Source organism: Aquarana catesbeiana, linkage group LG01, assembly GCF_042186555.1.
Source record: "Aquarana catesbeiana isolate 2022-GZ linkage group LG01, ASM4218655v1, whole genome shotgun sequence".
Taxonomy (NCBI): domain Eukaryota; kingdom Metazoa; phylum Chordata; class Amphibia; order Anura; family Ranidae; genus Aquarana; species Aquarana catesbeiana.
Genome location: NC_133324.1, coordinates 508,816,363 through 508,938,258, shown reverse-complemented (window position 1 = coordinate 508,938,258; position 121,896 = coordinate 508,816,363). Strand labels below are relative to the sequence as shown.

Here is a 121,896-nt window from a genome sequence, read left to right as displayed (position 1 = left end):
CCTTTTTTCCTTACCTTCTTTGATTATTGAAAATGAGAAAATAGTTTTGGGCGACAGCGGGTCTTGCTCCACAGCCCATTTTCCATCTTTAATAAAAACTGATAGGCCAGGAGGTAAGCAGCCTTTTGAGCAGTGTGCCGAAAAATGTTTTCAAAGAAATTGAGCCGATTTTATAACAAAAAAAGTCAACTTCACAATCTCAATCACGAAAGGGATTTTTTATAAAGTAAATGCTGTAAACTACTTTAGTAGTGGGAAATTAACATCCTGCACTCTCACGCCAGATCAACCCCAATTCATACACCTTCACACCTCAGATCACTGTATCACCTGCAAATCTGCCCCACCACTGTACCCCCCTGCTCAACTGCCCCACCACTGTACCCCCCTGCTCAACTGCCCCACCACTGTAACCCCCTGCACATCTGCCCCACCACCGTACCCCCATGCTCTTCTGTCTCACTGCTGAACAACCTTCTCATCTGTCCTAACACTGAACTTATCTGCTCATCTGCCCCACCACTGTAACCACCTTTCTAATCTGTCCCACCTCTCTAACCCCCTTTCTCATCTGCCCCACCACTGTAAACCCCTTTCTCATCTGCCCCACCACTGTACCTCCCGCACATCTGTCCCACCTCTGTTCCCCCTGCTCATCTTCCCCACCTCTGTAACCCCCTTTCTCATCTGCCCCACCACTGTAACCCCCTTTCTCATGTGCCCCACCTCTGTAACCCCCTTTCTCATCTGCCCCACCACTGTAACCCCCTTTCTCATCTGCCCCACCACTGTAACCCCCTTTCTCATCTGCCCCACCTCTGTAACCCCCTTTCTCATCTGCCCCACCACTGTAACCCCCTTTCTCTTCTGCCCCATCACTGTACCTTCTGCACATCTGTCTCACCTCTGTTCCCCCTGCTCTTCTTCCCCACCGCTGTAACCCCCTGCTCATCTGTACCACTAATGTATCTCCTTTCTCCTCTGCCCCACCACTGTACCCCCCTGTACATCTGCCCCACCTCTGTTCTCCCTGCTCTTCTGCCCAACCACTGTAACCCCCTGCTCATCTGTGCACCAATGCACCTCCTTTCACATCTGCTCTTCTGTCCCACTGCTAAACCCCCTTCTCATCTGCCCCAACACTGAACCCCTCCTGCTCATTTTCCCACCACTGTAACCCCCTTCTCATCTGGCCCAACACTAAACCCCTCCCCCGCTCATCTGCCCCATCACTGTACCCCCCTGCTTTTCTGTCCCACTGCTGAACCCCCTTCGCATCCCTCCCACCACTGCACCTTCTGCACATCTGCACCACCACTGTACCCCCTTGCTCTTCTGCCCCACCACTGTAACCCCCCTGCTCATCTACCCCATCAATGTACCATTTTTCTCATCTGCCCCACACTGTACCTCTCTGCACATTTGCTCCACCGCCATATTCCCACGCTCTTCTGTCTACTACTGAATCACCTTCTCATCTGCCCTACCACTGTAACCCGCTTTTTCATCTGCCTTACTAATGTACCTCCTGCACATCTGTTTCACCTCTGTACCCCTGCTCTTCTGCCCCACCTATGTTCCCCCTGTTCTCCTGCCCCACCACTGTAACTCATCCTGCTGATTCACCTCTCGCATCCAGCCCACGTGCTTGTATGTGATGTATGTGATGTATGGGATGTATGTGATGTCACATACGAGCATCTGGAATGGATGTGCAATGATGAGCTCAGGTCAGGGGCATTTTCTGAAAGCAGTGGGCTTGTGTGCAGGATCATAAGTTGGGCCCCCGCAGCTGAGGAAAAGTTTTTGCGCCGCAGCAAAAGTTGGGTGTGATTTTCATTACGCTGAATATAAGGAGGGGCCAGCCCGTCCATATGTACCACCTAATATCTCTATTTTGATGTGGAATATCTCTGAAATTATGTGAGATCTAACGTTAAATCCACTTGATCTTACCGGATCTAACCAATATCTATTAGCTTGAATGATTTTTGGCCCGAAAATTTGATAAGGGGGGGGCTAACCCGTCCATATGTACCACCTAATATCTCTATTTTGATGTGGAATATCTCTAAAATGATGTGAGATCTAACGTTAAAACCACTTGATTTTACCGGATCTAACGAATATCTATTAGCCTGAATGATTTTTGGGCCGAAAATTTGATAAGGGGGGCCAGCCCCCCTCATTAATCACTTAATAAGTCTCTAATTATGTGAGATCTAACGTTAAAACCACTTGATCTTACCGGATCTAACGAATATCTATTAGCCTGAATGATTTTTGGGCCAAAAATTTGATAAGGGGGGGCTAGCCCCCCCACATTAATCACTTAATCAGTCTCTAATTATGTGAGATCTAACGTTAAAAACACTTGATCATACCGGATCTAACAAATTGCTTCCAAAATAGCTAACTGTTTGGTCAATTTTTTGATAAGGGGGGGCTGATGACGGGTTAGCCCCCCAAGCAAATAACTGTTAATATTGCTTCTTCTGTGTGAGATCTAACGCAAACAACGGTTGATCTAACCTGATCTAACAAAGATCTAACAAACTGCATAAGATTTTTTCAAAAATTTTGATATGGGGGGGCTAACCCGGCAGAGGTGCCTTTTTCAGGGTACAATATGAAGTGCAGTGCCAGTACAGTGGGAGGAGCTTTACATTAAGGAAACCCAAGCTGAGTTTAGGTTCTGTATGTAAGCTTTAATAACAAGGTGTAAAGTCAATGTGGTTTGACAACATATAACGCACAATATCTCCGCAACCAAAGCTGCACAAACGTTTATTTTTGCGACACAAACCAGCACAAACCCGGCACAAACAAATGGCGCGTTTGTTTTTAAAATTCAGGAACATGGGGTGCAATGTGGGCGGGGTTGCAGCAACTATAACGCACAATATCTCCGCAACCAAAGCGGCACAAACGTTTATTTTTGCGGCACAAACCAGCACAAACGCGGCACAAACAAATGGCGCGTTTGTTTTTAAAATTCAGGAACATGGGATGCAATGTGGGCGGGGTTGCAGCAGCTATAACGCACAATATCTCCGCAACCAAAGCGGCACAAACGTTTATTTTTGCGGCACAAACCAGCACAAACCCGGCACAAACAAATGGTGCGTTTGTTTTTAAAATTCAGGAACATGGGGTGCAATGTGGGCGGGGTTGCAGCAACTATAACGCACTATATCTCCGCAACCAAAGCGGCACAAACATTTCTTTTTGCGGCACAAATCAGCACAAACGCAGCACAAACGAATGGCGCGTTTGTTTTTAAAATTCAGGAACATGGGGTGCAAAATGGGCGGGGTTACAGCAACTATAACGCACAATATATCCGCAACCAAAGCGGCACAAAGTTTTATTTTTGCGGCACAAACCAGCACAAACGTGGCACAAACGAATGGCACGTTTGTTTTTAAAATTCAGGAACATGGGGTGCAAAATGGGCGGGGTTACAGCAACTATAACGCACAATATCTCCGCAACCAAAGCGGCACAAACGTTTATTTTTGCGGCACAAACCAGCACAAACGCGGCACAAACGAATGGCACGTTTGTTTTTAAAATTCAGGGACATGGGGTGCAAAGTGGGTGGGGTTGCAGCAACTATAACGCACAATATCTCCGCAACCAAAGCGGCACAAACGTTTATTTTTGCGGCACAAACCAGCACAAACGCGGCACAAACAAATGGTGCGTTTGTTTTTAAAATTCAGGAACATGGGGTGCAATGTGGGCGGGGTTGCAGCAACTATAACGCACTATATCTCTGCAACCAAAGCGGCACAAACATTTCTTTTTGTGGCACAAACCAGCACAAACGCAGCACAAATGAATGGCGCGTTTGTTTTTAAAATTCAGGAACATGGGGTGCAAAATGGGCGGGGTTACAGCAACTATAACGCACAATATCTCCGCAACCAAAGCGGCACAAACGTTTATTTTTGCGGCACAAACCAGCACAAACGCGGCACAAACGAATGGCGCGTTTGTTTTTAAAATTCAGGAACATGGGGTGCAAAATGGGCGGGGTTACAGCAACTATAATGCACAATATCTCCGCAACCAAAGCGGCACAAACGTTTATTTTTGCGGCACAAACCAGCACAAACGCGGCACAAACGAATGGCACGTTTGTTTTTAAAATTCAGGGACATGGGGTGCAAAGTGGGCGGGGCTTGCATTAAATTGAATGTTTAATATCTCAGAAACCGAACCGGCACAAACGCTCATTTTTGCGGCACAAATCAGCACAAACGTGGCACAAACGAATGGTATATTTTTATTCAGGTTTTACAAACATGGGGTGCCAACTTCACACAGCTCGCATTCTCCACTGTGCCCACTTTACCATGGGTGTTGTTACTACCATGGTGCCAATGATTTTTAGGCATTGTGAGGCTCGGAGATGAGAGGCGGACATTGCAAGCCAAACTCTGCCCCGGATCCCTGGAATTTTTTCCAGGGGTAAGGAGATGGTGCTCTTGAGAGTATTGAATTGTGCCCCGAGGAATACTAGGGACTGCGTAGGATCTAGGTGGCTCTTTTCCAGGTTCAGTAGCCAACCGAACTCGAGTAGAGTGGAGATGACCTCGGATCTGTGGATTAGCAATTGCTCCCTGTCCTTAGATAACAACAGCAGGTCGTCCAGATAATGATACAGACTGATACCTCTAGTGCTGATTAGTGCCATGACAGCCAGCAAGAGTTTTGAAAACACACGAGGCGATGTTGTAAGCCCGAAGGGGAGACAGGTGAACTGCAGATGGACATGATCGACAGCAATGCAAACGAACCAATAATCTTTGATCGAGGCTGCCCAGACGTGTTGAAAGCTAAGTAAGCGAGCTCCAACTCGCTGTCTGGGCAGGCGCAATATCAAAAAGACTTAGGAGCTTCCCGTCCACTGGAAGATGCCCCTTTTGAAAACCTCTAGCCTGAAGGCTGTTTTTTCTTCCAGGTCTTCCTGAACTCACGGCCAGGCCTATAGCGTCAAGCATCCCTTGCTTGATCTGATCCTTGCCTGGGCTGTGTTCTCTTCTGGTTTAGTAGACGATGATCCTGGGTAAGGAATCCCGACATGCCCAATGTGGCACGGGTGATGGCACTGTCCAATTTGTTCCCAAAGAGGGACGAACCTTTAAAGGGAATCCTGCACTATGCCTGCTTGGAGGCAGGGTCAGCTACCCACGGGCGCAGCTACAAGGCACGCTGAGCCGTGAAAGATGACAGCGTGATCCGAGCCACCAGGCGAATTATGTCCAGAGAAGCCTCCCCCAGAAAGGCCACCACCAACCTTAGTTCATGAGTAGGTAAACTCCTGGCCATTTCTTTTGAGATGCTCCTCAGGGATGCATCTATGTCGTCTGTCCAGATCTCTATCGTTTTGGACAAAGCTGCGAGAGCCAGAGCTGGTTTGCAGGTCATACCTGCTGTAATGTAGATCTGCTTTAAGTCAGTATCAATTTTTCTCTCCAGGCCATCCCTAAAGGATAGTAAAAATAAAAAACTGCTCTATTAGTTAATTTAGAAGCTGCGGCTCAAGATGGTATGCAACATCAACAGAAATAAATAAAAAAATAAGGAGCTGCGCTAGTATAGTGATAATCAAGAATCTACATAATACATAGAGCATATACAGAATATATATTCAAAAATATTGTGATAAACTAGTGAAATAATGAATAAAAATTGATAATATTGAGAACGATCTAAGTGTAAGTTGTATAAAAACTATCACTTATGCTGCGTACACACGATCGGACTTTACGGCATACTTGGTCCGCGTACGGACAATTCGATCGTGTGTGGACTCCAGCGGACTTTGTTTTCTCAAAAGTTTGACGGACTTAGATTTGAAACATGTTTCAAATCTATCCGACGGACTCGAGTCCAGTCAAAAAGTCCACTCGTCTGTATGCTAGTCCGACGGACAAAAACTGATGCTAGGGCAGCTATTGGCTACTGGCTATGAACTTCCTAGTTTTAGTCCGGTCGTACGTCATGATGTACGAATCCGTCGGACTTTGGTTGATCGTGTGTAGGCAAGTCCATTCATTCAGAAAGTCCGTCGTAAAGTCCGTCGAAAAGTCCGACGGGCAAAGTATGCCGTAAAGTCCGCGACTGTACGCGACATTAGATGCATAAAGTGACAAAAATAAAAATCAAATTAACAGACTGTGTAAACAAATCATATGACTGAGTGAAAAAAGTCCATAAATAATACTGAAAGTATATGATTCAAAGACTGTGTCATAGAAATTAAACCAAGAAAGTCTGTGTAGAAAATGGTGATTCCTCAATGGTGATATACTGTAGGATTTCCCAAAGACAGTGACAAGTGAGAATACCTCCACCACAGAAAACACTGCCGCCTACCGGAACTAGGTGGTCCCTTATTACAGGGGACCACACCAAACGGATGGCTATAACACCAGCCCGGGATCTCTCTGACATATATTGGGCTCCTCAACCTCAATAGAATTGGTCCGCAGGTAGATCCGTTCAGGTTGGTGGTATGTCCCCATAAAACAATAAAGGCTCACATAGCATAAAACCTTTTAACATTTATTCATTAATACTTAAGACAAATGAACACTGGGGGGCCCGGTGACGACGTCCTATTGATGACGAAACACGTAGGGAGGAGGAGCGATGCACCACTGACGTAACCGCTACACGTCTAGTCCCGGAAGCTACAGGCTGTTTTTCGTTGCCGGCCAGCTCGATTTTTACGCTTATTACATCTAATACCTTGTAAGTGTTCATTTGTCTTAAGTATTAATGAATAAATGTTAAAATGTTTTATGCTATGTGAGCCTTTATTATTTTATGAGAACACACCACCAACCTGAACAGATCTACCTGCGGACCAATTCTATTGAGGTTGAGGAGCCCAATATATGTCAGAGAGATCCCAGGCTGGGGTTATAGCCATCCGTTTGGTGTGGTCCCCTGTAATAAGGGACCACCTGGTTCCGATAAGCGGCAGTGTTTTCTGTGGTGGAGGTATTCTCACTTGTCACTGTCTTTGGGAAATACTACAGTATATCACCATTGAGGAATCACCATTTTCTACATGGACGTTCTTGGTTTAATTTTTATGACACAGTCTTTAGATCTACTCATATGTTTTCAGTATTATTTATGGACTTTTTTCACTCAGTCATATGATTTGTTTACACAGTCTGTTAATTTGATTTTGATTTTTGTCACTTTATGCATTTAAGTGATAGTTTTTATACAAGTTAGACTTAGATCGTTCTCAATATTATCAATTTTTATTCATTATTTCACTAGTTTATCACAATATTTTTGAATATATATTCTGTATATGCTCTATGTATTATGTAGATTATTGATTATCACTATACTAGCGCAGCTCCTTTTTTTTATTCATCCCTAAAGGATACAGTATCCTCCAGTGGGAGTGTGACGTGCTTCACCAATCTCATTAGGGCTGCGTCAATGTGGGGAGCCGACTCCAGATGTTTCACATCCTCGCTTTTAAACGAGTACATCTTTGATACCTCTGTTAACAGGGAATTCTTCCTTTCGACACCACCCTATTCGTCAGTAATTATTTAGTCAAGTTCACCCAAAAAGGGGAAATTAGGTCGTTCTTTTTTGAGGTGTTTAAAATATTTCCTCTGTTTGGAGGGTGCCTCCACTGGCTCTTCCCATCTCAAAGCTTTTTTAACAGCTGTGACCAGCTGTGGTACTAAAGCAAATTCAAAACCTGCGCCAGGGTCATCTACCTCCACCTCACTGTCTGAGGCTTCAATTGAGGAATGGCTCGGCTGTGAAGTGCCTGGAGCCTCAAGATCATCCCCAATAGGGACGGACATGGTGTGGCCAGCAGGGTTGTGGGTACGATCAGAATCCACTTTACTCAAGGACTCACGGACCACCTTTCTGACCAGTGCTTCCACTTGTTGGTCTCCACCCTCCTTTTCTCTTGTGGCTTTAGAAAAGCATCGCTCACAGAGGGACTTGCCTTCAGTGACCTGGGCCCCACATCCCCAGCAGGCTTTTCTCTCAGAGCGGCTGGAGTGGCGGTGACAGCCATTTAAATCTGCCACCGTTGATGATGTTACCATGCCCACAGCACGCCTGTGCTGGAAACATCGCCACCCGTGCACATGCGCAACCGCCGCCATCTTGGCAAAACGATGCCTATGCGAACCAAGCCTGCGTTCCAGTCGCCATGGCCACAATCACCGAAGCTTGATAGCAATCCAGGAGACACACAATCACAGAGATACGGCTGCCATTTAAAATGAACATTTTGTACATTACCACCACCATGGGACAATCCGGACCAGACCTGGGACTGGGAGCTGCTGCTTGACCCACTGCACGACCAGAGCATTTAAAAGGCCTCCCGCTAATAGCTGGGACATTTGGACATATTGCCGCTTGCCTGCGAATGGCCAGGTTAGTAAGCTGCCATTTAAAATTAACATTTTGTACATTACCACCACCACAGCACGATCCGGACCAGACCTGGGACTGGGAGCTGCTGCTCGACCCAACGCACGACCAGAGTGTTTAAAAGGCCTCCCGTTAGTAGCTGGGACATTTGGCCATATTGCCGCTTGCCTGCCAATGGCCAGGTTAGTAAGCGCTTCATGGCATCACATAATATCGCCCATGTCCACCTGCTAATAGCTAGGATTGCTGGACTTCAGAGAGGATCACCGTTACCCACCACAGTATCGTCGTGCACACCACCAGACCTGGATTATGGAAAACTTCATAAAAGGTAAGACTTCATCTTGGTCCTAGGAGGAGGACAAAAATAGGAACACAGCCTCCGGCCCAGAGCAAAGATTTATGGGAGAATCGTCCTATGAGGTATGAGGGGGCGGGATTAACCCACATGTAGGCTGCCATGGAGTCTGTCAGGAAACCAACCTTTTCATTTACCTTTGCAGTCAACGACTCCAGGATTGAACCTAAAATGACCAAGTATTCCATTATAAACAAGGAATTCTGCACAATTACAATAAATAAATACGCCTATTATTGTTATTATTTGACAGAAAATCATTTTCTGTGCCCATATCTGATTAAGGTTCACTTTTTGGGGGTCCTGCCACTTGTCAACCTCCTGGCTACTGAGACATTCGTAATGCACAGTGGCAGGGCCAAGCCACCTAAGGGGCATGCAGTTGCTTTGACAACTTAGGATTGGCTTTGTGCAGTGACAGCTGCCTGGTGGGATAGCTCAGGTGGGTTTGGACTAGGATCTGAACATGTCTCAGTTTATACCTGCTTCTTAGTAGCACAAATCTTTCCTATGCACAGCTACTGCTCTGTCCAGCTGCTAGAAGCAAATGAAATGCCCACTATTCTGGGTAGGTAACCTACTCCCTTTTACCACATGAGACCGCACTGGTGTTTAGTGAATGTCTCAGTGCTGTCACATGGCCACAAAAGACAGCTCTCAGGATGACTGCATCATTGGATAGCAGATTGACTTCTAACAGAGGAGTTGACTGCTAGAAATTGGTTTTGCTACTGAAAAAGGCTTCCTTACCTCACTCCTGGAAGATGAATGGAGCCTGGAGTCAGTATTTTCTGCCTGTACAAAGCAGAAGTTCACTTTAGGCATTTAACAATATAAGCTGCTTAGGGTCAGGAGGTCTTTGACCCTGCTTTGTGAAACAGTACTGAAGATGATGTTCAATATGCCAGTGTAACTTTAACTATTACACTAACAGTCATGGCTGAAAAAGTAAAGCATATTTAATTAAAGAGCTGCTGCATGTTCAAACAATCTTTAGTGGCAAGTCGTTCTTTAACACCCAAGTAGTCGTGTGACATAGTTTTCGCTTGTCAACGTATTATCGTGGTAATTTATGTACTGTTGTCTTCTGTCCTATTTTGTTTTCTTAAAAAAAGAACTCATTTTGCACTGGTTTACTTTATTGGTGTAAAGCAGCCGTTCTACAGTAGCCTGCCTTAACTGGCAAATGATCAGCTTGTAAGTTTTAAACCTTCTGGGTGACTTCAGATAAATTATTACTGGAAAAGGATCTAAAATAAAGCTAGTGCCAGAAGAGGAATATGGGTGGAGGGGCTACATGACTAGTCAGAGGAACTCTCCTGGGAAAGCAGAGACTTAAAGCGGTTGTATATCCGCTGGGGTTTTTTTTTTTTCTTACACCTGCAAGGGAAAAGGCATAATGAGCTAGTATGCACCGCATACTAGCTCATTAGGATATACTTACCTTAGAACGAGGCGCCGACATCTCATCCTGTCCACGCCGAGGGAGCTGACATTTCCCCTCGGCGTGTCTTCCGGGTATCGCGGCTCCGGCGCTGTGAGTGGCCGGAGCCACGATGTTGTCACTCCCGCGCATGCGTGCGGGAGACTTCTGCCCGGCAAGCTCCGGAGTTTGCCGGGCTGTCAGCCGAGAAGCCCCTGTGCGCATGCGCCGCTGCAGTCAGCAGCTCATTGCGGGGGGAATATCTCCTAAACCGTACAGGTTTAGGAGATATTTTTTTTACCTACAGGTAAGCCTTATTATAGGCTTACCTGTAGGTAAAAGTAAATAAAAAAGGTATACAACCACTTTAAGGAGACCTTCATGTGAGGTTGTGGATCTTCCTAACTCACTGACGTCTCTCACTGTCTTGCTGAGTGTTAGACATGTGCATTTGTTTTCGTCCGAATGCATTTTCGTCCGAATTTCGAGGATTTTCATGTTTGTTTTAACAAACCATAACAAACACGCGGAATCCGAAATCCAAAAAGATTTAAAATAAAAAAATGCTTTATTTTCGTATCCATTATATTTTCGTATCGTTGCGACAACAGTTCGATATAGATAGATAGAAGATTCGACATGCCGGTGACAATAGCGATCTGTGTCTATCGAACCTACGGTTAAATGTGCCTAACCTAACTCTATTAGTCCAGGATTATTCGACATAGAGAGAAAAGATTCAACATTATAGGAACATGAAGATTCGACGAAGCAGCTAAAAACATACGATTGCCGCGAGTGGACATTTACGGTCAAATACTCCTCCCATAGGCGATAGAAGAATTCTAATGTTGTTTGACTAGTAATAATAATTAATTATAATTATTACGAGTGTCAAACAACATTAAAATGCTACTATAGCTTGTGGGCGGAGCATTCGACCGTAAATGTACGTTCGTGGTGTCGTACAGTTTAACTGCTTCGTCAAATCTTCTTAGAACATCCGACAGACACCATAAACCTTTAATTGTCAGATTCAACCTTAGCTAACTGGTTCCCGACCGGCTCACTTCTTTTTACGGGGGCAGAATGGCTCCCCTGCGCGAAACCCCTACCGGTACGGGGTTCCTTTAGGAGCCGCCGGGGGACCCAAAGTGACCCAAAGTCATTGCGTGCACGAGCGCCAGCATGGGGATTTTTGTGTGTATACACAAGCTTAGGTTAAAAATCTGTATTTTTTGCTAGAAAATTACTTATGACCCCCAAACATTATATATATGTTTTTAGCAGAGACCCTAGAGAATAAAATGGCGGTCATTGCAATATTTCATGTCACACTGTATTTGCGCAGCGGTCTTTCAAACACAATTTTTGGGGAAAAAATACACTTTTGAAAGATGATGCTGCACCACGAGAGAATCATGATGGTGAGAGAATCATGATCTTTATTCTAAGCAAGAAAATTGTGATTCTCATTTTTTACAGAATCCTGCAGCTCTATGATCGACCAATTTGAATTCTGTGTGAAAAATAGCTGGTTGTTAAGGAGCAGACCAGGAAGCCGCCACCATGTCCTTGACAACTGATAACTCATCAGCTGTCAGCGGGCTTCCCCGCTGAAAGATGAAATGTAAACAAAAGAATCCCAGCAATAGAAACATCACAAAAAAAACAGCATGGAGTCCCCTTCCCAATCCATGCCAGGCCCTTTGGATCTGGTATGAATTTTAAGGGGAACCCAATGTCAAAATGAAAAATAAAACGGCGTGGGGTCCCCCCAAAGTCCATATCAGACCCTTATCTGAGCATTAATCCCGGCAGGCCAGGAAAGGGGGGGGCGAGCAAACGCCCCCTCTCCTGAACCATACCAGGCCACATACTCTCAACATAGGAAGCTCTGCCCCCCCTACCCGAAAGCACTTTGTCCCCATGTTGATGGGGACAAGGGCTTCTTCCCCACAACCTTGGGCGGTGGTTGTGGGGGTCTGCATGCGGGGGCTTATCATAATCTGGAAGCCCCCTTTAATTACGGTCCCCCCCATGTGAATGAGTATGGTGTACCCCTACCAATTCTCAAAAAAATTGTAAAAAGTGAATAAAGACACTACACGATTTTTTGACAATTCCTTTATTAAAAAAAAAAAAAAAAAAAGTCCCATGATGTAGATCCATTGTCACTCACACCGCCCGCCACACCGCCGACCTGAAAAACAAAAACAAAAAAAACCTCCGGCCTAGTCGAAAGCTCTGCCTGCTCCGCTAAGTGGTGGAGTCACCCGATGACATTAGCGGGTGACTCCGCCCCCTTGTAACATCATCGACCCATGTAGTGTCTTTATTCACTTTTTTATTCCCCCTGCCCCAAAGCACCCCCCCCCCATGTTGAGGGCATGTGGCCTGGTATGGTTCAGGTGGGGAGGGGGGGGCGCTCGCTCATCCCCCCATTTCCTGACCTTCTGTGTTGCATGCTCCGATAAGGGTTTAGCATGGCTTTGAGGGGGGGGGCCCCATGCCCAAAATTATTTTAAAAAAGCCCCACGCTGGTTTTTTTCTGAATTTTCTATTGCCGGCATTCTTTTGTTCACATTTCAGTTCTCAGCGGGGAAGCCCGCTGACAGCTGATGAGTCATTGGTTGTTAAGGACACAGCGGCCAGCTTCCCAGCCCGCTCCTCAACAACCAGTTATTCTTCACACAGAATTGGAATCGGTTGATCATTTTTCGACTGATCCAAATTCAAATTGTTTCTAAAATTTGAAATTCCTTAAAAAAAGAGTAAATTAAATGAATTTCAACAAATGTCAATGAAATTCGTTAACATTTAATTTGGGCATTCAAATACATCTGAATTTCTGAATAACCAATCTGGGATCCCAATCTTGAAATTGAGTCTAAGAAATATGTTGATCATTGTGTTACTTGCATACAAAATAGAAAAGTACTGGATCTTGGGGTCTGCTGAGACCTCTTGAAATTCCTGACAGGCACTGGAAACTGTTATCAACTTGTTGTTGTTATTGTGTTGTTATATAAAATGCCAAATTTTTATGCACGAAAGGAACACTGTCTGCTATAGGTACAGCTCAGGTTTTTGTGAAAATAATTGTGAGACTCCACGGGATTCCTATTAATATTGTCTCCGACTCAATTTACCTTCAGGTTTTGCAAAGCTCTCTGCAAAACTTTAAATATTGAACTGTGGTTTTCCTCAAAATACCACTTGCAAACCAAAGGCCAGAAAGGCAAGTCAGACTTTAGAGCAATAAATCTGCTGTTTTTCCTCTTTGACACAAGATGATTGGGTTTCATTGTTGAAGTTAACCAAATTCACCTACAGTAATTCAAGCCATTCAACCACAAATCAATTTCAGTTTTTTTGCAATTTATGATTTCCATCCACCGTTCTTATCCAGTACAGCTCTTTGATCACTGTGGTCTGCAGTCTAGGACATGATAAATTTCTTATATTTGTATTGTAGCTTCAATATAAATAACACGTTGCATCATGGGGCAGTGATCAAGGTGCAAGAGGACCATAAAATAATTTTTTAGAAGAAAAAGAAGGGGGATTTATTCCAGGTGACTGTGTGTGGCTATCCATGACCAGCTTGTCCTGTGTCATACAAAGAAATTGGAATCTAATTATGTGCGGCCATTACTAATAAAAAGGAGAATCAATGATGTTTCTTATGAACTTTTATTGCCAGACTCTTATAGGATACATCCTGTTTTCCACATATCATTATTAAAGTCTTGGTGTCAGACCTATTTCCAGATCGAAATACAGGTCTATTTGAGCCAGTGATGGTGAATGGTTATAAGAAGTATGAGGTCGAAGCCATACTAGACTGTAGGATGTGGAAAGGTCATGTTCAGAATTTAAACAAATGGAAGAGATCCTGGCTTGCCTTGACCTGCTCCTGCTCATCTGCCTGTTACTGACCTTGGCCTGTTCCTTGACTCTTCTACCTCCTCCTTCTGTTCCTGATTTGCTTTTCTGACACTGACTCTGGCCTGAACTCCGACCATGTATTTGCTGCCATCTCTGCCCACCTGCTGCTTACCTGTTGCTATACTCGAATTTGCACTAGTCACTGGTTCTTGCACCATGACTACTTACCTACCTTGCTGCATCCGTATCCAGCAGGCCACTCCATGCCCTTGTGCCACTTCTGTTTAAGAGAGGCATGTCTCACCTCATCAGGCTCCTCCATCAGGTATATAACAGATGTATGTCAAGAGTGTGTCCTTTTGGAGGAGCCTGTCCTTGAGGATAGGATTAAATGTCATGGTGAACTTGGGAATTAGAGTCTGGTGAAAGGTTTTGTAGTATGACAAGGTCAAGCCGTCAGGCCTGTGAACTTTCCAAATTTACAGTGCCTTGCAAAAGTATTCACCCTCCTTGGCTATTTACCTATTTTGTTACATTACAGCCTTAAGTTCAATGGTTTTATAATCGGAATTATATGTGATGCATCAGAACACAATAGTGTAAGTTGGTGAAGCAAAATTAGAAAAATATATACATAAAACTATTTTTCAGTAATAAAAAACTGATAATTGGCATGTGCGTATGTATTCACCCCCTTTGTTATGAAGCCCATAAAAAGCTCTGGTGCAACCAATTACCTTCAGAAGTCACATAATTAGCGAAATGATGTCCACCTGTGTGCAATCTAAGTGTCACATGATCTGTCATTACATATACACACCTTTTTTGAAAGGCCCCAGAGGCTGCAACACCTAAGCATGAGGCACCACTATCCAAACACTGCCATGAAGACCAAGGAACTCTCCAAACAAGTAAGGGACAATGTTGTTGAGTAGTACAAGTCAGGGTTAGGTTATAAAAAAATATCCAAATCTTTGATGATCCCTAGGAGCACCATCAAATCTATCGTAACCAAATGGAAAGAACACGGCACAACAGCAAACCTGCCAAGAGACGGCCGCACACCAAAACTCATGGACAGGGCAAGGAGGGCATTAATCAGAGAGGCAGCGCAGAGACCTAAGGTAACCCTGGAGGAGCTGCAGAGTTCCACAGCAGAGACTGGAGTATCTGTACATAGGTTGACAATAAGCTGTACGCTCCATAGAGTTGGGCTTTATGGCAGAGTGGCCAGAAGAAAGCCATTACTTTCAACAAAAAACAAAATGGCACGTTTTGAGTTGGCGAAAAGGCATGTGGGAGACTCCCGAAATGTATGGAGGAAGGTGCTCTAGTCTGATGAGACTAAAATTTAACTTTTTGGCCATCAAAGAAAACGCTATGTCTGGGGCAAACCCAACACATCACATCACCCAAAGAACACCATGGTGGTGGCAGCATCATGCTGTGGGGATGTTTTTCAGCAGTTGGGACTGGGAAACTGGGCAAAACCTGTACCACTCTGTGTGTGATTTGAGGCTAGGACAGAGGTTCACCTTCCAGCAGGACAATGACCCCAAACACACTGCTAAAGCAACACTTGAGTGGTTTAAGGGGAAACATGTAAATTTGTTGGAATGGCCTAGTCAAAGCCCAGACCTCAATCCAATAGAAAATCTGTGGTCAGACTTAAAGATTGCTGTTCACAAGCGCAAACCATCCAACTTGAAGGAGCTGGGGCTGTTTTGCCAAGAGGAATGGGCAAAAATCCCAGTGGTAACATGTGGCAAGCTCATAGAGACTTATCCAAAGCAACTTGGAGCCGTGATAGCCGCAAAAGGCGGCTCTACAAAGCATTGAATTTAGCGGGGTGAATAGTTATGCACATTGACTTTTTATGTTATTTTGTCCTGTTTGTTGTTTGCTTCACAATTAAAAAAAACATCTCCAAAGTTGTGGGCATGTTCTGTAAATTAAATCATGCAAATCCTCAAACAATCCATGTTAATTCCACGTTGTGAGGCAACAAAACACGAAAAATGCCAAGGGGGGTGAATTCTTTTGCAATGCACTGTAATAGAACGCATGGCAGACGCTACTTCTTTCGCTGAGATGAGTAATTCAAGGTTGTTGCTCTCTATAAGTAACAGACAGGGCATAGTGCAGTTCTGAAGGTATGTGTAAATGTCTTCTCAGTATAAAGACATATTGTTAGAGGCAAGGTTTTTTCAGCTGGAGCATAGCAGACCAGTGTGCTTGCCTCTCAGTACTGTCATTTGTAAACACAGAAGCCAGGCTATATGTGACAGTGTTCCCTTTCCAGCTGCTGGCAAAGAGCCCTCCCTGCCCTGCATATCCCTATGAGAAGGAAACACAAAAAAAGCAGCTCAAAGCAGACCACAAGTATATTATTTTAAAACATTTAATAATAGAAAATGTGGCCTCCAGGTCCTAGTCATATAATTATAGACACTTTTTAATTTCTCTGAATTTTTAATACAAATAAAGTATACGTTTGCATAGATATTTTGCAGAGTTGTTTCCCAGGTTCCACATACATGGGTTTTGGTATAAGTTGCATTTACCATGAGAGGTTGAGCCTCAGTCAGGTTTTTGCATTGCATTTTTTCAACAATATTATTTTAAAACACCAATTTATTAGAGGCGTCAAAAGTAACTATAGGTATTGCACTATAGGCAGCAACAACACAGAGGGGAGGACCAGTCCTGTACACTCCAGCCCCAGCCAAGAAATTCACTAAGCTTATTTAACTGTCAGATTAAAAGCATGCATCAGTGAACATAGCAACTCATCTCAAGAAAGACGCAGGACTCAGTTTCAGTGAACATAGCCACCCCTCTCAGGAAAGAAGCAGGACCTTCCTGAGACAATCGGCTACGTTCACTGATGCAAGCTTTTATCTGCCAGTTGGAGTGGTTTGTTTCATTCCCAGCTGGGGCTGGAGTGCACAGGACCAGACCTCTCCTGACTGTGTTATTTCTGCCTTCCTGAGTTTCCCCCCTTTTATAAATGCAATACCTATAGTTACTTTTTACTTCTCTAATATATTGGTGTTTTAACATACTAGATTAGTGATCCACTTTGCACTGCTCTGTTTGTATTTCCTTTACATGTGTATGGAGCCCTATTCCCCAATCAACCTTGTAGCATGTGGATACACTCGTAGTGCTGTTTTTGTATAGGGTTGCATTTTATTTAGTGTTGTTTATATCTACTCCTGAGCTCTACGCTCTGTACTTAAAGGATATGTTTGCCAGTCAGTCTAACATCAATAGTTTGTAAACTAGCTGTCATCTAAATAAAAGAAGGCCTGTGAATGTGGTTTATTTGGATTTTGCAAAAGCACTCAATACAGTTTTTTTTCCAAAAACGCGTAATTTACAAATTAGGGTCTGTTGCCTTAGATCATAGGGTATGTACCTGGATAGAAAACTGGTTACAGGGGCACGACCAAAGGGTGGTGATAAATAGTGTGTACTCAGAATGGTCCGAAGTAGTAAGTGGGGTACCCCAAGGCTTTGTCCTGGGACCAATTTTGTTTAATTTATTCATAAATGAATTAGCAGATGGTATAAATAGCTTAATCTCGGTGTTTGCTGACAATGCAAAGCTAAGCAGGGCAATAACTTCACAGCAGGAAATCAAAGAACTCAATAAAATAATGGGATGGGCAACTACATGAGGTTTAATGTTGAGAAATGTAAAGTAATGCACTTGGGGCCCAAAAACATGAATGCAAGTTACTCATTAGGGGGAGAACCATTGGGGGATTCCGGGATTGAAAAAGTTGTGGGGGTCCTAGTAGTTCACAGGCTCAGCAATGGTATGCAATGCCAGCTGCAGCAAGCAAAGCTAGCAAAATATTAGCATGCGTTAAAAGCAATAAAAATATAATTCTACCATTTTACAAGACTCTGGTTCAGCCACATCTTGGTCACTAATCCTCATAAAGGATGTGCTAGAACTGGAGAGAGTCCAGAGAAGGGTGACTAATAAGGGGACTAGAGGACCTCAGTTATGAGAAACGACTACAAGCAATAAAAACGTATTCTCCCCAGAGAGAAGACACCTGAGAGTCACTATGATAGCGATACCTCAATGGTGATTCTAGCATAGGGACGAAATTATTCACTTTCAGGGAGCTTAAAGTGGTATTAAAGTCCAATTTTTAACTTGTACCTACAGGTAAGCCTATAATAAGGCTTACCTGTAGGTAAAGTGAATATCTCCTAAACTTTCACTGTTTAGGAGAAATACACACTGGATGCAGTTGGTGACATCACCGTCGCATGTGCTCTGAAGAGACGGCATACCATATTGCGACTTAGCCATTCCTACAGCCGGAGCCCACAAACACATAAGGAAGACCGGATGAGGATTGAAGCCCTGTCATCGGTGACAGCGTGCCATTTGAGGGCTTAATTTTAAGGTAAGTACGCCATAATGTTCTAGTATGCGGTGCATACTTGCACGTTATAACATTAACTTGCAGGTGGACTTTTTTTTTCTCTTTTCATCTACTATCGCTTTAAAAAGACACATGGCCATTCAATAAAATTGGAGGAGATGCGATTCAACCTTAAACTGCATAGGGTGTTCTTTACTGTTAGAGCGGTAAGGATGTGGAAATCCCTTCCACAATCAGTGGTGTCAGCTGGAAGTATTGATAATTTAAAAATACTCTTAAATGGGCATTTTAGTGAATGCAATAAACAGGGATATGGGAAATGGTATTGGCATAAACACACTCACACACACACATATACATACATCTACACAGGTTTTATTAGATGGACTGATGTCTTTATTCAATCTTACCAATTATGGAACTATCATTAAAAAAAGCTTGTTTCTGAACATATGATGCTATATAATGTAAACATATGATGCTGCTTAAATTTTTTATTAATCATGACTGCGATTATTTGACCAAACATTAATCATGACTCCTGTTACATTTCAGGACTAATGCTAACATATGAGTATGTTCATATAGATATTTAATTACCATAACAATCAGAAATGTGTTAAAGGAAAACAAATATGGCCACTTGAGCACAAACAGCATTGTTTATCATTTTTGGTCATCGTTTTCTGACATGGTCTGTTTGATCCAATCCAAGTACCTGCCAACTCTTGCATAGACACCAGGGGGGTGATTATAACCAAATGACACTATACCTTCCTGTACCCCTTTACAAACCAGAGGCCCTCCGGAGTCTCCCTACAAGGAAAGATTAGAGAAATGACATTAGGTGAATGAAATCAAGATAAATGTGACAGGTTTCATAAGTACTGGTATAACATCTAAGGGCCACAACAGGCTTATCAGATCGGAACTGGATTCATTTCTTCCTGGATGCTAAGTAGTCTGCACTTTCAGTTCTCTTCATCTCATTAATGATCCCATCCTTCTTTGTAGCCAATAAAGAATCATGATGTGGTGAGCTCATTTATTGTAGTATTGTAACGGTACTGTGGCACTCCAGAACAGACACCATGGAGACCGATGGACCAGCTAATACCTGGAGGATAGTGACAGGCATATATATAATCTGCTTCTGGTAAGTGCATATACAGTGCCTTGAAAAAGTATTCATACCCCTTTAAATTTTCCACATTTTGTCATATTACAGCCAAAAAGGAAAATGTATTTTATTGGGATTTTATGTGATAGACCAACACAAAGTGGCCCATAATTGTGAAGTGGAAGGAAATGATAAATGGTTTTCAAATTTTTTTTTACAAATAATTATCTGAAAAGTGTGATGTGCATTTGTATTCAGCCCCCTTTACTCTGATACCCCTAACTAAAATCGAGTGGAACCAATTGCCTTCAGAAGTCACCTGATTAGTAAATAGAGTCCACCAGTGTGTAATTTAATCTCAGTATAAATAAAGCTGTTCTGTGAAGCCCTCAGAGGTTTGTTAGGGAACAGCCGTTTCCTCTGAGGGAAATCCTGAAAACATGACCTGTTGGGGTGCCTTGAGGACTAGAGTTGAGAAACACTGTGTTAGAGGACCTTAGTGAACAAACAGCATCATGAAGGCCAAGGAACACAGCAGACAGGTCAGGGATGAAGTTGTGGAGAAGTTTAAAGCAGGGTTAGGTTATAAAAAAAAAAATCCCAATCTTTGAACAACTCATGGAGCACTGTTTAATCCATCATCCAAAAATGGAAAAAGTATGGCACAACTGCAAACCTATCAAGACATGGTCGTCCACCTAAACTGACAGGCCAGGCAAGGAGAGCATTAATCAGAGAAGCAGCCAAGAGGCCCATGGTAACTCTGGAGGAGCTGCAGAGATCTACAGCTCAGGTGGGAGAATCTGTCCACAGGACAACTATTAGTCATGCACTCAACAAATTTGGCCTTTATGGAAGAGAGGTAAGAAGTAAGCCATTGTTGAAAGAAAGCCATAAGAAGTTACATAGTTACATAGTTACATAGTAGGTGAGGTTGAAAAAAGACACAAGTCCATCAAGTCCAACCTATGTGTGTGATTATATGTCAGTATTACATTGTATATCCCTGTATGTTGCGGTCGTTCAGATGCTTATCTAATAGTTTCTTGAAACTATCAATGCCCCCCGCTGAGACCACCGCCTGTGGAAAGGAATTCTACATCCTTTCTGCTTTTACAGTAAAGAACCCTCTACGTAGTTTAAGGTTAAACCTCTTTTCTTCTAATTTTAATGAGTGGTCACGAGTCTTGTTAAACTCCCTTCCGCGAAAAAGTTTTATCCCTATTGTGGGGTCATCAGTATGGTATTTGTATATTGAAATCATATCCCTTCTCAAGCGTCTCTTCTCAAGAGAGAATAAGTTCAGTGCTTGCAACCTTTCCTCATAACTAATATCCTCCAGACACTTTATTAACTTTGTTGCCCTTCTTTGTACTCGCTCCATTTCCAGTACATCCTTCCTGAGGACTGGTGCCCAGAACTGGACAGCATACTCTAGGTGCGGTTGGACCAGAGTCTTGTGGAGCGGAGGAATTATCGTTTTATCTCTGGAATTAATCCCCTTTTTAATGCATGCCAATATTCTGTTTGCTTTGTTAGCTGCAGCTTGGCATTTCATGCCATTCCTGAGCCTTTCATCTACTAGGACCCCCAGGACCTTTTCCATCCTAGATTCCCCCAGAGGTTCTCCCCCCAGTGTATAGATTGCATTCATATTTTTGCTACCCAAATGCATTATTTTACATTTTTCTACATTGAACCTCATTTGCCATGTAGTTGCCCAGCCCATTAATTTGTTCAGATCTTTTTGCAAGGTTTCCACATCCTGCGGAGAAGTTATTGCCCTTCTTAGCTTAGTATTGTCCGCAAATACAGAGATTGAACTGTTTACCCCATCCTCCAGGTAGTTTATGAACAAATTAAACAGGATTGGTCCCAGCACAGAACCCTGTGGGACTCCACTACCCACCCCTGACCATTCGGAGTACTCCTCATTTATCACCACCTTCTGAACTCGCCCCTGTAGCCAGTTTTCAATCCATGTACTCACCCTACAGTCCATGCCAACGGACCTTATTTTGTACAGTAAACGTTTATGGGGAACTGTGTCAAATGCTTTTGCAAAATCCAGATACACCACGTCTATGGGCCTTCCTTAATCTAGATGGCAACTCACCTCCTCATAAAAAGTTAATAGATTGGTTTGGCAAGAACGATTCTTCATGAATCCATGCTGATTACTGCTAATGATACCGTTCTCATTATTAAAATCTTGTATATAGTCCTTTATCATCCCCTCCGAGAGTTTACATACTATTGATGTTAGGCTAACTGGTCTGTAATTCCCAGGGATGTATTTTGAGCCCTTTTTAAATATTGGTGCTACATTAGCTTGTCTCCAATCAGCTGGTACCATTCCAGTCAGTAGACTGTCAGTAAAAATTAGGAACAATGGTCTGGCAATTATTTAACTGAGTTCCCTAAGTATCCTCGGGTGCAAGCCATCTGGTCCCAGTGATTTATTAATGTTAAGTTTCCCAAGTCTAATTTGAATTCTGTCATGGAGGTGCTTCCTGTGATGTGTCATGAGGATAAACACTGCAGTTTTGGTTACTGAAGCCCCTCGATTCCCTCGTGAAGACTGAGGAGAAGAATACATTCAATACCTTCGCCATCTCCCCATCCTTTGTAACCAGATGTCCTTCCTCATTCTTTATGGGGCCAATATGATCTGTCCTCCCTTTTTTTACTGTTTATATACTTAAAGAATTTCTTGGGATTTTTTTTGCTCTCCTCCCCTATGTGTCTTTCATGTTCTATCTCAGCCGTCCTTATTGCACCCTTACATTTCTTGTTGCATTCTTAATAAAGTCTGAATGCTGATGATGATCCCTCAACCTTGTATTTTTTGAAAGCCTTCTCCTTTGCTTTTATATGCAATTTTACATTGGAGTTAAGCCATCCAGGACTTTTGTTCACTCTTTTAAATGTATTACCCAATGGGATGCATTGGCTAATGCCCTTATTTAATATGCTCTTAAAGTAAACCCATCTCTCCTCCGTGTTCTTTGTTCCTAAAATTTTATCCCAATTTATGCCTTCTAGCAAGGTTTGTAGTTTATGGAAGTTGGCTCTTTTGAAATTCAGTTTCTTTGTATTCCCCTTACGTTTCCTATTTGTGTGATTTATACTGAAGCCCATTGACCCGTGATCACTGTTACCTAAATTGCCCCGTATTTCCACATCCGTGATTAGGTCTGTATTGTTGGTAATCAGTAGATCCAGTAACGCTTTATTTGTAGTTGGTGCGTCTACCATCTGACCCATAAAATTGTCCATTTAGGAACTGGCGAGCCTTAGATGAATGCATGGTTCCCTCCGCCCAGTCTATGTCTGGATAATTAAAATCCCCCATTATGATAACACTTCCCATCCTTGCTGCTAATCCAAATTGTGATAGGAAGCTCTGTATGTGCGACTGGTTTATTCCATCATTCAAGTGTGGTTCACCTTTGGTGATTCAACAGGGAGGCTTCCTTATGGAATCAGGACGGAGATTTATAGATTGGAAGAATATATTTATTTATTTACCTGATTATAATGTTATTAAACATCAAATAACAATAATAATTATATTTACAATATAAATCTTTCAAATTAGAGTTTGGTTTACATTTTAGCAGATTAGAATTCATTGAGGATCATGCACCAACATTCATGCATGGGTGGTAGGTATATTGGTCGTCTCCCTCGTTGCATATGTTGGTGTTAGTGTATTTTACTATACATGGCATTATTTTATATATCTATGTTATGTTTTGTTTGTTGCACTTGGTGTCTCTTTTTCTAGAATTTTATCATCATATATTTTGTTTTTTTAGACTCTCCAGTAGGGAGGGATTCTCTTTATTCTGTTTAGTGGTGAAGTTGTAGATTATAGATGCTCACAGGTGTTTTCAACTTAACTATTAATGGCACACATGTTTTGGCCATTTGTCTAATTGTTTAAAGGTGTATATCTGCTTGTATATGTAGCATTTAGCTATGACTAAGCACCGTGTGCGGTGTAAAACGCATCAGCTGCTGTGCAGTTAGTCTGTACCCATTCACGATGCTTTAATATTCATTTTTTAAACAATAAAGGTGAATTCCCCCCCCTTTATTTGTCTTTCCCCCCTTTTTGTTTGTTACCACCAGTAGCTCTCTGGGGACCCTCAGTGTTGATCCATCCAGTTATCTCGGCTTGGTAATTGTTTTGTGACACCAGTTATATCATACCCGAGTTAGTCGTCTCCATCCATGTTTTATATGTGCCTAGACTACTGGCTTTTATATATTGTTTTGAGAAAAATTGTACACCCACTATTGTGATACCCTGTACTGACTTTTCTTTTCAATAAAATCTATTGAAAAAAAAAAAAAGGTGAATTTTTTGGCGTGCGGCTATCCAGCTATTTATTTTTCTATTACTCCTGTTGCAAACTGGAGACAGCTGATTCCGGGAGAGGTAATTACCTTTCAGCGGTGAACTCGCTCAAGTCCCATTTGCAGTTTGCAAGAAGTCATGTGGGGGACACAGCAAACATGTGGAAGAAGGTGCGACCAAAATTCAGATGAGACCAAAATTTTACTTTTTTGGCCTAAAAGCAAAACGTTATGTGTGGTGGAAAACTAACACTGCACATCACCCTGAACAGACCATCCCCACCGTGAAACATGGTGGTGGCAGCATCATGTTGTGGGGATGCTGTTCTTCAGCAGGGACAGAGAAGCTGGTCAGAGTTGATGGGAAGATGGATGGAACCAAATACAGGGCAATCTTAGAAGAAAACCTGTTATGCCGCATACACACGAGTGGACTTTCCGGCAGACTTGGTCCGGCAGACCGGACTCCGTCGGACAATTCGATCGTGTGTGGGCTCCAGCAGACTTTTTTTCCCTAAAAATCTGATGGACCTAGAAATAAAACATGTTTCAAATCTTTCCAACGGACTCGAGTCCGGTCGAAAAATCCGCTCGACTGTATGCTAGTCCGACGGACTAAAACTGACGCTAGGGCAGCTATTGGCTACTGGCTATCAACTTCCTTATTTTAGTCCGGTCGTACGTCATCACGTATGAATCCATTGGACTTTGGTGTGATCGTGTGTGTTCAAGTCCGTTCGTTGGAAAGTCCAGGGGAACCTACGCTGCAAAGTCCGTCAGAAAGGCTGTCGGACCCCAAAGCATCAAACAGAGTGCCATGCAGAGGGACTACTTGTAAAGTTGGAGCTGTAGTAGAGCGCAAGAGCATCATAAGCCGATGCCTGCTCTGTAGTGCTGGCTCTTGTCCCATGTGGTGTGATACCAATTGCACTCCACCGGATAGCAGTCCTCAGAGTGGTGCCAGCAGCAGGAAAGAAGAGATCTTCAGGTCAGTGTGAAGCAATACACTGGGCTTAATAGTATAGGGCTGCTTTCACACTGATGTGTTGCGGTTTACCCACACCGTGGGTACAGTACAGTGTATCTACAGCTTTCCTGCAGGTTTGCTATACTTAGCTTTATACTTCTATCCTTCTATATCCTGCGGGTTTGATGTACTTTCTGAATGCAGGCGTTTTGGTGTGCTTTCAGAAACTGCACCACACCTGCAAGAAGTCTATGGCAAAGCGCAGCTTACCCTGGAAGGTCACAGATACACTGCGCTGCACTCACGGTGCAGGTGAACAGCAGCACATTAGTGTGAAAGAAGCCTTATAGGGGGCTTAGAACAGTAAGGGTTCATTTATATTTGCAGTTTGGGGGTTGGTAAAACCCCATAGTTAAGATGTGTTTTTACCACCCCTCTCCCAACCACACCCCTTCTAGCTGCAGTGGCCAGGGGTATACACATTGCAGCTGCAGCAAGAGTTATACGCCCTGTCATGGTTGATCAGTTTAGCACCTGCCTAGCATGACCCATTCAAGTGAATGAGGCCACTCTGCAAATTCCCTGCAACCTTGTTCAGGGGGGTTGGAGCAGACCACGTTGTGTTGCTTCTCACAGTGGTAGGGCAATTAGAGGTTTAAATCAGGCGTGAGGAGGCAACACTGTGCCCAGTGATCTTTGACTTCTCCCATGTTGTTCAGGTAAATCTCCACCTCTTCAAGGTTGCCTACCTCTGGTTTAGATCAAAGCATATTCATGTCTTAGAATGGCCCAGTAAAAGTCCAGACCTAAATCCAATTGAGAATCTGTGGCAAGACTTGAAAATTGCTGTTCACAGACACTCTCCATCCAATCTGACAGAGCTTGAGCTATTTTGCAAAGAAGAATGGACAAAAATGTCCCTCTCTAGATGTGCAAAGCTGCTGGAGACATGAAAAGGTAACCCAGATGTATCCTGACTCTTTTTCTCCAAAATACTGTAACCCTACCCTATTGCCCCACTATAATTATCAAAAATATACTGACAAAAAGGTTGGGAGTAAACTGTCCATTTACGGCCCCTTTATTAAAATTAACAATCATGTAAACAATATTACAAACAAAAAACATAACCTTTTTGGTTAACGATCCTTGGAGGCACTAAATATCAAAATAATTCCTTGTATCTGCAAGAACTATTTCCAAGGTCCCTGCCGCACTGCACCGACTCGGGGACGAACCACACTCTGCAGATACACCATTGTAAGTCCCAGTTAATCCACCATAACTTGCATTCCACCGGGGACCCATACCATGGATGTGCTCAAATCATCTAATTACAGCAGGTTATTTAAAAATGCCTCCAAAGACCCAAACGCCACAGCGCAAAGTGTGACGCCTCACACCTTTGTGCCCCGCTAAAAACGTAACGCATGCTGTATCCCGTTTTACAAACCCAGTGACCACAAATTCGTGCCAACCGCATTCAGATACACCCAATCTCTGCTTAGATACCGCCATGTGTCCACCTCAAGCTCCCGATGTCTAACTACAAAACCCTTCCGTGTGAAAAACCTCCCAACCTCTTTACTGGCCTTCACTCGAGCCCTGTCCAGCTTAACCACTGACCTGGCAAGACGCCAGGTCGTGCGACCCACCATGTCAGACCACACCACCACCGTATGCGGAAATGCCAACTGCAGACGAACACATCAAACTTGACGTCACCTATGAGGTGTCTGCTGGAGCGAACCCCCAGGTCATTGCCTCCAGCGTGTATGACCAAAATATCAGGGGGCCTATCCCATCTCGCAACCCTATTTACCTCCGGAACCAACCTGCTCCATAACAACCCTGGAACTCCTATCCACCTAATGCTGTCCTCAGATCTAGGGAAACCCAGCTGACAACCATTAGGCCTCACATCAGCCCTCTTGGTCCCCCGATACACAAAGGAATGTCCCAATAGCCACACGAGGCAGGCATGATCTGAAACGAAAATATCACACATAACACACAACACCAAACTATAACACCGACTACACATGCAAATAGGAAAAACAAAAAACACAAGGCGCCCCGGGAACCCAGGAGTATTAAATCAAGTGCGGGCGAACATACATTTTTAACCTGTCCGACACCCACCTGCCGATACACTTTACAACTGCATTATCCAATCCCCACCAGGCCGCCTCAGTGGCCACCCCGATGCGAAAAGAATGAGAGGAAAAACTGCTGGCCTCAAGACCAGCAGCCGCGAGGCAGCACCGCAGAACCGACACAAACTGAAAAGTGGATAAAGCCAACCATCCAATTGGACAAGAAAGGAACCGGCCACTACTGGGCGAAGCCTTAAGTAGTCCCCAACTGCGGCCATCAGGCATATAGGTAAACCAGGAATCTGCAGCAACGTAACGCGCGCCTGATCTGTCTTGGATTGACGGATGAACAGCTCTAAAGAAACGCCATTGTAGCGGACATCCGCCGTCGACAAACCCCCCATGAGCAGCCTTGGACGGGCTAACTAATTCACCCACCCTGAGGGCTCCATAAAAAGCCAAAGCAAAAGCCGCCCAGAATAGCAAAATTTCAAAATTGGATGAACAAATTGTGATCATCTGCAAAAACAACGATTGCAGTATATAAAAAGTGATAGGCCTGCGGCCATCTGGCCGCCAAGCCCCCTTTCGATAACCTCTCAAGGCCTGTTTCACCAAAAAGTCTTTGGTAAAATTGGGCATGCCCCGTATTTTAAACCAGAAGGCCAGGCCGTCTAATTTCCGGTTCATGGCAGATATTGATACGCCAACCGAAAAACACAAACAAAATAAATCACCAGATGTCCGACTTCAGAACTGCCCCTGTCAACCCCTGCCCGTTGAAGCAGTTCATTCCCATTCCCTCCAGACCTTATTGTAGAAAGACCATGTCCACTCGCTCAAGGAGCTTCAAATCAAATCAGAGGCAATTCCAAAGCAATCCGCCGCAGCCGAAGAGGACAAGGTGTTCCGTGTTGCTCCGCACCAGGTGCCAACTCCCGGAGCCTGTCCAACTGGAAGCAGGAGAGAGCGTCAGCTACCGTGTTCTCCACTCCAGGAATATGCACAGCGTACAGAAAAACATTTTACTGAAGAAAACAAAAAAACAGATATTGCAACAGATGTATAACTGGCGGGGAGGACCCTGACGGAGAGTTGATAACCTGCACTACACCAAAGTTGTCGCAGTGAAGACGAACCTTTTTGTTGCTAAACAGTTCACCCCAGAGCAACATGGCCACCACCACTGGAAAAAGTTCCAGCAGCACCAAATTCTTTAGGAATCCCGGCTCCTTCCGTTCTGCGGGCCAGCGCTCCGCACTCCACCGGCCCCCTAAGAATGCACCATAACCGGTGGATCAGCTCAAGATCGTTGTTGCTGACCGGCCCCTCCATCCAGATGGACCGGCCATTGAAATTGCCCAAAAATTCATGCCAAATCCGCAGGTCAGCCTTGTGTTCCCTAGTTAGCCGAATTAAATACCTAGGTGAATTGACCCCACCAGTGGTAGCAGACAGCCGTAGACAAAAGACTCTGCCCATTGACATTATACGGCAAGCAAAATTAAGCTTACTGAGGAGCGACTGTAGCTCTCGGAGCTAAATCTTGTGTTTTTCAGAGGCCAGACGGACCTCCTCCTTCAGAGTATGTAATTTGTCGTCCGGCAGGCGACACTCCATTGCCCAAGAATCAATCTCTATGCCCAGGAACTTGATAGCCTTCAGTCTTGTCCACCACGAGAGGAATACGGAAACGCGCTGCCAGATGCTGGACCATCGCCAGCAACTCACTGCATAAATTAGAGGATGGAGGGCCAACACAGAAAGTCATCCAGGTAATGAATCACTGAATTGACACCTGCTACGTCCCACACCACCCATTCGAGAAAAGAACTAAAGGTCTTGAAAAAAGCACAAGAGATGGAGCAGCCCATAGGCAGACAGCGATCTACATAAAAGGACCCCAACCATCTGCAACCCAAAAGATGAAAGGTAGCAACCGAAAGGTCGATTCGATATTGGTTTTGCCATAAGGGCCCCCTTCCCATAGTGCCTTACCCAAAAGACGGCAGCATCAAATGAGGTATAAGACACTGTACATGCTTCGGGGTCAATATAATGATTGACTAAGCCGTCTTTTGGAAAAGAAAGATGGTGGATAAGGCGAAACTTATTTGGCTCCTTCTTCGGAACGACACCCAAAGGCGAGACCACCAAATCATGCAAGGGGGAACGTGGAATGGGCCGCACTTACGGCCCATCAAAACTTCCTTAGTGAGTTTCTCAGAAACCGATTCGGAGTGTAACATAGCCGACCACAAGTTGTCAGCCACAGGGGAAATCCAAGGAAGGGATCAAAAAACCCTCCGTGAAACCCGCCTGCAACAACTGAGCCGCAGGCCAATCTGTGTATCTATTTAGAAAAGGGGGACATCCTGTCCACCCTCACCGGAGTCCGGCCTTTTTCCCGCAGCATCGCTGGGACGAGCCATGCTGGATTTAAAGCAACGGGACAGGGGGTGAGCCCCCCCCCCCGCAGTGAGAGCATTCATGTTTGTAGCGGCAGTTGGAGCCGAACCTGCAAGAACCCTTGTTAAACTGCCAACACTGACCCCACCTTTTTGAGGCCGCTTGTCCAGGGGCGGTCGGACTCCCGGCCCCCAATGGAAAAAACAAAGTAGAAGCCCGAGGAGAGGACATAAGTTTCATCCACAAACTTATGTCCTTATGATCCCAGCGCAGTAAGGGATGTATCGCCTTGCATTGACTAAACTGTTAGCCCTACCACAGCCAAGCCACGCCCCCATAAACCCTCTGGGCCTCGCCAATTGAATCCAGATAGCAAAAAAGTGGGGAACAATTCTCGGGGGATTTTTCCCTGATGACGCTTGCAAAAATGCCTGGAGCCAATTGCAAACGTACGCAGAAGAACAACGCTTCTCCTCAAATTCCTTCTTGGACTCTTCTGGTTTTACCCTATCCAAGTTAAACTTTTCCAGGGGGAGCAACGTGAAGATCTCCATGTATTCCCCCCGCTAAATCTTTTCCCTAATCCCAGATTTGAGGTGAGCTCCCAAAGGACCCTCAAAACATACATACACTTCGCATTTGGCCGAATCGGCCAGGTGAACCGAGTCCGCACCCATACTAGCTACCTTCGCGGAGTCTGCAGGAGGAGAGACACTCACCCCCGGGGCCACTGTATCCCCTGGTGATACCACCGCCACCGACCCCTGACCAGGCCCCTGCACTGGATTCGCTGCAACCTGGGTCACTGCGCAATCCACCCCAGGGAGTCTGAAACCCACACCGACACCGGCATAGAGTTTGCAGATGCGTCAAAACGTTGAACCAAAGAACGCAGCCCAACCAAAAGGTCGTGTACAGCTGCAGCATCACCCATTGCGGCCGGCCCTGGGCCCGCCACCCTAGATGAGGGAAGGGAAGGAGGGGCCATAGCTGAAGTGACACAAGGACCCCCCCTGGGGGGCTGCCCACCATTAGAACCCAAAACAGGGGACACGAAATGCTGCAAGGAAGGTACAACATTAGACAAGAACTTACTGGGCTGACCGGAATCCACCGTCGACGACCTCCGTGGAGCAACATGCTCTTCTCCGCTGGACAGCTCACCCTCAGAGCGGGAGGAATCCTGGCAACCGCCAGGAGACTGGACTGGCGAAGATACGCCACCCGCAGAAGACCCCGGCTGCTCTCTGTCTTTTTTGCGCCTCTGCCCCCTAGGACTGGTGTGTCCGGCTGTGGCTGTGTGGCTCCTCTTCACCATCCTCCTGCTGGTGGGCGGGGCCCCGCTGCTCCGACCCATAGTGGAGGCCCTCAGATCCCCACTGGATCCGGGTGTGATGGGGTCTCCGGCTCCACCTGACTGGCCGTGACCCGCAACGCGACTCCTCCCCCACTGAGCCGCCATTAGGGCTGCGACCCCATCCCGCCGAGCTCCGCCCCGATGGGGATTCCTCCCAGCACCCATGCCCGCTCCAGCCAGGGGAGGCTAAGCCGGATGGGCTGGAGGGTCCGAGTCCGGGCTCCCTGCAAGGCGCTGATCACAAGGGGACTGTGAGGGGCTGAAGCGCTCTGGGAGGGCGTGCCCGCCGAGCACGTCTCACCTGTGTGCCGGCCGGAGCTGTGGCAGTCATCCCCTGCAGGGATGCGATCTTGCTCTGTAGCTAAACAGTCCCCATTGCATCTGCCATCGATCGGAGTTGCCCTGCCAGGCGCCGGGAATCAGCCATCAGGAGCGCAGAGGAAGGCACAGCACATTTGAACGTTTCTCCTCCTCGTGTGTGTTGGCCGGATGTCTGGTCACCCCTAACCTCCTTCACTCCTGCTTCTAGTAAATCCCCCTCCCATACTGTTTGACAATCCACTACAGCCTATAGTTTCCTGCCAAGAATTAACCCCCACTAGCCTGGCTCCCCTATTCATGCAGCCCTGCGCTATTTTTTAAATTATTTTATTGCTACGGGCTGTACTTACCCAAAAAGACTTGCAGCTGTAACTGCAGCGAAAGGTGGTTCTACATGGTATTGACTCAGGGGGGCTGAATACAAATGTATGCCACACTTTTCACATATTTATTTGTAAAACATTTTGAAAACCATTTATCATTTTCCTTCCACTTTACCATTATCTGTCACTTTGTGTTGGTCTATCACATAAAATCCCAATAAAATACATTTACATTTTTGGTTGTAACATAATAAAATGTGAAAAATTTCAAGGGGTATGAATACTTTTTCAAGGCACTATATGGTGGTGGAGTCACAAGATTGTTGATTCTCTTCACGTGGTGGACATCGACGTTTGTTTATATGCCATATGCGTTTATATCATGGATTGCTGATAAGCGCATGGGGACCGTGAATGTGTAGTTTTTTTCTGCAGATTCCTCATTGGACTAATGAATTTAACTCTTCACTGACACTTTTTGTTGGAATAGTGTATATATCACCACACTTACATCGTGATTTTTTTCATTTATTTATTTTTTATTTTATTTATATTCTAAACGCTGCACATTATTTTGTTTTATATTTCATCCTGCCTATTAGAAATTGAATAATACATCCTTAGAAATCACTGTAGTAACACCACTAAGTTCACACCTATGCAATTTTTAGGGCGTATTGCATTTTGCAGAAACACACTACAGTCCATTTAACATAGTTTCCTATGGTACACATTGGCATTTATGGATTTTGTCAGCCACTGTGTTTTTTTGGAGGTCAGGGACTTTTTTCCAGCAGCAGATTGCGTTTTGCGTGTAATAGACTTTAATGGACCTGCACCAAAAACGCAAATGTTGCTTTTCTGATGCGTTTTTGCGTGCATTTTTTAATCCTCAACAAATTGTGAATAGTCAATTTATTCCTTTAATTAAAAAAAACAAAAAACAAAATATCCCCTGGTGCAGCTCCAGTATCAATCACGATGAACGCCGCCGCTGACCCCTCCAAAAAAAAAAGCTCCACACTCGTTGCTGGCTAACATGGTCTGCCCGCTCCGCTGTCTGACAGTTCTTAAATAGCCAATGGGCAGGGCCACCCAGCGACATCACCAGGGGATGTTTTGTTGGGATGTCATTGCCTGGTGAATGAGGCAGCGTTCATCGTAATTGAGGCTGGATCTACACTGGGGGGGCGAGTCATTGTTTTTGTTTTTCATAAAGGGATTGTCAAAAACTGTGTCTGTGTTTTATTTCTTTTGGACACTTTTCTTGGTAAATGAGTAGGGGCGCAATGTACCCTATTCTCATTCACATAGGAGAGCAGGATCTGGGGGCCACCTTGTTAAAGGGGGCTTCCAGATTCTGATGAGCCTCCTGCCCGCAGACCCTCACAACCACCGGTCAGGGTTGTGGGGAAGAGGCCCTGCCCTAAAGCACTCCCCCTATATTGAGGGCATGTGGCCTGATATGGTTCAGGAGGGGAGCTCCCCCCTTCTCCCACACCCCCTCTTTTCTGGCTTGCCAGGCTGCATGCTTGGATAAGGGTCTGGCATTTCTTTTTTTTTTCATTGTGGTGTGGGGTTCCCCTCAAAACTCATACCAGACCCAAAGGGTAATTTTTTTTTTTTTCTTTGCTGGCAATTCTTTTTTCTTAATTAACTCATTGGTTGTTAGAGTTCCACCCAAAAGTACTCCTTCCCTCTACGGTGCCACATTTGGGACCTTTCGGGTCGGAGGGGGGACAGGATACCTGTCTTTCCCAGGTATCCTGTCCCCACTTCTGGGAGCCTCAGCTGCGGATATTTGCGTCACTGCTCGGGCTCCCTCCTCCTCCCTCCTCTTTCCCCGGCCGCCGGGCGAGTAGGAGAGAGGAGCGGAGCTGCGCGGTTTCCCGGCATGAAGCCGTAAGGCTACACTACCGGGTTCCCTTACTCGCAATGGAGGCAGCAGCACTCGACAGCTGATGGAAACATCAGCTGCGGTGCCATCGCTGGACTCCAGGACAGGTAAGTGTCCGATTATTAAAAGTCAGCAGCTGCTGGCTTTTAATTTTTGGTGGGCAGACCTCTGCTTTAAGGACACGGCCAAGGACTGAGCCAAAAATAGTTTGTTAAAGGAGCTCAAAACATAGATATATCTGGGAAATATCCTAACTGTTTCTTTGATGTTCTTACAGTGACAAATTTAAAGTAAATTTTTATTAATTAGATACCAACAATATAACTTACATGCATTTGTTTGTTTTTCTTGTTTTATTAACAAATTTCCTCCTCTGAGCTTTCTTTGAAACGGTCCTCTGGTCCTGCTGCCACACTCATCAGTGATAAGGCACCATACTTTGCGCTGACACCAACAGTGAGGTATAATTTTTTTCATTGACTCCAATTCCTCCCACTAATACCAATGATGGAGCACTGTTTCTTCCACTACCACCAATAATGGGGCACTATTCCTTCCACTGGCACCAATGATGGAGCACTATTCCTCCCACTGATATCAATAATGGTGCACTATTCCTTCCACTGACATCAGTGATGGAGCACAATTTCTCCCACTGACACCAATGATGGAATACTATTTCTCCCAGTGACACCAATGATTGAGAGCACTTCCTCCCACTGACACCAACGATGGGGCACAATTCCTCCTGTTGACACCAATGATGGAGCACTATTCCCCCCACTAATACCAATGATAGTGCACTATTCCTCCCATTGACACCAATGATGGGGCACTATTCCTTTCACTATCACCAATAATGGGGTACTATTCCTTCCACTGACACCAATGATGGTGCACTGTTCCTTTCACTGACACCAATGATGGTGCACTATTCCTTCCACTGACACCAATGATGGATTACTGAGATTACTGATCCTCCCACTAATATCAATGATGGGGACAATTCCTCATCCTAATGACCACCAAGCCTGAGCCATTGACATCAAGACATGTTTTTACTTCCAATGGCCACAGTCTGGCCCCCATAAACTTTGAAAGACAGTAAACTGGCCCTTTGTTCAGAAAGTTTGGAGACCCCTGCTGTAGGAAAATCCTCTACATGTGTTCCCTCCTGAACTACAACTGTACGTGCATTCGTTCAGAGCGTCACACCCACAGGCAGTGCGAGAAGGACACAGAGCAACTGCAACCTTTCCCTGCAAACAGCATCATACAGTAGTGATTTACCTGTTTGACATTGATCAAAAAACAAGCATATGCAAACTTTCTCTTGATAGCAAACCTGGTTAATTGCGCATTACCTTGCATAGTGTGTTAGGCAGTCCATTCATTTGAATACCTCACCAAAAAGCACCAAAAAAGGTGTATGTAACAATTTTGGCAATGCAAAGCAACACAACGTACGTTGTGCTGCAATACAGCTGCATCAGCAAAGTGCATAAGGATGCTATTCAGAATAATCGGGTTACTGCAGTGCAAATCTGCAGACCCTAGAATGTTTTTGTCCTGACTGGCATACTCCTTGAACTTAAAAAAATTTCATTACATTACCTGACTAGAGTCTGTGATTTTTGTATTGCTCCCTGCGCAGATCATCCCATCAGTCAAACCATGATAATAACGATGGCACAATCTTCGGCTTACAATAGTGACGTTGGTCTCAAATAATTTGTCAGTAGAATGGATCTTGTCAATCCGTCCCCACCCAGCAACACTGCAGGGAATGTCCTTTGGAAGGTCTCTGTTACTGACTGGAAGTTTAATCGTCTGCACATAGCGATTTATCTCGGCTGGGGATATGAGCTGGTGGGAATAGAAATGTAAAAAACTGGTAAAAAAACAGTATTTTACTAAGTCCCTTAGGACCAACTAGTAAACATCACAATTTAAATATGACCAGTTAGTAAACATCATAGGTGACATATGACCAATAGCCATGGGTAAATCTGCCCAAGTTTGATTCAACAAGGTTTCAGTGAGTCTTCTTCCAAAATGTGTCAAACTCAAACTTAGAGGCATATCTGTTCTTTGACCTCTCTTATTTTTAATCTACACTTCTTCCCTGGGTCAGCTGATTGCCTCACATGGCTTTCAATATCATTTCTATGCTGACCGCACTCAAATTTATCTCTCCACCCCTCAACTCAGTTTCCACACGGGTCACTAACTTACTAACAGACATATCTGTCTGGACGTCACACCACTTCCTCAACTTGTCCAAAACCGAGCCCATAATATTTCCTCCCCCACGTGCTTCTTTCCCTGACTTCTCTGTCAAGAGCAATGGCACACCATCCACACTATCCCACACACCAGGGTGTTAGGTGTTATCCTGGACTCTGAACTCTCCTTTCGGCCCCACATCCAATCCTCTTCCAAAGCTTGCCGCCTCAACCCACGCAACATCTCCAAAACACGTCCCTTCCTAACCAATGAAACCACAAAGCTCCTGATTCACTCCCTGGTTATCTCTCGCCTTGACTACTGCAACTCCTTCTTCATTGGCTTACCTTTAAATAGACAATCCCCTCTTCAGTCCATCATGAATACTGCTGCCAGACTCATCCAACTTACAAACCGCTCAGCATTGGCTACCCCTCTCTGCCAATCCCTCCATTGGCTGCCACTCACCCAACAAATTAAATTCAAAATACTAACAATAAGTTACAAAGCCATCCACAACTCTGCCCCAGCTACTTCATTAGCCTAGTCTCAAAATACCAACCTAATCATCCTCTTTGTTCCTCCTAAGACCTCCTGATCTCTAGATCCCTCATCACGTCCTCCCATATTCGCCTCCAGGACTCCCATCCTCTGGAATACCCTACCCCAATCTGTCAGACTATCTCCAAATCTATCCACTTTTAGGCAATCCCTGAAAACTTTTCTCTTTGGAGAAGCCTATCCTGCCTCCACCTAACAACTGTACTTTCATTTTCTTCATCAGCTCATCCCCCACAGTTATTACCCTTTCGTATCACTTGACCCTCCCTCTTAGATCGTAAGTTCTAATGAGCAGGGCTCTCTGATTCCACCTGTATTGAATTGTATTGTAATTGTACTGTCTGCCCTGCTGTTGTAAAGCGCTGCGCAAACTGTCGGCTTCATATAAATCCTGTATAATAATAATAATAATAATAATATCTCATTGAAGTCTATGAGAGCAAATCTTGTGATCAAATTCTGGCCAGAGTATACCTTGAAGCTGTATGTGGTTATAGAACAGTATGGTTTTCATGGACAGTCTCAGTAACAGAGTACATTGGGAGTGTATATTTGGCTGTGGAATTTTTTTATTAATCATGATCCACGACAACTTCGCTTTCACCAAGTCGAAGGGGATCAAGGGCATTCTCCAGGATCTAGCCACCGCCAACCTGGATGCCGTAAAGATAAAAGATATGAGTTTCTTCGTGTGCCCAGGCACTCCCTCCACTTGACTACCCAACAGCGCCTGTTGTGGTGATTTAGTTAGATTTACTTGGGTTAATGAGTAGATAAAATTATAGATGCGTATCCAAAATTGCCTGACTTTAGGGCATGTCCACCAAGTATGGTATATTGTGCCGTCTTTACCACATCCCCTGAAACATAGTGGGGAGGTGCCTGGGACATATGCAGCCACTCTCGCTGGCACCATGTACCATCTCAGTAGGACTTTATAATTCGCCTCCATTAGTGAGGTGTTGATATATGATTTTGAGGTGGATAGTGCAATATTAGCCCAAGTGTCCTTTTCCATCGTTACCTCTATATCCTGTTCCCACTTATTCATGTAGAATAATTTTTTCGACTTTGAGGACAAGATACTATATGTTTTCGAGATGTGGCCTGTATGCTTATAGAAAGACCTGCAAAGGTATTCCATTGAGGTGGAAGTTGTGATGTCATTTGTACGCTGTAAAGCCTTCAAATAATGCACTGAAGGTAATGGTAAAATTCCGTATAGGGAAGTTGATATTTTTCCATTAGGGTTTGTTTCGATAAGGGTTTACAACCACTTTAAGGCAACACAGACAACAATAAAAATCTGACGTGTGTTCTAATTTTTCACCACTCTATCCAAAACTACAAAAAGATTGTAGCTTCTTTTTCTGAGGCAAAAGGGTACTCTCCCCCCTGTGACATCATTATTAAAGTTGTCGAGGGATTTGTCAAAGAGACATTCCCTCTCAAAGGGTATTTCGTGACCAATATTTGAGCCAAAGGGTCCTCCATATGTGTACCAGGAGCCTGGAGGCCAATTTTGCTTGTATAATTGTTATATTTTGGAGGCCAATTTTGGATATCTGGTGTATTGTATAATATCCGCCAGTCCATTAACACAATAGAGTAGATCCACAAGCATGAGCTCCTGCTGCTGGAGGACAGAAGGGTTCATAAGGATAGATCCCGGATCCTGAGACATAACCTTAGACCAGACAGCTAAGGCTGGCAGATGGATATGGTCACAATGACAGGTTGCAGGGCAGGAGGATCTGCAAGGAAAATAAAAGGCTTTAGAAAGGCCTTCTAGCCTTTTCAAAGGAAGAGGTGTCCTTAACATGACCCTTACAGTCTCACTAAGACAGGAAATGGCTGGGTAAACAATGGGGACTGTCCATTTCTTTAGGAATCTCTCCTTCATAGGATATTGTTGGGCAAAACATGTAGGAGAAACAAAATCTTTTTTCCTGGATAGGCCCATCACTGTACAAGACCAGCTGCAAAAAGGAATGCACTGAAAAACTGTTAAAAGCCTGATGGCTTTTTAGAGGACCCAGGCTAGCAACTTTATGCATAGATAATGCAAGTAGCTGCAAATCTAGACATGTGTGGACTGTGTCCATAAGGAAAAAATGGTATCCTTAGGTTTTCTAGTTGTTCCTGCAGACTGAAACTCCTCTTTTACCAACTCCTAGAATAAGGATAAGGTGCAATCCTCCTCATCCTTGGTTGACCGTGCGGGTCAGACTGACTTTGGAGGAGTGGGCATGGAATTATGCTTGAAGTCCCCCTGTTCTCATTCTATCATGGCTGCAATTTTGTCCAAAAGCTCAGACACAGAAGCTGGGAATTCTTCCCTAGATGACATCTAGGAAAGAATAAACCTTGAAGTAGTTAAGGAAGACTCAGAGGAGTGCTGTGACCGGAGACAATGACCCACCTATCCATGTCAGGTCCTTTGAGGGGACACTACAAGACCCCAAAGCACTCTTTGTGGATCTCAAGTCGTCCTGGCCTCTGCAACCCCATAGGTACAGAGTGAAGGATTGATTACAAGGGTAATCATAAAATCACTGCTGAAGCCAGGTCACTATAAGGCAGTAGGGAGTCCAGGTAACTTCAGTAGGATTGTAGGACTGATGTAGGTGCAGAGTAGATGGTGGGAAGGCAACAAAGTCCATGTGCACCTGGAGAAAAGGTGCGCACATGTGGAGTATGACACCATAGAGGGAACTCACACAGGAGAAAAAGGACCAAGAGCCAGCAAAGCAGCAAAAACGGCAATTTGAAAACTGCTGCCGCTCCCATTCTTCCCACCAGCCATGTGATCATTAGTGTTGCTGAAAGAGCCTGACGGCTTAACCCCTTAGGTGAGTCCTGGCAGCCTTTGCTCCTCCGGCAGGCCACCTTAAATTGTCTTCAAAGAAAGGGTTCCACCAGATGGGTATACCACAGCCCTGGACCTGTATAGCACTCTGTGACTGACTCAACACGTGGCACATAATGACTCAGGCTAGTGTCTTCAGCAGGGTTCAGTGTTAAAAGACACATAATGGAACAGCCCAGCTTTTTGCTCAGTGGGTCACAGATACAGCTTCTGTGACATGCCGAGGATCAGAAAATCCAGAAAGCTGCAAAATGAACCATTCTGGTCTTCCAACTACTGAAAAAAATTATTAGACAGAATAAAACAAATAAGAAAAGGTTTCTCTTCTCTCAGAGAAGAAAAGACATACGTTTTTTCCTTGGACACTAGCAAAAAACTGAGACAGGCTTGAAGTGGGAGGAGTTACACTGTACTGTCCTTACAGCACTGTTTACCAGTGTGGAATCTCCTGAAGGCAACATCATAACCCAGTGTACCTGAATATTTCATCCTGTGTCCCTTAATTTACAATTAAGAAAGAAAGTTTTCTTCTCACCTTTAACAACATGATATCGTTATTTACAATTTCTGGATCATACTCTGGGTGAACGTAATAGTTCTCCACACCCAAGATCTGTTGACTACTTTCGGGTTCAGATACATCATGGGCCCCAAGGATAACTGTGATTTCCCTGTACAGACAAAGCCAACAGGGTCAATGAAATTCAATAAGGTTTCTTTCCTATTAAGATTGCATAAACAGTAACAAGCTTTCCAGGGGGCAGTGTTTTGCTCAGATATAAAATATATATATTTATTTTGTTTAACCACTTCAATACCGGGCATTTTCACCCCCTTCCTGCCCAGGCCATATTTCAGCTTTCAGCGCTGTAACATTTTGAATGACAATTGCGCGGTCGTGTGACGTTGTACCCAAATGAAATTTTGATAATTTTTCCCCCCACAAATAGAGTTTTCTTTTGGTGGTATTTGATCACCTCTGCGGTTTTTGTTTTTTGCACTTTAATCAAAAAAAGACCAACAATTTTGAAAAAAAACACAATATTTTTTACTTTTTGCTTTAATAAACATCCCAAGTTAAAAAAACAACAAAAAAAATGTTTTCCTCAGTTTAGGCCAATATCTATTCTTCTACATATTTTTGGTAAAAAAAATTGCAACAAGCATATATTGATTGGATTGCACAAAAGTTATAGCGCCTACAAAATAGGTTATTGATTTATGACATTTTTATTATTATTATTTTTTTTACTAGTAATGGCGGCGATCTGCAATTTTTATTCGGAGTGGGACATTTCGGTGGACACATCGGACACTTTTGACACTATTTTGGGACCACTGACAATTTTACAGCGATCAGTGCTATAAATATGCACTGATTACTGTGTAAATGATACTGGCAGGGAAGGGGTTAACACTAAGGGGCGATCAAGGGGTTAAATGTGTTACCTAGGGAGAGAGTCTAACTGTGGGGGGAGGGGACAGACTAGGGAAGGAGACTTATTGGTGTTCCTATATACTAGGAACACACGATCAGTCTCCTCTCCCCTGACAGGATGTGGATCTGTGTTTACACACACAGATCCACGTTGCTGCTCTGTGACGAGCAACCGTGGGTGCCCGGGCACACGCATCGGCTCCCGAGTGATGCGGCAAGTACGTGCGCGCCCCCTACAACGCTGGGAAGCCGAGAACATTATATGACGCCCACTCAGGATGCAGAGCCACTCTGCGGGTGTCATATTACAATGGCTGGGATAGGAAGTGGTTAATATGACTAAATGATTCAGCGATCCTGTTTTGTTTTTTTTTTTTATGTTCAATTAAAGGCACACATAAGTAACACAATAAGCAATGTTGACAATGTTACTGGAAAGTGGGGTGTTCTAAACACACTGGTGGTTATTTACTAAAACTGAAGAGTGCAAAATTTGGTGCAGCTCTGCACAAAAATCAATAAGCTTCCAGGTTTTATTGTCAAAGCTTAAATAAACAAGCTGGAGATAGAAGCTGATTGGCTACCATGCACAGCTGCACCAGATTCTGCACCAGTGTTAGTAAATCCACCTCACTATTTGAACACATTATTTAAATTAGTACGGCCTTTGTCCTAAGCTGCACCCCACTGGATTGAACATATTACCAGACTCAAATGCTCTAACTTTCCATCAGGGGACTTAGCTCCCGGGGAACCACCACGTGGAAGCACCATACCACCCGGTTGGCTCCTGATCTTTATTACAATATTACTACTCAGCTGATAAGACCTGAAAGACCTGTTATCTGCCCCTATTAGGTCATTTTAAAACCTTAAATGAAGAGTAGGTCGGAAAAGTATCCCACTGCACTTTCCAGAATTAAAGTGTTTGTAAACCCTTACATATACAGTGCCTTGAAAAAGTTTTCATACCCCTTGAAATTTTCCACATTTTGTCATGTTACAACCAAAAACATAAATGTATTTTATTGGGATTTTATGTGATAGACCAACACAAAGTGGCACATAATTGTGAAGTGGAAAAAAAATGATAAATGGTTTTCAAAATGTTTTACGAATAAATATGTAAAAAGCATTCGTGTTCAGCCCCCTGAGTCAATAATTTGTGGAATCATCTTTCTCTGCAATTACAGCTGCAAGTCTTTTTGGGGAGAGTGACATTTTTGCCCATTCTTCTTTGCAAAATAGCTCAAGATCTGTCAGATTGGATGGAGAGCATCTTTAAACAGCAATTTTTAAGTCTTGCCACAGATTCTCAATTGGATTTAGGTCTGGACTTTGACTGGCCCAGTCTAACACATGAATATGCTTTGATTTAAACCATTCCATTGGAGCTCTGGCTGTATGTTTAGTGTTGTTGTCCTGCTGGAAGGTGAACCTCCGCCCCAGTCTCAAGTCTTTTGCAGACTCTCACAGGTTTTCTTCTAAGAGTACCCTGTATTTGGCTCCATCCATCTTCCCATCAACTCTGACCTGCTTCCCCGTTCCTGGTTCCTGCTGAAGAAAAGCATCCCCAAAACATGATGCTGTCACCACCATGTTTCACAGTGGGGATGGTGTGTTCAGGGTGATGTGCAGTGTTTGTTTTCCACCACACATAGCATTTTGCTTTTAGGCCAAAAAGTTAAATTGCTCATCTGACCAGAGCACCTGCTTCTACATGTCTGCTGTGTCCCCCACATGGCTTCTTGCAAACTGCAAACGGGACTTCTTATGGCTTTCTTTCAACAATGGCTTTCTTCTTGCCACTCTTCCATACAAGCCAGATTTGTGGAGTGCACAAATAATAGTTGTCCTGTGAACAGATTCTCCCACCTGAGCTGTGGATCGCTTCAGCTCCTCCAGAGTTACCATGGGCTTCTTGGCTGCTTCTCTGATTAATACTCTCTGTGCCCAGCCTGTCAGTTTAGGTGGACAGCCATGTCTTGGTAGGTTTGAAGTTGTGCCATCCTCTTTCCATTTTCGGATGATGGATTGAAGAGTGCTCAGTGAGATGTTCAAAGTTTGGGATTTTTTTTATAACCTAACCCTGCTTTAAACTTCTCCAAAACTTTATCTCTGAACTGTCTGTTGTGTTCCCTGGCCTTAATGATGCTGTTTGTTCACTAAGGTTCCCTAACACAGTGTTTCTCAACTCCAGTCTTTAAGGCACCCCAACAGGTCATGTTTTCAGGATTTCCCTCAGAGGAAACTGCTGTGGTATTTACTCAGGCAGTGAAACTGATCAAATCACCTGTGCAAAATAATGGGGAGCCTGAAAACATGACCTATTGGGGCGCCTTGAGGACTGGAGTTGAGAAACACTGCTCTAACATACCACTGAGGGCTTCACAGAACAGCTGTATTTATACTGAGATTAAATTACACACAGGTGAACTCTATTTACTAATTAGGTGACTTCCGAAGGCAGTTGGTTCCACTAGATTTTAGTTAGGAGTATCGGAGTAAAGGGGGCTGAATACAAATGCATGCCACACTTTTCAGATATTTGCTTGTCAAAAAAATTGAAAACCATTTATCACTTTCCTTCCACTTCACAATTTTGTGCCACTTTGTGTTGGTCTATCACATAAAATTCCAATAAAATACATTTACGTTTTTGGTTGTAACATGAGATTGAAAAATTTCAAGGGGTATGAATACTTTTTCAAGGCACTGTACCCAGTGAAGTGACTATCCTCGACTATCTCAGGTGATACACAAAGATAAAACAAATCCTCCTACATAAGTTGTACCTTTTAATCTTTAGTCTTTTCGTCTCTATATTTGTTCAAAATACAGAATTTATACAGGTTGTCTGAGAGTTCATACAATTGAATTAAGAGCCTCTGTTAGGCACCTGTGAACAAAAATACATAATGCCCATGTGAAATAGTTCATGAAAACTGAAAAAGTGAATGTTCCGCCTTTAAGGAGAATGCATTCATGTGGATAGGTAATGGAATCTTCAAAAGCCATCCTCAGCCAAGACAGAATCACCATCAGGAGTGCAACCACCAGCAGCAGAAGTCTTAGGGTACTCTTACCGGATGTTGTGGGCTACCTGCCAACAGCAAGGAGCCAAACAAGCAGTACTGGAAAACTTTGAGCGTCACCGGAACCAGTATGTGGAGAGTAGACAAAACGTATCGGGATGTATCGTGCTGTCTCCATGATCCCATCGTTCATAGTGCCTATATTGCTAGTTTTGATGTAAGTGCGATATCTTATTCAATACATGTTTAGTCAAAGGATTTTATGCTATGTGGCGATTTCTTTCCCTGTGACTCCCCACTGTGGATCGGTTGAACTTATGAGCTCTTGGATGTTGGATCCTTACTGTTGTGTACCTTACATGCTGATTCTGGTGTTGCCCTGATGTTAGACCCATGCAGATACCCTCTCCAAATACTGGATCCGATGACCCTCAAAGTTTTCCAGTACTGCTTGTTTGGCTCCTTGCTGTTGGCAGGTAGCCCTCAACATCCGGTAAGAGTACCCTAAGACTTCTGCTGGTGGTGGTTGCACTCCTGATGGTGTTTCTGTCTTGTCTGAGGGTGGCTTTTGAAGATTCTGTTACCTATCCATATGAATGCATTCTCCTTAAAGGCGGAACATTCATTTTTTCAGTTTTCATGAACTATTTCACTTTTGGTTCATCCACTTATGTTTATATCTCGCATTACTCTTTTTATTGGAGTATGATGGGCATTATGTATTTTTGTTCACAGGTGTCTAACATAGGCTCTTAACCTCCCTGGCGGTATGATTATTTCAGATTTTAGGTGCTGAAAGCGGTACCATTATTTTGCACAGAAATTTGGCGTTTTATATTGTAGGCCTGTAATTCTTAGGAATAGTTCACTTAAATCTGTCCAAACAAGAGTCTAGTAGACATCCCGGGTATGATAAAGTTTGAAAAACTAAATAAAAAATTATAATATAATAAATAACTATAAATAATTATAACAAATAATAATATAATAATAATAAAAATTATATAATAATGTAATCAAATCAAAAACACTGAAATTTGCTCAGTTGCAGAATTGTAGCTTTTGTTACTTTTAGTGTTTGATGACGGATCTCCTCACAAATCACTATCGCTCAATTCTGCAAGTGATTATAATTTATTATCGCTTTTTTCTAGCTGGTCTAAAACCACTTTTGATGTAAAGAGACAGTTTTGGTTGCTATGGACAATCTCCAGTTTCCTGGCAGAAAGAACAGTTTTATATATATAAAACTGCATGCAGGACACTGGGCAGACCACTAGGGACAAAGGGGATGTGTCATTATTTGATACAGTAATATAATCTGTAAGATTACAGTATACTGTATCTGTACTGTGTGTTTCACTTTTGAATTTACCGCCGAACTCCGTCCCCGTGCGTCGCAACGCTCGCAGGGAACAGAGCTCGGCACTGTGAATCGAGCGAGACACAGCGACTCGCCGATCACAGCGGAGAGACATCGCAGGAACCAGGGGACAAGGTAAGTAAACTCTTCCTGGATCCTGCGATGCAAGCCCGAGTCTGGCTCGGGGATACCGCTTTTGGTATGAAAAATCCACCCCGAGCCAGACTCGGGAATACCGCCAGGGAGGTTAATTCAATTGTAGTAACGATTTATTTATTGTTTGTATTCTTTGCACATTTACACATTATTTAGCGCTGCACTTTACCTCACAACCTGTTGCACAATTTGTTTAATTGCAGTGTCAGCAGCTTATACAATTTATTGGGTGGCGCAGTAATTTTAAAAATTTTGTTGTCTGAGAGTTCAGAAAGCAGTGGGTGGAGAGTGGAAACTACACTCTGCAGAGCTCATTAAGGAGAGGTCTGAAAGCTGATTGGAGGGAAGATACACTCCACCCTTTCAAACAGTTCACAGGAACAATCCAGTCAAGCAGCTGGAGCTCTCTCCCCTTGCCTTTTTTTCTCTTGGTGTCAGGAAAACTTGTCAGAAGTGACTCATGCTGATAGAGAGGAACGGAGCAGCAGACAAAAATGACACTTGGAAGGTTATTTACGAAAGGCAAACCCACTTTGCACTACAAGTGCAAACTACAAATGCAAAGTGCACTTGAAATTGCACTGAAAGTGCACTTGGAAGTGCAGTCACTGTAAATCTGATGGGTAGATCTGAAATGAGGGGAAGCTCTGCTGATTTTATAATCCAATCAAGCCAAAATGCTGTTTTTTATTTTCCTTGCATGTCCCCCTCAGATTTACAGCGACTGCACTTCCAAGTGCACTTTCAGTGCAATTTCAAGTGCACTTTGCACTTGTAATTTGCACTTGAAGTGCAAAGTGGATTTGCCTTTAGTAAATAACCCCCTTAGTGCACACTATGAAGGGATGTGCTTTGTTCATATTTCATGTCTGAGGTTTACAACCACTTTAAGTCCCACAGTCCCCGCAGCATCAACCCCTGTGCCTCTTCCCTGCTCATCTAACCTTCACCTCCACACCCTAAACTCACAATTTACCTCTCTCTTGGACCTATTCCCCACTAATCATGCAGACCCTCCATTTGTTTGTTCTTCCCCAGACCTTGCTTTCTGTCCAGTTGTTATCTACAGAGTATTTCTGATAACAGTACTGATACTTGATACTTACACTTTCAGTGCAATTTCAAGTACACTTTGCACTTGTAGTTTGCACTTGTAGTGCAAAGTGGATTTGCCTTTCGTAAATAACCCCCTTAATGTTTAATACATAACAAGTCTTAATAGATAACAAGTTTTAAATGGAATATAGTGGTTTGCCTATAGTTTATTTATTTATTATGGCTAGTGCCAAAAATTTAAATATGAAATATTATTTACAGTAGACAGTGTTAGGTATATTCATTTTCAGACAGTAGGTGGAGCTTTAGGCTCCTTTACCTGTATATCCTTAAAGCGGGGTTCCACTCAAATTTTTAACTTAATCTTACCCCCTTCAGTTAATTGCATAGATGTTCAAATGCCGCACAAAATTTTTTTTTATCGCTGTAATTACCTTTATATTGTACTTTATTGTGGCACTTCCTGTCTCTCCTCCCATGGGAGTAGGCACGTTTATTGCCTTTCCCCGGCGCCACACTGTCTCCTGGGAGCTTATTGTCAGGCTTCCCAAGATTCAGTGTGGGAACAATGATCATGCTTGTGAACAAGCTGTGAATGAACAGCATTCACCGCACCCAGGAAACCAATGCTTGTGGGCTTCACATGTCCACAAGCAAGATGGAAACAGCCAGCATCACATTTTTAAGTTATTCTTCAGTACGAAAACAGACAGAGGCGGAAATATTACACCCAAACTGTGAGTATTATTTTGGGATTAGCGAAGTGTCTCAATGACCTAAAAAAAAAAAAAAAAAAAAAAAAGATTGGTCGCTGGACTCCCACTTTAAAGCAAAACTCCAGGTATGATATGTATCTGTATACTTATATTTCATGCCTGGGGGGCAACTGTGGAAGATGATAATCACTGTAGTAGTCAGCCCCACTGCAGTAATAGCCATGATTTTCCAGATCCTGTGTCACTTGCTTGGCAATGCTGTCATTCATAGAACGATTTGCATTTTTTCAATGAATACAGGGCATTTTTTGATTGGAAGAGATGGAGAGGAGGGATGGTGAGGTCACAATCTCCAGAGACAATCTCACCCAATCTCACCCAATCAGAGACAATCTCACCCAATCAGAGAACACCTTATAATCCGATCTGTGAAGCAGATTCCACCAGCTGAAATCAGAGGTATATGTGAACAGCTGCAGCCAGGAAGCATGTACAAAGCAATGATGATTGGCAGAGGCAGATTACATCAACTGCATCTGTCCCTAACTGCAGGTAACCCTTGGATGGAAACTGCTGACTGGCCCTAAACCCATGTGTGAATAGGCCTGAAGAGTCCATGCAAACTTGCTAACTTTGTGAGCCTTGAACATAAAAACTGTTTGCCTGGAACTTTTGTTTTTTGTTGGATGTATCCAGGCAGGACTTTTTAAGACTTGTGCTACATTTTGAAGAGATATCTGTGTTGGTTCGCTCTTCAGAGTATACTCTGGACTGAAGGAATGCACACAGATCCCACACATTAAAGTGTACTGTAACCTTTTCCTGATGAAGTGGTCACTAAAGAGCCACAGAATGCGTTGATGGTGTTTAAACCTGTTTTCATGATCAAAGAGGTACCAACCTTCCTGAAGAATCCACTTGTATGCACTTTATTATTGCATGGGCACCTCTGCTGACCATACACTGGTTCCATTTTGGGGCTTTATTCTATCTACCATTGTTCACCGGACCTGATCGCAACCTAGTATGATGCAAGAATTTCCAGAAAACCCAGATGAGCATCGAGAGTCATATTCTCCACATGTTCTAAAAGAGCTTGCTTGACCTTAGTATGGGTATCCAGTAACCTTATGAATGTGAGCATATGCTTACTACACTTTTTGACTTAATTTTCTTATACGTTCAACTGAATACTACCCTTAGAAGGATCTCTCTTGTGGCTTTTAATCTAACCTTTGTTTTGTCTTTCTCCTTGTCTCTGCTTATCTGGAGCACCACTGGTTTACCATTCAAATGAACAGGCTGGCGATGCACCAAAATGTCCAAAATGAAAACGCAATGCACCACAGAGGAAAAGTTTGAACCCAGTACAATACAAAGAAATATCATTCCATCAGATTTATGGAAAACAACATATTTAGCATGTCAGGTTGAATCTGGTGTTTGTGGGAACAAGAAACTGATGATTTGATACATTCAGATTGTAGTTCCATATAACCGGATCAGCTTCGCTGAAAGGTTTCAAAGAAACATTGTGAACTGAATGTATGTAAGCCCAATGTTGTTCATGATAGCAGCAATAGATATATTTATGATATCCACAAACATTTGCTTCAGGTGTATCTTCCTGGTGCATGTAGTGTAAGTGACACATTCACCTGCAGTGAATATTTAGTAAATGTCACATTCATTGCTTTATAATATATGCCCCATAAGTTGCTTTCCATATCTGAATCTTATGTACTTACACTTGATAAAAATGCTAGGATAGTATCTGGTCACTTACCCGAAACAGTGGGCTGCAGACAACACCCAGTTTGGAGCAATGAGTGAGCCTCCACAAGAGAACTGACCAATGTCTAAATATGCCATGTAAGGCCGTGAATGTGGTTTTGCCTCTTCACCTCCAATAATCCCATAGCGGGGCTTCCCTGCAAAATACATTGAAATTTGTCAACACGCATATTTTAGGAAATTTGTTTAGTTTTTTTTTAGTTGGGCTTTTCAGACACATGCAAATCAATGAGACTGGTTTACTATAAGGGTTAGGAGTCTTCCTTCATAAATTAAGAGAATATTCACTTCATTTTTCCAATCATGAAAAAAGAAAATTTCTGATAACTTTGTATACCCAATCCTGTGCAGATGAAAAAAGTAAACAGGAATTTACTAAGGAGTAAATTAAGAAAGGAATAAAAACTATTTCTACCAGCTATTTAAACTGGGCAATAGAAAGCCCCAGCATCCAAGGCACTCCATCATTAGGGAGATTTACACCCAATAGTGAAGTTCTCCATTCACTAAAGCTATAACCTGGTGGGTATGTGGGCGGGGCCTGCTTCCGGTACCTTGTGACTGAGCCATAGATCTCAGCAACATGGATTCGGATCCAGTTAGTATTGGATGCCGACTGTTCGGAAGGGAGCCAAACAACGATCCCCCCGCTACCAGAGGAGCTGCCACCTTACCAGGTACCACGCCTAACGACTGGTACCCTATAGTGCTTTATAGATGCAAAGGGGTGCATGTTGGTTTTGGTGTATCAAAAGACTGAGTTCTTTTGATACACCAAAACCAACATGCACCCCTTTGAATAAATTTAGACCAGTGCCAAACGGTTAGTGTAACTTTACTGAAGAAATGCAGCATAACAATTCAATATGAACAATGTCCTACCCATAATTCTAACTAGAATAGTGTAGTGGCCAAGGCGTACCTCCATGAGGTGAGAGTCCATTATGGCATTGTCCATGACTTCAAAATAGAAAATCTTCAATTAGCGCAACCCTTTTAAATAAAATATCTAAGGTGAAATTGCCGCTAACACCTTAAAGTGCATCCACCACACTCAGGGCCGGTGCTACCACTAGGCAAACTAGGGAGCCGCCTAGGGTGCTCTGCTGCCTAGAGGCGCCCGGCCGCTGGTTTCTCTCTGCATCTGCATGCTTTGCAGGCTGCAGCATGTAACTAACTCAGTCTGACCGGTAGTGTAATTAGAGGTGTAGCGCAGCACTGGAGCCAGCGCTAGAGGAAGCAGAACCGATGCTTCCTGTATAGTGGCGCCTTCTGTCACATGGGCAGGGCAAAGGGGGTGGAGTCAGGGGTGGAGCCAATGGGGCGGCAAAATGAGGTTTCGCCTAGGGTGTCAAAAATCCTTGCACCAGTCTTGACCACACTAAAGAAAACAATTTAAACCCTGTGATTGATGTCACACAATTTCCAAATCTTATCCTAAATCACAATGTATTTATAAATATCTGAACTACTGCATCTTTAAAAATAAAGTGTCTGTGCTTACAACATATTATACATAAGTCTCCTGTGTTTAAAATTATTAACAACCATATAAACAAATCCAAAATAAAGTGCATCAGTGCCCATGCTAAACAACAATATACATAAAGGGGGTTATTTACGAAAGGCAAATCCACTTTGCACTACAAGTGCAAACTACAAGTGCAAGGTGCACTTGAAATTGCACTGAAAGTGCACTTGGAAGTGCAGTCGCTGTAGATCCGAGGGGGACATGCAGGGAAAATAAAAAACAGCATTTTAGCTTGCACATGATTAGATGATAAAATCAGCAGAGCTTCCCCTCATTTCAGATCTACCCCTCAGATTTACAGAGACTGCACTTTCAGTGCAATTTCAAGTGCACTTTGCAATTGTAGTTTGCACTTGTAGTGCAAAGTGGATTTGCCTTTCGTAAATAACCCCCATAGTGTCCATGCTCCAAATGGTGGAATATTGATATCAGAGGAAAAGCTTCAAGATATAAATACGGAGCTGGTTGTGACCATTTGGAGCATGGACACTTTGGGGGTTATTTACTAAAGGAAAATCCACTTTGCACTGCAAGTGCACTTGGAAGTGCAGTCGCTGTAGATCTGAGGGGGGACATGCAAGGAAAATAAAAACATCATTTTAGCTTGCACGTGATTGGATAATAAAATCAGCAGAGCTTCCCCTCATTTCAGATCTACCCCTCAGATTTACAGAGACTGCACTTGTTTATATGGTTGTTAATAATTGTGAGCACAGGAGACTTATGTATAATATGTTGTAAGCACAGACACTGATGCACTTTTAAACATGAATTTAGTTCAGATATTTATAAATACATTGTGATTTATGGTAAGATTTGGAAATTGCGGGACATAAATCACAGGGTTTAAATTGTCCATGACTTGGATGTCTTCCGAAAACTGTGATTCCTTCTGCAGGGCCAAACAAGTGTGCTCACAGCTGATGCTGGGATTCACCAAACCCACCGGAACCTGCAACTTGGAACTCTGAACTTGGAACTCATGGACCTTAGCGGCCCCCCACCCCTTTTGTATAGCGTAGGTGGGCTGGCTAGGACCAAAAGCTTGGGAACTAAGCTAGAAATATTTAACCCCCTTCCCCAGCCTGAGCCAGCAGCTGGCTCACTAGACTATACACATTTCAAGCTGCCTACAGGTAATCCGGGAAACCACCTTTGTATTAACAGGACACCACCTAATGTGCTAACAGGAAGTCCTGAGCAAGGACAGACAAAATTAATGGGTTGTGGGGACAATATATTTGAATTTATTGACTAGGATAATGTTGTCCTGAGGGGTCAGAGGGTGGAGCTGACCCAATGGTATTCTGACATGAAAAGACCAGGAAATAATATTTTTTGAAGGCAAAGTTTGCAGCCACCATATTCCCTTACTTTATATGTATTTGAATCAACCTCGTCCTCAAATGGTCCTAGAGAAAGTGTGAATGCATGAATGATTGCTGTAGGGGTATTAGACTGCAAGCTTCACTGGAGAAGGGACTAAAATTAATTCATATACTCTAAAGTGACCAGAATGTTGCCCCTGTCTATATATAAAGAATGAATCCATCAACATTTAATACATTTAAATGTACTTAACACTATTTTCTTTTGAAAATGTGATCAGAAATCTTTTCCAGTGCATGTAAAATTGCTGCAAGAAGAAATCTTGGTTTATATTTTTACTAACAGGAATTGTATTTGCCCCATGCATGAGTCATACAAACATTCAAAATTCTGTAAGGTTTTATAGTGTGAACATGATGACAGAACTGAGTAAATACAGTAGAGGTAAAGCAAATACATAGAAAGCACATTGTTACATTGTGAGATTCTAACTGTACATAAAAATGTGATGTGTGTCTCTCTTTTGCAACTGTAAATAAGAAATGCAAAAAAAAAGTGTAGCCCAAAAAGATTTTTTTTTTTTTAATATTGATTGATTTCTCTGCTGGGCATCTTCCTTTATTGTGCTTTATAAGTTGACCATACACTGGTATTATAGCTTTTTGGACATTTGATAATGCCAAAAAAGACTTAACAAATGTGGTTTGAAAGTACTTTTTTCAATTTCGATTGATCTTAACATTGGATTTTGGAATGAACATCATTTACTGATTGAAAACCACATTCACTGTATTGCCCCGTACACACGGTCGGATTTTCCGACGGAAAATGTGTGATAGGACCTTGTTGACGGAAATTCCGACCGTGTGTAGGCTCCATCACACATTTTCCATCGGATTTTCCGACACACAAAGTTTGAGAGCAGGCTATAAAATTTTCCAACAACAAAATCCGTTGTCGGAAATTCTGATCGTGTGTACACAAATTCGACGGACAAAGTGCCACGCATGCTCAGAATAAATAAAGAGATGAAAACTATTGGCCACTACCCCGTTTATAGTACCGACGTACGTGTTTTACGTCACCGCGTTCAGAATGATCGGATTTTCCGACAACTTTGTGTGACCGTGTGTATGCAAGACAAGTTTGAGCCAACATCCGTCGGAAAAAATCCTAGGATTTTGTTGTCGGAATGTCCGAACAAAGTCCGACCGTGTGTACGGGGCATTAGAATTTCCATCCTGCTCCTTCGAATAGTCTTGTCACTACATTCATAAACATTTGTAAACTTGACCCCACTAACTATTGGAACATCAAACAAATGTTCTGAAAACACAAATTTTCTAATGAAATTCTACTGGTGTATGGCCAACCTTACTGCAATGAATATGCATAGGCCATCTGCACCCAATAGTTTCTGAATGAATCTGCGTCAGTGATTCATTAGATCTTAGCCACAATAGATTCACCCACTGTGAGTACCTGGCAGTGAAATGACTTTCTGTAACAGGCAGTGAACTATTTGAAGGAACAGCCTTTTGTGGACTGCACTCTGACCACCATAGTATTTAATTTTGTGAGTACATAGATAGCTGGATAACAAGGAAATCTTACTATTACATTGTACACCTTAAAGTATTTCTTTTAGGTTTCCCATTAGCATGACCAATTCTGACATTGACACATACCAGATGCCTGAATATGGTGCTTTTGTATATTTGGCTGATTGGTTTCAGCTGTCCGTTACAATAATATCTTGGTTAAATAGTGAAAAATGTCAAGCTTGCAGAATACAAGTAGGGCACTGATGCTGGTGGCTGACACTTTGTCTAATGGAGCAAAAAAGTCCTATACATGTCATTAAGCATTAGCCTGTAATTCAATGGTAGTTAACATGCTTACCTGCACATGAGGATGGCACATAAAGAAGAGAAATTAAGAAGATCACAAGGAGGACTAGGCGTTGCTCCATATCACAGTTTTTTTTTAAACTGTGGCTCCTGCAAACTGCCAGCATGTATCTCCTTTTATATTCTACTCAGCACAGATAGTCATCTTGTCCCATCCCACCCTGTCACTAAGCTATTACAGGCATATAATATGTGCTATAAACAGTATATTTTTAATAACATGCATTTTTCTATATAGACAAAGCTAAATATAATAACATTTACAGTATACATACAAGTAAGGGTATTAGAGCTGCACAATCCTGGATAAAATGAGAATCACAATTTTTTTGCTTAGATCACGATTCTGAAGAACTTTTTTATTCTAAAGATTTACAACCCCTGAACATTAGGCTATCAAACCAGATGGCAATAAAATAAGACATAATACTCTATGCTTCAATCAAATTTAAAAAAATGTAATGGAAAATAATTTAATGTGTAAAGAAAGAAAACAATTACCATTAAAGTAGAGTCCTGCCTGGGTAAAAAAAAATTTAAAGTCAGCAGCTACAAATACTGTAGTTGCTGACTTTTAATATAAGGACACTTACCTGTCCTGGGAGCCCGCAATTTTGGCACTTAAGCCGACCTGTCCCTCGACTCCGGGTGCAGGCATCATTACTAAGGGAAACAGGAAGTGCAGCCTTACAGCTTCACAGCCTGTTTCCTACTACGCATTGGGGGGGATGGGCCAGACATTATGTAGTTTGCCGCACAATGTGTGGAGATTTTTCCCCGGAAGTGGGAGCGGATACCTGGATTTGACAGGTATCTGCTCCCCCCTCCCCCTTGAAAGGTGTCAAATGTGGAACCGGAGGGGGGAGGAATCCGATCAGCGGAAGTTACATTTATGGGTGGAACTCCGCTTTAAGTTATATTAGGGTCTTTTTTTTAGTACTCGCCGATACCAATTACCAATACCTACCGCAACTTTTTTGTTTACACTTCAGTTCTCAGCAATGGTACAAAAGCATTAAAAAGTTATTTTACAAATTAAATACATTTTTTTAATCATTTTGCGCTTTTTTCAAGGTGAAACGTGTAAATATATGTTAAAGGTGTAAAAATATTAATGAACAAAGCAAACTTAAAAACTTAACTTAAAACAAGGAAATATCCCAGATAGCAAGGATAACTTGCCACACATTTGTGGCAGTATTGAATTGTAAGTCGTGTGAACTTGCTGCACATCTTCCCTGTCAAGTTGTACACTTGCAGAGCACTTAAAGCACAAGTTCAAGTTGACACTTTTCCAATTTGTAGCAAATTTGCGTGGCAAGTCTCTAGCAAGAGCAAAGTTGTAGTGGTAAGTCCTGCAAGTCTATAGCAAGAGCCCTGCAAGTCTCAGCAAGAGCCCTGCAAGTCTATAGCCAAAGAGCCAGAGTTACATAGTTACATAGTTAGTCAGGTTGAAAAAAGACACAAGTCCATCTAGTTCAACCATAAAAATAAATAAATAAATAAAAAATAATATCAAACAGTCCCATATACCCAATCCTATACCCACAGTTGATCCAGAGGAAGGCGAAAAACCCCAGCAAAGCATGATCCAATTTGCTACAGCAGGGGAAAAAAATTCCTTCCTGACCCCCAAGAAGCAATCAGATTTTCCCTGGATCAACTTTACCTATAAATGTTGGTACCCAGTTACAGTATATTGTGTGCATTTAGGAAAGAATCCAGGCCTTTCTTAAAGCAATCTACTGAGCTGGCCAGAACCACCTCTGGGGGGAGTCTATTCCACATTTTCACAGCTCTTACTGTGAAGAAACCTTTCCGTATTTGGAGATGAAATATCTTTTCCTCTAGGCTTAAAGAGTGCCCCTTGTCCTCTGTGTTGACTGTAAAGTGAATAACTCAACACCAAGTTCACTATATGGACCCCTTATATATTTGTACATGTTGATCATATCCCCCCTTAATCTCCTCTTCTCAAGAGAGAATAAATTCAGTTTGGTTGCCCTTCTCTGCACTTTCTCCGGTTCCCCGATATCCTTTTTGAGAACTGGTGCCCAAAACTGAACTGCGTATTCCAGATGAGGTCTTACTAATGATTTGTACAGGGGCAAAATAATATCTCTCTCTCTCTCTAGTCCATACCTCTCTTAATGCAAGAAAGGACTTTGCTCGCTTTGGAAACTGAAGCTTGGCATTGCATGTTATTTTTGAGCGTATGATCTACCAAAACCCCCAAATTCTTCGCTACGGATTCCCCCAGTTGTACTCGCCCTAGTATGTATGATGCATGCATATTCTTAGCCCCCAAGTGCATAACTTTACATTTATCAACATTAAACCTCATCTGCCACATATTCGCCCAATTAGACAGTGCATTGAGGTCGGCTTGTAAATTGGAGACATCCTGTAAGGACATTATTCCATTGCATAGTTTGGTGTCATCTGCAAAGACTGAAATGGTATTTTTAATCCCAGACCCTATATCATTTATAAAAGTATTAAAAAGTAAGGGTCCCAACGCTGAACTTTGGGGTACACCACTGATAACGTTAGACCATTCAGAGTAAGAATCATTAACCACTACTCTCTGAATTCTGTCTTTTAGCCAGTTTTCTATCCATTTACAAACTAATATTTCCAAGCCTGTAGACTTTACCTTACACATTAGCCATGTGTGGGGAACTGTGTCAAATGCTTTTGCAAAATACAAGTACCGTATATACTCGAGTATAGGTCGATCTGAGTATAAGTCGAGGCCCTAATTTACCACAAAAAAATGGGAAAAACTTATTGACCGGAGTATAAGACGAGGGTGAGAAATGCAGCAGCTACTGTAAGTGGAAAAAGAGGGTCAACAATGCCCATCTGCAGCTGTATACCTCCCTGTGTCCTGTGCATGTGTCCTGTGTATGTGTCATGTGTCATGTGTCCTGTGCATATGTGCATGTGTCATGTGTCCTGTGTATATGTGCATGTGTCATGTGTCCTGTGTATATGTGTCATGTGTCCTGTGTATATGTGCATGTGTCATGTACCTGTGTCCTGTGTATATGTGCATGTGTCATGTACCTGTGACATGTACCTGTGTATATGTGCATGTGTATATGTACCTGTGTCCTGTGTATGTGTCATGTGTATATGTACCTGTGTGTATGTGTGTGTGCATGTGTGTGTGTGCATCCTACCTGTGTCCTGTGCATCCTCCGCGTGCCGCTCTGGACCGATCAGCGTGTGCGGCGGCCATTCACTGTTCAAAAGCCGTGCCTCCTCCTTGTCCATGATAGGCAGAAAACTCCATTTCCCAGCAGTCAGCGTTCAGCTTATCATGGACGTTCTCTCATCCTCATACCACGGACGAGGATGAGAGAATGTTCATGATAGGCTGTACACTGACTGCCTATCACAGACGAGGAGGCACGGCTTTTGAACAGTGAGAGCCGCTGCTGAGTGCTATGTAGCACACGCTAGCCGCCGTCTGGCCGCCGTCTGGCCGCCGTCTGCCTGCATGACACGCTGATCATGTAGGCAGACGGCGGTCACTCAAGTATAAGTCTAAGGGGGCACTTTTTTGGGGCTGAAAAATTCGACTTATACTCGAGTATATACGGTATACCACGTCCACAGCCACCCCTCTGTCCAAGGTTTTACTTACCTCTTCATAAAAAGAAATCAGATTTGTTTGACAACTTCTGTCTTTCATGAACCCATGCTGTCTGCTGCTTAAAATATTTTTTTCCAGCAAGAACTCATCTATGTGGTCTTTTATTAAAATCTCCAGTATCTTCCCGACTATAGAAGTTAAACTAACAGGTCTATAGTTACTTGGTAAAGACTTTGTTCCCTTTTTAAATATAGGCACCACATTGGCCCTACACCAATCCAGTGGTACCATTCCGTCATTAATGAGTCCCTAAAAATTAGAAACAATGGCTTTGAAATGACAGAGCTCAATTCTTTTAGGATCCGTGGGTGGATGCCATCTGGTCCAGGTGCTTTATTGACCTTTAGTCTGTCTAAATATTTCTGGACCATATCACTTTTGAGCCATTGTGGATCATTTGGGGCTGTGTGAATACCATCCCCATTATGGACTTGAGCTCCCTGTGTTCCTTTGTATACACAGAACTGAAGAATGTATTTAATAAATTTGCCTTTTCTTTGTCCCTAGTCACCCACTCTAGATTATTTTGTAAAGGGCCTACATGCTCAGACCTGATCTTTTTACTATTAATATATTTGAAGAATTTTTGGGGGTTTGTCCTACTATCTTTGCAATCTGTCGTTCGTTTTGAATCTTTGCGTTCTTGATTTCCTTTTTACATATTCTGTTATATTCTTTGTAACATTTAAACGACAATAGTGTTCCTTCATTGTTATATTTTTTAAAAGCTCTTTTCTTATTGTTTATAGCTTTTTTAACTTTGGCCGTGAGCCACATAGGTTTTATTTTTAACCTTTTAAACTTATTGCCCATGGGAATATATTTTGCAGTCAGTTCACAAATAGTCTTTTTTGAAGAATTCCCATTTCTGTTCTGTGTTCATCGATGCCAATATTCCCTCCCAGTCTAAGTCCTGGAGAGCAGCCCTCATCTTTGGAAAATTTGCTCTCTTAAAGTTAAGTGTTTTTATATTTCCCTTATGTGTTTTTTGCTTACAGCTAACATCAAATGAAATAATGTTATGGCCACTGCTACCCTGATGTTCCTTTATATGAACATTAGTAATAAGCTCTGCATGGTTTGAAATTACCAGGTCCAACAGACCATCATTCCTAGTTAGGGCCTAAATAAACTGGACCATAAAATTGTCCTGTAATAGGTTCATACATTTTTGCACTTTAACTGATCCAGCAGTGCCACTACTCCAATCAATTTCCAGGTAGTTAAAATCCCCCATTATTATCACCATCCCAGCCCTTGCAGCCCTTTCCATCTGTGCAAAGAGCTGAGTCTCCACCTCCTCATTAACATTGGGTGGTCTATAACAAACTCCAATGATTAACTTTGAACTACGCACATCTATATACAGTTCCACCCATAATGCTTCAGACACACCACACTCTCCATCAATTGAGTCCTCATTCACACTCGCTTTGAGATCACTTCTCATATAGAGACAGACCCCGCCACCCTGTCTCTCCAAAAGTGTGCATAGCCAGGAATATTAATAGTCCAGTCATGTGAGGAATGAAGCCAAGTTTCAGCAATACCGATCACATCATAGCTCTCCTCGTGCACCAGAGCTTCCAACTCACGTAACTCACTTCTGGAGCTGAGGGACTCTCCTAGCTGCCAGGGGAAGAACTCCTCCAGTGAGAGTGGGGGGAAGCGAAGGGAAAGGAAAGACAGATTCTGGTGGTAGGGGACTCAATTCTTAGAAGGACAGAGAGGCCAATCTGTAACAAAGACCTGAAGCACCGAACTGTATGTTGTCTACCGGGCGCTTGGGTTGGACACATCATGAATCTGGTGGACAGATTACTGGGAGGGGCTGGGAAAGACCCAGCTGTCATGGTGCACGTTGGCACCAATGACAAAGTCAGAGGCAGATGAAGTGTCCTAAAGAACGATTTTAGGGACTTGGAAGCTAAATTGAGGAAAAGGACCTCCAAGGTAGTATTCTCAGGAATACTACCAGTACATCGAGCCACACCAGAAAGGCAGAGGAAGATTAGGGAAGTAAACAAGTGGCTGAAGAGCTGGTGTAGTAAGGAGGGATTTGGGTTCCTGGAGAACTGGGCCGACTTCTCAGTCGATAACCAGTACTATAGAAGGGATGGACTGCACCTAAATGAGGAGGGTGCAGATCAGCTGGGAATGAAGATGGTCAAAAAGTTAGAGGGGTTTTTAAACTAGGCGATGGGGGGGGAGGGTCCAGAGGTAGAGATAGTCAGCGCGGAACATATTCCAGAGGGTAGTATTGGGGACATTGGTGGTAGGTTGACCAAAGCACATAAACCCAAGGTAAGTATAGTAGCAAGTCCTAGTTGCAATCTCAGAACACTCAATAAGAGGATAATATGCGACCGGTCTAAACTACGTGGCATGTTCACCAATGCCAGGATCCTGGCAGACAAAATGGGTGAACTAGAGGTACTGTTATACGAGGAGGACTTTGATTTTGTGGGAATTTCTGAGACCTGGTTCAACAGCTCTCATGATTGGCTGGCAACCATTCAAGGGTATACCCTTTATCGCAAGGATAGAGAGGGTAAAAAAGGGGGAGGGGTATGCCTTTATATCAAGAATAATGTACTAGTAAATGTGAGAGATGACATCACTAAGGGAGCTAGGGAGGAGGTGGAATCCTTATGATTAGAGCTCCAAAGGGATGAAGCCAAGGAGAAAATAATACTGGGAGTATGCTATAGGCCCCCTAACCTGAGGGAGGAAGGGGAGACAGATCTCCTATCACAATTTGGATTAGCAGCAAGGATGGGAAGTGTTATCATAATGGGGGATTTTAATTATCCAGACATAGACTAGGCAGAGGGAACCACGCATTCATCTAAGGCTCACCAGTTTCTAAATGTCTTGCAGGACAATTTTATGGGTCAGATGGTAGACACACCAACTAGAAATAAAGCGTTACTGGATCTACTGATTACCAACAATACAGACCTGATCACGGATGTGGAAATACGGGGCAATTTAGGTAACAGCAATCACAGGTAAATTGGCTTCAGTATAAATCACACAAATAGGAAACATAAGGGGAATACAAAGACAGAGAATTTCAATAGAGCCAACTTCCCTAAACTACAAACCTTGCTAGAAGGCATAAATTGGTACAAAATCTTAGGAACAAAGAACACGGAGGAGAGATGAGTTTGCTTTAAGAGCATATTGAATGAGAGTATTAGCCAATGCATCCCACTGGGTAATAAATTTAAAAGAGCAAACAAAAGTCCTGGATAGCTTAACTCCAATGTAAAAATGCATATAAAAGCAAAGGAGAAGGCCTTCAAAAATACAAGGTTGAGGGATCATCATCAGCATTCAGACTTTATAAAGAATGCAACAAGAAATGTAAGGGTGCAATAAGGACGGCTGAGATAGAATATGAAAGACACATAGCGGAGGAAAGCAAAAAAAATCCTAAGAAATTCTTTAAGTATGTAAACACTAAAAAAGGGAGGACAGACCATATTGGCCCCATAAAGAATGAGGAAGGACATCTGGTTACAAAGGATGGGGGGATGGCGAAGGTATTGAATTTATTCTTCTCCTCAGTCTTCACGAGGGAATCGAGAGGCTTCAGTAACCAAAACTGCAGTGTTTATCCTCATGACACATCACAGGAAGCACCTCCATGACAGAATTCAAATTAGAAGCACCTCTATGGTTAACAGTGGACAGAATTAAAATTAGACTTGGGAACCTTAACATTAATAAATCACCGGGACCAGATGGCTTGCACCCGAGGGTACTTGGGGAACTCAGTCAAGTAATTGCCAGACCATTGACAGTCTGCTGACTGGAATGGTACCAGATTATTGGAGAAAAGTCAATGTAGCACCAATATTTAAAAAGGGCCCAAAATACATCCCTGGGAATTACAGACCAGTTAGCCTAACATCAATAGTATGTAAACTCTTGGAGGGGATGATAAGGGACTATATACAAGATTTTAGTAATGAGAACGGTATCATTAGCCGTAATCAGCATGGATTCGTGAAGAATCGTTCTTGCCAAACCAACCTAATAATCTTCTATGAGGAGGTGAGTTGCCATCTAGATAAAGGAAGGCCCGTAGACGTGGTGTATCTGGATTTTGCAAAAGCATTTGACACTGTTCCCCATAAACGATTACTGTACAAAATAAGGTCCGTTGGCATGGACCATAGGGTGAGTACATGGATTGAAAACTGGCTACAAGGATGAGTTCAGAGGGTGGTGATAAATGGGGAGTACTGCGAATGGTCAGGGGTGGGTAGTGGGGTCCCACAGGGTTCTGTGCTGGGACCAATCCTGTTTAATTTGTTCATAAATGACCTGGAGAACGGGGTAAACAGTTCAATCTCTGTATTTGCGGACGATACTAAGCCAAGCAGGGCAATAACTTCTCCGCAGGATTTGGAAACCTTGCAAAAACATCTGAACACATTCATGGGGTGGGCAACTACATGGCAATTGAGTTTCAATGTAGAAAAATGTAAAATAATGCATTTGGGTGGAAAAATATGAATGCAATCTATACACTGGGGGAGAACCTCTGGGGGAATCTAGGATGGAAAAGGACCTGGGGGTCCCAGTAGATGATAGGCTCAGCAATGGCATGCAATGCCAAACTGCTGCTAACAAAGCAAACCGAATATTGGCAAGCATTAAAAAGGGGATTAATTCCAGAGATAAAATGATAATTCTCCCGCTCTACAAGACTCTGGTTGGGCCGCACCTAGAGTATGCTGTCCAGTTCTGGGCACCAGTCCTCAGGAAGGAATTACTGGAAATGGAGCGAGTACAAAGAAGGGCAACAAAGCTAATACAGGGTCTGGAGGATATTAGTTATGAGGAAAGGTTGGGAGCACTGAACTTATTCTCTCTGGAGAAGAGAAGCTTGAGAGGGGATATGATTTCAATATACAAATACCATACTGGTGACCCCACAATAGGGATAAAACTTTTTTGTGGAAGGGAGTTTAACAAGACTTGTGGCCACTCATTAACATTAGAAGAAAAGAGGTTTAACCTTAAACTACGTAGAGGGTTCTTTACTGTAAGAGCGGCAAGGATGTGGAATTTTCTTCCACAGGCAGCGGTCTCAGCAGGGGGCATCGATAGTTTCAAGGGACTATTAGATGAGCACCTGAACGACCGCAACATACAGGGATATACAATGTAATACTGACATATAATCACACACATAGGTTGGACTTGATGGACTTGTGCCTTTTTTCGACCTCACCTACTATGTAACTATGTGACTATGTAACTATGTAACTATTTTGCTTGGCAGACTTCTGGCATTTGTGAATGTTAGAATATTATTCCAAATTTATAATTCGGCACTTATAGGTGTTATATTATATTCATGGCAAGCTTGCAAAACATATTTGGTTTTATGATTAATCATAATAAATAGAGTATGTGTGAATGACCTTGATCAATAGATTTGACATGATTCTTCTTCTAAAGCTGAGCATTGCTGGATTTTTCTGGTGTAGCCAATTTGAGTATGACATATAAGGTATCATGGTGTAGAATGTCATGAGAAGACAAAAATAGACACGTGTCCACGTAGCTAAAGGAATATACATTGTGGATTATATCCTGTTAAGTTAAGTTAGTTTGTAGTTCCAGTCATATTAATAAGTACTAGTATATAGTTACTTAATGTAAAGTTGATAATATGTGTTCATATTATATAGATGTTTGGTTATATGACATTACATGATCAGCATATTACTTCAAGTATGGAGTGTTACATGTGGGCTTGTCAATCGTATGCCATATATGACTATGAGTGCATACTGAAGCTAGCAGAAATGAATATGTGCCATACAAGGTTCTAAGTTGGTGTGAGGTTATGACGTTCACACGTTCACATGTAACATATAAAGCCAATGCTTCCATATTGAAGGACACAGAGACACAGACAGACACACACACACAGACACACACACACAGCTACTAGGATAGATACTGACATGTTCACATGACACTTTGATAAGTTGGGACAGCTGAATTCTGCCAGAAGACTGAGAACGTCATTTCCTGTTTCTTCTTGGACGAGTCACACAAGACAGACAGCAGCCATGAAGCACACATGCTTTCATAAGCTTACTACAGCTTTATAACTTTTTATTCTATTTCATATATTTTTACCCACACTGAACTGAACTATTATATTTTTTACATTGTATTTATGATGCCAATTGTGTAACAATAAACTCACACTTTGTTTTAAGTCAGTTTGGCTATCAATGCTATTCATCCTGAAGCGCCTCTGAGATACAAGAATATTTAGATATTAATAATATTCTTCATTTTGGCGAGCCAGCCAGGAGACCCTATTACGTGTCTTTACTGTCATAGATCTGGCCATATGAGAAAACATTGCTGTAAATTTAAGAGAGACTCACAAATAAAAACTAAAGATATGGAGAATGAAAAATCAGCTTTTGTACAACCTGTTTTTTCATGTCAAGATAAAATTTTGACTGAATTGCCTTATGCCACAGAAGTCAAACAGATCAGTAATTTGACTGTTAACAGCAGTTCAGACAACACTGTCACTGAAAGAGAGGGTTTATTGTCATTGCCAAAAATAGAATCACATCGGGATTCAATTTCTCTGCCATTACAATATGTAGCACCAATTATTTTGGATGAGAATGGTAGGCCATATATACAATGTTTGCTGAATGGTAAAAACATTAATTGTCTCATTGACAGTGGATCTGAGATTAGCCTTACCAAAGAAAATATACCTGTGAAACCAAATTCTCCTATGTGTAATATAGTGGGTTTTAATAATACAGGTAATTCCACTGCTAGACAGGTATCTAATGTAACATTTGAAGTACCTGGATTAGTAAAAACTAACATTAACATTTGGGTATGTCGCAAAGCAGAGAATATACTCGGCATTGATGTAATCAATGAACAAAAATGGGTGATCGATTTGGCTAATAAAAGTATTTGGAAAGATCCATCTAGGCCCAAATCAGTGCTTATTGATCCCTCTGTATACAGTAAAGTTGGTTCCATTACCAATATGTCTACAGAACAAAAGTGGCCTGATGTTGATGGTAATTGTGCTTTAAAGGAAGTGGTACAACGTTTTCCAAGTTTGTGGTCAAAGTTCAAAAATGACATTGGAACTTTGAAAAATACTGAATTGAATATTGAGGGAAAAGATCCAGAACCCCTTAATCAGTATGAGTTACCACTAGAATCAATTGGTCCACTTTCTGCCATTATTCAAGAGTTTGTACAACTTGGAATTGTAAAGAAAGCTAAATCAGTGGTAAATAACTGTATTTGGCCTATAAAAAATACTGATAATTCATATTCTTTATCAGTTGACTTAAGGACATTGAATAAACATATCACAAATAACCCAGTTCTTCCTGATAAATCTAACTTAAAGTTAAATTTGAATGCTGAGGACAAAGTGTTCTCTGTATTAAAAATTATGAATAGCCATTTTTCCCTTTCTTTAGCGAATAGCAGCCAGTACAAATTCGCATTCACATTCAGAAAAGAGACTTATACGTTCACTCGATTAATACCTGGCCTAGTATTGGTGATGGTATAGTTCATGAATCTATAGCAAAAATTCTTTCAAAATTTTCTAGGCCAGACTGCATTTGTCAGCATGTGGATACGATTCTGCTGAGTACTCAGAATATCGATGAACATATAGCTCTTTTGTCTGAGTTGTTTATGATGTTACAAGCTGAAGGTTTAAAATTAAACACGACAAAAGTCCAGCTGATGAAAAGTCAAGTGAAATAAGTTCACATGCAAATTAGTCAAGGAAAGAGACAACTGTTGCAAGAAACAGTTAGAGAGATCACTGCAATCCCACCTCCAACAACTCATAAGGCATTGCGTCAATTTTTGCATAAAATAAATCATTGCAAAGAGTTTGTACACTGTTTCACAGAAAAAGTTCATCCACTATATAATCTTTTGAGAAATAAAGGTAATATAGTTGACCAATGGGGTCCAAATGAGAAAAATCCTTTTGAAATGTTGAAAAAAGATTTGCAGAATGCTCCAGCATTAAGTACAATAGAGGTTTGTTCTAAAGCATCTTTTGTTTTGAAAACTCATGTATCTGAGAATGCCATCTCAGTAACGTTGTCTCAATTACAAGAAGGTAAGGAGAAAATAATTGCCTATTTCTCCAGAGTTTTATCATTTTTGGAAAAAACTTTTGAGTCAGGTGTAAAGCAACTGCTAAGTGTTTACTATGCAATTAAAGCTACAGAGAGCATAGTGAAATCAAACAAAATCATTGTACAGACACCTGACTGCTCACTAAAAGGTATTTTTGAGGAAGATAGTTTTAAAGAATGTCGTAAAACTTATCCTCTATGGTTCAGAGCTTTATCATCCAAACACATTCAGATAGATGTAAAAGGAAGACATCTTCAGGAATGTACACCAGCACATGTTTATACAGCTGTATCTGAGGAGTCTTCATCTCAGGTTTCCAGCATAAGAACAGAGAAGGACATAGAGCCAGTATTTGTTACTGCAGAACAGTCTAACACTAGAGTAAGAGCTTCAACACAGAATACAGTTACGCACATTTCTAATCTTTTAGAGATGAGAACAAAGGCATAGTCCATTGTCATCTCTGGGTGGTACAAAACTTTTCTTTTGTTTATGAAAACAGAGATTTGTATCATGACCAAAGGAGGTGTTGCGTCCTGTCATACCTAAACTTCACAGTACATATGATTTATAGTTTAGGCCATCTTAGACAGGATAAGGACAGTACATTGTCATACAGAAGTTCTCTTTGAAGGAAAAAATAAGATAGTGTTATTTTACATATAGTTTAACAAATTCACAAAGTTATTGTCTCATAATGTTTTAACATTTGTTGGAAAAAAGTTACAAGAATTTAATGAAAATATTTTATGCCTGATTAATGATACTGCATTTCTTTTACAGAAATGGCATCTAAAATCAAATAAATATGGAGGATATCAAGCTCATATGAAGAGCAAAGAGAATATCAGGAAAATTCAAAGTTAAAGAAGGAATCCTCTAGGAAAGAATGTTGGACAAAAGATTTATATTTCAGATTTATGACTGTTTTATCTTATTCAACAAGGTTTTTCTAATCTAACAGAACTTGAAGAAGAAACTTTAAAGACATTTCATGAAGAAAAAATAATCAGAAGAAACTTTATCTACTATAGATAAACAATTTGGGACTCAAACTTTTGTCCACATATACATTTTTGATAATCCAATTATTCTGATATTAATGTTCATATTAAGTTAGGATTATCATTATTATTTTTATTTTTCCTTATTCATATACTGAATATTTTTAGATAACAACTGCACACTCATTCTAGTTTATAGAACATCTTTTGTTCATAACTTAAGAAACATATCACACTTAATAGAAATATGGAAAGTTATGACATGTTTTAGAGTGTAAAGTATATTTCCAAAGAGCTAAATATTATTTGAGCACAAATATGGAAATATATTATTGCATAATTTATTTTAATAATAATAATAATAATAACTATTGTTATTATTATTAATATTAGTAATTATAGATATGAGTCATCATTATGTTATACATTTTTAAATTCTATATCATTATTTTAAGATTTTGAATAGATAGATCTAAGAGTAGTTAAAGTAAAAAGAAAAGTGATTAGAAGGAGAGTTATTTCTAGCTGCTTCAGTTCTGAGGAATATTGTGTTCCATCATTTGATACAAGGATGTGTAAATGTGACATGAATGATGTTTTGAATGTATTAGAATATTTTGATATGATTAATCATAATTCAGGGGGGATTGTTAGAATATTATTCCAAATTTAAAATTCGGCACTTATAGGTGTTATATTATATTCATGGCAAGCTTGCAAAACATATTTGGTTTTATGATTAATCATAATAAATAGAGTATGTGTGAATGACCTTGATCAATAGATTTGACATGATTCTTCTTCTAAAGCTGAGCATTGCTGGATTTTTCTGGTGTAGCCAATTTGAGTATGACATATAAGGTATCATGGTGTAGAATGTCATGAGAAGACAAAAATAGACACGTGTCCACGTAGCTAAAGGAATATACATTGTGGATTATATCCTGTTAAGTTAAGTTAGTTTGTAGTTCCAGTCATATTAATAAGTACTAGTATATAGTTACTTAATGTAAAGTTGATAATATGTGTTCATATTATATAGATGTTTGGTTATATGACATTACATGATCAGCATATTACTTCAAGTATGGAGTGTTACATGTGGGCTTGTCAATCGTATGCCATATATGACTATGAGTGCATACTGAAGCTAGCAGAAATGAATATGTGCCATACAAGGTTCTAAGTTGGTGTGAGGTTATGACGTTCACACGTTCACATGTAACATATAAAGCCAATGCTTCCATATTGAAGGACACAGAGACACAGACAAACACACACACACAGACACACACACACAGCTACTAGGATAGATACTGACATGTTCACATGACACTTTGATAAGTTGGGACAGCTGAATTCTGCCAGAAGACTGAGAACGTCATTTCCTGTTTCTTCTTGGACGAGTCACACAAGACAGACAGCAGCCATGAAGCACACATGCTTTCATAAGCTTACTACAGCTTTATAACTTTTTATTCTATTTCATATATTTTTACCCACACTGAACTGAACTATTATATTTTTTACATTGTATTTATGATGCCAATTGTGTGACAATAAACTCACACTTTGTTTTAAGTCAGTTTGGCTATCAATGCTATTCATCCTGAAGCGCCTCTGAGATACAAGAATATTTAGATATTAATAATATTCTTCAGTGAACAAACACTTTAATGCATTATTACATTTTGCTCTGGTGTTTTGCATATCTTTTTTAGTAGTACAAATGGCACTCTAATTTTCAATGGTGGTTTGCAACATGGGAACTTTCTTGTCACCTGCCATAACCCCCCCCCAATCTATCCCCATTCTACCCTCCATAAATGTCTGACCCCTAACTGACCTGTCTGCCTGATTGAATTCTAGTTCACCCCCCCCCCCCAATCCTAGTTTAAATACTCCTCCAACCTTCCCATAAACCTCTCCCCCAGCACAGCAGACACCCTTCCATTCAGGTGCAAACCATCTAGCATATAGGCTGCGTCCCAATGAAAAGTCAGCCCAGTGCTCTAGAAACCCAAACCCTTCCTTCTTACACCAGATCTTAAGCCATGCATTCAGCTCTCTAATCTCCCCCTGCCTTTCCTGTGTTGCGCATGGCACAGGCAATATTTCAGAGAATATTACCTTGGAGGTCCTTCCCTTCAACTTGCAGCTTAGTTCTTTAAATTGATTCTTAAGGAACCTCCACAGTCCATATATTCTGTCATTGGTTTCAACATGGACCAAGGCAGCCGGGTCAAGCCCAGCCCCTCCCAGTAATTTATCAACCCGGTCCACCACATGTTGAACCCTGGCACCAGGGAGACAGCAAACCATTCGGTTGAGGCGATCCTGGCGACAAATTATTCTATCAGTCCTTCTGATTATAGAATCCCCTATTACCACCAACTGTCTAGGCCTACCTGCACTCCCCTCACCACCCCTACTAGATGGGCTTCTCACCCGGCTGTTAGGGGTAGCAGTGACATCCAGGGCTGCCACCTCTGTGTTTGCCACCTCCACAACTTCACCCAACTTGGCAAATTTGTTTTGATGCACAAACACAGGACTGGCCTTCCTTTTCTGTGAGCCCCTTCCACTCCCTCTAACTACTATTAACCCATCTTCCTACCTGATAATCCTGACTTGCCCCTCCACTCTCCACATCAACCCTACTGACCACCTGCTCAGCAATCAGAGGACCCCTTTCAAGGTTGTCCTGTCTGCCCAGTGTTGCAACTTGCTCCTCCAGATCTCTGATATGAGCTTCCAGAAAGGCAACCTGCTCACATCTGTCACAGTGGTATTCATCCTGGAGCTGTTGCACCCATTTTGCATACATATGGCACACTGTGCACTGAGCAAAACCTTCAACCCTGCTAGCACTCATTTCCCAGTTACAATATAATTATAGGAAGTTTAAGATGTTACTTACAGGTTAGAAGACTCCTGTCTTAACCCCTGTTTTCAACTCCTGGTTATTAACTCTCCACTTTTAGTTCCAAATTCCACTTATGTTCACAAAATCCAGATGCAAGCCAGCATTAGCAGGGAGCCAGCTAATGTCAAGTCTTAATTTTTGGCAAGAAAAAAGAAGCAAGCAGCGCAAATCTATAATCCCACAATCTGGTGATAGTGAACCCACTGCTACTCCCTTACTGTACACGTGTGAAATGCATTCAATCCAACAATAATATATAATGATAAAACCTGTCATTGCATAAAATAATTCATCTATCATACAAAAATTATTTGTTTCTATGAAACAAACAATTAAAGTGCAAATGCTGTTAGAAACAAGTGCAAACAAAAAGTGCTGACACAGTGAACAAAAAGTGCTTAGTGCAAGAAAATATCATTCATTAGTAAAGTGCTTGCATCAAAAATTCATATGTTCAAAATATTTGCAGTCCATTTTCCAATCCCAGGAAAAATCCAAGATTAATATTATCACTTTCTTGGATTTTTCCTGGGATTGCAAAATGGACTTCAAATATTTTGAAAACATGAATTTTTGATGCATGCACTTTACTAATGGATAATATTTTCTTGCACTAAGCACTTTTTGTTCACTGTGTCAGCAGACAGTTTTTTCTTTTGCACTTTTCTTAACAGCATTTGCACTTGGTTTGTTTCATAGAAACAAATAATTTTATATGATAGGTCAATTATTTTATGCAATGATACATAGTTTATCATTATACATGATTGTTGGATTGAATGCATTTCACATGGGTACAGTTATGCCTTGTACACACGGTCGGATTTTCCAACGGAAAATGTGTGATAGGACCTTGTTGTCGGAAATTCCGACCGTGTGTGGGCTCCATCACACATTTTCCATTGGAATTTCTGACACACAAAGTTTGAGAGCTTGCTATAAAATTTTCCGACAACAAAATCCGGAAATTTCGATCGTCTGAACACAAATCCGACGCACAAAGTGCCACGCATGCTCAGAATAAATTAAGAGACGAAAGATATTGGCTACTGCCCCGTTTATAGTCCCGACGTACGTGTTTTACGTCACCGCGTTCAGAACGATCGGATTTTCTGACAACTTTGTGTGACTGTGTGTATGCAAGACAAGTTTGAGCCAACATCCGTCAGAAAAATCCATGGATTTTGTTGTCGTAATGTCCGATCAACGTCCAACCGTGTGTACAGGGCATAAGGGATTAGGTTAATAGCATTGGTTTCACTATCACCAGTTAGTGGGATTATAGATTTGTGCTGCTTGCTTCTTTTTTCTTGCCAAATAACTGGTGATCATAGGCATGCCCAGGGTGTGTGCCAGGTGTGCCTGGGCACACCCTAATCACCCCAAGTGCATTAGCACCATCGCTCTGTGTGCAGGCAGGGAGATGGGAAATGTCTCCCTCTGACCAGTTCTGCCATTCATGAAGTGCTACCGTAATTCTCTTTCACTGTACCGGCTCTACCATAAGAGTGTGTGTGTGTCTGTATGTGTATGTATAGGTAATATATATCACACACACATATACACACGTGCATGTGTGTTTGATCTTTGGGGTGCACACCCTAATGCAATAGGCTACACACACCTATGCTGGTGATCAGGGCTGTCTTTAACGCAGGGCAAATGGGGCACCTGCCCTGGGCCCAATCTTTGTTGGGGGGCCCAAAGCATTGAGCCCAAGCTACCCGTGAAATGGGGCCCCCGATGATGCTTTGCAGAGAGCACAGAAGACACGGGGGGCTGTATTCCCGAGCTAGCCAGCAGAGGGGGGTGGGGCCGGGAGCTCCACTGACGCTCTCACCCTGACCTATGCAGCCTGTATGCTTGGAACAGAGCAGAGCGGCTGTAGTGAGAGCAGTGATCAGAGTGGAAGCATCAGTGGAGCTTCAGGCCTCGCCCCCTCTATACTGGCTGGGGAATACAGAGGTCCGGGGGCGGGTGGGGCTGGGGGCTCCACTGATGCTCTAACCGTGCCCCTTGCCTGTATGCTCAGGGTAGAGCAGTTGTAGTGAGAGCAGAGAGTGGAAGCCCCACCCCCGGACCTCTGAATGTATGCAATGAGCTCAGCTGGCCAGGTATGTCCTTACACCCATAAAATGCCTGACTGCTGAAACCCTGAGCTGTGTTATTCAAATGTAAAGCTGTGCATTGCTGAAAGTTCTCTGACCATCTCCTGTATAATGTCTGCACTCTCTGATTGTCATCTGTAGCACGTCCACAGTCTCTTATTGTCTCCTGTAGCATGTCCGCAGTCTCTTATTGTCACCTGTAGCATGTCCGCAGTCTCTGATTGTCTCCTGTAGCATGTCTGCAGTCTCTGATTGTCACCTGTAGCATGTCCTCAGTCTCTGACTGTCACCTGTAGTATGTCCGCAGTCTCTGATTGTCACCTGTAGCATGTCCGCAGTCTCTGACTGTCACCTGAAGCATGTCCGCAGTCTCTGATTGTCACCTGTAGCATATCCGCAGTCTCTGACTGTCATCTGTAGCATATCCGCAGTCTCTGACTGTCACCTGTAACATGTCCGCAGTCTCTAATTATCACCTGTACCATGTCCGCAGTCTCTGATTGTCACCTGTAGCATGTCCGCAGTCTCTAATTGTCACCTGTAGCATGCCCACAGTCTCTGATCATCTCCTGTAGTATTTGTATTAATATGCCGCTTTACTTGCTCAATTATATGGGATTGCTCCACTTCTCAGTGAGTGGTAATAATGTGCATTAACCTGTAGCAACCAATCAGTGAACAGTAGTGATCTGCTGTAATCTCTAACAACCAATCAGTGCGTGGTAATGTGCTGTAACCCCTAGCATCCAATCAGTGAGTGCTAACAATGCGCAGCAACCTCTAGCAACCAATCTGCAAGCAGAAATTATGTGTTGTAACCTCTAGCAACCAGCCAGTGAGCAGTAAGGATAGGCTGTAACCTCTGGCAACCAATTGCAATCGCTGCGTGATCTGCTGCAGTAAACTTATTCTGAGTCCACCTGCTATTTTTGTATGTCTCAGAATGGGGGGGGGGCAAGAAAATGTTTCTCCAGTGCCCAATCAATATTAAAGATGGCCCTGCTGGTGATTCACCGGTACTTAGGTGGCAGCAGTCTTATTTAATCCCTCAATCTTCCATTAATATCTTTGGCACTAGTTTTTCTTGTTGTTTGTCCAAGTGTCCGTTTTTATCGGGTCTATTCACTAATAAGTGAGGAGAGGTGAATTGTCAGAAAAATTGCAAAAAACTAAGCCAAAGTGGCTGAAGTAGAAAAAAAAACAGCTCCCGTTGAAATATTTTTAGTTTAGCTTTTTTGGCTTATATTTGACCATTTCCCTAAAAAATGTACCTCAGTTCACTGAATAGTGCATTAAGACAAAACTGATCTTTATAAAAACATTTATTAAAATATTTGAATAAAATGAATACATAACACTGGATTACATCTTAGTTATTTTTTTATTAGGGTGAACATTTAACAAAACATAAAAAAGCACATTTATAATATGAAAAAGAACAATCTCAAAAACAATAAAAATGATACAAAAAAAAACACAGCACAAAACAAAATTTTCAGTAATATGATAGGTGAAACAGTGATAAAGTGCGCTAATTCAAGAAGCTAAACAGCAAAAAGACAAATATACATAAATGACTATCCCTAATTTAAAAAAACAAAAAATACAATAATATGCGACAATATGTGAAACAGTGATAAAAGTACTTGAATCAAAAGCAGGTATTCAACTGATTTTATGTAAAAAAAAGGAAAAAATTAGTCCCAAATAATAAAGTGCATGTGCATCAAAAAGTGATGAGATGTGAAGATCACGTGCTCAAAAAAGAGTTCTTGAAAGTTGTGAACACAATTGTTCCCACCATCCAGGCATCCACCTGGAGGGTGCCCTAGCAGCTTACCTTAACCACTTTAGCCCCGGAAGATTTGGCTGCTCAATGACCAGAGCACTTTTTGCGATTAGGCACTGCATTGCTTTAACTGACAATTGCGCGGTCGTGCAACTCTGTACTCAAACAAAATTGACACCCTTTTTTTCCCACAAATAGAGCTTTCTTTTGGTTGTATTTGATCATCTCTGCGGTTTTTCTTTTCTGCGCTATAAACAAAAAAAGAGCGACAATTTTGATACTTTGTACTTTTTGCTATAATAAATATCCCCAAATTTTTTTTAAAAAAGCATATGTTAATATTAGAAAGTGGTTGGGACTATATATCCCGTGGGACTTTAAATGAAACCATGACCTGATGTGGTCATGCGTTTCCATCCCTGTACTAGTCTAAGAGAAAAGGGTGGGACTTTAAATGAATTGCGTGAATGCTCAGAAACAAAATCGATGAACAACTAGGAAAATTTTATTCAATTCATAAAAATATAACATGCATAAAATATATTATATCAATCATAAATAGAAAGAAATATTGGCAATAATAGCAGCAATTATACATGATTATATGAATACAGAAATTCTCCATGGTACACCAATTGGAATATTATAACACAACCATATATTAAAGAGTATACACCCAAAGCCTCCAAAGGTTCCAAATAAAAATTAGAAATGCATGACGCTGGTAAAAAACGCGACAATGGTAGCTCTACGCGTTTCGTGGCTGTAGTGCCACTCGTCAGGAGCAAGCGCGTATCTTATCTAGGATAGAAAATATAAAAAATATAAAAAATTGGTCTGGTAAGTATATACATGAAACAAAGGTGGGGTGATAAAAAAGCCCCACACAAAGTACATGCTTACGCATTCTGGTTTGTAGGGTGGTGGCAGAGAGCCATACACCGCCCGACCATCGGAGACACCACCCCCCCGGGAGCTGAGGTGGATAGATCAACGGGGGCAGCCCACAGGACGCCATCCAGGGCAGGCATGGTCCCCCGAGGCAAAACCTGAAGTGAAAAGTGGAGGTTAAAGAAGAAATTGCAAAACTGCCAAGAAATAGAGAGCAGTGTGAAAGTGAGAATGCAAAAGTGATACAGCCCAAAAAAAAAAAAAAAGGAAATTGAGCCCGTGAGGGGGTTAAAAGGAAATCTAGATTGAAACACCTGAGAAAATGCTGAGATTGGAAAAGGGGAAAAGACCAAGTACCCTGAGGTGAAGATATAGAGAAAGGAAGAATGGACAAAGCATGAGAGGACATGACAGAAATGAGGATACCTGGCGTGCAGAGTGGAACAGTGTGAGGGGAAGAAGACAGTAACCCCCAAACGAACGTGACATCCAGTGAAGTGAAAGCCTCGAGAGCCAGCACCGCCGAGGCTACGCCCAAATAGGCACTACCACGGGGACCGCCCACCAATGTCACGCCGCAAAGCCAAGAATGGGGCGGGCGGCAACGTCGATCGGGTACTGAACGTCCGACCCGCCGACGTCACCGCCCCTTCCTCATGACATGCGGGAGGAACACCATCCAATCAGGCGTGTGAGCGTCCTGGAGGACGCGCACGTCTGATGGGGAGTGCGTGACGCTGACGTGCAGTGGCGGCAGATCCACCCCCCCAGAGGGGGAGGGGGGAGGAGCCGACAGGCACGTCACAGCTCCCGGAAGGGGGAAATCCATAACAGCCGGCGGTGCATTGGGCCAAAGGAGCCACCACCAAACAGACAAACCATAGACATATCTGGTATTTAAATTAAATTGCAAATAAATATATAATCCAAAATGAAAATGGCTAATCAAATAATAAGATCGAGCAATTGACTGGGAGGAGGCGGGAAAAATATATATGTACAACATCACAGATTTGCAAAACAAATGTGATGAGGTTAAATATCAGAACATTTGTTTCACGCATATTCCATCCCTATACATTAATATTAGAAAGTGGTTGGGACTATATATCCCATGGGACTTTACATGAAACCATGACCTGATGTGGTCATGCGTTTCCATCCCTGTACTAGTCTAAGAGAAAAGGGTGGGACTTTAAATGAATTGCGTGAATGCTCAGAAACAAAATCGATGAACAACTAGGAAAATTTTATTCAATTCATAAAAATATAACATGCATAAAATATATTATATCAATCATAAATAGAAAGAAATATTGGCAATAATAGCAGCAATTATACATGATTATATGAATACAGAAATTCTCCATGGTACACCAATTGGAATATTATAACACAACCATATATTAAAGAGTATACACCCAAAGCCTCCAAAGGTTCCAAATAAAAATTAGAAATGCATGACGCTGGTAAAAAACGCGACAATGGTAGCTCTACGCGTTTCGTGGCTGTAGTGCCACTCGTCAGGAGCAAGCGCGTATCTTATCTAGGATAGAAAATATAAAAAATATAAAAAATTGGTCTGGTAAGCATATACATGAAACAAAGGTGGGGTGATAAAAAAGCCCCACACAAAGTACATGCTTACGCATTCTGGTTTGTAGGGTGGTGGCAGAGAGCCATACACCGCCCGACCATCGGAGACACCACCCCCCGGGAGCTGAGGTGGATGGATCAACGGGGGCAGCCCACAGGACGCCATCCAGGGCAGGCATGGTCCCCCGAGGCAAAACCTGAAGTGAAAAGTGGAGGTTAAAGAAGAAATTGCAAAACTGCCAAGAAATAGAGAGCAGTGTGAAAGTGAGAATGCAAAAGTGATACAGCCCAAAAAAAAAAAAAAAAAAAGGAAGTTGAGCCCGTGAGGGGGTTAAAAGGAAATCTAGATTGAAACACCTGAGAAAATGCTGAGATTGGAAAAGGGGAAAAGACCAAGTACCCTGAGGTGAAGATATAGAGAAAGGAAGAATGGACAAAGCATGAGAGGACATGACAGAAATGAGGATACCTGGCGTGCAGAGTGGAACAGTGTGAGGGGAAGAAGACAGTAACCCCCAAACGACTGTGACATCCAGTGAAGTGAAAGCCTCGAGAGCCAGCACCGCCGAGGCTACGCCCAAATAGGCGCTACCACGGGGACCGCCCACCAACGTCACGCCGCAAAGCCAAGAATGGGGCGGGCGGCAACGTCGATCGGGTACTGAACGCCCGACCCGCCGAAGTCACCGCCCCTTCCCCATGACATGCGGGAGGAACACCATCCAATCAGGCGTGTGAGCGTCCTGGAGCGTCATGCATTTCTAATTTTTATTTGGAACCTTTGGAGGCTTTGGGTGTATACTCTTTAATATATGGTTTAATGGTTTTAATATATGGTTGTGTTATAATATTCCAATTGGTGTACCATGGAGAATTTCTGTATTTATATAATCATGTATAATTGCTGCTATTATTGCCAATATTTCTTTCTATTTATGATTGATATAATATATTTTATGCATGTTATATTTTTATGAATTGAATAAAATTTTCCTAGTTGTTCATCGATTTTGTTTCTGAGCATTCACGCAATTCATTTAAAGTCCCACCCTTTTCTCTTATCTTAAAAAAGCATATGTTTTTCTCAGTTTAGGCCGATATGTATTCTTCTACATATTTTTGCTAATAAAAATCGCAATAAGCATATATTGATTGGTTTGCGCAAAAGTTATAGCGTCTACAAAATAGGGGATAGATTTATGCCATTTTTATTATTATTTTTTTTTACTAGTAATGCAATCTGCAATCTGCGATCTGCAATTTTGATTGTGACTGCGACATTATGGTGGACACATAGGACACTTTTGACACATTTTTTGGACGATTGACAATTATACAGTGATCAGTGCTATAACAATGCACTGATTACTGTATAAATGTCACTGGCAGGGAAGGGGTTAACACTAGGTGGCACTCAAGGGGTTAACTATAGGAGATGACAGATCGTGGTTCCTAGCTATTAGGAACTCACGATCTGCATCTCCTCTCAGAATAGAACAGGGAATTGTGTGTTTACACACACACGTCCCTGTTCTGCCTCTCGTGCCCGCGATCGCTTATGGCAGGCAGTCATCGCGACCGCCGGTCATGAGCATCGGCACCCCCGCAGTGCAGCGGGCATGTGCACGCGCCTGCTATCCCGCTTAATCCCACTGGCGGTATTCCCGAGTCTGGCTCGGGATGGAATTTCAGAACCAAAAGCGGTAACCCTTAACCAGGGATCGCATCACAGGATCCAGGAAGAGCTTACTTACCTTGTCCCCTGGATCCTGCGATGTCTCCCTGCAGTGTGAGCGGCTCGTCCTCCGCTCGATTCATCACGGAGCCATTCCCTGGAAGCGTTGCGACGCACGGGGACGGAGAACGGTGCCAAATTCAAAAAGTGAAACACACACTATACATACAGTACTCTGTAATCTTACAGATTACATTACTGTATGAAATTATTTCACATTACTTTTGTCCCTAGTGGTTTCTCCAGTGCCCTGCATGCAGTTTTATATTATAAAAACTGTTCTTTCTGCCTGGAAACTGGAGATTGCCCATAGCAACCAAAACTGTCCCTTTACATCAAAAGGGGTTTTAGACCAGCTAGAAAACAGTGATAATAAATTAGAATCACTTGCAGAATTGAGAGTTAGTGATTTGTGGGGAAATTTGTCATCAAACACTGAAAGTAATGACAGGGACAATTCTGCAACTGAGCAAATTTCAGTGTTTTTGATTTGATTACATTATTAAATAATTTTTATCACTATTATATTATTATTTGGTATAATTATTTATAGTTATTTATTATATTATAATTTATTATTTTGTGTTTCAAAATTTATCATACCCGAGATATCTACTAGACTCTTGTTTGGACAGATTTAAGTGAGTTATTCCTAAGAATTACAGGCCTACAATATAAAACGCCAAATTTTCATGCAAAATAATGGTACCGCTTTCAGCATCAAAAATATGAAATAATCATACCGCCAGGGAGGTTAAAGGAGCTAGCGTATAGCTACAACGGCTCTTGGGATCGTGCCGACCTGCCGCCGTATAATGACGGCGACTTGTCGGCAAGTGGTTAAACAAAGACCACTACAGGTCTAGTGGCGCTTTGGTATACAAATCCTTAATGGCAGTTCACGTTCCACAGCTGGTCTGACAAGGCTTTAACATATGGATCGTTTATGGAAAATCACATTCCACTCCACTCTCCTCTCCTAAAAGTGCCACTAGACTTGTTGTGCTCTTTGTTTAAGGTGAACTGCTAGCATATAAACAAGGAAAAATAAAAAAAATTACAAACTGTGCTCCACCAATGGGATATTTGGGTTAGTCACTCCTTGATTTCTACCTCTCTAAACTCCATATCAGATCTCATGGATACCACTCACCTCTCTGCACACCACGCCCCAGCACCAATTAAAGAAAAACCTTACACACAGCAGGGAGCAATGATGAAAATTCAGCCACAGTGGCCCCTGTGGGATGACTATTGTAGGTCCCTGTAGGATGACTATTGCACAACATAACTGAACCAGAACTTGCAACAGACTTGCATAATGTTTGCAAAGAAAGTTGATCTGGAGTCATACAATGCAGACTTGCTGCAATTGTGCAATAAACTTGTGAAGCTTTCAAGTCTAGCAAGTGCTTAGCAAGTAATTTTCTATAGCAACGAATGACACATGTATAGGCAGGGCTTTTTTTCTCAGGGAATAGGTGCAGGAACTCCTCCCTTCTGAGTCACCCCTTATCTCCTCCCCTACCCACCTTCGAGCACTGTTCCTTGAATCCACCCCCTACCCACCTCTCCTTACCACCCCTTTTAGAGGATACAGAACCAAGTATTATCTTGTGGTGCCAAGTAATTTGTAGGGAATTTCTTAATGATAACAACAAGAAAAACAAGAAAATAGATCTAGCAACAATGGACCCCCCCACCACAGTGACAACAGACTCCAAGCAAACAGCATCTCCAGTAGCCAGCAACATTAGACCACTCCCTCAACAGTAGACCCCCTCCCCAGAAATGCAAGATTTACCCCCAAGAACAAGAGATCCCCCACCAGCATCAATAATCTTCACCAGCAACAATAGATCTCCCTGCCAAAATAGACCCCTCCCTCAACAGTACATCCTACCTATCAACGATTGACACCCCAACAACATAATACCCTTCCCCAGCAACAATAGACCCCCACAAGAAAACAGAAAACCTCCCCACCCTCTGAAAAAATACATCCCCTCCAGAAACAATAGATTTCCCATCAGCCATCATCAATAGACCCTCCAGCACATCCCAGCACCCCTTGCCATTACATATACTCAGTTCTGGAGGTGCTGGAACTGCGTTCCCCCCGCAGACCAAAACACCTGATTATTTCTTAGGAATTATTCAGGCACTGTAATATCAACAATTAGATGCACAGTGTCTATCTGTTCAGATTAAGAACATGCAAGTGCCAGGTCCAAGAGTCTGAGAAAACATGTCTGTGTGCTCACATCATGTGGATATCACAGTGCCTGAATAATTCCTTGTTTTATCCTCTATGGGGGGCATACCACCTGTGACCACTTGTAAGCCTCACGGGCCGGGGCTGTTCTCCCCTTGGGGCGGAGGTGAGCACAACTCCCAAGCAGGGTTCGGGATCATCATTGGGGTAATTCTTTATCTCCTTCTGTGCTTTTTAACAAAGAGAAGTCTCTGGATAAGCGAGCCGTCTTGGTGGAAGGGAAATGTAAGAACCCCATGAAGAAGACCATAACCTTTAAGGTCGAAATGGATTGGGGCATTTCATAAACATCAGATAGTATAATTACAATTCATCAACACTGTGAGAGAGTACCCTCTGATGTATATTATTTATCAGTTATATCACATGGTATTATCCACTGTTTGCTTCCCCTTCATAGTTCAAACTGTCTCGCATTGTGTACACCAGAGCTCATATTTTAACTTTTGTATCACAATGATGTCCAATTGTCTCTTGATGAATAAAATTAATAATTTTTATGAAAAACTATTTTGACTCCTATTTGCTGCTAAAAAGCCCCATGGGGAATTTTCCACTTTCGTTTAGGCAAGTCATTTTCAAACTTGCAGCACAATTACTTTCTATTTGGGCAGTGTGGGGAATGGGCACCGTTGTCAGTGCTACTCATGCTGCTATGCAGGGTCACTGTGTGTCCAGAGATGAGTGCCTGGCTTCTCCAACACTCCATAGGAGGCCAGGTATGTAGACCATCATTCCTTCTGTGTATCTCGGACCTCTGAGAGATCAATCCTGGGGGAAAAGGTAGTGGGAGCACTGTGTGGGGGTGTACATACGAATCACCTGGGGTACTGTGCGTGGTGGGAGAAGGGGAGCCATGTGGGTCCTGAGTGTGTTGTATTGGTGGAATGGAGGAATTGTGGACTTTTCTGTGTACCCACAACCCAACTAGGGAACTGCGCTTTACACACTCCTGAACTCTGCAATCTGTGCGTTACATATTCTGGACCCCTCCATTCTGCACCATACACACCCCTGACCAGTGGCGGCCCGTCCATTAGGGGCGCCCGGGCTCCGACCCTATCTCCACGCCACCCCCTATATGACTAATGAATAAATTCATTGATAGCATGAATCTATCCACGGCCGGCGCTGCCACCCCTTATTTTTGTATGATGTTTAAGCATTTTTAGCACCCTTAAAGGGGTTGTAAACCCTCGTGTTTTTTCACCTTAATGCATCCCGGCAGTGACCGGCCCCCTAGCCCCCTAGCCCCCCCCGTTTTACTTACCTGAGCCCCATATTTCCCTCAGTGGGGACGCGCTGTCCCTCTCTCCACGGGGTCCTGGCTCTTGATTGGATAGATTGATAGTAGCGCAGTCATTGGCTCCCGCTGCTGTCAATAAAATCCAATGACGTGGTTGCGGGGGGGGGGGGCCGAGTCCGGCATTCCTGCCTATGGATGCAAATGCTGGACTCAGGAGCACGCCCGCAAGGTAAACCCCCCGGGAGAGCGCTTCTCCTAGGGGGTTATCTGATGCGGGGAGGAGCCGCGAGAGACCCCAGAAATGGACAATCGGGGCCACTCTGTGCAAAACGAGCTGCAGAGTGGAGGTAAGTATGATATGTTTGTTATTTAAAAAAAAACAAAAACGAGCCTTTACAATCACTTTAATGACAGCGCAACATTTTTAAAAATATCTTATTTAACCATGTCCCTATAAGCCCCTCCCACTGTTAACAAAATTTGCCCATGTCCACTGTTCCCATGGCGCATTACTCCTTCCCCACCAATAAAGAAGGTATGGTACATTGTCATAATGAAGAGTTATAGGGCGTACACACGGTCGGACTTTGTTCGGACATTCCGACAACAAAATCCTAGGATTTCTTCTGACGGATGTTGGCTCAAACTTGTCTTGCATACACACGGTCACACAAAGTTGTCGGAAAATCCGATCGCTCTAAACGTGGTGACGTAAAACATGTACGTCGGGACTATAAACGGGGCAGTGGCCAATAGCTTTCATCTCTTTATTTATTCTGAGCATGCGTGGCACTTTGTCCGTCGGATTTGTGTACACACGATCGGAATTTCCGACAACGGATTTTGTTGTCGGAAAATTTTATCTCCTGCTGTCCAACTTTGTGTGTCGGAAAATCCGATGGAAAATGTCCGATGGAGCCCACACACGGTCGGAATTTCCGACAACACGCTCCGATCAGACATTTTCCATCGGAAAATCCGACCGTGTGTACGGGGCATTAAGGTATCTTTTGAGAAGCATGCAGATCTCCTACCATGCAATTTCTTCCAAATTACAGCTATTTTACTCAAAGGTGTTTTTCAATACTGTTGTTGTTCATCACTGCAGTTTTATTAGATTATATTGCATACACTGTGGGTAACTTAGCTAGATTGGATTGGCATACCCCCTAACTACTCCTGGCTTCTGTTGGAATGTCCAGAGTTTCCAAAATTCTGACATGCCACGAGTCCAGCACTCCCTGTCCTGCTATCAGGAACTGAAATGCTTGTTTCAGCACCTGGCAACAGATCTATGACGGCAGGGCTGTCTTAATGTAAAGTAAATAGATATGTGGCGCTAACTCAAAGTGCATAAATGTGATGAAATAAATATAATCAAATTCTTCAAGTAAAGTGCATATGCATAAAGAGCAAAATCACATAAATAAAGTAACTAAACATCCATTAAATTCATAAGAAGTGACATCGGATAAATAACAGTGAAAATTCATGAAATATGACATCAAATAAATAAATAAACAAATCCAAATGAAGGTGAATAAATCCAAAAATAGTCTAAAAGTGCAGCAAGAGGAAAAAAATCATAAATATAGAAAAAATTTTAAAAAGTTGCATGAGATAAAAAAAGTCGCATGCAATAACAAAATCGCATAAAGTGCAAAAAAGTGCAGAAACGCTATAAAAATATCCACAAGTCGATCCAATTAATGTAATACAGTTCCAACATGAACAGAGTGGGTCTTCAGGCCCGTCTTAATAGCATCATGGGCCCCCGGGGGAAAGTAATGCTCTGGGGCCCCTACAATGGATACAGCGTAGGTAAACAGACATCAAGTAGGTAGGAGGCAGACAAGTGGAGCTTCCCCTTTTGGGTGGAGCTCCACGTTAACTACATGAACAATCATTCTGTACAGCAAAGAAACAGTGGGAAAATACTACATACATAAAGTAACAAAGCTGTGCATATAATATATCTGCTAGAATGAAGCTCAGGACAGTTGTAACAAGTATAGACACGGCCGGCAATAAAAATCACGAGGCACCATCCAGCCTGACAGGGCCTCAGATGCCCCCAACATTGTAACCCCTCTATATCTTATATACATCCAGCACTCCTAACACCATCAGCACTCTGACCCCTCTACACGCCAGACATCCCCCCAGCACTCGACCCCTCTACACCCCAGATATCCCCCCAGCACTTTGACTCCCCTACACCCCAGATACCCCCCCAGCACTGTGACCCCTCTACACCCCAGATATCCCCCTAGCACTTTGACCCCTCTACACCCTAGACATCCCCCCAGCACTCTGACCCCTCTACACCCCAGATATCCCCCCAGCACTCTGACCCCTCTACACCCCAGATATCCCCCCCAGCACTCTGACCCCTCTACACCCCAGGTATCCCCCTCAGCACTCTGACCCCCTCTACACCCCAGGTATCCCCCCCAGCACTGTGACCCCCTCTACACCCCAGATATCCCCCCAGCACTCTGATCCCTCTCTGCACCCCAGATATTCCCCAGCACTCTGATCCCTCTCTGCACCCTAGATATTCCCCCAGCACTCTGACCCCTCTACACCCCAGATATCCCCCCAGCACTGTGACCCCTCTACACCCGAGATATCCCCCCAGCCCTGTGACCCCTCTACACCCCAGATATCCCCCAAGCACTCTGACCCCTCTACACCCCAGATATCCCCCGTCACTCTGACCCCTCTACACCCCAGATATCCCCCCAGCACTCTGATCCCTCTCTGCACCCCAGATATTCCCCAGCACTCTGATCCCTCTCTGCACCCTAGATTTTCCCCCAGCACTCTGATCCCTTTTTGCACCCCACATATCCCCCCAGCACTCTGACTCCTCTACACCCCAGATATCCCCCAGCACTGTTACCATATACCATAAGATACCCCTTGTATTGTGGCCCCACTACATCCCTGATGCCCCCTATACTGTGGCCTCTCTACATCCCTGATACCTCTAGCACTGTAGCCACCCAAGATACGCCAGGCATTGCTACCCCCTATACACCCCAGATCCCCCCTCAGCATTGTCTTCCCCCAAACACCCATGATATCCCCCAGCACCATTATTCCATACATGTAGTACCCCCTTTTCCAGTGGAGATACAGTGCATGTGAACTTTTGGCTATGTGCCCACCTCCAGCACTGGGACAGGGACTCACCTATACCAATCAAGTCATGCAGGCAGAAGGAGGGGCGGAGGAGGGAGCTTCCGGGCATTTCAAGCCCTTCGGTGCAAACAATGCTGGACAGCTGGGCTCACCATGACACCATCCACAATGCCACTTCTGCAGGCAGGCTCTTAGTGCTGCCGACTCAGCAGCTCCCACTCCAGCTCCTACCCTGCGGCCTCCGAGTGCTGAGCATTTAGATGCTGCATAGGGTGGGGTCAAAACATCACTGGCACTCCGGCCCCGCCCCTCCCTGCTGGCTGTGAAATAGGTATTGTTCTGCACAGCATGGCGCACCGCTGCCAGCCTGTTTCCCCTCTGTATCCATCACTCTCAGTGCCATCATGGGGCCCCCAATTTCCGGGCAGCGTGGGCTCAGGGAGCAGCTTCTTTGGGGAAAGTGCAGGGGCCCCCCATGCAGCTGGGGCCCCTGGGCAGTGCCCAGGTGTGCCCTATTATTAAGACGGCCCTGAATGACGGCACTGCCAACTGAAGTGATTTGCTGCCTGCTGTCTATAATTTTCCCACTCTTTGACCATCAACATCGAAATATATTTTCTTTCACTGGCCATTGACAACGGGGCATTATTTTTCTCCCAATGACCACCAATAGCAGGGCAACAGGGTTGCCATCCATTTGTATTATTACAGAGCGTTTGTAAGGAACACTCTGATTTCTCTCACTCATAAAAGTCAGTGGACATATTCCAATACAGCTTCCACCCACTGCCATTTCCTGCCAGTGTCATCAACTCTAGTGGTTGGTTGTCCTAACAACCAAGCACATGCTTGCCCCGGGTCCCAGCATTCAGAGGTGGAAGATAAAATGTTATCCTCTAGACCTGCCCCCAGTGCTCCACCCTGCTGCCTGCCTCACTGAGAGTAGGAACACAGATGTAAAAGGGGACTCTGGGGACACTGATGTAACACCCTCTAGCGTGTGCTTCTAGAATTGAGAGTAGGTAAAAGCATATTACTTGCCAGAAATAAACCTGAGTCACTGAATTGGGTCAGGATTACTAGAGACCAGGGCTGTATGACTCATCCTGGCAGCTCTCTGGTGCCTCCCCCTGGTATCTGGAAGTATCTCAGCCAATCCCCAGAAGTGGGCTGGCAGGGAACTGGAAGATGGAGAAACAGTGCTGAGGGGGACTGTCGGTGGCCCTTGAGGGACGCCCTACCGGGGGGGGGGGGGGGGGGGGATGTGGCTGCGGTTTACCTTGGGCTTGGAGCTCAGGAAAGCTGGCCTGGAAGGATCCTAACACAGGAGGCAGTGGAAGGATTCAAAGGGAAGGAGCAGGGAAAGACAATGAGTAGATCAGCACGGTGCAGGGACAAGACAAGGAGAAAGGTTGTCATCAGTAACAGGGCTTTCTTGAAGACTGCGTAAGTGGCAAGTCTTCAGCTAACCTTGCCGTGAGAGGTCTCCATGTGTGTGTGCCAGTTGGGCAGGACTGGGGAGGAAGTTAGTTAGAAGGACTGGGAGGAAGATCAGCCAGGCGTGGCTGGTGACAGTCAGGTGGGCTAATATTTCTGCAAGCAAGTGGAGCTGGGATCACTGGCCACAAGTAAGCAAAAGGAGAGATGTAATGCTGTTCACTAATTGTGCTTCTTTTGTCAAGGGGCTGAGTGTTCCTGCCTGTAATGGGCCTTTGCTGAACTAGCAATAAACTGCTAGTTCGAAACGGAGTGACAAGCAGGTGCTGTACAAGTTTATGCAGGTGGAAGTAAGAAGAGGACTTTTGGAAATAAGGAGGAAGTTGTCCCTGGTTCTGTGTTTTAACATTTTCAAGTTGGGCATCCCATAATTCTCTTCCCCATCCCCTTATAAATCATCCCCTAATTGTAGCAAAATCGCTAACCTCTTCCAGTCTAATGAGAAGCTTTGAGGCCACAGACCGCTGACATCCTTCAATATGTAGTGGGTTGGGAAGCATAGTGGGTTCAAAGATGGTGAAAGTCATTGGGCGCCAGACACTTCTTGGATGCAAAAGAGGTTTTATTTCTTTTAACGGTCCTTTTTGTATTTTGCTAGGGAAAGAGGGTTAGGGCCACGACACCCTTAAGTGGTTGCAATTTCAAAAGGCAGACTCTGAGACTTCAATGGGAAGACAGCCATACAGGGAAGGGCCCCAGCAAGGTGCCACTTCTGCACGTGCAGGTTTGCTGTCTCCTATGGCGACAGTATTTAACAGTTCCTAATGCAAAGTTTAACAGTTCTCTTAGATTCACTACAATATCCACTTGTAGCTTTTCAGCCCCTTGAGCTCCTAGTCTCTCACTGGACTCTCTGATTCACTGGCTCCGAATCTCGTGAGCTCCTCAAGGCTTTTGCGGTGGTATCTCCCTCAAGCGTCACCCATGCTTCCCTTCTGGGTCCCTAGCTTGGTACTTCATATACCTTTCAAGCTTCACCCCTGCTGACCGGCTCAGTCCCTGCCTTGACGCAGAAGGCTACTCTGCAAGCGTCACCTCCGCTGGTTGGGTCCCTGACTTGATCACCGCCTGAAGTTTCCTGATTCTCCACCGTGCCCATTCGGTGAGAATGTTACTCCGGTACTTGCTTCAGTTACTCACTGTGGTCCCTGGTAAAGGTGGTTGGCCCCTTAGTAGCGACAGCTTTCCTTCTACCTCTGACCACAACAGCTTCTTCAGCCGGCAGAACGGTCACTTTTGGTTGGACTGCAAGCCACAGTTCCAACCCTGCGCTGCCCTCTTACTTCTGGGTAGGCCCTCACACTTTTTTTTGCGGATCATCTTTTCCTCATAGGCCCTTACACAGCCTGGCAGCCAGATGCCCCCCAGGGTAGGCACAATCTCCGGCCTAGCAGCCCGGGGCAGACGACACACCTCCACCCAGACGGCAGTCCGGGTGGCACAGAACATAGATCACATGATTCCACCCAAATATATAGGTTCTCCCAGCGGGCTAAGAGATTCAAGAAAACCCCTGTCCATTGGCTATATCCCATATACCCATAACTTGACCTTGAAATGTCCTCCTCACATCTAATGCCACCAAGTGCCCGGCCACCTAGCAGCAGAAGAGAAAAGTACGACAAGGTCAAACTTAGGAAGAAATCAATGGATCTCTAACAACTATCTACAGTAGCTACTCCTGACAAGGAATTTGGCGAGGAGCTCCCTGACTAAATCCCAGGGACTACATAATAAAAGAACAAAAACAAGGCAAGGACTGTTTTCTGTGTTGGAGTGAATGGGGGAGAATGCTATGTGACTGGCTGTGCAGCAACTCCTACAGGGGGTAGTGCTACACTGATGTAGGGGAGACTCTGGGGACCCTGATGTAAGGGGAGACTCTGAGGACCCTGATTTAGGGAGGATTCGGATATAAGGGGAGACTCTGATGTATGGGTAGACTTTGGAGACCCTGATGTAAGTAAGCATAGGACTCTCTGGACCATGGTGTAGGAAGGGTGCTTGTACTGACTGGTAACACTGGGGCATTCTTCCAGTTACTTGCCACTGACACTAGGGCATTTTTTACTCTTACTTTATGACCAACACTGGGGCGTTTTATACTCCCCCTGACACCTGGACTTGATTTATTTCACAAACTATCAAAAAAAGGAGAACCTGGTGCTCAAGGCACGGTAATACCCCTCTGGATTTTATAGACAGACCAGGTAATGTAGTAGAAAAAATATATTTTATCATAAACATACAGTAAAATTGTAAAAGCAAAAGAATAGAATTACATGATAAAAATGTGTATATAACAAATAACAAGTATACTCAAATTAACATTGGTATGAAGCTCAGCTGCCTTGTAAACAATGTTGGGCTAGTAAGAACGCATACTGCAAATGACGCCTAGCATGTTTCGGACCTTGTAGTCCTTCTTCTGAGGCTTATGCCATTTTTTTGAAAGTCATGAGTATTCTATAATATAAATATGGTAATGCATTAGTAAAGTGATAAACTAGTATAACAATTAGACATGTGCAATTTGTTACGAATCGAAAATTTGGCCAAATTGTGCATCTTTCAGACATTCGGATGCACCTGAATAAAAAAATAACGAATTTCAACTAATACAAAAGAAATTATAGCGAATATAACGAATGAATGCTACATGATTTGGTAATTTGTTAAAGATCTAATGAAACAAAAGGTCAACTCAAAGTAAATCTTATGCCGCGTACACACGATCGGACATTCCGACAACAAAATCCATGGATTTTTTCCGATGGATGTTGGCTCAAACTTGTCTTGCATACACACAGTCACACAAATCTTGTCGGAAATTCCGAAAGTCAAGAACGCGGTGACGTACAACACGTACGACGAGCCGAGAAAAATTAAGTTCAATAGCCAGTGCGGCTCTTCTGCTTGATTCTGAGCATGCGTCTGTGCGTCGGAATTGTGTACACACGATCGGAATTTACGACAACGGATTTTGTTGTCGGAAAATTTGAGATCCAGAGCTCAAATTTTGCATGACGGAAATTCCGATGGAAAATGTTCCGATGGAGACTACACACAGTCAGAATTTCCGACAACAAGCTCCCATCGAACATTTTCCGTTGGAAAATCCAACTGTGTGTACGGGGCATTACAGTCCAATCAGCTGATTAATTTTGTGCTGGTTGGATTACTGGCAAAGTGCATTCCTGAGAACTGAGTGAAAAGGGTGTTGTATTGTATTTGAGCAGAGGAGAAGAGATATTGTCATTGCGTGTGTTAATAGATTCAATAAACAAACGACTTTCCAAACTACGAATTATATCACGAATCAATATACATACATAAATATCGAATTTCAACTGATATGAAAGAAGTTATAGCGGATATAACGAATGAATTCGACATGATTCGGTAGTTAGTTAAAGATCTAATGAAACAAAAGGTCAACTCAAAGTAAATCTTACAGTCCAATCAGCTGATTCATTTTGTGCTGGAGGTTGGATTACTGGCAAAGTGCATTCCTGAGAACTGAGTGAGACGGGTGTTGTATTTGAGCAGAGGAGAAAAGATATTGTCATTGTGTGTGTTAATAGATTCAATAAACAAACGACTTTCCAAACTACGAATCATTATCACGAATATATATACATACATAAATATCGAATTTCAACTAATACAAAAGAAATTATAGCTGATATAACGAATGAATTCGACATGATTCGAGATTCAGTATAACGAATATCGACACTCTACGAATAATAACGAATTATCCAAAAACGTATTAATGTACCATAACGAATATAACAGAACGAAATTATGTATTTTACAATGACAATGAACCGAAACTAAACAAAATTTTCCGTTGTGTACAAGTTTAATAACAAATTTGTCAATAGTAATTGAACAAAGAAAAGAATATTTTTTAGTCAAAACAAATATGCATCTCTAGACACGATTGATAACAACATAACAGCAAAAAAGACTATACTTACAAGGATGAGCAAATCACCAATAAAAGCAACCAGGGGGCCAAGGGCTGTATTCCCACAGATTGAGCGCAAAACGGAGGTAAGCCCCAGATGGCAACCGGGTAAGGAGAAGCAGGCATGCACAAAGGGACAAGAGAGCAAAGAGGCGGCACCTGTCTCAACTGCAAGGACTTCAGGCGTGTAGAGTCAAACTCCTGTCAAGATTCTGACCAAAAAGTGATGGAGTCTAAATGTATACTGCAGTAAAGTGCTGTGTATATTTCTCTGTATATGTATAGGAGAAAAGAAACAAAAGAAAAAAGTACTCATAGAACATTGTAAGGATGCAGATTGGTAAGTATGTAGATACGGTAGACATAGTTATCTAAGAACTTCACCCCTAGCATAAGTATGCTAAATAGGGTGGAACAGGTAAAAGAAGGTAGATTTAGGTTTCAAAGAGTGAAAAACACTGTGTACTACTTACATACCTCTGCCTTGAGTCCTGTAAATGTGTCGTCCCGTCACCACCACGGCATCACTGTAGATGTCTGGGGTGTGGGTTAATTTACCCCTGGTGAGGCTGACTGAAGTCAATTGCACTCAGTGCAATTGAAATCAGCTGGTGGTCAGTGTGACAGATCGCGGCGCTCAACCAATTGCAACCTTGATCTGTCACGAAGTCCCTCGATGCGATGACATGCTGCGCAAGTCCGTCCCATAAATGACAACATTTTCCACATTTTCCTTTTTGTCATTTATTACTAGGTTGGGACTTATGTAGCAAGGTATTGCTGGATGAGCTTCTCGCTGTCTGCCACCAGGGGGTGCGATTCCTGTGGATCGACATCTGCATCACTGACTATGTTGCTTATACATAGATACTGCCCGGGCTGCACTATTTTCATCCAGGGTTGGGCGTGTGAATTGGAGGCCGTGCCCTACTGCCCCTCAGCCTCACCAGGGGTATAATAACCTACACCCCAGACATCTACAGTGATGCCATGGTGGTGACGGGACAACACATTTACAGGACACAAGGCAGAGGTATGTAAGTAGCACACAGTGTTTTTCACTCTTTGAAACTTAAATCTACCTTCTTTTACCTGTTCCACCCTATTTAGCATACTTATGCTAGGGGTGAAGTTCTTAGATAACTATGTCTACCGTGTCTACATACTTACCAATCTGCATCCTTACAACATTCTATGAGTACCTATTTCCTTATACTTTTTTCTTTTGTTTCTTTTCTCCTATACATATACAGAGAAATATACACAGCACTTTACTGCAGTATACATTTAGACTCCATCACTTTTTTGGTCAGAATCTTGGCAGAAGTTTGACTCTACACGCCTGAAGTCCTGCAGTTGGGACAGGTGCCGCCTCTTTGCTCTCTCGCCCCTTTGTGCATGCCCGCTTCTCTTTACCCGGTTGCCATCTGGGGCTTACCTCGGTTTTGCCCTCAATCTGTGGGAGTACAGCCCTTGGCCCCCTGTTTGCTTACCCAATGGGATGCACTGGCTAATGCCCTTATTTAAACTCTTAAAGCGAATCTATCTATCCTCCGTGTTCTTTGTTCCTAAGATTTTATCCCAATTTATATCTTCTAGCAAGGTTCGTAGTTTAGGGAAGTTGGCTCTTTTTGAAATTCAGTGTCTTTGTATTTCCCTTATGTTTCCTATTTGTGTGATTTATACTGATGCCAATTGACCTGTGATTGCTGTTTCCTAAATTTCCCCGTATTTCCACATCTGTGATCAGGTCTGTATTGTTGGTAATCAGTAGATCTAGAAACGCTTTATTTCTAGTTGGTGCGTCTACCATCTGACCTATGAAATTGTCCTGCAAGACATTTAGGAACTGACGAGCATTAGACTAATGCGTGCTTCCCTCCGCCCAGTCTATGTCTGGATAATTAAAATCCCCCATTAAGATAACACTTCACATCCTTGCTGCTAATCTTAATTGTGCTAGAGGTCCGCATCCCCTTCTCCCTCAGTTTAGGGGGCCTTTAGCATACTCCCAGTATTATTTTCCCCTTAGCTTCATCCCTTTTGAGCTCTACCCATAAGGATTCCACCTCCACCTAGCTCCCTTAGTGATGTCATCTCTCACATTCACTTCACATTATTCTTGATATACAGGCATACCCCTCCGCCTTTTTTTACCCTCTCTATCCCTGCGATAAAGGGTATACCCTTGAATGGTTGCCAGCCAATCATGAGAGCTGTTAAGTCTCTGAAATTCCCACAAAATTCAAATCCTCCTTGTACAACAGTATCTCTATTTCACCCATCTTGTCCGCCGGCACAATGACCACTTCATTCTGTAAGCTGTGTTGTACAATAGATACTCCTGACTACTGTACTATTTAGGCTACACTGTGCATTACCTGCTCCTGACTGAACTATTTATTGCCTCAACAGTCACCGGTTGTTAAGTGCTTCTCTAAGGTCAGTTCATACAAAATACTAGCTCTATGTATATTCTATGTATATTATATGTGCAGAAAAGCATGCATATTCCTATTTTTTTAATTATTTGGCCTGCGGTATATGTGTGTCTATAAAGCTCTCACTTTATAGCAAAGTAAATAAGGAGTATTTTGTAGGTTTAAGGACTGTGGCATATACTGTATGTGCAGTGTATACTGCAGCCATTTTTGATGCATTGCACTGCATGCCAGATGTCATCCCTGCACCAAGGTGTCCCTCCTTCTGGTGTTAAAAAAATGGAAGGAATGAATGACTGTTGAAAAATGTCTCAAATAAATGTAAAAGTATAGTATTTTGTATGTTGGCAGGTGTAGTTAGCTTGCCCGACTCTAGATGTTGTCATAAAGGCATGGTAGGGGCAAAGTTATAAGAATGGTAAGGGGGAAAGTTATAAGCAAATGTTAACTCCTATTTTATATTAGTGCCCATATAAATGCCAGCTGTAGGTGGGTCCCAGTTAATCTAAGGCATGGAAACAGAGCTGCAAATATTGAATCCTGTACTGAGCTGATCTAAAGAGCCCTCTGTGGGGCTGAATTCCCAGGGGAGGTGGTACAGATCATGGGAGGAATAGCTGTAGTCGCCCTGTCTCCCCTGACCTTCTGCTGCAGGTCCTGCAGTGGGGTCCGCAAGGCCTTGGGGGGCCTGAAAAACTGAACAGATTCCTTGTCTGTTGTAATGAAACGTCGTACACTCCACAAACTAGGCAGTACTCGTTTGTCTGCTGAACATGAACTGTTTATTGAAACACATGTACACAGAGATACACTCAGGGGACAAGCCCCCCCTCCTTTGCATAATGAAACAGGGTGGGGTAGACTTTACCTCCACCAGTAGCATGACACAGGTGTAGTCAAACTTCTCATCAGTAGACTGCCTTTGGGAGGGGCTGCTCCCCTCTCCCAGCTAATCGACAGGGACATATACATCCCATAATAGGTTTCTCCCAAGGCAGACACAAACAATAGAACAATGGAATACAGCCACCCCCCAAACGACCCAACAGAGAGCACACCATAGTATGAGACAATATCTATAAATATATATATATATATATATATATATATATATATATACACACACATATATACAACATTCCATTGTGGTTGTACAGTGAGTCCGATTAGTACAGATCAGACTGTCAGACTGGGGTTCTCGTTCACCCTGTGCCCCTAATAGACACAGGGTAACTTAGACATAGGAGGTGCATGGGGAGCTGAAACAAGAATTTCCCAACCTCTCCAAGGGACTCTGGGTTCCATGGGCCCCTCGCCCAAAGTGACTCCCGTCACATCTGTGAATAATGGCAGAAGCCTGGGAATGAGTGGCATCTGGGAGCTTGCCTGGCTGGGCAAGGCTTTAGAAGGGATGCTAGGAAAAGACAGGTATACTAATAAAGGCACCTTGATCCCCATGACCCTCAGATGCAGCGGAAATGTTAAACTAGGTGGCGGGGGGATCAGGGAAAGCAAAAGCCAGCAGGGAGCAAAGGTCAAAGGGGGCTACAAGGCCTCTATTGGTAGTGTAACTAGAAAACCTAAACCCAAGGTGCGCAGGTTGACAGAATTCAATTGTAGCCTAAGAACGAACAAGGATAAAATAATATGCACCCATAGAAAACTAAAAGGCATGTGTACAGATGCTAGAAGTCTAGCTGTTGTAATAACATTGAAGAATATGAGCTGTTCATATACAAGGAGGATTTCTACTTTGTGGGAATATCAGAAACTTGGTTTGGCAGCTCATATGACTGACTTGCAACTGCCCAGCAGTATCAGAGGGACAGGTAGGGAAGAAGAGGGGGAGGGTGTGCCTGTATGTTAAGACAGATTTGCTTGTGAACACTAGGAACAACATTGCTTATACGGTAAGGGAGAAAGTGTAATCCTTGTGGTTGGAGCTTCAAAGGGAAGAAAGAAATGGGAAATTAAATGTGGACGTATACTACAGGCCCCCTAACCTAAACGAGGAGGAGGAGTTTGTTCTGCTGTGGAAGGACAATGTTATTATAATTGGGAACTTTAATTATCCGGATATTTACTGGGCAGACAGAACTGCTCACTCATTTAAGGCTCGTAATTTCTTAAATGTCTTGCAGGACAGCATGTCAAATGGTGGATGCCCTGACTAGAAATAATGCTCTGCTAAATCTACTAATTACTATGTAACTATGTGGGTCCTGTGACTTGGTGATGAAAGCTGAATTCTGTGGATGTATACGCAGAGAGATGGTCCCAATGCTATGGTTCTCCCAAGGAAGAAATAGAAGATAGCCTAACTTAAAGATGTGTATTTGTGAAATGACTGCTATAGAAATGTTTAACCTTGTACGCGGTGTTCTGCACCAAAAACTCTGATGATAGGTCAATTGTGATATGTCAAAGGAAGTTATGTATGCAAAGTTGCAGTAAAGTGCTAAAAAGGCATCTGTATGTGCACATTCCTTTATTCTGAATGTTAAGGCCTCTGGCCAGGGATGTCGTGAGCGGGCCTATGGCCGGGAGACATGTGTCTAAGATGATGCCTACTAAGACAGGGGCAGGGAAGTAGGTGCTCCATCCAAGAAGAAGAGGGGTGGGACCAATACAATTTGGCACCAACATCTGCCCAAACACAAGTCCCCCTTACATTAATATGTATTTATTCATTCTATTTATTTGAGCTAGTTAGACTTTTTCTCTTTTTTCAACCTGACTATATAACTATGTACTAAACATTTTTTTTTTCTAAAACCTCTTTGAAAACAGGAGCCTTGTAAGAAAAATCAAATACAGCCTTTTTCAACCAGGGTGCCTTCAGGTTTTTTTCAGGGGTGCCTTGGTAAAAAAAAATTGTGTACAAGCCAGTGGGTGTATCAAGCCTGCTTTTAGTTACACAAAGCCACGGATCTTTATTGTGCACAATTACAACTTTATAGCCACCAGTGTCCTAACAATCAATGACATCATTGTTGATCATGAGGATGTTGGGTGTAGTATCCTTGTTTGCTCCACCCCTGCCTCTCTCCATCAGCATTGGGGTCACAGCTTACAGTTAGATAGAGAAACTGAAGGAGAAGAGAAACATTGGAATACTAATCAGTATCAGTGTGCAAAGGTGTATTTGCTGTAAAAATAAATCACCTCTACGATGGATGTTCTATGTGTACATCTACGGATGTTGCTGCGTTATGTAAAACTATTAGTTCAGTTTTTACATTTTAGAATGGGGTGCCTCAAGATTGTGCTGAATTTTAAAGAGTGCTTTGACTTAAAAAAGGTTAAGAAACACTGATCTAAGATCTAAATGAGATAATAATTAAAAAATGGAATTAAATGGATAGATAGTAATAATAAGATAATAAAAAAAACTCGCTGAATCTATTTCTCCCCAGACTAGTATTCAGATTTAGGTCATCTCTAACCTAACTTGAACTCATATAAAAGTATACATTTTTCTCAGGCCAACTGACACTTGCAAAATAACTTTAACATGGCACAAGCACACATAATTTATATGCACAGTGAGAACAAGCCATGTTCATAAGGTTAAGAAACTAAAGTACATTTTTTTTACATATCGTGAATAGCCACATAGTAACATATTTTACATTCTCTGCACTTGCATATTTAAAATCAGTTATCAAGCAGAGCTATCCAGTACATGCAAATTCTCTGGAGCGTCTGCATGGCCTCTAGCGAGGTGTTACAAATAGGTTCTAAAGAAAGACAAGAACATGCTGTAAGGACAGTCAAAATTGCCCTCATAAGACATCTTTAAACACTGTTGATATTTAAAAAGGAAGGTATTTTACAGTACCCTACACAATACGTAGACTGCTGGTAAAGATAATCAGTGATTCGTTTCTGGTTCCCATGCATTATTTTATATTGATCATTAACCAACATGTATTCTGTCCTAAGAAAATCGGTATGATTTACTCAAAGCAAAGGAATCACCAGACTCACAGCTTTACCCTAAAAGTGATTTTTCTCCAATGCTTTTTTATGGTTTAATCCTACTCTTCCTCAATTTTTTAAAGGACCAGAGCCTATTGCATGGACCAAGTATTATATTAAATTACTTTCTCAAGTGATTACTGATCGGAAACTATCTACTTTTTCTACACCTACTTCGACTTTTAATGTCCCAAGCTCTCACTTATTTAGATATTTCCAGCTTCTGCATACCTTTCATGCACAGTTTCCACAGGATAGTTTGATGATTAGACAATCCACTTTAGAACTAGTGCTTAGGTCTGAGTGTCTGGATAAGCCCACCTCGAGATTGTATTCTCATCTTATATTAATTTCTCATCTTATATTAATTTCTATCCTGTCATTAGCGGCTCTTAGAGCTAGGTGGGTGCGAGATATACCAGATTTAGATTTGTAGGGGTGTGTGGGATTTCCCTCTGCGATCTTTGATATCCTTGAGAGATCGTCTGATCCAATATAAATTGGTACACAGAGCATCTATTACGCCACATAGACTTAAAAAGATAAATCCTGTGTGCTCTTCAGAGTGTTGGCGATGTGGCGTGAATCAGGGGGATTTTACACATATTTTCTGGACTTGTCTATATATAATTATCTTCTGGGTGGAAGTGGTGGATTTATTGATCTCTATCACTTCTGTTCCCTTACCGTTTCATTGCCTGTCTGTCTACTGGGCCTGGTAGAGACTATTCTTCCCACAGTGTCTGAGTGAGTGTTTGTTAATATAACATTATTTTACGCAAGAAAAACTATTGCGCTGTATTGGAAGAAACCTTGGTCTCCTACGCTCTCATATTGGAAACAATTGGTAAATAATAATCTTCCATTGTTTAGAGATACTTACATGAATAGGGGTTGTAAGTCCTAGTAAGTTTGATAAAGTGTGGGCAAAGTGGCTGGACAAACCGTATACAGCATCAAATGCCCATGGGGGCCATTGTTTATAATAGGTGTGCTCCCATATGAGAAATGTTTGGGGTTATTGGGGAAAGAAGGGACTAATGTTTATTTAAAAAATCTTTTGCTCTTCTTTGTTTTTTATTTCTTTCCTTTTGGATTAATAATTGATATACTGGATTTTGAAATTGTATTATTACATTTTTGGTTCAGTGTGTATGATGTCTTGTCTTGTCTTGTTTTGTTTGTCTGTTAAGAAATTTAATAAAAAGATTTAATAAAAAAAAAAATTGAAAACAAAAATAGTTTGGTATGCTTTGTAATAGAAGCCCATTTTTTATATGTCCTTATACACTGGAGAAATTATCAAAAAAATGTACACTTTTCACCAAAAGAACAAAGACTGGTCAAACTGAAAAAAAAAAAAAAGTTTCCATTTTACATCTTTTGTCTATAGGTTGCATAGAAAATAAAATATTTTTTTGTCTCTGTCCCCATTTATATTTGCACTTATGATGGAACCTTTAGCAGTGGCTCTTAGGTCATCTAGTGAAGTCAAAGCCATAAGAGTCGGTACGATTAAAGAATGTCTGGCATTATATGCCGACGACATGTTATTGTTTCTGGAGGACCCTGGGTCCTCGTTACAGGCGGCTCTAAAAATACTAAAAAATGTCACCACCTTCTCGGGGTTAAAAATCAATTGGAGTAAATCTTCCATTTTGCCGTTAGATGAGGGGGCCAAAGAAAAGGCTGACCATAGTCTGCCGCTAAAATGGGTATCTTACATCACATATTTAGGAGTGAAGATTACAGCTGATAGTTCTGACTACGTGACCCTTAATTTGGTGCCACTACTAACCTTTTTCAAACAAAAGGCTCAAGTGTGGCAGAGGCTCCCACTGTCACTCATAGGGGGGATACATTTATTAAAAATGAAAATTCTTCCAGTCATCTTATATTTCCTGAGACATGCTCCGGTGTGGGTCCCTAAGTCCTTTTTTAAACAATTGGACAGTATCACTAGCTTGTTCCTGTGGGCTCCCAAGCAACCACGCAAAGGACTCAAAGTACTTCAGGAGCCCTGGGGGAGTGGCGGGTTGGCCCTACCTGACTGGAGGAAGTATTATCTTGCCCGTCAGATGGTGTTTGCTCATAAATGGTTGATATCAGATGATGGGGATTCTGCTACTGTCGTGGAGGCGGCTCATTTGGGATCATATAAGACCCTTCGATTGGCCCTCCACAGAGGTATTAAATCAGATTTACCACCCACATTGCCTATGAAGGCTACTATTAAGGCATGGGAGGAGGTGAAACGATTAGCATGTCCGAGCTACTTGGGCTTCTCCCCACTGACCCCGTTGTGGGGGAACCCTAAGTTGTCTCATTTTTATACGTTCTCAGATCACATGGTGTGGGTGGTCAGGGGCATAAAAACCCTAAAAGATATTACAAGGGATGGGATTCTTATGACTTTCAATCAAATTAGGGCCAGATATGATCTCCCCAGCTCGTATTTTTTCAGATTCCTACAACTTCGCCAAGCCTTCCAGGCTAAGTTTGGGAATCGAGTGGTAGAATCCATCCCATCATCCATGGAATATATGCTTATGCGGGAAGACCTTCCTAAAACACTATCAGTCACTTATAGAGGAATGTTTAAGAACAGTCCAGCGGCATTGTCAAAGTGTAGGCAGCGTTGGGAGGTGGAGGTCGCTGACATAGATGGGGAGGATTGGGATGCTATGTGGGACCACCCCTTCAAACACTTGGTCTCGGTGAGGGATAAACTTATACACTTCAAATTTTTATACGGAATCTATTTCTCTCCTGCCAGACTGGCAGCAATATACCCTTCAATCTCCCCGGAGTGTTGGAGATGTGGTTTGTCACTGGCAGATGCTAAGCACATCTTCTGGGAATGTCCTCACATTAAGCCCTTCTGGGAGGGGGTGGTCTAATGCATCTCAGATCTACTGAAGATCCCTAACCCAATTTCAATTAAGGTTTGTCTATTAGGTCTGGTTGAGGAGGTGGTTTCCTCAACGGCTCTTAGAACGTTGCTAATCATACTATTTTTCTACGGGAGGAAGGCTATACTATTGAAATGAATTTCTTCTACGCCTCCAGGTATACCCTTTTGGAAGGGAATGGTGAATTCCATGCTCCCGTACTATAAAGCAACCTACCTTTCCAGGGGGTGTGAGAAAAAGTTTAATAAAGTGTGGCAAGCGTGGTTTAATTCAAATAATACTGCTGGATAAGTCTGTTTAATGTATCATCCCATGTAATTAAAAGTTAAGATAATAATTGTTTGAAACTATATACGGTCTTCCATTTCTGTTAAGGGGGTTGGCATTGTATTGGTAAATATATTCTTTGGGTTTAACAGTATTTGAGGGATGAATAGCTGTGCAGTACCTGGACAATATTTTAGCCATTTGGATATATCCACTGTATGTGCCATGAACTTTGCCTTTGAGAGGTAAGGTGAATGTCTGGTCCGAAGATGGGGGTGAACTGAGTTACAGGTTGTTGGGGGGAGGGGGTGGGGAGCTTGGGGGAGGGCTATGCACTTAGTCAGTTGCCAATGTTAGGTAGACTGATTTGTAGTTTAGGAATGACCAGGATGGTCATGGAGTGATCTCACTCTTTTGTTAACTTATATGTCTGTTTGTCAAAAAAGTAAAAATTTTAATAAAAATAATTTTTCAAAAAAAAAAATGTCCAAATACTTAACATGTGTTACCACAAAGCATTCCCACTGACTATAGATACCAGGATATTCTTCCTCCCACTGCCCATTGACACCAGGGAATTCATCCTCTCACTAACCACTCCAGCAATGTAAGGCCTCCTTCACACGGGCAGCCAGGGGTGGTAAAAACAGACAGCTGAGCTGTGGGTTTAACTGCCCCCTGGCCACCCACGTAAAGTGTAAGATACATTGCAAGGAAGCTGTTCACATGCCACAGCTGCAATGCTTTGCGTTGTGGCTGTGACAAATTTAATGTGGTATGCCAAGTTGACAAGCAGCACTGCCTGACAAACTCAGCAATTTAAATCAATGGGGTCGTACCACAATCACAAGTCAAGTGCTGGTCTTACTGTTGAGGTGAATTAGCCCCATTATAAATTGCCTTCGAAAAAAGAAAATAAAGCAAACAGGCAAGGGTACATCACACGTACACTTTCTGTCAACATAGAAGTGCTGGTCCAAGCTTGAATGTAGTTTACTGTTTACTTATAAGCTTATAAGGGGGTAGGTAGGATAGGAAAGGGTGGAATACCCCAAAACTCGATTGTTGGGCTCTGACAACTTCTCAGACTAAAAGTTACTGGGTAGGTTTTAGCCTCCAGAACTTCTGTTTTAGTGCTTCTTCATTCCAGTATGGAGCACAATGAGGCCCATAAGGCCTACGGGTGCACAGCCTTCTCTCAGAGAGGTAATTCCCTCTAGGTCCTGGGGCCGCAAACCTGGAGCATTGCTTTCTCAATAGCAGCTCTCCCCAGAAGGTTTAAGGAGGTACGTCAATGCGACATTTGAAGCAGAACACAAAGGAATCTCTCCAATGGAGCCTTCAACTGCAGTAAAACCTAATAGGAGTTTTAATCCTTCTCCACTCTTTCGCAATTAAAAAAAAAAAGAAAAAAGAATAACAAAAAGTTTGGGCTATAGACACTTTAATTATTGAAGTCTGAAAATAATTAATAAGTTGTAACACACAAAATACATAGTGAATGGTTAACTTAAAGGCATCCTTCGTACACATGGAAATAAATAATTTCTTGAGACATATCCTTTACAATAAATTTCTCCCTTTTATTGCTTTGAATGATGTACCAAACAGATAAAGAGAAATCTATTTTGGAAGAGGCATGCATGTAGAGATAAGCCTGTTAACTTTAAATTTCCGTTGCCAAAGATAAAATCTAAATAAAAATAACGATGTCTGTTAATAATGTCAAATTACCATTAACATATGATTTTTTTTTTTTTTTTTTTTGCTATAAAGTAGTCTTGGGGTTTTTACAGACCCAAGAACATGCCAACCTGACATTTCTGATCTGATATAGTTATTTTAGTCATATGCATGCTTTAAACAGTTAATTTAAAAATAGCTCACACCATACCACAGTGCTGAATGCACGGTGTGTTGGCAGATATGGTGTCAATGTACTGATCCTAGCGCAAAGCACTGTTTACCTTTTTCTTTTTTCCGAACTTAACTGAAATGTACAAGTGACATTTCACCATTTTGTAGTCACACAGCGGTATTGCAATGCGGTAGTTTGAAATTTTGCTAGTATAAATGAGCCCTAAAAGCCAAACCAATGCTAATGATATTAGAACCGTTCTAGTTTTACAAATCCTAATGCAATTGGGCTTCAAATATTTAAGTGAAATTGCAGATAGCAAAATAAAACCTTCTTATTGTACCTAGTGTGGGGGATCAGCTTCAAACAGTGGGCAAATAAAAAGCAATCTTTTCACCAAGTGGCTGATCAAAGTACTGACACCAACTTTCTTCTGGCTCCAATTGTTGTAATAGTGACTTATTCCTTTGCGAGACTTCTATGTCTGCTAACAGAGTCAATCACCAAAGACAATCTTAAATCAATTGATAAACTCACCAAATACTTTGCATGCCCAAATATCTTTTATGTCATGCGGAAGGTTCAGGTAAACAATATGATGCAGTAGATATTTGAAGTTGAAAAGAATATTTTTGCCTCCTCTTTCAGGAAAGAAAGCAGGAACTTACAATGAGGAAGGAGGAAATGACATCATACAAAGGGGGAGGGTACACAGAAAAATAAGTGTAGTTAGAAAGTGACCGCAGGCTGGCAGCATGACAATGAAAAATAAAAAAACATAGAACATAAACATTAATGAAATTACATTGCCCATATGACTGCTGGAGGCAGCACAGACTGTTTTTACTGAATAAGTTTCTTGGTGATATGTTTGGCACAAATTCTTATGGATAATATAGAAGTCCCATCAGACATGCATACACCCAGTCTATTATCACTTTTTAGGCCAGTCATACACAAAGCAAATTTCTTCAAATTTCTTTCCTGCAACCACGGGTTGCAGGAAAGAAATTTGCTAGGTTTCATTGTCATTATGGCCTAGCAATAGGACCAACCAGCCCCCAGTGCATATGCAACAGATAGCAGTGAGGCATCCTCAAATATATATATATATATATATATAAATATATATATAAGTAATGGGGGACGGGAGGCACCAACCAGACTAATATAAAGCTAGGTAGCAACACAGCAATAGATAAGGTTAAAAACAAAGCTTACCATGCGTAGAACAGACGGAAGATAGAAGATGTCAGGTAAAGCTAGCAAGCACGGTTTCCTGGGTCTCATCTAAAGACCACATAATATATAGCAATACGGTACTAGCAGGTAAGGAATACCAGTTGGCAGCCTAGTATAGGTGTAGTTTGGAGGTCAGCTTATACAGCATGAAGGTGAAACAAAAACCAGCACCTTGGGGAGGTAAACCCTATAATGTAAGCTAAGATAATGTTTCGTAAACAATCTAAACTGCAGCCAGAAGGGTGATATAGCTAGCAGTGCATAGATGGTAGGTGAAATTCAATAGTTACCTATACAGGGCCAGACCGTGGACGCCGTGTATTCAGCTTGATAGCTAATTCGCGTCTGCCGACAGCCTGAAACACTGTGTCTGTTGTACACACCCCCACCGGAAGTGCGCCAGGTCCAGGCGGAAGTGACACACAGCAGTCCGACCGAAGGCTACTGCGCATGCGCCGAGAGCGCCGCTGGCGCGGCGGTATATTGCCAATGTAATAGTAGCAGAGGCGGGGAGCCGAATGGCACCCCCTACCTCCGTCAATCACCGCACATCCTGTCCAGAGGAAGGGACAGGATGTGCAGCGCCGGACAGTCAAACTGCCCAACCAAATGCCCATATGCCAGCAAGTGAGCAAGCCCCCCCAAGGGGAAAAGGGGGGGAGGGAAAGGGGGGTAAAACATAGGTCAAGGTCAGCAGTGGAGCACAGACAAAAACATAATAATAACAGAAATTATAAAGGACAAACTAAAAATATTGTGAATAAGGCAATGAAAAACAGACATTAAATGTAGATATCATGGATGACAGAACATATAATTTTAATAATACCCATATAAATAGTTCTTACAAGTTTGTATAGTTAGAGCTATAAAGAAAGAGCAGGAGGATTGAGCAATATTTGAGTTATCTAAAAGTATGTTTTCTGGCAGTGGGAGTTGAAAAGTGCAGCCAATGGATTAAACTTAATATGCAGAGTGACCCGCAACAGAGTATCTGATTGGAGCGTGTATTATCTAAGGTTTGTATTGGTATGGCAGGGCCTGATAGGCATCAGTTTCTATTACAAAATCCATTGGACACACTATATAAGTAAAGAAGAAGGGTGAAGGGGAAGAGGTAGGAGCAGGAGGGACCTATAGGAATGGTTTGCAGGACTGGGCTTCATTTAGCCCCAGCGATCGGGTAGAGTTAAGTAGCTCTATCCATAGGGTCTCCTTCTGCAAAATAAACCTGTCCCATTCACCCCTTCTGGGGCTTTGTGGGACGACGGCCAGAACAACAAAAGAGACAGAGGAAATGTCAAAACGATGGCAAAAATCCAGATGTCGGCTGATGGGGGTGAGCATTTTCCCATTGCCCGAATAATATAAATGATCATTAATTTATTCTCTGTCTAAGTTGTCTGGCCGTCTTCCCAACAAAAAAAGCTCCACATTTACACATCATTAGGTAAACTAACCCTTGTGTACAGCACGTAGCAGAAAATATGGGGTAATAGGTCTCACCATTGGGGAGTAGGATGCTATGTCCAGGTAGTACCCAAGGGCAGAATGCACAGTTACCACAACGTGATGTCCCCAGAGGGAGTTTGGGTGTAAAAGGATTATGTGCTGTGTAGTGGCTGGTTACAAGTTCATCTCTTAAAGAGTTGGCACGTCTAAAGATAATTTCAGGACGCGCACCCACATATTTTTTGCGTACTGGGTCTTCTTGTAAAAGATGCCAGTGTGTGCCCATTATCTTTCTAATGTCCTCATGATGTGATGAAAATTTAGTGATCAGTTTGACTGTCGACTTTTTCAAGGGGGTTTTGGTGTTATAGAGCAAATCATTGCGTGATTGGCGTACGGCTTTGTTGTAGGCATGACGCAGTAGTAAGTGGCTGTAGTCTTATGCCAGTAAACGTGATTACAACAATTTGGCTTGATGCTAAAAATCTGACATCTGCAAACAATTACGATGAAGTCTGATGTATTGAGCGTACAGTATGCTTCGAATGAGTGCTGGAGGATGTGCACACGCTGCATGCAGCAGAGTGTTGCCAGCTGTGGTTTTCCAGAAAAGATTGGTAGCTAATGTGTTATCCTTGTCTTTGTAAATAACAATGTCAAGGAAATAAGTTATCTTGAAATCACAGGTGTAGGTAAATTTGAGGTTAAACTGGTTAGTGTTTAGAGATTGGATGAAGCCATCAAGGGACTGGCAAGTATCTGTCCATACGATGAAGACGTCATCAATATAACGTCTCCAACATAGAATCTGATCAGTGAATCTAGTCAGTGATTCACAGGAGAATAAATGTCGCTCCCACCCCCCCAGATACAGATTGGCATAGGCAGGGGCACAGCAGGTGCCCATGGCTACGCCCTGTATCTGGAGGTAGTGGGAGCCCATTAAGTAAAACCAGTTGCGAGTTAAGATAAATCTCAACATTTTCAAAATAAATTTGTTGTAGTTCCAGTGATGGTGATCCTCCACATAGAGGAAGGTGCGGATCGTCTCGACTCCCTGCTCGTGCGGGATGCTGGAGTAAAGAGCCTCCACATCCAGGGTCACGAGCAGGGAGTCAGGAGGAACGGCTATCCCCTCAATTTGTTTGAGCAATTCTAATGTATCTTTGGTATTAGAAGGTAAAGCTGTCACATGTGGCATTAGGACGGAGTCCACAAGCCTGCTGGCATTTTCAGCAAGGCAACCGATTCCTGAAACTATCGGTTTCCCAGGGGGCGAGAAGGGGTTCTTATGCATCTTGGGGAGTGCATAGAACGTCACCACCCCGGGAGACCGAACACTCAGGTAAACGTCCTTGTCAATGAGGCTTTGGGAATAGGCATCATTGATAATGGTTCATTATTATCATTTTTAAAGGACGAGGTTCGGAGTATAGGAAAACGCCGATACCAAAGAGGATTGGATAAGATATTAAGGCACATGGTTTCATAGAAATTCCTGGTCATGAGGACTATATGACTGCCCTTGTCTGCTACTTTCACAACTACATCAGGATGGTTTTGTATTTTTGAAATGGATTGTCGTTATATCAAGGTTAGGTTGCTTTTTTTGGAGCAATGTGCATTCGTTTAATATCTCTAACCACATTTTATAGGAAAGCCCAGGCTTGGGAGTTGGTTGATAGATCAGGGAAGTGTTTGGATTTGAGTTTAAATTTGTTCGTGGGGAGTGGCACTGTGGCATGAGTAGTGGTGTCAGTGACATTGGTGTCATCATTCTCGTCAAGCAGGAGCATCAAATCATGGAGGGCTCGAAAGTCCTCCATTTTAAAATGCTTAATGCTTTCTGAGAAATGACGTTCTTCCTTGGCTCTCAAACGATCCTTATCAAAGAGGAACTTGTGGATCATATTTTGTGTAAACAGGTAAACATCTTTGATTGTTTCGTATTTGTCCATTTGTTGTGATGGACAAAAACTAGGACCAAATTTAAGTACATTAAGTTCCTGCTCAGTAAAATGATAAGGGGTGAGATTGATGATATCTAATTCTACGTTTGGGGTAATTGAATCCCGAGTGTTGGAAATTTTAGAATTGGTGTGGTTGTTTGATTTATGCGGGAGTCCAAAGTGCTTTGTTTTTTGAAAGTCTGTAATTGTGTTAGTGGGGGTAAATTGAGTGTATTTTGTGAATTAGAAGGGTTTGAATGTGCTATGGTATCCATAGATACGTGAGTGGTATTTGCGTTACTGGATGTTCCTCCCACTGTTCCCACAAAGTGGGATGTGGAGGATGTGTTTTGGCTTTGGTTCTTGTAGTGATCGAATATATTAATATATATCCTGGGTGATATGATGTAGAGTGGGTATGATAATTAATATTTAGGTTATTATATAATGATGATGTAAGTACTCTTCCGCAGCAACCCAATTCTTCCAGAGAGATGCACTTTATTGACTTCCAACACAGAACAAAGTCCAAAGTCCACAGATGACAAAGAAATCCGACAGAGGAGATATAATTCAGAACCCCATGTCTTAGGTCCGAGTGTGCATACACAGACAAGCCTCACTCATACACAGACGAGCCTCACTCCCCCCAACCTATAGACTGAATGCCGTGTTATATTCACTAAATATTGAATGGCTGAGCAATTTGATTGGCCGTTCCAATTTAGGACTTTGATTATCTTTAGTCTTTCAAACAGACAACTCCCAGCCGTGAACAGCCGTGAACCACCCCAATTTGCACTCCCGCATATCAACATCAACAAGTCCCCTTTAGATATGTGTATACCACCTGAATACCCTTTGAGATGTTCAAATAGACTTGCATAAGATTAACACATCAAAGAGTCTTCAGCTGTTAAAATTCAGTTGGACAATGCAACTGAATTTCTGGTCAGCATGGCACTCCAATACAATATTATACATAAATTGGCCAATATATTACAACAGTTCTGAGAGTTAAGTATTTGTAGTGCTTTTTGGGCATTGGGTCCCATGTATTTAGCTTGTGAGTTATTCCCACCACCTCTATCAGAGTTGGCACCATGACGTGATGTATTATTGACTGATCTAGTGTCGTGGTTGTCAAGTTTTTTCTTGGGATAGGGTGTGAAGTGCCCCCCACCATGCTGTCTCTTACGTGCACCAGTGTCGCTGTTCGTCATGTTCATTCCTCTTCCTGCTGATGGCTGTGGAGGGAAATTGGACAAAGATGAATCAGATTCAATTTCAGTATCATCGTCAGTGGTGCCCATTTAATTTCTAACACGCTGATTTCTAGGATTGGTTTTTCTAGGTCCACGACCTTGAAAGGGGGTCTGCCAATGATAGGCAAACCCCTCAGTGAAGGCTGTCCTATCTTTGATTAGTTTATTTTGTTTTTTGAGGATAATATCTTTATTGATTTTGGTTATGTAATCCTTAACCTCCTGCCATTTTTTGGTAAAGTGTGCATGATTTTTAAGTGGATTGAAGGGAAATAATGTCCTGGTCCAGGTTTGTCAATTCAATTTGGTAGTGGGCAATGAGAAGTTTAATAAATTCTGTGCTACATTGAGTTAAAGTCTTTTCCCAGGATGTCTTCAGTTCCGAACAAGCATTCTGGAAGGAAGGGAATAATTGGATCTTTAAACCTATAGGGCTGATGTTTTCACGTGCATATTGCTCGAGAAAGTCAAAATGCCAATGTAGGTTGGACTTTTTCTTGAGCAACCTTTTCATCTTATTCATGGGGGGGGGGCACCTGCTAGGCACCTGGTGGCAGAAAGCAAAGTGAGGCAGTTGGGGTATATATTATAGCACAAAGGTGGAAACATAGTATATGACGGTGTATTGTCAATATGGCCTGGCAATAGGACCAACCAGCCCCCAGTGCATATGCAACAGATAGCAGTGAGGCATCCTCAAAAATATATAAAACGACCATATGACATCTAAAAAGTCGGCGGGTTGAACACAGAATAAAAATAAATATAGAATAGTGTTAAGCATATACAAGCCCAAGAATTATCTAGGATATAGAGTATTAAAAATTAGTATGAAATGTAATATGGGTAGGGTATATATATATGAGTAATGGGGGGGAGGCACCAACCAGACTAATATAAACCTAGGTAGCAACACAGCAATAGATAAGATTAAAAACAAAGCTTACCATGCGTAGAACAGACGCAAGAAAGAAGATGTCAGGAAAAGCTAGCAAGCACGGTTTCCTGGGTCTCATCTAGAAACCACAGAATATATAGCAATACGGTACTGGCAGGTAAGCAATACTAGTTGGTAACCTAGTATAGGTGTAGTTTGGTGGTCAGCTTATACAGCATGAAGGTGAATCAAAAACCAACACCTTGCCCTATAATGTAAGCAAAGATAATGTTTAGTAAACAAACTAAACTGCAGCCAGAAGGGTGATACAGCTAGCAGTGCATAGATGGTAGGCGAAATTCAATAGTTACCTATACAGGGCCGTGGACGCCGTGTATTCAGTTTGATAGCTAATTTGCGTCTGCCGACAGCCTGAGACGCCGTGTGTGTTATACACACCCCACCGGAAGTGCGTCAGGTCCGGGCGGAAGTGACACACAGCAGTCCCATCGAAGGCTACTGCTCATGCGCCGACAGCGCCACTGACACGGCAGGATACGGCCAATGCGATGGTAGCAGAGGCAGGGACGAGGAGGAGCCGAATGGCACCCCCTACCCCCGTCAATCGCTGCACATCCTGTCCAGAGGAAGGGACAGGATGTGTGGCGCTGGACGGTCAAATTGCCCAATCAAATGCCCATATGCCAGCAAGTGAACAAGCCCCCCCAAGGGGAAAAGGGGGGGTAAATCATAGGCCAAGGTCAGCAGTGGAGCACAGACAAAAACATAATAATAACAGAAATTATAAATGACAAATTTAAAATATAGTGAATAAGGCAATGAAAAACAGATATTAAATGTAGATATCATGGATGACAGAACATATAATTTTAATAATACCCATATAAATAGTTCTTACAAGTTTGTATAGTTAGAGCTATAAAGAAAGAGCAGGAGGATTTAGCAATATTTGAGTTATTTAAAAGTATGTTTTCTGGCAGTGGGAGTTGAAAAGTGCAGCCAATGGATTAAACTTAATATGCAGAGTGACCTGCAACAGAGTATCTGGAGCGTGTATAATCTAAGGTTTGTATTGGTATGGCAGGGTCTGATAGGCATTGGTTGCCATTACAAAATCCATCGGACACACTATATAAGTAAAGAAGGAGGGTGAAGGGGAAGAGGTAGGAGCAGGAGGGACCTATAGGAATGGTTTGTAAGACTGGGCTTCATTTAGCCCCGACGATCGGGTAGCATTAAGTCGCTCTATCCATAGGGTCACCTTCTGCAAAATAATATTTATATGTTCTTATATGCTCTTTTATACAGTGCTATATTGTATATACTCATACTTGTTTTTTCACATACATTTATTAGAATTTCATATGCTCCTGAGGAAGCGTGCTCCTACGCTCAGCATGTCGAGCAACTAAAAGTTCATGTATACCCGGACTCACGACCTGACCAACAAGTCTGCTTGCTCACACCTTCAAAAGAATTACCAGTACGGGAACTTTAATTTCCATACTGCTGGTCATATTACCAGTTCTACGTATTGTATGAAGTGGGGCTAAGGTTGTGTGCGGGATATATAACATTAATCCTATTGAATTTCATATGTCTTTACCTGTATCTATTGTTTGTATTATATGAATTTTGTACTCAATAAATCAACTTTATCATTTTTAGAAAATCTACCTGTGTGCCTATAAAGTCCACTTCATAGTTCTTTTAGTATCTATATGCCCTTTTAGGACGTTGGCACACTGCTACCTGTGTTCCCACAGTGTCACCCTGTGATAGTACACATCCATCTGGAAATATTGTTCAATTAATCCCAGGATGGAAGCCCCCTATTTTTCTTTTTGTTGGTGACCTTTTATTATAAAAAAATTCTTTCATTTGTTATACTTAATAAACTTTAATACCCTGTTTTTTCAATAGTTCAAAAAAATCTTTCTATCTATCATGGATTTTGTAGGGACTGCCTGGCTAGGCTATGTGAATGAGATTCAGACCAGTTGCCATACCAATACTGGACAGGAGATAGGGTTAAATCAATACATGAATAAGATGAAAAGGTTGCTCAATATAGTCCCAAAATAAGGACAAGAAAACATAAAACTTCACGGGAATACGAAATAATTTGTGTTGTAACCTTCCTATAAACGACTTGTCAATTGTTCCAATACTTCATACAAAAGAAAAGGTTGCTCAAGAAAAAGTCCAACCTACATTGGCATGTTTACTTTCTCGAGCAATATGTACGCGAAAACATCAGCCCTATAGGTTTAAGAATCCAATTATTCCCTTCCTTCCAGAATGTTGGTTCGGAACTGAAGGCATCCTGGGAAAAGACTTTAACTTAATGTAGCACAGAATTGATTAAACTTCTCATTGCCCACTACCAAATTGAATTGACAAACCTTGATCAGGAAATTATTTCCCTTCAATCCACTAGTGAAGCACTTAAAAATCATGCACACTTTACCAAAAAATGGCAGGATGTTAAGGATTACATAACCAAAATCAATAAAGATATTATCCTCAAAAAACAAAATAAACTATTTAAAGATAGGACATCCTTCACTTAGGGGTTTGCCTATCGTTGGCAGACCCCCTTTCAAAGTCGTGGACCTAGAAAAACCAATCCTAGAAATCAGCGTTGTAGAAACGAAATGGGCACCACTGACGATGATACTGAAATTGAATCTGATTCATCTTTGTCCAATTTCCCTCCACAGCCATCAGCAGGAAGAGGAATGAACACGACGAACAGCGACACTGGTGCATGTAAGAGACAGCATGGTGGGGGGCACTTCACACCCTCTGCCAAGAAAAAAACCTGACAACCACAACACTAAATCAGTCGATAATACATCACGTCATTGTGCCAACTCTGATAGAGATGGTGGGAATAACTCACAAGCTAAATACATGGGACCCAATGCCCAAAAAGCACTACAAATACTTAACTTTCAGAACCAAAGCCAAAACACATCCTCCACATCCCACTTTGTGGGAGCAGTGGGAGGAACATCCGGTAACGCACCACTCACGTATCTATGGATACCATAGCACATCCAAACCCTTCTAATTCACAAAATACACTCAATTTACCCCAACTAACACAATTACAGACTTTCAAAAAACAAAGCATTTGTACTCCCACATAAATCAAACAACCACACCAATTCTAAATTTTCCAACACTCGGGATTCATTTACCCCAAACGTAGAATTAGAGATCATCAATCTCACCCCTTATCATTTTACTGAGCAGGAACTTAATGTATTTAAATTTGGTCTTCGTTTTTGTCCATCACAACAAATGGACAAATACAAAACAATTAAAGAAGTTTACCTGTTTACACGAAATCTGATCCACAAGTTCCTCTTTGATAAGGATCGTTTGAGAGCCAAGGAAGAACGTGATTTCTCAGAAAGCATTAAGCATTTTAAAATGGAGGACTTTTGAACCCTCCGTGATTTGATGCTCCTGCTTGATGAGAATGATGACACCAATGTCACTGACACCACTACTCATGCCACAGTGCCACTCCCCACGAACTAACAAACTCAAATCCAAACACTTCCCTGATCTATCAACCAACTCCCAAGCTTGGGCTTTCCTACAAAATGTGGTTAGCGATATTAAACGAATGCACATTGCTCCCAAAAAAGCAACCTAACCTTGATACAACGACAATCCATTTGTTTTTTTTTTTTTTTTTCTTTTGCCACTCAGCTGATTATGTAGAGACCAAAATCAGCTTAGCCGTTCATATATGTCTCGTTCTCATTTTCACATCACTGTGGCTACTCTTCACGTCGGTACAGAAAAAAAAGGTCACAAGAAAACCCCATGATCACCTTATCAATCCCGACCTTTTTTTCTTCCCCCTTACAAAACTATAAAATTCTTCCTTTATTATGTTGTCTCTCTCTTTCACAACCCGTATTATATATATCTATAACCCCCCCCCCCCCTCCCCCCCCATCCCTTGTGCAATACCCCTTCCTTCAATAACTCGGCTAGATCCTAATTTTCTCTGCATAACTCCAAGATTTTTTAAACTCCCTTCAACACTTCCATTTATCCTTTTCCACCTCCCTCTTTTCTTCCTTGTTACTGTACGTCCGGTCCATGATATAAGTTTCCTCCATGGCATTTATCCACTCCCATATCTGTGGGCTTCCTTTTGCCAGCCAATTTTTAGGAATTAACTTTTTTGCTGCATTTAATAAATGTGGTACCAGGGAAGCCTTATATTGTTTCTCATTCCCTTCAATGCCGTGGAAGAGCACCATCCATGGATCTTCTTTTACCTCCGTTTCAGTAATTTCTTTAATAATTGCTAAAATCTTTTCCCAATACTTTTGAATAATCGGACATTTCCACCATAGATGTGCCATTGTGCCCACCTCCTTACACCCCCGCCAACAGTCTGCTGACTTCCCTTTTTGATATTTGCTAGTCCTGTCTGGTGTTGCGTACCACCTCGCTAAGCATTTATAGTTCATCTCAGCTGTTTTTATATCCACTGCTGAGCTGTGGGCAAGGTCCAAAATTTTTCTAATAGTGCTTAAATCTTTCTGTGTCCTCAATTCCCTTTCCCATTGTTTGATAAATGTAGGTAACTCTGTTCCTTCCTCTATCAGTAGCATTTTATATAATTTTGAGATAGTATTTTTTGTGTTTTCTGAGATGCACAGCTTTTCTAGAGCCGTCAATTCATCTCCTGATCTTATTGGCTGTGGTAATTTCTTCACAAAAAGTTCTAGTTGCGCGTAACTCCATGCATCAATCACCCATACTTCTGTGTTTTGTTTTAACTCTTGTAGTGCCATAATTTTTCCTTTATTTATAATCTCTCTAAGTTCAACCTTGTCTTTTTTTATCCATTTCCCTCCTATACTTGTTTTCCCTGGTGCGAAATACTCATTATCTTTTAATCTTAATAAAGGTGAGTTATATGTCTTATTTAATTGCTTATATGTTACATCCCACATCTTTAATACCACCCGTGTCAACAAATGTGTTTTTTTGTCTATCATTCTATGGTGAGGAGGGTTCCAAATAATGGCTCCTAACTGTGCCTTACTATAAAATTTTTCTATATTTACCCATCTTTTTTCTTGATTGTCCCTTGCCCATTCTATCGCTCTTGATAGGATTATTGCTTTGTAGTATTTTTGAATATCAAGGACCGCCAGACCCCCTCTTTCTTTATCTTGTTTTAACGCCTTTAAAGACACTCTCAGCTTTTTATTTTTCCATATGGTGTTTGTTAATATTGATTTTAGCTTTCTAATATAAAACTGTGGTAATCTGATTGGTAACATTTGGAACTTGTATGTAATCTTTGGAAGAAAAGTCATTTTATAGCATTTATACGCCCCATCCAGGATATTGGTCTAATCTGAAGCTTTTTTCCCTGATGCTCCTGCTTGATGAGAATGATGACACCAATGTCACTGACACCACTACTCATGCCACAGTGCCACTCCCCATGAACTAACAAACTCAAATCCAAACACTTCACTGATCTATCAACCAACTCCCAAAGCTTGGGCTATCCTACAAAATGTGGTTAGCGATATTAAACAAATGCACATTGCTCCCAAAAAAAGCAACCTAACCTTGATACAACGACAATCCATTTCAAAAATACAAAATCATCCTGATGTAGTTGTGAAAGCAGCGGACAAGGGCGGTAATATAATCCTCATGACCAGGAATTTCTATAAAACCATGTGCCTTAATATCTTATCCAATCCTCTTTGGTATCGGCGTATTCCTATACACCGCACCTCGTCCTTTAAAAATGAATTCCTTACCATTATCAATGACACCTATTCCCAAGGCCTCATTGACAAGGACGTTTACGATTACCTGAGTGTTCGGTCTCCCAGGGTGGCGACGTTCTATGCACTCCCCAAGGTGCATAAGAACCCCTTATCGCCCCCTGGGAGACCGAAAGTTTCAGGAATCGGTTGCCTCACTGAAAATGCCAGCAGGCTTGTGGACTCTGTCCTAATGTCACATGTGACAGCTTTACCCACTTATACCAAAGATACGTTAGAATTGCTCAAACAAATTGAGGGGGTAGCTGTTCCTCCTGACTCCCTGCTCGTGACCCTGGATGTGGAGGCTCTTTACTCCAGCATCCCGCACAAGCTGGGAGTCGAGATGATCCGCACCTTCCTCTATGAGGATCACCATCACTGGAACTACAACAAATTTATTTTGAAAATGTTGAGATTTATCTTAACTCACAACTGGTTTTACTTTATGGGCTCCCACTACCTCCAGATACAGGGCGTAGCCATGGGCACCTGCTGTGCCCCTGCCTACGCCAATCTGTATCTGGGGGGGTGGGAGCAACATTTATTCTCCTGTGAATCACTGACTAGATTCACTGATCAGATTCTATGTTGGAGACGTTATATCGATGACGTCTTCATCGTATGGACAGATACTCGCCAGTCCCTTGATGACATCCAATTTCTAAACACTAACCAGTTTAACCTCTAATTTACCTACACCTGTGATTTCAAGAAAACTTATTTCCTTGACCTTGTTATTTACAAAGAAAAGGATAACACTTTAGATACCAATCTTTTCCGGAAAACCACAGCTGGCAACACTCTGCTGCATGCAGCGAGTGCACATCCTCCAGCACTCATTCGAAGCATACCGTACGCTCAATATGTCAGACTCCGCCGTAATTGTACACGGATGTCAGATTTTCAGCATCAAGCCAAATTGTTGCAATCACATTTACGGGCACAAGACTACAGCCGCTCACTGCTGCGTCATGCCTACAACAAAGCCGTACGCCAATCACGCAATGATTTGCACTACAAAACCAAGACCCCCTTGAAAAAGTCGACAGTCAAACTGATCACTAAATTTTCATCACATCATGAGGACATTAGAAAGATAATGGGCACAAACTGGCATCTTTTACAAGAAGACCCAAAAAATATGTGGGTGCGTGTCCTGAAATTATCTTCAGACGTGCCAACTCTTTAAGAGATGAACTTGTAACCAGCCACTACACAGCACATAACCCTTGTACACCCAAACTCCCTCTGGGGACATCACGTTGTGGTAACTGTGCATTCTGCCCTTGGGTACTACCTGGACATAGCATCCTACTCCCCAATGGCGAGACCTACTACCCCAAATTTTCCTCTACGTGCTGTACACAAGGGTTAGTTTACCTAATGATGTGTAAATGTGGAGCTTTTTATGTTGGGAAGACGGCCAGACAACTTAGACAGAGAATTAATGATCATTTATATTATTCGGGCAATGGGAAAATGATCACCTCCATCAGCCAACATCTGGATTTTTACCATCGTTTTGACATTTCCTCTGTCTCTCTTGTTGTTCTGGCCATCATCCCACAAAGCCCCAGATGGGGTGAATGGGACAGGTTTATTTTGCAGAAGGAGACCCTATGGATAGAGAGACTTAAAGCTACCCGATTGCCGGGGCTAAATAAAGCCCAGTCCTACAAACCATTCCTATAGATCCCTCCTGCTCCTACCTCTTCCCCTTCACCCTCCTTCTTTACTTATATAGTGTGTCCAATGGATTTTGTAATGGCAACCGATGCCTATCAGGCCCTGCCATACCAATACAAACCTTAGATAATACACGCTCCAATCAGATACTCTGTTGCGGGTCACTCTGCATATTAAGTTTAATCCATTGGCTGCATTTTTCAACTCCCACTGCCAGAAAACTTTTAAATAACTCAAATATTGCTCAATCCTCCTGCTCTTTCTTTATAGCTCTAACTATACAAACTTGTAAGAACTATTTATATGGGTATTATTAAAATTATATGTTCTATCATCCATGATATCTACATTTAACGTCTGTTTTTCATTGCCTTATTCACTATATTTTTAATTTGTCCTTTATAATTTCTGTTATTATGTTTTTGTCTGTGCTCCACTGCTGACCTTGGCCTATATTTTACCCCCCTTTCCTTCCTTTCCCCCCCTTTTCCCCTTGGGGGGGCTTGCTCACTTGCTGGCATATGGGCATTTGGTTGGGCAGTTTGACCGTCCAGCGCTATTGACGTGGGTAGGGGGTGCCGTTCAGCTCCTCCTCGTCCCCGACTCTGCTACTATCGCATTGGCCGTATACTGCCGCGTCAGCGTCGCTCTCAGCGCATGCGCAGTAGCGCGGACTGCTGTGTGTCACTTCTGCCTGGACCTGACGCACTTCCGGTGGGGGTGTGTATAACACACACAGCATCTCAGGCTGTCGGCTAAGTTGAATACACGGAATCGAATCAGCTAAGTTGAATACACGGCGTCCACGGCCTGGCCCTGTATAGGTAACTATTGAATTTCGCCTACCATCTATGCACTGCTAGCTATATCACCCTTCTGGCTGCAGTTTAGTTTGTTTACTAAACATTATCTTTGCTTACATTATAGGGTTCACCTCCCCAAGGTACTGGTTTTTGTTTCACCTTCATGCTGTATAAGCTGACCACCAAACTACACCTATACTAGGCTACCAACTAGTATTCCTCACCTGCCAGTACCGTATTGCTATATATTCTGTGGTCTCTTGATGAGACCCAGGAAACCGTGCTTGCTAGATTTTCCTGGCATCTTCTATCTTGCGTCTGTTCTACGCATGGTAAGCTTTGTTTGTAATCTTATCTATTGCTGTTTTGCTACCTAGCTTTATATTAGTCTGGTTGGTGCCTCCCGTCCCCCATCTCTTATTTATATATACCCTACCCATATTACCTTTCATACTAATTTTTAATTCTCTATATCCTAGATAATTCTTGGGTTGTGTATCCTTAACACTATTCTGTATTTATTTTTATTCTGTGTTCAACACGTCGACTTTTTAGATGTCATATGGTCGTTTTATATATTTTTGAGGATGCCTCACTGCTATCTGTTGCATATGCACTTGGGGCTGGTTGGTCCTATTGCCAGGCCATATTGACAATACACTGTCATATACTATGTTTCCACCTTTGTGCTATAATATACGCCCCAACTGCCCCGCTTAGCTTTCTGCCACCCGGTGCCTAGCGGGCCTGCTACGTATTGTATGAAGTGGGGCTAAGGTTGTGTGCGGGATATATAACATTAATCCTATTGAATTTTATATGTCTTTACCTGTATCTATTGTTTGTATTATACAAATTTTGTACTCAATAAATCAACTTTATCATTTTTAGAAAATCTACCTGTCTGCCTATAAAGTCCACTTCATAGTTCTTTTAGTATCTATATACCTGCTGTTCTAGACTATACCCTGGATTTTATGAGGCCATGTACCACACTACATTAACACTAGCCCCTCCCCCCCTTCCCCTTCACAAAAAGTGGTAATGAGTTGTTCAAGTAAGTATTTATAGCCTTCATCCCAGTCAATGCCCTCTGAGAGGAAATGCATTGAATTGGAGCTAGCAAAGTGGTGTCAACTAACACGGACTGCACTGCAGGCGGCTGTGCAAGATTTTATCCCATATCGCTCAAATTCATTGTCCTTGATGTAAGTGCAATTTTTATTTAATAAACCAGCTTTATATGCATTAATGCACTATGAGCATCTTCCATTATCTTTTATAACCACATGATGTGATGTGTTTAACAAGATTAAGGAGCACCATAAGCCTGGATACATTCCCTGGAGCTGGCTGACCACTTGTCTTCAGAGGCACTTCCATTCACACGCATATGATCTCTTGGTGGGATCATTTGATTTGGTAAGCGGCCAATTTTCACATACAGAGCACAGCGTTGACACACTTTCCATTGTGGATTATTTCAGCTGCATCACAGGTTTGTTACAGTTGCATGTGGAAAAAGTTGGAGTATTATCTTTTGAATTGAATTGTGGAGCAATTTAGGACTATTGGACTATTTAGGACCTTTTTGCACCATTTATTATTTGTCATTTTTTGTGAACAGATCGTGGCTATTCACCCAAAAAAATATTTTTGATGCAATACACATACCTATCCAGTGCCATTTGAACATTCACTATTGTTTGATTTTGCTTGTTGCACAGTGTTTGCATCTGTCACATAATTATTTTTAGGATAATACCGCAGTCAAAAACAGCGCATCTTATTTATTTTACAACTTTTTTTTCTCCTCACTATTCAAGGAGTGTTTGAATGCAGCAGTTTTTTTATTTCACCTATTTGCAGCCGAGTGCAACTTTTTGTATTGTTTGGTGTTCTAGACTATAACTGGACTTTCTGAGGCTTTGTGCCACACTACAGTAACACTAGCCCCCCATCCCCTTCACAAAAAGTGGTAATGAGTTGTTCAAGTAAGTAGTTATAGTGAGTCAATCTAATTAGGAGCATATAGCCCAATATCACAAGCCCTCAGTGATTTTTCCTCCAGTCTTTCTTTGCCAGCATGTTACTACTTCCAACAGTAAGGGAGGCAATCCCCCACCACATAGCATTCAGTTTCTAACCTTGACTACTAGCCAGTCGAGATGAGCTGAGTCAAACTTCTGGTGAAAACAGGAAGTGAAACATTTAGCAGCAGTAATATTAATGCTGCTGAATATGACAGCTTCCCCTCTGCCGGTTTGTTGGGAAGCTAGCTGCTGCCAGCAGCCTAACAGCCATGATTCATCCCCACCCATCACATTCAGCCTACAGTGGAATGTAAACAAAGGGTGGGCATAGTTGCCAACATTTCAAATACATTTTTAGGGACACTTTTTTCCAGAAAGGCAGTGTAGGTGGAGTCATATGTTAATTTGAGGCAGGGCATGCATATTGTGGGCGTGGCTGGATGCTGAAAAGAAATGGCAGAGTAAAATGTGGGCATGGCATAAATTACACTAAGTATTGGGCGTAGTTTTAAAGGGGTGTGGTTAAATGGTAGTCTGGGATTTTCTTGGGCCCCCTGCCCCATGCAATTTTGCTCTCCAACCCAACATCCCAAAGAACAAATAAACACACACATAGACTTATCTCAAAAAACTTTAATAATGTAAACATAAAGAACTGGTCCACACTCACTGATTGGTTGCTAGAGGTTACAGCACATCATTACCACTCACTGATTGGTTGCTAGAGATTATTGCAGTTAGTACAAGAGATGATCAGAGACTGCAGACATAGTACTGACACTGCAGGCGTACTACAGGAGAGGGTCAGAGACTGCGGGCGTACTACAAGACTTGAACAAAAAAAGGAAAAATAATTGGTGGGACTTTATATGAAGCACATAACTAAGTCAGAGGAGCCAATCCATGTAAAACATAATAATTTATTGCAAAGGGTATACATACACATAAAGGATAATAAAAGATATACAATCATATAATATAATATTGAATCTCATTGGATAAATAGCATTCCTAGATAATTCATGATAAAACAAATGTCTCAACATAATGTGCATGGTAATATAGTATTAGGTCTCAATATAAAAAACCCGAACAATACATAATATAAGGCACTTGTCTCGACATCTTAATACATGATAGTAGACTTATGGTATGTAAACTGCAATTGTAATGGTAGCATGTAGGTATAGTAACAAAGAAGAATTGGTTCGTACTAATAGACTTCAAAATAGTAGAAATGGGGCCTAAAAACTGTGACGTAGCATCGTAAAAAAGCTCTACGCGCTTCACGGCCACATTACCACTCGTCAGGAGCAGATGCATGATTTTAGAGGTATCTATAATAAAAAATGCCAAAGGAAAAATATAAGCGATAATAATAAAAAATAAGGCAGAAAAGAAAGAAAGAGGGGGAACATAAATGTCCCAAACACTCTCACCTATCTATAACATATGGGTACGACTGGTGATGATATTAATGGTAGATGGCACTGCAGGAGATGCTCGCTGCGAGTCGACGCCACGCCCACATGTTCAGCGGGTGACGTCATTCGTGACGCCGCGCCGCTGACATGCGTCTCCATCTGCGTGCTCCACGAGGGAATTTGGGCGCCAAACGCCGGGCCGGTTCATAGGCTCGGGTGTTGGCGCTACCCCTCCCTCTTCACGCTGCGTGACGTTGCCGGTTCTCATTGGTCTGCGGCTGATATATAGTACCATACACGCCCTCTGTTACACTTTAGTCTGCACCATCAGGTAACACACTTTTGCACCTCTGGATTTTCTATGTTGGTTTCCCAAAATCTTCCAAGGTAAATAGGTATTCTCTTTTTCACTAACTATTCTACTTTATACACAACTTCATCCTCACGACATATTTTTGGTCACTTGAAACCATTTCTTTCTTCTCCATTTATTCTTTCTCTTTCTCACACCTATGGACTTTTCCCTTACATACACACACTAGGTTGCATTCTATCTAATACATTAGCTGTGGTCTCAGTTCACCTTACCCTAATAATTTATTTTTACAGATAAGCTCTGGCAAGCACTCACATTGTGAATCGGTCACACTATCAATCATCTATACCCCAATTGAAATCTGGTATCTTTTCTATTTTGGTGGTTAGTTTCAAAGCCGTGTTTCCAGTGGTACCATCTCAGCTCCCGGGAACAGCATCTCCTGCAGTGCCATCTACCATTAATATCATCACCAGTCGTACCCATATGTTATAGATAGGTGAGAGTGTTTGGGACATTTATGTTCCCCCTCTTTCTTTCTTTTCTGCCTTATTTTTTATTATTATCTCTTATATTTTTCCTTTGGCATTTTTTATTATAGATACCTCTAAAATCATGCATCTGCTCCTGACGAGTGGTAATGTGGCCGCGAAGCGCGTAGAGCTTTTTTACGATGCTACGTCACAGTTTTTAGGCCCCATTTCTACTATATTGAAGTCTGTTAGTACGAACCAATTCTTCTTTGTTACTATACCTACATGCTACCATTACAATTGCAGTTTACATACCATAAGTCTATTATCATGTATTAAGATGTCGAGACAAGTGCCTTATATTATGTATTGTACGGGTTTTTTATATTGAGACCTAATACTATATTACCATGCACATTATGTTGAGACATTTGTTTTATCATGAATTATCTAGGAATGCTATTTATCCAATGAGATTCAATATTATATTATATGATTGTATATCTTTTATTATCCTTTATGTGTATGTATACCCTTTGCAATAAATTATTATGTTTTACATGGATTGGCTCGTCTGACTTAGTTATGTGCTTCATATAAAGTCCCACCAATTATTTTTCCTTTTTTTGTTCAAACGCATTGGGGATGGAGGTAAATGTTAGTATTGCCTCATTTAAAGTCCCACTCAGGCCTTAGGTCTTGTTTTTCTTAAAAGTTCCGGGGATGGAAGCACATAACTAAACCATTAACCACCTTTCTTATTATTATCTGTGACTTGTACATGCCAAGACGTTTCCTTTTCTCTCATTGGGAACAGCTCTGCTAGATGGGGTTGGGCTTTGCATCGTTGTTCCCGGGAGCTGCGACTCGCACCGGGGCTCCCCCTCCACCCCCCATTAGGGGGCGGGGTGGTGCGCTCGCTGCGAGTCGACGCCACGCCCACATGTTCAGCGGGTGACGTCATTCGTGACGCCGCGCCGCTGACATGCGTCTCCATCTGCGTGCTCCACGAGGGAATTTGGGCGCCAAACGCCGGGCCGGTTCATAGGCTCGGGTGTTGGCGCTACCCCTCCCTCTTCACGCTGCGTGACGTTGCCATGTCTCATTGGTCTGCGGCTGATATATAGTACCATACACGCCCTCTGTTACACTTTAGTCTGCACCATCAGGTAACACACTTTTGCACCTCTGGATTTTCTATGTTGGTTTCCCAAAATCTTCCAAGGTAAATAGGTATTCTCTTTTTCACTAACTATTCTACTTTATACACAACTTCATCCTCACGACATATGTTTGGTCACTTGAAACCATTTCTTTTTTCTCCATTTATTCTTTCTCTTTCTCACACCTATGGACTTTTCCCTTACATACGCACACTAGGTTGCATTCTATCTAATACATTAGCTGTGGTCTCAGTTCACCTTACCCTAATAATTTATTTTTACAGATAAGCTCTGGCAAGCACTCACATTGTGAACCGGTCACACTATCAATCATCTATACCCCAATTGAAATCTGGTATCTTTTCTATTTTGGTGGTTAGTTTCAAAGCCGTGTTTCCAGTGGTACCGTCTCAGCTCCCGGGAACAGCATCTCCTGCAGTGCCATCTACCATTAATATCATCACCAGTCGTACCCATATGTTATAGATAGGTGAGAGTGTTTGGG

The 121,896-nt window shown here is 42.4% G+C and overlaps 1 protein-coding gene across 1 annotated transcript; it reads right to left on the bottom strand.

Annotated features, from left to right (window-relative positions):
* Window positions 1–18,882: 18,882 nt before the first annotated feature.
* On the bottom strand, window positions 18,883–53,491 carry LOC141103797 (mast cell protease 1A-like). The gene is made up of 5 exons (XM_073593788.1): window positions 53,355–53,491; window positions 48,585–48,729; window positions 39,570–39,705; window positions 34,993–35,244; window positions 18,883–19,339 (listed from the first exon to the last, which is right to left on the bottom strand). The coding sequence occupies exons 1-5, from the start codon at window positions 53,467–53,469 to the stop codon at window positions 19,190–19,192; spliced, it is 798 nt and encodes a 265-aa protein (XP_073449889.1). The 5' UTR covers window positions 53,470–53,491; the 3' UTR covers window positions 18,883–19,189.
* Between the last annotated feature and the right edge of the window lie 68,405 nt (window positions 53,492–121,896).

Bases quoted from the DNA above. Each gene is read 5' to 3' on its own strand.
- LOC141103797 (XM_073593788.1), bottom strand. From the start codon at position 53,469: ATGCTGGCAGTTTGCAGGAGCCACAGTTTAAAAAAAAACTGTGATATG. The intron at 35,245-39,569 runs GTGAGAAGAAAA...TATTCCCACCAG, and splicing joins ACGATATCATGTTGTTAAAG to CTCATATCCCCAGCCGAGAT. The intron at 19,340-34,992 runs GTAATGTAATGA...CTTTCCTTGTAG, and splicing joins AAATCACAGACTCTAGTCAG to GGAGACTCCGGAGGGCCTCT.